Here is a 144,179-nt window from a genome sequence, read left to right as displayed (position 1 = left end):
TTATTGGTTAGGTGGTTATGGAGGCGGCGCTTAATTACAAATCAGATATTAATAACGGACATTTTAGATTAGGGGCCATTTTAATCAGCCATACTTGTTGTTGTCCCACCTTCCCCCACCAATGTTGTTGTCCCACCTTCCCACCCTTGGTTATTGGGGTATGGTATTTTCTTCTTTAATCCCATTTGATCATGGTATGTGGCGGGGGCTGGATAAGAAATTGGGGGGTAGGTATGATTGGTAGCTGGGATTTTTTGAAGTTTGGTAGCAATATTCACATGGTTGAATTTAATTGGTAGATTGGAGCCCGTGGCTTTCATCCTGGATGTGTAGGGCTATCTCGGTGGTGTATGTATCTGTGGGTGTGTAGGGGTATCTCGGTGGTGTGTGTATCTAGAACATAGAAACATAGAATGTGACGACAGAAAAGAACCATTCGGCCCATCTAGTCTGCCCAATTTTCTAAATATTTGCATTAGTCCCTGGCCTTATCTTATAGTTAGGATAGCCTTATGCCTATCTCACACATGCTTAAACTCCTTTAACCTCTACCACTTCAGCTGGAAGCCTATTCCATGCATCCACTACCCTCTCGGTAAAGTAATACTTCCGGATATTATTTTTAAACCTTTGTCCCTCTAATTCAAGACTATGTCCTCTTGTTGTGGTAGGTTTTCTTCTTTTAAATATAGTCTCCTCCTTTACTGTGTTGATTCCCTTTATGTATTTAATTGTTTCTATCATATCCCCCCTGTCTCGTCTTTCCTCCAAGCTATACATGTTAAGATCCTTTAACCTTTCCTGGGAGGTTTTATCCTGCAATCCATAAACCAGTTTAGTAGCCCTTCTCTGAACTCTCTCTAAGGTATCAATATCCTTCTGAAGATACGGTCTCCAGTACTGCGTACAATACTCCAAGTGAGGTCTCACCAGTGTTCTGTACAATGGCATGAGCACTTCCCTCTTTCTACTGCTAATACCTCTCCCTATACAACCAAGCATTCTGCTAGCATTTCCTGCTGCTCTATTACATTGTCTGCTTACCTTTAAGTCATCAGAAATAATCACCCCTAAATCCCTTTCCTCAGATGTTGAGGTTAGGACTCTATCAAATATTCTGTACTCTGCCCTAGGGTTTTTACGTCCAAGATGCATTATCTTGCACTTATCCACATTAAATGTCAGTTGCCACAACTCTGCCCATTTTTCTAGTTTACCTAAATCATTAGCCATTTGGCTCATCCCTCCTGGAACATCAACCCTGTTACATATCTTAGTATCATCAGCAAAAATACATACCTTACCATCAAGACCTTCTGCAATATCACTAATAAAAATATTAAAGAGAATGGGTCCAAGTACAGATCCCTAAGGTACCCCACTGGTGACAAGCCCACCCTTCGAATATACTCCATTGACTACAACCCTCTGTTGCCTGTCACTCAGCCACTGCCTTACCCATTCAACATTATTGGAATCCAAACTTAAAGATTGCAGTTTATTGATAAGCATTATATGTGCAACAGTATCAAAAGCCTTACTGAAATCTAGGTAAGCAATGTCTACTGCACCACCCTGATCTATAATTTTAGTTACCCAATCAAAAAATCAATAAGATTAGTTTGGCATGATCTCCCTGAAGTAAACCCATGTTGTCTCTGATCTTGAAATCCATGTGTTTTTAGATGTTCAACAATCCTATCCTTTAACATGGTTTCCATCACTTTCCCCACTACTGAAGTAAGGCTTACTGGCCTATAGTTGCCCGACTCCTCCCTATTACCTTTCTTGTGAATGGGCACAACATTCGCTAACTTCCAATCTTCTGGGACTACTCCTGTTATCAATGATTGGTTAAATAAATCTGTTAATGGTTTTGCTAGTACACCACTAAGCTCTTTTAATAGCTTTGGGTGTATTCCATCAGGTCCCATTGACTTATTTGTCTTTACTTTTGACAGTTGAAATAGAACCTCTTCCTCTGTAAACTCACGTGTAATAAATGACTAATTTATCCCTTTTCTTAACTGACCTTTATCCTCTTCTACATCTGTGGGTGTGTAGGGGTATCTCGGTGGTGTATGTATCTGTGGGTGTGTAGGGGTATCTCGGTGGTGTGTGTATCTGTAGGTGTGTAGGGGTATCTAGGTGGTGTGTGTATCTCTGGGTGTGTAGGGGTATCTCGGTGGTGTATGTATCTCTGGGTGTGTAGGGGTATCTCGGTGGTGTGTGTATCTGTAGGTGTGTAGGGGTATCTAGGGGGTGTGTGTATCTCTGGGTGTGTAGGGGTATCTCGGTGCTGTGTGTATCTGTGGGTGTGTAGGGGTATCTCGGTGCTGTGTGTATCTGTGGGTGTGTAGGGCTATCTCGGTGCTGTGTGTATCTGTGGGTGTGTAGGGCTATCTCGGTGCTGTGTGTATCTGTGGGTGTGTAGGGCTATCTCGGTGCTGTGTGTATCTGTGGGTGTGTAGGGCTATCTCGGTGCTGTGTGTATCTGTGGGTGTGTAGGGCTATCTCGGTGCTGTGTGTATCTGTGGGTGTGTAGGGCTATCTCGGTGCTGTGTGTATCTGTGGGTGTGTAGGGCTATCTCGGTGCTGTGTGTATCTGTGGGTGTGTAGGGCTATCTCGGTGCTGTGTGTATCTGTGGGGGTGTAGGGCTATCTCGGTGCTGTGTGTATCTGTGGGTGTGTAGGGCTATCTCGGTGCTGTGTGTATCTGTGGGTGTGTAGGGGTATCTCGGTGCTGTGTGTATCTGTGGGCGTGTAGGGCTATCTCGGTGCTGTGTGTATCTGTGGGGGTGTAGGCGTATCTCGGTGGTGTGTGTATCTGTGAGTGTGTAGGGGTATCTCGGTGGTGTGTGTATCTATGGGCATGTAGGGGTATCTCGGTGGTCTATGTATCTGTGGGTGTGTAGTGGTGTATTGGTGGTGTGCGTATCTGTGGGTGTGTAGGGATAACTCGGTGGTGTGTGTATCTGTGGGTGTGTAGGGGTATCTCGGTATACCCCTACAATGTAAAATCACTTGGAGTATGATGCCTGTTGTGTCTTGTGTTATTCATATTTTGTCATATGGATTATTGTTAGATATGTTATGGGTCATTGTCAGTGGGTATAGTACTGTTAAACATTGGGGTGAATTATGTTACTATGTTAAAATTGGGTATGTTTGGCAATGACCCATTTTGTTATTTATATATTTAATTATATATATTTTATTGAAGCCGTGATATGTTATCCACTTTAAATCTGTTGTCCGTTTTTTTTGGGGGGTGGGGTTAAAGGTTATTGTTTTATGACGTATGCAAAAAGGACGACTATGCGCATGTCATTCCTTATATAAATATGGCCGATGTGTATTTAATTATCTTTTATACATTCTTATATTATTTTTTTTCAGACCTGTAAAAGTATTCATTTTGAACTTTTTTTGGTTCTTTCATACAAACTGTTCTAGATTTTAAATATCTGTTGTGGTCCCAGGATTGTTATCTGATGTTTCACTTCTGGGGGGGAAAATGTCCCTATAAGCAAAGAGTGAACACATTTTTAGACGCACAAAATAAACTCAGCATTTAAGAAATAAACAAGATTTGAGTATGGCCTACTCTGAAGGGTCCTGGACAGCTTCTAGTCAGCCTGGTGTGTATGCAACCTAGGCTGACAATCTCGTTTTTGGCGTTCCGCCTACTGACCTGCACCCTTCCTGTCCCAGTAACATACTTCCCAATGGCGAGATGTATGCTTTGTTCCTGGTTTTTGAAGCATCGACTCTTCTTGATTTGTACAATCACTCAAACACACAGCCGTAGTTTATTCTTGCATTCGGAATCTTCATTTGAAAGCACATGTATATGGCTATGCTTCAAAAAGCCCAAAGATAACAAGAAAACGTTTAATTTTCTCTCTGTAAGAATGACTGGTGGAATTAGCACAAATGGATATGTATTTATTATAAACTCAATAAATTCCCTAGAGAAACAGAGCCGTGTGCCGTTAAAGTATGGCAAATAATTCTGCTGCTTATCTGGGTGCTACATGCAGTGAACAGTGGTTCTGCGGAGTGTGAAAATTATTCAGACAAATTACTAAATCCCCCACGATGCTCGAAATCCACAATGAATGTAGGTGTGGAATGAGTCGTATTTGGCAAAGCTTTATACACTAAGCAGGGATATTAACCATGAACTTATAAACAGTTAACATTCTATCTATCATGTGACTTTAAGATCCCACCTCTTCTAATTTTGCATAAATAAAAATCCTAATTTTCCTTTTTTTATTATATAAACTCCTTTTATTCTTCTTAGAGAATGCTCTCCCTTCTATCTTTTCTTTCACTCTCACCTCTCTAATTAGCAAAATCTCTTTATCCCTCTGCGCACCTGTCCCTGTGACACAATTTTCATTGCTCCCACTTTACTTCCCTCCCCTCTCTATTCCTTCCATGCACTCTACTTATACCTTTCCAGCCTATTTCCACCAACCCTTTCTAAAACCTCTACATACAAACTCTCTCACAAAACTTTTAAATCCTACTCCCACCATCTCCTACTCTTTATCCTTCTGCTCCTAGCAGTTGATGATGTCTCTCCAAATCCTGGTCCTACCTCTCCAAACCGACCATGTGCTAAGACCTGGAACCACACCAATCTCGTACCCATCTCATGTCACTCTTCCTTTAAATCCTCCTTCCATACTGCCCTCTGAAATGCATGCTCTGTTTTCAATATTACAAAATCCACTGCTGTCCACGATCTCTTCATCTCTCGTTCCCTAGACTTACTAGCCTTAACCAAAACACAGATCTCTCCCTCTGACACCGCTACCCCTGCCTCTCTATCCTTTGGTGGTCTTCAATTTTCCCACGACCCAAGACACTCTAAAAGCCAAAGGTGGTGGTGTAGGGTTTCTGCTCTTGCCTCACTGCTCCTTCAAACCTCTACCCACTCCCTTTCCTTTCTTTCTCTTCATTTGAATTTCATTCAATTTGCCTTTTCCAACCCATCTCCGCTAACACTGCCGTTAGCTATGGTCCCCCTGGTTCCCCTCTCCTCTTCCTTGACCACTTTGCAGCTTGGCTTCCCTACTTCCTCTACTCTAATATTCTCTCCCTAATTGTTGGGGACTTCAACAATCCCATTAACCTACCCTTGTCCCCAGTAGCCTCAGAACTGCTGCTCCTCCCTTGGGCTATCACAGTGGGCTAAGTCCCCCACCCATGTAGCAGGCAATACCCTTGATCTTATTTTCTCTCAAGAATGTACAATCTCTAATCTCTGCAACACTCCATTTCCTCTCTCAGATCACCAATTCCTATAATTTGCTCTCAATAGCCCCCTACCCCATCATCTACAACCTTACCCCCTTCAACTAAGAAGAAATCTGAATTATATTGACCTCCAGCAGCTATCAGCTAATATTGATTCCCAACTACTATCCATCCCTACTTTCTCCTGTCCCTCACTTGCTATCTCCTCATATAACTACCTTCACCTCTGCCATGGACGCTGCAGCCCCACTCCAAACATATCCCTTGAGGAAAACGCCCCCAACCGTGGCACATTAAATCAACATGCTACCTGCAGAGATGCTCCCGTTCTGCTGAACGCTGCTGGAGGAAGTCATGAGCAAACTTATTACCTCATTTGGATTCCAATACCACCCGTACACTGATGACACTCAGATATACCTATCTTTACCGGACCTCTCCCCTGCCGTCCTGCAATGTGTCACTGCTTGCCTTTCTTCCATCTCTTATTGGAAATCCTCCCGCTTTTTGAAACGCAATCTCTCTAAAACTGAACTGCTTGTCTTTCCTCCTCCTAATCCTGATTTTGCTCTCCCTTCAAGTGAGTAGTGCCCACATCAGTCCATCTTTGCAAGCCGCTGTCTTGGCGTTATACTTGATTCTGGCCTCACATTTGAGCCTCACATCCAGTCTGTTACCAAATCCTGTAGATTCCACCTTGAAAACATAGCACGCATCCACCCCTTTCTTACACAAGATGGTACTAAGGAGCTTGTCCATGCTTTAGCAATCGATCGCATGGATTATTGTAACTCTCTCCTAATAAGTCTTCCCACAAGTCGTATTGCCCCACTACAGTCTGTAATGAATGCTGCATCTAGACTTATTTTCCTATTCTGTTGCTCCTTTGACACCTCTCCCCCCTGTCAGTCCTTACATTGGCTTCCTTTATCATATAAGAGTCCATTTAAGGTACTAATCCACACCTATAAAGCGCTGATCAATTCTAGCTCCTCCTATATTTCTTCACTGATCCGCAGGTATGCCCCTTCTCGGTCTCTCCGCTCTGTCCATGACCTTGATCTGTTGCTTGCACCTGTACAGCCATCAGAAAAACGCAGCACCTGACCGTTCACCACAAAACAGCGCCCGCAAATCAAGCTGGGGAATCCAGACTGAGAACCAGCCGGAGGGCAGGTGGAGACAACAGGTCGAGCTATGCAACAGATTACTTATTAAAGTACATCAAGGGCATCGGATGAAGGTTTGCAGCTGCCCTCATTCCGGCTAACAGTCTGTTCACAGTGCGGGACTCAATTAGCTGAACACTTAAAGTAACAATCGAACCTTTTCATTTCATTTTCCCTGTCTACTTAAATTGTTTTTTTTTTTGTTTTTTTTGTTTTTTTTTTATTTTTAATTTTTGCAGTGCATATTAAGATAACATACAGGCATGTGGTGCCCCAAAGGCAGTCCACTTGCACAAATCGAAGCATAGGTTACAATGGGGTATATAGGAACAATGCACAATTTTATATGTATATTTAGATGCTAGAGGATAGGTCACGAGTTTATATATAGGAAACATGCTATGCAGGTTAAGAAATCACGAGGTTATATATAGTAAACATGCTGTTCAAATTAAGAGGTCACGAGATTATACATAGACATGCTATTCAAATTAAGACTAAGTAGTTATTATATAATAATTCAGCACGTAACGTTCAACATATATCTTAATAAACTGGCTGTGAGGCTTTAAAACACAGCTATGAATCAGTCCCATAGGCTAGGGCTAGATATCATTATGCGAGGTTCACGTGGGAGACCTGTACTTGTTGGGGAGTCCCCGGGGTATTGCAGTCCTGCAGTGCCGTCTGCGTTTGTGCCGGGAGACTGTCCAGGATCTTTGCTCAAATCAGCTGATGCCCCATCTGTCATGTGGACGATGGTCACTCTGTGCTAGGCTTGTGTCCCGCCGGTGAGCACCTTCAGCTCGGATGTAAGGCAGTATTGTGCCTGGGCACCTCGTGGCGCCTCTAAGCGCAGCTCCGCCATCTTGTGGGTTTGCTTGTGTCTGTGACCCAGTGGTTTCGCTCTTGCCTCTGCTTGTGTAGGTGTGAGTGCCTGTTTCTGCGTGGTCTGTTTCCCCCCTTCTCTTGTGCCTAGTCAGAGGTGATTGGGCAGCTGCTCTGAGGGCCACCAGCGGAGCTCCATAGTGGCGACGGCGGGTCACTGGGCGGATCCACGTGGCCACCATCCGCGCCGCCTGAGGGTAGGGTAGTCCCTTATCGTGTAGTATCTCACAGAAGGCCGAGTAGAGCCAGTCCAGGGCAACCAAGGGGTGGGGGTGTCCTAGCTGCCCCTCATACCCTCTGCGCGGTAGTCGTTGAGCGGCCATCTTAGGTAAGATTGTCTCGTTAGCTGGCCGTTAGACAGTCTTTGTAGTTACTTTCTGCCTCAGCTTGCTTGTCTAGTAGGGACCAGGATGTCCCCCCCGGTCCAGAGGGGGGGGGGGTGGGTAGGAAGCCTGCAGCGCTATTCAGGGGCTCGGGTGTCGAGGAGAGCGGCCGCCTCTCCCCGGCTCCAACTCCCATAGGCCTCAGATTGTGTTGCGGTCTATTTTCCCCGATGTGCACATAAAGGGTATTCACCGGTTCTCCGTCGCACACCCGACGTGGGTGTTGCACCCTGGATGGGTTCTGGGTAGTATAGCCGCTCGTTTTCGTCGTGCTTAAAGCTCGCCCGGCGGGAGCTCTGTCCCCGTGCGTCCAGTCGGCTTGGCGGTCAGGCTCCGCCCCCTACCTAAATTGTTTTTAAACATGCACAAACATTTATTTTCTTGCTGGAGCCCTGACACTAGCCGATCGACTAATATGCCCCGGCACATTATACTGCTAGAGTGAGGGATGAGGGGGGACCCAGGTTTAAATGCATGAGTTTTAACTACCCGAACCAGATTGCTAAGACATGCAGCATACCACAGCAACGCGTAACGAGAGGAGCATGATTAGCATGCATGCTACTGTTTACATACGTTGTTATTTTGCTATAGCTTCAACCTGATGCACAATTTACCCACTTAATGCATGTCTAAAACCCTGCATAGTTTAGCGTTAATCTTTTAAAAGTCCATCTACACATTAACTATAAAAAAGGTGCATGTTCATCATAAGTCACTTCAAACTTAAAACATGTTGTATTGATGCTTGTTCATGATGCTATGACTTATAGAAAGCTTATCTGTAATTTTTCATAAACGCACAACCAAAATAAAAAATAATTAAAAAAAAAAAAGTTACAAAAAAAAAATAGCCCCCTTTGATAATATTGTAAAGCGCTACAGAATATGCTGGCGCTATATAAATAACAGTAATAATAATAATAATATCTATCTCTGTATCTATCTTTCTGTCTGTCTATCTATCATTTCAGAATAGTGCAGCTACATATATTTTCAAAATGTTGCATAATGCATTTAAAAGTACACCAAAGGCACCCACACCACGCTATCTCAATGAAGTGGTCTGGGTGCAGTGCCTCTGTCATTTTAGCCCTGCAATATAAAAAGATGGCCACGTGAGCCACAGAGTAAACTAATAATTAGAGGACAAAGAAGAGCAAGGGTGGAACAGCGCTACAATAACTGGTCACACGGGGACTGCACACCTGGTCACAAGGGGGCTGCACACCTGAAAAAAGGGTAGCCCTCAAACCCTTCAGGAAAAGACTGAACAAAGGATACAGGTAGCGCCAAAAAAAACCAATAAATAACTAAAATAGCAATACAAATAGATGAAATATACAATAAAAAATCTTTGGGTCATAAAAGTCTTCAAGTGTTCAAAAGACGTCTATGTCTAGGTATGACTTCAAACATCAGCAGCATATGCAAAAGTAAGCATAGGAAACCAATAGTGCAATATTGTAAGTCTATGGACTGTAGACAACACTGAGATAAAAATTGCCAACTCACGTCTTATAGAGCTATAACCAGCTCTCGGTAAAACAGCATACAGTGGTATTTAAACTCCCCACTTGTAGGATATCCCTCTGACGGTAGTTGCAGTGTAGGTCATATGCAATAAAAGAGAAGAAGGCCCATAGTGCTATCCATATATGTAAGTATGAATAATAGAAGGAAATGTACTTACAATTTAAAGAGCAGACGGATCGCTCTATGTTTTATGCATGGGTTGAAAAATCCCCACCAAGGATTCTTTGGATGATGAACCTGATGTGTCAGGTGATGAGATGTGCCAGGTATGAATAAAATGATATAATAAAAGTAGAAAAGACTGACCCAAGCACAGCGACAAACACCTCGCCTACCTACTCCGAGACCCCGGGGCAACACTAACACACTAATAGCTTATTTAAAAAAGAGGAAGGGAAGGGAAGAAACAGGTGAACACGTTAGACACCATTGTATGCAAATCGTGAATTCATGTACCAAACGGGATACAATGAAATAACAAAGCTTGCTTAAGTTATAGTTACCCTTTTTCTTTCTTTTTCTCTTCTTCAATTTAAAAAATGTATGCATGGGGGCGGGGCCTGACAAGCATGGCGACTGGTTGTGTTTCTTGTGAGCTCCCAGGAACACACTAAGCAAAACGGCTATTTTGCCTGAAATAGCCAAAACCGGGCATCAAGCGACTTACCCCTAACTGTACACAGAGAAGACCCGACTTGCGAATGCTTCCATCAGCCTTTTCAAGCACTCCAGACGCCGAGCTTCACTGAGGCCTAGTGAGCGCTGAGGAGGGGAGAGGCGGACGCTCTCCCAGACTGGCGCGACCGAAGTGCTGAACATGTACCTGGGGCCCTGCTACCCCCCCCTTTGGACCGGCGGGGGTTATCCCGGTCCCTACCCTGATGGCTCCCAAACCCTACCGAAGAGCCGCAGCAGAGCCACAAACACCCGCAAGCAAGGTGGAGCATCAGCTAAGATGGCGGACGACACGCGTCCCTATACTCCTGGAGGGGAGATTCCTGATACACACCGGCGCCTAGAGGCAATCTTCAACGCCTTTTGGAAAAAGCTGGAAAGCAGGCTGACACCCACTGAGACCACCGAGGCACCTCCACAACCATTCCGCTACTCACCGAAGCAACCTACTGCACACACCACGAACCCGACATACCGTAGACAGCGACGACGGCCTAAGCAGCGTAAGGCGGTAAAATTAGCCGGCTGGCAAACCGCAAAGCTTCTTAACCCCAGCTACATGCAGAAGGAAACGCACAGGGTCCGGGAGAGGAGTAGAATGCAAGTGCAGCACAAAAAAATGCAGGAGTCTCCCCTGGCGGACAGCCTGAGAAGCCAAGCACCCTGGGACACTAAATTCCCTATAAGGGGGATAGGCTGACCACCAAGATGGGCCTCTGAACCCAGCGCCTACCCAGTATGGGGTACCTGGGCCGTACTGGACCTCTTAATTGCCATACACGTGTAACTTACTAGTGATGCACCTCACACTTCTTTTACTTTGCCAGGTCCAGAGGGTAATGCAACCTATTCTGCTGCTATTCCTATAATCTATTCTGCTGGGGGGCTGGGGCTATCTGGGGTGGTAAACTCTACTGTATCCCTTACCTTACCATTACTATCTACACATAGTACCTATCTCTTATCAGTAAGGGGATATGTCATGCCATGCTTGTTAATTACCTTTAATACTCTTATGTTTCACCAACGTTACTGCTACCATATAATATAAAATTGTGCATTGTCTAACGATTACCCTACTTGTTACTTATGCTAAGCAGCTAGAGGATTGCCTTTGGGGTACCTCAAGCCAGTTTGTATCCATAATATGCACTGCAAAAATTAAAAATTAAAAAAAATTAAAAATGTATGCATACCTAACATGCCACATTATTGTACTAATATAAATATGCGAAACGAGCCAGCTAACGCTCTTGTGGCGACACAGGCACTGTTGTACCTACCTGCATACCTAAAAATAAAGAATAAAAAAAAAAAAAAAAAAGACTGACCCAAGCAAATAGGTAGTCTAAAACTATTACTTTTATTAAACAAAATTTCAAATCACAACGCGTTTCTCCCTAGGGCAAAACACATTGTGATTTTTAAATAGTCAAGTGCAATACCAGAAATAAAAGATAGGAATAAGGAACGCAAAAAACGGGTACTGGAAACATAAACCCCGATAGGGCATGGTAAATGGGGCCACAAACCTAAGTGTTAAAAGTGATTTGATTTGTCCTAGTCCCACCTGCGACACTAAAACGTGCATAATTGGGGACTCTGGAGCGTCATGAATCACGTCATCCCAGAAGTGGTGCAGCACACCCTCTGTGCTTTTATACACAAGCTACTTACGCAAGCAGCCTTCTCTTTACTGGATGTGGGACTGCAAGCAGGGCTTACCAAATTGCTTGGCACACGCGGCCCACACAGGAATATCGTGAACCAGGTAAGTAGCGCAGCATATCCATGCTGAAAGTCTTCACATTTTTAACATGTAACTAATTGCTCATGGCCTGTCAGAACAAAGATCTTCTTGCTTCTCCACTTGGCTCAGATCTTCTTCTAATAGTCCAGCGTAGCCCGATCATGCCAAGATGCAGTGCAGGTAACCTCAGTCAATTAGTAACTGTGTCCAAACTTAATATGATAATATTGGTATTTTAATTGCTTTTGCCGATTTCAATTTTGTAAGAAATTAATTTGTCAGGTAATGAGCAATTTGTGTACGGTGAAAAAATTGCTTTGAAATTCATATCTAAATCAGTCCCATCTATTACACTAGTAAACACCTTGATGACTAATTCAGTTCTCCAACTCCAAATTTAATAAACACTTTTTTTTATCAAATGTAATAAAATGCTTTCATTAGCTGTGTTTTGAGAATTAATAATCACACCTAGCTGTTAATATTGGCGTCTACAGATGTTTCAGAAATGGATTCAGCCTCTGGTGAAATTTAATGTAATATTCTGAAATGGTAACACCCATTGTATCTCAGTGCTCCCAAATAAGTAAAATATAGCTAGTCATTTCAAACTCTTACTCCTTATAGATTGTAGTACAGTAGCTTGATCTTCATACATTATGTTTACAAGTGTAACTATTCCTTTTGTTTTAGCCCCCTCTCCCTCCCTCCTTAGACGTCATTGTCCTGACCCTTCACTTCCTTTAGTAACTTTCAAATAACCATGTAATAGTTTAGAGGGCAGAGCCAGTGCGCTATCGAAACATCAGTCGTTATAAATTCCCTTTACTTCCATGATACAATATTGTGTGCAACTTGTAATTGTTACCAAATGTATCAAAATGAGAAGAATGCTCCACACATAATTTTAGACCACGCCAACGGGACTCACACAACGCTCTTTAAAAAGTACCTGTTAAATTTATTTACTAGTTCTCAAGCCGAACGTTCATCAAAGGACCTTTTTTGGGGAACTGAGCTGAAATGTACAGGAATTCTGGCTTATTGTGCTTTCGTAAGTAAATACATCCCAAAATAGTTTTTATCACTGGTATAATATTGTACCGATTTTATTAAAGACACGGAGGCTCATATTATGCATAACTCTTTCTTTATTTCCTCAGCAGCAAAGATAGAGGAATATAAATATTATCAAAATGAAAGAAAAAACTTCATAGGCACATAGGCAACCAATCACACAGTAGAGGAAGTGGCTATATAAGGCCTGTGTCTCCCACAATCCCCCTCTTTCTTTGCTGCTTCCTCAGACAGCTAAGTACGTTGCTCATGTGCTCTTGTTCATGGTTCTTTGATTTATGTTTGTATTTTATGATTGTGTATTATTTGATTTATAGTTGTCTTATTTTGTGATTACTGCTGCTGCCTATTTGTCTGCGCAGCAGTCTTTATGTTTGTTCTTCTGTTTTCCCCTGGCGCTGGTGTCTAATCCCTGTTTTTTTTCCGTTTCTGTTCTCGCCCGCCCTGCTTGCCTGCGGGTGCCGCGCGGGACCCGGTACCGGCTTTCAGCCGCGGCTTTTTCATCTGCCGTTGCTGTTAGTGTCTCTGCCTGCTCGCTCGCGGGCTGCCTGCGCGGGTAGGGTGAACGCGCCCCTTCCCCCGCCGGGTTCCAGTCCGCGAGCGTTCTCTGCACATGCAGCAGCCATTTTAGGGGCGTCCTTCCTCGTGTCGGTCGCTCCCTCTGCTGCCGTGCGGTCTGCTCTCTCTGGGTCCCTTGGGTGCACCAGCGTTAAGGTTTCTTCTCTGTGCAATTGTTCTGTGGGTTAATCAACCCTTTTTCCACCTTACTATTTTGGTCTATCTCTGAGTTTTATTCTGACTATTGTGCCACTATGCAGGATAGGGAGGAAGGGCCTGAGGGCCTCACTGCTGATTTTAACATGGACAATCCTGAGGGTACTAATGCATCCCAGGAATGTCAAGCCCTGTTAGATGCCACTATGGCTTCTTCCTTACAAAAAGCTTTTGCTTCAGCTATGGGTGCTGTATCTTCTTCCTTTTCTCAGTCCCTGCATACCATGCTATTATCTTCCCTAGCGGCCCCCGCCCTCCTGGGTGTGGGGACCCCCTCACTTACCCCGACTGTGCCTGGGGCTCATAAGGCTAAGACGAAGTCAAAACACTCCTCGATGCAGGTTCTACCTGCCATGACTGACGCGCTAGAGGTGGCCTCCCACGCACAAAAGAGCCCCTGGCCGGGCTAAAAAGGCTAGATTGTTTCGAACGGGCTAGGGCCCTGGATAATGGGTCGGATACCGACCGGAGTGTGGAGAATGAGTCTGACGCTATGGAGTATGACTCCTATGATGAGGGCGAGTCAGATGAGGATCTACCCCTTACGGGTGTAACCCCTTCTGGGACCTCTGCCGCTGCCCGTAGTCACGTGCAAGGCCCCACTGGGGATGATAAGGCTCTGTTTGACCCTCAGGGCAACCCTCTATTTGACCCCGATGGCCTCCGTCATCCCAGCCAGAGGGAGATCTTGGGACTCCAGATACCCCCGTGGTGCCACTTCGGGCAGACGTCCTTAGGGTGAGTACCCTTTCTTCCCATCTCGCTCATGTTCGGGTGGCAGGAAGGCTGGCATTGTTTTACCGGGGGTGGGCAGATATAACTTCAGATGCTTGGGTACTGCAATGCGTGCGGGGTTATCACCTAGAGTTTGTTTCTCCGCCTGTCCAAATTTCTGTCCCCAGGGAACTGTCCCTCCCTCAGGATCAAGACAGAATGATTTTGACAGAAGTCGAGGAGATGTTGTCCAAAGGTGCCATAGAGGAATTGCCGTTTGTCGCTCCGGGCTTTACGAGCAATCTCTTCCTGGTGCCAAAGAAGGGAGGCGGAGTCCGCCCGGTGATAAATTTTCGTCCTCTCAACGCGTTCCTCCGCTACCAACACTTTCAGATGGAAGAGACCTCCTTCGACAATCGGATTGGTTAGCCAAGTTGGATCTGAAGGACGCGTATTTTACGGTTCCCATCGCGGAGGACCACAGGGATTACCTCCACTTCACCTGGCACGGGAGGCGTTGGCGTTTTACCTGCCTGCCTTTCGGTCTATCCTCGGCTCCTTGGTGCTTCACCAAGGTCATGAAACCAGTGGTAGCGTTCCTTCGTACCCGTGAAGTACGCCTCATTATTTACCTGGACGACATTTTAATCATGTCACAGTCCAGAGACCAGCTACTGTTACATTTGGACTGGACGATCAACCTACTGCAAAACTTAGGTTTCCTGATCAACTGGGACAAGTCGGCCCTGATTCCTACCCAATCCATGAAATTCTTGGGTTTCCGAGTGGATTCCATCCAGCAATTCCTATACCTACCGGAATCCAAGATGAAGACCATCCAGAAGGAGCTTCGACGAGCGCTTCGGGTGTCGGATTTGTCCATCAGACAGCTGGCAAGGCTTATCGGCCTGCTTGCAGCTTCCATCCAGGTGATATTCCTGGGCCCGCTACATTACCAAGCCCTCCGCTCGTTGTGGCAACGTTTCCACAGGAGGCAGATGGTCCGAAATAGAGAAATCCTTACACATCAACTGTCTGGAACTCTTGGCAGGGGCCTTTGCGATTCGCAGCCTTACCCCGGGTCGGGTAAACTGCTGCGTTCTCCTCAAGATGGACAACGTGTCAGCAGTCCACTATATAAATCACCTGGGTGGAACCAGGTCAAGGATGTTGGCTCTATTGGCAAAGGATTTTTGGCAATTTTGCCTTTACAACAACGTCTCTGTGATGGCGGAACACATTCCAGGTCTGGACAATTTGGGAGCGGATTGGAATTCCAGACATTTAAGAGACTCGGGAGATTGGCACTTGCACGTTTCGATTTTCCAAAGCTTAGACAGACTGTGGGGATGGTTCACGATGGATCTGTTCGCTTCACGTCTGAACACACAACTACCGAAGTTTTACAGTTGGAGACCGGACCCGGCAGCGGTGGCGGCGGACGCTTTTCTCCAAGAGTGGCCATCGGGCCGTCTGTACGCCTTTCCTCCATTCAACATGATTGCTCGCATGATCTTGAAGTTGGTCCGTCACGACTGTTGCCTGGCGCTGATCACCCCCCTTTGGAGATCCCGACCGTGGTTTCCACGCCTGATGGAGTTGTCGATAGATTACCCCCGACTGATCCCGAGCTTCCAGGACCTACTTCTGGATCCGGACGGGAACTCGCGCGGGCTGGTGTTGCACCACCAATTGCCTCTGGTAGCGTGGCTCCTTTCCGGGGATCTTGGGTTGTCCCAAACGTTCCGCGATCAACTCTCCTGCTCCTCGATAACGCCTGGGCTCCGGGCACAAGATTGGCTTACTGTGCTTCATGGAACTCATGGTCTAATTGGTGCATGGAACGAGCAATGGATCCCGTATCTGCCCCTCTCCATCTGATCTTGGAGTTCCTCACATTCCTGTTTGACTCAGGCAAGGCGTACCGCACTATCAACCTTTTCCGCTCCGCTATTTCAGCTGGACATAGCGGTTTGGATGGTTCACCCGTCGGCAGACATCCTTTTGTATGTCGCCTCCTCAAGGGTATCCGCCTCGCCCGTCCTCCTAAGTCTCGTTTCTCTGCCTTCTGGGACGCCAATGTGATGCTGCAATTTCTGTCCTCATGGTACCCTAACCAGGAATTGACCCTCAAGCAATTGTCATCCAAGCTGGTTATGTTACTCTGCTTGATCTCGTGTAGGAGGGTCTCCGACGTCAGGGCCCTTGATTGGGACGCCATTGTTTTCACTCCCGAAGGTGTTGATTTCAACATATCCAGGAGGACAAAATCAGCTTATAAGTCGTTTGTGTACCCTAGATTCTCGGGGTGTCCTGCACTCTGTCCGGTGGATTGTCTAAAGGCCTATCTGGAAGCTACACAGTCTCTGCGTTCGTCAGATTTACATCCCTTGTTCATTTCTTTTCGAGCACCTCACCGACCTGTTTCAACGCCGACTCTGGCACGTTGGGTGCGCTGGCTCTTATCTTTGGCGGGTATAGACACCTCTGTCTTCACGCCTCATTCTGTTCGGGGCGCTATGGCTTCAAAAGCGTCTGCAGTTGGCTGTCGTTTGGAAGACATTATGCGAGCAGCGGATTGGTCTCGAGAATCGACCTTCCACAACTTCTATTGCAGACCAATTGAACACATCGCCTCTCGGGTGATAGCACAGCTTTGAACTTGCATAATATGAGCCTCTGTGTCTTTAATAAAATTCCCAGATTTTACTAGTAACATGACGTAAAGTCATGATTTTATTAAAAACACGGAGGCGAGTATTATTCCCTCCCACCCCCCCCCCCACCCCCCCGGTGTGGGGTCTAGGGATGAGATGCTGTTGGACTCTTCAGGTATGTCGCAATTTGGTCTGTTATTTATGGATTGCATATAATATTTGTACAATTTTATATTTATACTTTATATTTTCCAGATATCAATTTTTCCCTATGATCTACCGACAGTTTTGATTGGTAAGTTTACAGTTTGGAGTTTGGTTATTACCATATTTCTCTCTCTTTTTTAGCTTTATCGACTCGTTCATGTTTCCTGTTCTGGCTAAGTGGGATATCGTTCTTCTTACCTGGTCTTCGGTTTTCGCAAGAAAGAGGGGGATTGTGGGAGACACGGGCCTTATATAGCCACTTCCTCTACTGTGTGATTGGTTGCCTATGTGCCTATACAGTTTTTTCTTTCATTTTGATAATATTTATATTCCTCTATCTTTGCTGCTGAGGAAATAAAGAAAGAGTTATGCATAATACTCGCTTCCGTGTCTTTAATAAAATCATGACTTTACATCATGTTACTAGTAAAATCTGGGAATTGTCTCCTACTCTCTCACAGGCACTACACTGACCACAGTAATAATCATAAATTAGTACTACTCTGGGAAGGGAAATAACCAAGATTTCAATATGGCTGCCGAGAAGGACTTAAAAGCTATGAACGGAATATCAAAGTTGCTCAATATTGCTTAACCTACATAGAACCTATACGTGTGTGAGAATGGCTTCAGACTGGCTAAGGTAATTCATTTCAGCATCCAAATACTTATATTTGTGATAATTGTAACCAGCAGGACAGGAAGCAGGACTTGTATGTACTGTTATATGGTCTAAAAACATTTACTTTCATTATCTTTGAAGGATATTGCCAAAGTTAAGACACTATACCATCAAACTGCTGATTCCAGCATACCTTGCACTATTTAAACACTGTACTCAGTATAACGACTTCATCTAATTGAAGTTCTCATAGTGCCTACAGTAGTCACCCCCTTGAATATGCCCTCAAAATTTTGTATTTTAATAATTAGAAGGTGTCAATCCACACTTTCAAACCCTCTGGATCGGAGAGGACTGTATACAGTGGCTTTTCTTGCTCATGCCCAGTACCATCAAATCTTGTTGAGAATCATTGAATTTAATGTTTCTCTATGACGAGCTTCACGCATGAGCCTACAGTCCCCAATGCTCGCTTTCAGTATGGCATCACACAAGAAGGAGCCAGTGAGCAAATTTAAGGACCACTATAGTGCCAGGAAAACAAACTAATTTTCCTGGCACTAGAGGGTCTTTGGGTCTTTGGGTCTTTGGGTCCCCCCCCCCATCCCCTGAATGCGCATAGAGAATGCACAAGAGCTGCGCGCGCATTAAGTAAGTCCATAGGTAAGCATTCCCAATGCTTTCCTATGGACACTGGCGTCTTCTCACTGTGAAAATCACAGTGAGAAGCGCGGAAGCGCCTCTAGCGGCTGTCAATGAGACAGCCTATAGAGGCTGGATTAACCCATATGTAAACATAGCAGTTTCTCTGAAACTGCAATGCTTACAGCTGCAGGGTTAACCCTAGATGGACCTCCTGCCCAGACCACTTAATTAAGCTGAAGTGGTCTGGGTGCCTGTAGTGGTCCTTTAACATCTTTTTCTATTTGAGTGCACATTGGAGGGAGGGCCTGCAATTAGCCAGGGACAGGGAGACTATAGCATTATGAATACACAGTCCTGGAAATGTTCTGAAAGGGAAGGTCTCCCTTTTTTTCTAATTAAATAATTAAGAAGCATGTTCTTTCTGTATGAGCAAACTTGATCATATATAGTAAGACAGTATTTCCCATATGCATATAATTTGCACATCCCATTGTACAGCGCTATGGAATTTGCTGGCGCTATAAAAACTAAAAAAATAATAATAATTTTACATTCATTATTCCCCTCCACCTATGACATCATCCGATATGACATTTCTAAACAAATTACTGTTGTTATGAAATAAACGGTATGTTTTAACCCCTTAAGGACCAAACTTCTGGAATAAAAGGGAATCATGACATGTTACACGTCATGTGTCCTTAAGGGGTTAAAGGGACATAACTTTTATTTCAGTTTATTACAATTCATTCTAAGGACACAATGTTGTGGAAAAAAAAGGGCAATGTTAAAAGCAAGCAAAAAAGAATAAAGATTTGCGTGAAAATAAAGCCCATGGCATAATCTCATTTCAAATTTTACTAATATTTTCAAATAAAATAAAATTTGTAAGTTTATTAAATATTCCATTTTACCTTACTGTGATGATACTTTGACTTCACTATAGTTTTCTAGATGAAAAAAAAAAAAAAAAGAATATAAAAAAAATGACAGCAGTGCAAAACAATGCACTTACTAGCAAGAATTACACCCTGTATTACCCACAGGGTAAAACTGAACCCACATCCACAAATTCAGGGACTCTGTCGGATTTAATCATAAAGGTTTGTCAAGTACTAATTCCAATTCTATAGTTACCACAAATGTGATGTTTTAGCAGGGAGTAATGCGGATTTAGTTAAAAAATAACATTTAATGCAAAGTATAGACGTTTATTTAATAGTTGCTAAAAAACGAATTGGCCCTAAGTGTTTCAATGTAAACACTGCCTTTAAAGAGATATGGTAGGGTTTACATTGGTGCCTAGTAACACCTCTAGTGGCAGTCACTCAGACGGCAACTAAAGTGCTTCCTATCTCAGGGATACATTCAGTGCCTCTGTGCTCTGCATGGAGGTACTGAATTTTCCCGATAGAGAGATGCATCGATTTAATGCATCTCTTTGAGGGAAGATGTTGAAGGGCGCAGTGTTTTGCTAAACATGTGCAGTAGCCTCCCAATGCTTTCCTATGGCCATGGAGGTGTCCTGGCATGAAAATTGGTGAGTAAAAACACCACTCCCGTTGGAAAGGGTAGTCACCTAAACATACACACTCACTGACAGACACACATACACACTCACTGACAGACACACATGCACACTCACTGACAGACACACATGCACACTCACTGACAGACAGACACAAAGTATTTATTTTAATGAAATTTAAATCCACCCTACAGCTGGAGAGCAGGAGTGGATCGGCTTTTCCTGGGGCCCAGTGTGGCTGCTGTCATCTGCAAACTCTTCTTGCTCTGCTCCCTGACACGCCGTTTAGTGATCCCAGGGCCAGAGTGACGTCATATTACGGCTACCATTGACCCCTCATTTACGGTATCTCAGGTTATCCTTCCTGCTAACATCATACCTCCCAAGTGGCCCTATTCTGCAGTAGAGTCCCTATTTTGGGCCCAAATCACTCTTTTTCTCTATATTGGTAGTGTGTCTGAGTGTATAACAGAGCTCCACAGTAATAATGCTCCATGTAATGTGTCTGAGTGTATAATAGAGCTCCACAGCAATAATACTCCCAGTAATGTGTCTCAGTGTATAACAGAGCTCCACAGCAATAATACTCCCAGTAATGTGTCTGAGTGTATAACAGAACTCCACAGCAATAATACTCCCAGTAATGTGTCTGAGTGTATAACAGAGCTCCAGAGCAATAATACTCCCAGTAATGTGTCTGAGTGTATAACAGAGCTCCACAGCAATAATACTCCCAGTAATGTGTCTCAGTGTATAACAGAACTCCACAGCAATAATACTCCCAGCAATGTGTCTGAGTGTATAACAGAGCTCCACAGCAATAATACTCCCAGTAATGTGTCTGAGTGTATAACAGAGCTCCACAGCAATAATACTCCCAGTAATGTGTCTGAGTGTATAACAGAGCTCCACAGCAATAATACTCCCAGTAATGTGTCTGAGTGTATAACAGAGCTCCACAGCAATAATACTCCCAGTAATGTGTCTCAGTGTATAACAGAGCTCCACAGCAATAATACTCCCAGTAATGTGTCTCAGTGTATAACAGAACTCCACAGCAATAATACTCCCAGTAATGCGTCTGAGTGTATAACAGAGCTCCACAGCAATAATACTCCCAGTAATGCGTCTGAGTGTATAACAGAGCTCCACAGCAATAATACTCCCAGTAATGTGTGTGAGTGTATAACAGAGCTCCACAGCAATAATACTCCCAGTAATGTGTCTGAGTGTATAACAGAGCTCCACAGCAATAATACTCCCAGTAATGTGTCTGAGTGTATAACAGAGCTCCACAGCAATAATACTCCCAGTAATGTGGCTGAGTGTATAACAGAGCTCAACAGCAATAATACTCCCAGTAATGTGTCTTTAAACTCCAATAAATGTGTTTAGAAATCAGTCTGTGAAAGTAAGATACATTGTTGTTCTAATTCACATTTATACATAGTTGCATAAAATGTAAATTAGAACGTCACCTGAAATATCTCAGAACAGCCCCGCCCCTGGCCATAAACCTCTCACCCCCCCTAACATTAGTGTCCATCTTGGACCATTTTAAATGTTTGCAGGTATGTAACATACATTGTTATTATTCATATAAAAACATCAAATAGCCAGGCCTCAAAACTATCATCGCCCAGTAATTATTCAGCTCTTGCAAGTAGAAATTGTTTCGTAAAGAGTGTGCCCTTGACCACCCCAGGCTTGCAATGACAGGTAAGTTACGACCTTACCAGTAACGTAGAAGTTTGGCTTATTAAGTGTCGGGTATGCCAGTATTATCCCTAATCATGTAATGCAGACAAACAGCAGAAATAATGTTCATGCTCAATGATTTGCGTCTGTAGTCTCACAAGGCTTATAGAACATCTGTCACGATGCTTTATTACATTATATTTTAAAACATTTAAAATGACAATTATTCAGATTATAAACATTGTCTAGTAAACAAACATTGATGTATATTTAATATAATGACAGCAATTTATACTTTATAAGTCAATCTGCCAGCGCATTAATGCAATTTCACTGCTATTTTTAGAGACGGTCTCACATTGACTCAATGTTACTTACTTGTTATTTTCTAATTAGAGCTTTGAAGTTGGATGATATGGTTAGCAGAGCAGAGTCTCTTGATGTACAAGTCTCTGCATAAATATCTAATAAGCATTTAAAGGGACCTTTCATTCAATCTACTTTGTTGTACGTCAATATGTGCTAGTGATTCTAGGGTAGAGTTACAATTACCATACAAACCAATCACAGGAGGAGTGGCAGGGGTGGAGGGGGGGGGCATTTGCAGTTCTAGCCACTGGCATGGAGTCCTGGCAAGAAGTTTGTGCTGGGGGTCAGTGGTCTAAATTATATCCAGCCCTGGCCTGGCCCACTGGAATATCCCCCACTGGACTGCAGTATCTGAGGACTGAGGCTGACTTCACTATCACACTACAGTGAACATGTATTACCGTATATTCTCGTGTATAAAAGTAGAGAAATGTTAGTCCTAAACTTCATTTTAAAACGCAGAGTTTACTTATCCATGGGTCAGTGCTAGTTTCGATAGAATTTTGTACATTGAATATGGGGCAATGTCAACTCCCGAACGCCGTTCGACTCCCAAATGCTGTTCTCCTAGCTGGTCAGGAAGTCAAACGGGCAGGGGTACAAGTTTCAGCGGGGTTTGCGGGCTTGTGTAGCCAACTCAGAGATCCATACTGTTGATGACCATGTACCGCTGCCTGCGTTCGGGAGACTAACACGTGCATTCGTATATATGCAAATGGCGTTCACCCAGGGAATGCTTGTTTGCGGTTAACAGCCAGGGGTGGTCGGTGATTACGAGGTGTTAACAAGGGAGACCACACAGAGTCTGCTCGGTAACCGAATAGAAGGGGAACAATTCCATTTGAAAGTCGTACCCTCGACTTATCCACGCGTCATAACATATTTCACAATTGTTGGTCAAAAAACTGCACTCGACTTATACATGAGATCGACTATTGGACAAGTATATACGGTATGTCCTTAAGGTGTCTACCAGTGACTGCAAGGTGAGACTAGACAGTGATCATGACAGTCACATTCTGGTTGGCATTGGTGGCAACGGAGTTAATGGCAAACAGACTCTGCTTTTCTTAGTTATACACAGATCTGTGTGGGTGGCCCTTTACAATGGCCGGGCCAAACTGATGGAGGTTACAGGGATAACCGATGGCACACCTCCACCCTAGCAGTCTCTATCTGTTAAATATATATATTGCATGTCCCGTGTGGTAGGACCATCAACGGTGATATTTGTGTGTAAAAAAAGGACCATTTGTTTGTACTTGCACCTTGGTCAATAGTTGTCAGTTCTCTCTTCTGAAACTAATGGAATGTTCCTACAGATTGCTTTCTAACTAGGGACACTTTGGTGGTATGCTTACAGATTTGGTCCAAATTACATGGAGCATGCGATATACGATTATGACTGGAAGCTGCTAGAGCTGTAAGGATAAGTGAATGCATGCATACAGCACTGTATTAGATAAGCTGAATAATATATGCACTGGTACAGCAATGCTTAGCATGTGCCTGACCGTGCATAAACATACCTAAAGAATCATGGGACAATGATTTTGCCTCGGACACATAAGTGCTCTGAAAGCAAGTGCCTTTTATACTAACTCTGTGGCACTTATTACTCCAGTAAGCATTGCAATAGCATTTACTGGGGTGAGAGCTTGAGGAACTGCTACGTTCAGAAAAGTGGCAGTTCAAATTTAAATGAAACACCATAACCACTATTTCTGCGTCAGGACAGCTCTGGGGCCCCCTCAATGTAAGTGGTCAAAACTTTTTCAAAGAGTTTGATCATAACTCCCCCCAAAAATCGGAACAGCGTGAATAGGCCGACTACGGACAGGATGCCTGACCGGCGTAAAGCTTTAAGGACCTTGCAGGGAGCCCAGCTGATGCCCTGCATGGTCTTAGCGCCCGCTGTAGATGATTCTAGTGATACGCTTGTGCTGTGCTGCCCAGGGACAGGTCCCTGATATCCCAGATGTGAGACACCAGGGAACTAAAACAAGACGACGGGAAAGGACCATAAAATTGGGACTTTCCCGACAAAACTGGACTGTTAGGAGGCCTGGTTTGACAGTTTATCTAGAATGCTGAGTGTTAGTCATGTTCTCCTCTAAGCTTTCCTTGCTGTGCAGGGCTTATGGTGCTTGGAATGTTATGTAACCTACTGTTATGTCATACCTCAAAATAGGGATAATGGGGGAGGGTGGGTGGAGCTAGCTGCAGACCAGCATAGATGCATTACCGGCGGAAATTGGACACCTACCTCTCCCATACCTTGTCTACCGGTTGGGGAGGTGATGATGGGTAAGAAAAAAACTAAACCGGACAAACTGCCTCACAGCCATGACATCGGCGAACTCCTGCGGAACTCACAGAAGGCCACATGGGAGAAAATGGTGCTGGGGGAAGACGGATTTTCCAATTCCTCAGGGGAAGCCTACCCGGACCCGGGAGAAGGCGCCTCGATGAATATACCCACAGGGCACAAGACCAAGACACCTCCAGCAGGAGACCCGGTCATTGCAGCCTTGTTGACAAAAATGTTCACAGAACTCAGGCAAGACTTAGCTGCCGACCGAGCAAGTTTCAAGGAGGCCATAGAGGGAGCCACCACGAGGCTTACCCTCCTAGAGGCCTCTGCATGCTCCCAAGACACACGCATATCTACTCTGGAGCAGAGAATCTCAGATCTCCACAATCAACAATTTGGCACAGCCGAGAAAGTGGAGGCCCTGGAGGACCACAGAAGAAAAAATTACTTAAAGATCAGAGAGGTACCTGATGACATAGGACTTGCCGACCTCCCACACTACGTGAGGCGCCTATTGGCAACATTACTACAACCTAAACAGGCAAAACTCGTGAAGATAGACGGATTGTTCTGCCTGCCCAAATCAGCAAAAGTGCTACAGCGGACCTTATTGTGAGGTTTCAATTCCTTCAAGACAAGACCGCATTATTAGCAGCGGCCCGAGGGAAAACCCCTCTGTCATTCGAGGACTCCCATATATTGCTGTTCCCTGACCTGACGAGGAGAACACTCAGCTGGCGAAAATCACTTCAACCGAGCCTACAACACCTGAGATCCAAAAGTATCCCCTACCGCTGGGGAGTGCCGTGTCTCATCACCTTCACCTTCCAAGGAACTACCTACCGGGCAAAGAGCCCACAGGAACTAGACGCACAACTGGGCCAGTTGGGCCTGATGGCTCAACAAACGGAATCCACGACCACTCTGACCCAGCTAGACCCCTTTACAGCAGTGGCGTACATACCAGGGTCGCAGGGGTCGCGGCTGCGACCGGGCCCGGCCCACCAGGTGGCCGGCCGCCCTGTGACCCGGTATGTTCCCACTGTGGCCAGCCTCTTCCCCTGTGGGGCCCAGAAGCTGGCCACCTCAGGGCCCCCCGAGGCTGACCCTGGTATCGCTGGCGGGCGTGCGAGGGAGTACTCTCCCCTGAGTGCTCACTCTTCAGCTCCCTCGCGCGCCGCACTGATACCGGAGCCGGAATATGATGTCATCGTCCGGCTCCGGTATCAGTGCGGTGCGCGAGGGAGCTGAAGACGAAGCACTCAGCCAGGGAGAGTGCTCCCTCGCATGCCCGCCAGACAGACAGCCCACAGGACCAGCCGCCCAGGAGCCCAGCAGCACCACTGGACCCCAGGGAATGCCCTCAGCACTCCAAAAGGTAAGGAGGCTGGGGGGATTACATTTAAAAAAAAAAGTGTGTGTGTTAGTGTGTGTGTTAGTGTGCGTGTTAGTGTGTGTGTGAGAGTGTTAGTGTGTGTGTGAGTGTCTGCTAGTGAGTGTCAGTGAGTGTGTTACTGTGTGTGTCTGTTAGTGAGTCTGTTTGATGTCTGTTAGTGAGCGTGTGTTTGTCACTGAGAGTGTATGTTTTGTAAGTGAGTGTGTATGTATGTCTGTCGCTGAGTGTGTCTCTGTCAGTAAATGTGTGTGTCTGTTAGCTAGTGTGTATGCGTCTGTTCGTGAGAGTGTGTGTGTGTCTTCAGCACTTACCTTTCTCCAGCGCCGGATTCCCTTGGCGCTGAGGATCCCTCCGCCTCTCAGCTCCGAATGCGCATGCGCGGCAAGAGCCGCGCGCACATTCAAACCGCCTATAGGAAAGACATTACTCAATGCTTTCCTATGGACGTTCAGCGTCTTAGAATCATGGAAGCTTCTCTAGCAGCTGCAGGGTTAACACTAGAGGGACCTGGCACCCAGACCACTTCATTGAGCTGATGTGATCTGGGTGTCTGTAGTGGTCCTTTAAGTGTGTGTGCATCTGCATGCACTGGCGTACATACTGCGGTCGCAGGGGTCGCAGCCCTGCAACCCCTGCGACCAGGTGCCCGCCGCCATGTGTTGCGGCCCCTACCGCGCAGAGTAAGCGCTGAGGGGGAGGGGGGGCCCCATGGGTCATGTGTACACCACTGCTCTACAGTAAGGGAATTTATACCCAGATCGTCTCGACACACTGTGCGCGGGCGATACAGTCCAAGAGAACTATACTGAACAGACGGTTTTACATCCTTCAGGATGCCACAATCTCCGCCACCACAACCCGTGAATATACTCACTAAGTTATAAATGTTATTTTGTTTATCAGAGTCCATACAGATGTTCAAACAGCTACTAGATGCATACTTGCAAAAACAGAATATTCAAGGATATAATCTTTCAATGTAGGGTAATAACTGCTTGATCCAAGGATAAATCTGACTGCCATTCTGGGGTCAAGAAGGGATTTTTTTCCTAGCTTGTTGCAAAATTGGAAGTGCTTCAAACTGGGTTTTTTTTTGCCTTCTTTTGGATCAACAGCAAAAAACATATGTGAGGAAGGCTGAACTTGATGGACGCAAGTCTCTTTTCAGCTATGTAACTATGAAGGTTATTACTTTGCTTTTGATCTCATAATCTTGAATACCTTACATATCTAGAAATGTCAGAGTGAGCCGATATATCTCCCCATTTATAGTTTAATGTCATACAAATACAGCCTTATGCAAATGGGCCCGCACATCGTACGGTCATATGTTAGAGATGTTCATTCTAGCGCTAGCTTCGACTTCTCCCCTCCCCCCCTGCTATCCACAATAGAGCTAAGATAACCTACTGACATAAATCCCTGGAGAGGGCTACCACCCTGGAGCACTTAAGCCTATGCGAGAGACACTGTTACTGAATATACCTTATAAATGTGCCCAGTGGGGCTTATCTTATGGTATTATACCTGTTGACTAACTTGTTATAAAAAACAAAAAAAAATCACTCTGCATGTTGCAGTGCACAAGCCGAGAACTATGCCTTTGCTTCTGTATGTGAACTCTAAGGGCAACAGCCCACATAATGTATTTCTTTTTAACATGCTGAGTGACCAAAATAAAGAAAAATAATTTTTTTTAAAAAAATAGGGATAATGGAATGTCCAGCAACAGACATATTGGTAAACGACTGGAAAAAGCAACTGCAGATTTTTTTTTTTTTGTACATCATTTTTGTTTTATCATCTCTTTTTTCTAAAACAAAACTTCTCTATTATCGCTAGATAGTCTTACCACGCTTAAAAATGCTTAAAAATATGTTTAAAAATGTGCTTTCACCTCATTGCCGCATATGTATGAATCTGTGATATTAACTGGATTATGTTTGCTATTGTGGCAACGTATATCATTTTGTCAAACCATGCACCATAAAAAAACAAAACAAAAAAAACTTCTCTAATATTTGTGTTTTTTGGTGATAAACTATTCAGAATATACTTTCAGCAGCATAATGTAATAACGTGATCCAAGTGATTCAAAGTAATAAAAAGGCCAATCCACAGAAAGGCATCTCAATTATCAACACACCATTAAAATTAACACACTGATATCTGACAAGCTTATTTGCTCTTAATTAAGGCCTGTCTTGTTATATTAGAGCATCACATCCAACGTTAATTAGACTCGGTCCTAATAGTCGTTAACTGTACTTGTCACCCAGCTGAGTACATTAAAATATTAACTTTTCAGGTGCCATTACTCAGTGCTCTGCATTTGATTACAACAGGATGACACAAAGACAATGTATTTGTATCGGTTTAAAATATATATATATATTACAGATGCTTATTACAAATTCCTTTGTGTGTTGTATTTACCTGCATGAAATCCCAACCCAAAATTTACAATGGTTAAAAAAAAAAAAAAAAAAAAAAAAAAAAAGGGGCAACATGTTATGTTTAATATAGTTACATAGCTGAAAAGAGACTTGCGTCCATCAAGTTCAGCCTTCCTCCCATTTGTTTTTTGCTGTTGATCCAAAAGAAGGTAAAAAAAAAAAAACAGTTTGAAGCACTTCCAATTTTGCAACAAGCTAGGAAAAAAATTCCTTCTTGACCCCAGAATGGCAGTCAGATTTATCCTTGGATCAAGCAGATATTACCCTACATTGAAAGATTATATCCTTGAATATTCTGTGTGGCAAACCTAGCCACTTCAGACTATAAAACTGTGACTTTAAAGGTTGTCCAGAACACTGCTGCACTATTATGTTTAAACGCATTTGGTTACTGTCTGGAAAATGTCTGTTTGCCTGTATACCTAGAGCATTCGTATGCTAGCAGCCGAAAGCCGCTAGCATTTACATGGTTGTTTCACGAACAGCAACTTTACCGGCTGTTCGTGAAACGAACCAAGTACCGAACCCAAGCCCACACACTGAGGGTCGTGTGGCATCAATTACCAGATAGCAACATTGTTGCAATCGGTAGTTAAGTGCTTTTTCCTGGGTGGCCGTCGTTCGACTACCGACCACGCGGCGGTCGGCCATCTTGGATCCTTTGTCTCCCCAGCGGTGTTTGGTCATCGAGTGCGTGGAACTGAAAACGGCTACTCGACGACACGAACACCGCTGGACTTCCAGGCCGTTCGGGAGCTCCGGTCTTCCCCTATTGTGGTTCCCCATCGGTGTTCGGTACTTTTAGACGAACTTAATAAGAAAGTGTATTTCGTGCGGTGTTCGGTTGTTTTAGCTGGGATCTGAGCGGTATTCCCACGAAATGTGCACTCAGACCCCAGCTATCTACCGAACGTCCGTTCATCTGAATAACATGAATGTTGTGAATTTAGATGTAAAATGCCGGTTCTGCTGCACGGAGGGATAATCCACTTAACGGTATATTCCAGTGGGAGTATCCCTCTCGCCCAGCAGTGCCTGATGGGAGAAATGCCCAGAATGTTAAGTCCCCCATGTAGTCCCTTACTGTATTACCCCTGCTATGTCAGTAAGGAAACCCCTTGCATAAATACTGGAAGCTGTGAATAAAGACCTCAGTTGACTCCCAGAACTGTGTTTCGACCGGTTACTGGGGGATTTGGGACATTGCCTTACTTTTCAGCGCTTGACTGCGGATTACCTTCTGTACCAGCGGAGATCGTGGATTTTAATATTGCAGCTCCGCTACATTCTGTTTTTGCAAGTATGCATCTAGTAGCTGTTTGGACATCTGTATGGACTCTGATAAAACCACTTCTTCAGGCAGATAATTCCACATCCCTATTGTTCTTACAGTAAAAAAACCTTTCCTTTGCCTTAGCCGAAATATTCTTTCTTCCAGTCTAAACGCATGACCTCGTGTCCAATATAAAGTCCGATTTGTAAATAGATTTGCACACATTGGTTTGTATTGGCCCCGAATATATTTGTATAATGTTATCATTATCCCCTCTCAGGCAACGGTTTTCTAAACTAAATAGGTTTAAATTTGTTAACCTTTCTTCATAGCTGATATGTTCCATTCCTTTTATTAATTTTGTAGCCCGCCTCTGCACTTTTTCTAGTGCCATAATATCCTTCTTTAGAACAGGTTCCCAAAATTGCACAGCATATTCAATATGTGGTCTTACCAGTGATTTATAAAGAGGCAAAATGATATTCTCGTCCCGAGAATGAATGCCCTTTTTCATGCATGACAATACCTTACTGGCCTTGGCCACTGCGGATTGACATTGCACATTGTTGTATAGTTTGTTGTCTATAACAATTCCCAAGTCCTTTTCGTGTGTGGTTATCCCTAATTCGCTTCCATTAAGGGTATACGTTGCTTGTGTATTCTTTACGCTGAAGTGCATAACTTTGCATTTTTCAACATTAAATTTCATCTGCCATTTGAGTGCCCAGTAATATCTTGCTCACATTGTATTATTTTACAAAGTTTTGTGTCATCTGCAAACACTGAAACATGACTTTCAGTGCTGTCTTCAAGATCATTTATAAACATGTTAAATAGAAGGGGTCCCAGAACAGACCCCTAAGGGACACCACTTGCCACCTCTGACAAGCTTGAAAATTTACCATTTACCATTCTTCTACCCAAGAACAAGCATTTTCATCTAGACCGATTTCCTTGAGTTTGAACACTAATCTATTGTGTGGAACTGTATCAAATGCCTTGGCAAAATCCAAATAGATCACATCCACTGCAACACCCTGATCTATACTTCTACTTACTTCTTCGTAGAACGCAATCAAGTTAGTTTGACACGACCTGTGCTTCATAAAACCGTGCTGATTTTTGCTGATAACCATGTTCTTATCAAGGAATTCTTGAATATTATCCCTTAATAACCTTTCAAATATTTTCCCAGCCACAGAAGTTAAGCTCACAGGTCTATAATTTCCAGGCAAGGATTTTGAACCCTTTTTGAATATAGGAACCAATATCATGCAGCGGCTGTGATAGAGACAGACTGACAGCGATCTGGGGCTTAAAGATTACTAAGCAAGTATTAAAGCTGTGCTCCAGGCTGGAAATAGACAAAAATTATAACACATAGCACACTGTACAGAGATCAAACAAAAACACCTACAGAAACCAAAACTCAGCAATTCAGCAGTTAAAAGGGTTATTTAAAGGAGAAATGCCATATCCCAGGATTTTTATACGTATTCCCATATTTAAAGGAACACTATAGCGTTAGGAATACAACATATATACCTAACCTTATAGTGCTCTCCTTCCTATCTAGTTGTCCACTCTCCTTGCAGGGGTTTAAAAAATAAATTTTATTTACCTCTCCTCGCTAACTGATATCAATGTTAGTGATCTCAGCCAATCCTATGCTTCCGCATAGGGAAGCATTGGGAGGCTAGTGCGCATGCGCAGCAAGACACCACATTGTGCCAAGTTTAACTCTGTTACAGCTGCGGAAGTACCTCTAGTGCCTGTGTTCCTGACTGCCATTTGCGGCATGTTAACACTGAAATGTAAACATTGCTGTTCTTGCAAAACGGCAATCTTTTCAGTTGCACGGTTAAAATGACAGGAGCATGACATCCACACCACTTCATTAAGTGGAAATGATCTGGGTAGCTACAGAGTCCATATAACAAACATCATGCCTCCATCTTTGCTTCCTGACAAGCGTTATAGCTCTGTCCTTTGCACCAGGCAGCCAGCTTAGACAAACATACAGAGAAGAGGAGAAATGTCCTATACGGTTTCTGATCTGTCATGTTTCCCCTGACTGTGCCTCAACAAAACTGGAATGTAATGTCATTTTGTTAAATCTTTAAAGGGACACTTGAGTCACCAAAACAACTATCTTGTGTATAGATCATTAACACCATAAAGATTAAGACAAGTTACCGCTGATTTTAAATATTTTGTTGAAATTTTGACTTTGACTTTTGACTCTTACTATTTGTGACACTGTACATTAAGAGGTCAGTAACAAAAAGAACATGCCTGAAGCAAAAACATTAAAAAAAAAAAGAAAAACCACTGAACACGACCTGACCGATAAAATCTGAAGGCTGCCACGAGAAAGAGATCCTTACATCCCATAATACCTTTGCAGCTGGATTCACTATTCAGGGCTCTTATATTCCTGAAAAAGGCAGAATTTTTTCTTTTTTCTTCCATTTCCAGAGCGAGGTGAGATGTGGATTAAAAAAAGTTATATTAATTAAAGGGAAACTCCAGTGCCAGGAAAACAATCTGCTTTCCTGGCACTGCAGGTCCCCTCTCCCTCCCGCCCCCCAATCCCCGGTTGCTGAAGGGGTGAAAACCCCTTCAGTTACTTACCAGAGGCAGCGACGATGTCCCACGTCGCTGCTTCTTCCTCCGCCGCCGCTCCTCCTCTGCATTGCGTCGGCCGGTGGGCGAGACTGATCCCGCCCACAGGCCGGGGAGACCTACCTAATGCGCATGCGCATTAGCGTTCCTCATAGGAAAGCATTGAAAATGCTTTTCAATGCTTTCCTATGGGGAAATGAGCGACGCTGGAGGTCCTCACACAGCGTGAGGACGTCCAGCGACGCTCTAGCACAGGTTTTCTGTGCTAGGGACACGGAAATGCCCTCTAGTGGCTGTCTAGTAGACAGCCACTAGATGTGGAGTTAACCCTGCAAGGTAATTATTGCATTTGCATTTTTTTTGCATTTTTTTGCATTTTTGGCTATTTTGGCCTAAAATTAACTACTCGTTTGTCAATTCTCTAAAAATTTAGGATTTATAGTTGAATATATTTGCTACCATATTGGAGACATCAATAGGAGAATTTCTTAAAGTAGTATTGTTTACATGACCATATTTTACTGTCAAACCTTTCTTACCATTGTAACCAATTAGCCTCTCCCCAGATTTTAATTCACTATAACTATTATCCATAGCCAACATATGGCTGGCTGAGAGTGATGAGCACTATAGGAGAGCACGCATTGAACTTGTTCTACCTTGCTTCAACAACAAAAAAAACACAAATGATCTTTTGGCTTGCGTTTTCTATATATTTATTCTAATTATTACAAAATACACAGTATACTTTTTTTTTTTTTTTTTTTAAATAAAATATAGAACAAAGAGCAATTGCAGCGGAGTTCAGTTTTCTTTTCCCTTTATATTCGAGATAATTTCATTTACTCTTCCCAGATCAGCAAATGACGCTGATGCAGATCCTCTCTTTGCTGGCTTGGCCTGAAAACAGAAAATGAGAAAAATGCGTATTCCAAACCTGTTTACAAATTCCGGTATGGCTCTAAAACTAAATTAAATCATTCAGTATCTCATGCTTTGCATTATAAGTAATGGAGGTTGATGCTGTTTTATGGCCTGAAAAAGATTTGATTCATTTAACATAAAGGGCGATGAATGTTTGACTTGTTTAATGGCAGTGAGTAGAGAGGTATACCTAAACTGCAAATGCACTCATTTACAGCTGAAAAGGTGCTTCCTGCAAAGTGGAATATATTAGTGTTATATCTGTTGGGTCTCTCCTGTAACAAATAAAGAGCGTCCTTATCTAGAGGTAACATCACATTGTGATGGAGCCTGCTCTGGTCACACTCCCCCCTAAAAGAGCATAATCAGTCTCCCCGACTCTCTTCCCTGATCCATCCATCCCCATGCAGTGAAGTGGTCAATTTCCATCCCTGGGACTACTCTGGGGACCAGGGCAGCCATGTCTTCACCTGGAATTCAAGATCGGAAAAGTATGAGGTGGCTGCTTAGTGCAACTTACACTTATTGCCGCTCAGCTCCCCAGTCCCCCAGGAGAGCGCTAATTGGAGGGGAGACGGGGAAGATGAAGGACAATCAAAGTGCACAGAGTCAGGGGGAGCCCTCTTCTCTGGAGTCAGCAGGACTCCTTTCCACCAAGTGTCGCCTGGTGTTTGGGGAAAGGGATATAATGACTTTAGAGCTTTCTTTTCCAGTGAGAGAGAATGTTGACGGAGATACTCAGATGGAGTACTGGAGCTCCGGCACACACACACGTTTTACAATAATTCCCTTTTAAAAAGGGACAGCATAAAAAGGGGAGGAGGACAATAAAATAAATACATTTATTTTAACAGATGATGCAAATGCCATAACACCTGCAGTTTATTGTAGTTGTTATGGTGCGATCTATGGGCACATGGGAAAAAATCATGAAGATTCCCCGAAATTGTAAGCCTACTCCCCCTTCATTCTGGGGAATTCATAAAGTAGACAGTGCTTCTGCATCAGTATTGAACATTTCTCACACCGTCTGGAACTGCCAGAGCTGGAGCATCATTGTTCAGTATTCACAAGGTGATTCTCTGAATCTAAAAAGCCAATTGTCATGAGTTTAAAATTTACTGAACCACGCAAAAGAGGATGGCTGAGATACGGACAAGGGTTGTCACTCATCAACAATACGAATGTAGGAACAAACCTACTTAATTACTGATGGTACTGTACCCTGTGTTTATATCCCCCTAAACTATGTTAAGGTATCTGTTAATACTGTTCTATCGATGCAAATGTTACGCAAACATACTCAATGCTTTTGTCAAATACGGTTACCTTCAAGCTAAAGTTTAGCAAACATATTCAATGTTTTTGAAAATGTCGACCAAAATAAAGAATTTCAAAAACAATTAAAACTTACTGAAAATTTATTTAAAATTTTAGTCAACAATAACCTGATTGGAAAAAAATCTGTTTTGTTTTCAATTTGTTATTTTGCCCTAAAACCTGAAATTCACTTTGAATCCCGACAAATCCCCCTTTAGTGAATATTGCTCTACGAGTTAAAATGTTGCTGATCTCGCCTGTGGTGAGCAGCTAGTTGGAAGCCACCAACATTTTGTTTATCCAATGATTCTTTGCAATAAGTTCTTCAATGTTGTAGCATATGATTTATATAATAGGGGATGCAAGAGACTTGTTAAATTAAAATATTTTTTAATATGGACAAAATCTTATTAATATGTTTTGTTTTATCTTCACGTCTTTAAATCAAAAAACATTTAATTTCTAGAGGAATTTATGTCTCATAGTGTAACTGCACATCTGTTTTTTATTCCCATATTTAAATACTGATTTCTTCCATTCGGCAAAGAAAAACTCATTTAAATCTCATCTTACTGCTTTTATAAACTAAAGTGCTACCGTTGCTTCCCTTTAACTTTTGATTTGTTTTGCATATATAAAAAATTCTATGGGGAGTATTCTAATGAATATATTCCTTCTCTGCATACATTAATATTTGCTATTATGCAGTATTTCAATGGCTCTAGTCCTTTGATTTAAAAGTTTTTAGGGTTTTTGATGAATTGCCCTACAGAACGAAGGCTGGGGGGTGGCGGTCTAGTAACATTTATATATACCGGTATATATTTAGTGATGAGACCAACAAAGATTAGAGGGAATAAGAATGTCGACATGTTTTAAACTAACATCCATTAACATAAACCACAACATCTTAAAATATAATTATGTAATGTTACATGACCTTCTCCTTTAAGAAAAAGATCTTAAAATACACCGCTCCACACCAGAATTTAAAAATCACAAATGTGGCATATTTTTTATAGTGTTCATTTAAAATTACTTCACTGACACTCTGGTAAGCATACACGAACGTAACAGATTTTCTGATGTTTCAACTGAACTATGATTTATGGTTGAAGCTGTTAAAAAGCCAGCAATCAAATGTGTCTTCTGAGAAGTGACGGTATCTCCAGTAATTACCTGTGATTCATGTGGTTTCCATCCAATCATATAAAAGATCTCAAATGTTGCTGGGACAGTCCCATCCTTCTCGCCATACATTTCTACAAAATGGGAAAACAGTTGAGAACTTTTGAGACAAGACTGAAATGGTACACTAGGCAAATATCTGCTGGGTGAATATGACCATCGTTTTCTAGAATTCAGTTTGAAATTAGAATTCTGAAAGAAAAGCTATGGCTCATCTTGCAGATTGTAGCTTACTAGAAACAAGAGAGGGGGCATATTTGGAATAAAATGGTGCTAACAGTACAATCCAATGCTTTCCTATAGGAATGTGTGCATGCATGAAAAAATACCACTTTGCACCAATCAGATGGTCTCATTGTACAACGCTACGGAATTTGCTGGTGCTATATAAATAATAATAATAATGTCCCATGTTTTGCGGAAGCGCCTCATGTGGCTGTCTGAGTGTCAACCACTAGAGGTGGAGGTATTTAAACACTGCAATGTAAATATTGCCTTTCTTGCAGGACAGTAATGTTTTCATTTGCAGAGTTAGAAACTGGAGGGATATTGCACCCATACAACTTCATTAAGAAAAAGTGATCTAGGTGCCTTCAAAGAACAACTGTTTTCACATCTCACATTTTATTTTTAAATTACATTTAATGGAACTTTGCAACTCAATGATTTTCTTTTCTTCTGTGATCACTTCCCTCCCTCAGCAAATGAAGGTCATCAATTTCCAGAAGTTACAGGAGGGATAATAGTATGGCATAGACACAGAAAGTACTCTCACACACTGAGGGCATGCACACACAGATTGTACCCAGGCTGACCAAACTAGAAGGGAATAGACTGGGAACAAACAGCAATATTAAATAAATGTGGTTTTTAAATGCTGTGGAAGAGCTGCAGGGGCGAGAGCAGGCAGGCACACAGTGACAGCGATGCCTACTGCTGGAATGAAACGCACATAGAGTAATGCTGTGATTGCTCTGTGTGAAACTGTTGCAGCAGGAAAGTTAGGCTGAACAGCAGATGGGCAGACAATAGCAAAGTCTGACCCAACATGGCTGCTCAGCCAGATAAAGTAAAATGTTCGAAAATAATAAATCAATATGCATCATTAAAAAATCATTAAATGTAATAAACCCATAAAGAAAGTGAAATGTGATGACAAGTCAATACAAGGCAGACTTACTGAACATAGTAATTAAAGGGACAGTCCTGGTACAGTCTGCTGTAGGAGTCTCCAGGCGCCATCCCACAGTAAGTACTCAAACAGTTTTCTGACACTTACCTGAGACCCCAAGCACCTGCAGCCTTCTCTTCAGATTAGTGACTGTAATTCCACCAACTGAGAACATAAGCCCACACTCTCAGACTATTTTATTTCCCAAATAGGGACAAAACAGATATACTTCAAATGGAAAGTGAACTTTCTCTTCAGATATATTAGAAAGGGAGGCCCATACCACAGGCAAGTGACAAACTGCAAAAAAATGACTTGACCTGTGACTGTAAGCCAATCCCAGGGTATTTGGCATTATAACTACTAAAGTGTGCTGCAGTGGTTGTGGAGCCTGGACTGCCCCTTTAAAAGAGCACCCAACCCTTAAAATACTGCTTGCACAGGAAATAAAAAAAAAATAAAAAACATGTTATTTATCACAGCATTTTTTTCGTTTTTTTTTTTTTTTTTTTTTTTCAATGTTTCATTTTTATTGAGTTATGTCACAAAAAACGAAAATGATAACAGGGGGTACAGAAAAGAGAGAAGGGAAGGGTTAGGTTAATGAATATGCTTATACATATCAAAATAGCGTGTACATTCTTCATTGGTCGTTCTGTACATATATATATGGGTAATATACAACACATTATGCGATATCAGACTAGCATTGTGTCAATGTTGTTCTTTCGGCAATTGATCAAAGCATTATTGCTCGGGAGGCTCAGTGAGAATGTGGTTAGGCGCATTTGACCAATGTCCAGTGTGCGGACTTACTGTGAACATCTAGCTACAGTGCATATTCATAGGTCAAGAGGTAGGAGTATGGGATGTGGGGAAGCGTAGGGTGAGTTAACATTAACTAAGCAATTCAATAACACGTGTTACCTTCTATAACAGTGGAGAAACATGAGAGAACCAGATGTGTGCGAGCTGTATGCGTGTTCAAGTGCGGTTGTAGGGTTGCTTTTTCCCTGACTGAGGTGCCTATTGAAGGGATTAACTCGCCCGGTTTAGTGGCTGCTATTTGATTGTGCTATGGATGCGTATGATCTCTGTGCGGGCCATATGCCAACTAGCCCAGTGTATGGAGTAGGATTCCAGTTGGCCTTGCATTTTGTATGCCATACGTTCATACATTGCTACACTGTCGATCCTGTCCTAGACCTCTAGTGGTGTCGGAGCATATTTCTTCTTCCAGTGACTGGCTATACTGGTTTTAGCAGCCGTTAAGACTTGTAGGAGGACGTGTTTAGATTTATCTGACAGCAATTCCGGGGACAAATGCAGCAGAAAGCATTCTGGCTTATGTGGGATGTTGTGGTTCGCTAGCAGTTTAATGGCTTTCCCTATTGTTATCCAGAACCCTTTCAACATGGGGCAGTCCCAGAATATGTGTTTCATGTCGCCCTTGGAGATGTCACACCTCCAGCAGATCTGTGATGTTGACCTGTACATGGTAGCCAGTCTGGACGGCACCAGATACCACCGCATAACCATTTTACAATATGCTTCCCAATGTGACATGCTGTGGAATACTTTTTTGGTTGTTTGCATAGCTTGTAACCATAATGGGAGTGGGATGTTTATGTTAAGTTCCGATTCCCATATTAGCATATATTTGTGTTTAAGGAGTGGGTCTTTGTCGTTGAGAGCCGAATAGCACAAGAATAAGGATTTCGCTTTTGGGTGTTTACCTATACAGTGTTGGCCAAAGTTTGTTAGCCGTGCTTCGTCACAGTGTTGTACATGTAGGGTGTGTAAGATGTTCTTGACTCTAAGGTAAGTGAACACGTCTCTGGAAGGGAGTGTAAACTCCTGCTGAAGCAACGTGAATGGTTTTAAACCTTCCTCCGTATACAGTTGAGCTATTGTTAGTATGCCTTTCTGTTTCCAGGGTGTCATATGTATATTGTCGGAAAGCTCTGATATTGTTTGTATAGGGGAAAAATATAAAATGTTGTCTGTAGCCATGAGTGGGCCGGCCCATTTCTTCCAACTCTTGAGTAGGAATCTTGTGTTTTGTAGTGGACAAGTTGTGGTTGCGTCCCATAGCGTGAGTGCTTGCAGGGTAGATTGTATCGTAAGTGGGTGAATGCAAGCATTTTCTAGGGAAGCCCATATGGGTTGGTTGGTACGGGATAGTATCTCTAACCCCTGAGCCAGGATTGCCGCCCTATAGTATGCTCTTATGTTTGGGATACCTAGACCGCCTTTGTGTGGGGTTAGCCATGTTAAGTGTCTTGCTATTCTCGGTGGTTTCCTTTTCCAAATGTAGGCGTTGAAAATACTTTGGAATTTATGTAGTAGTTTATCGTTTAATGCTATGGGTATGGTGCAGAATAAGTATAAGACGTGGGGTAAAGCCATCATTTTAATAGTGTTCACCCTTCCCAGCCATGAGATTTCCAGATCTTGCCATTTGTCTAATTGTGCTTGTAGTTTGTGGGCCACCTGGGTGTGATTTTCTTTGGGTAGATGTTGGATCGATTTGGTCAAATTGATACCTAAGTACTTTATGGAGACTTTCCTCCAATCGAAGGGGTGTGAGTTTTTGAGTGTCTGCGCTACGTGCTGAGGAATGTTTATAGGCAGTGCTTGTGTCTTTTTGAGGTTATTCTTATAGTATGAAACCTGTCCATACCGGAGAAGTAGGTCCATCAGTTTTGGGATGGATTGTAATGGGTTTGAGACATACACGAGTACATCATCCGCAAAGAGGGCTAGTTTTTGGGTCCCAACTGGGGTGTTTAGCCCCGTTATCTCTGGGTCGTGTTTGATGTGCTGTATGAGTGGTTCAAGGCAGAGGATGAACAACAGTGGAGACAGTGGACAGCCCTGGCGTGTGCCATTGCTTATGTGAAATGGGTCCGACAGGAAGCCAGAGTTGAAGACTTTGGCTGAGGGAGCTTGGTATAGCGCCTTAATTCCGCTCAGGGATAGGTGAGTGAACCCCATTTTGAGCAGTGTGGCTTCCATATACGGCCAGTTCAGGCGATCAAACGCCTTTTCGGCGTCTAGCGCAAGAACTACGCCTGATTGTTTACTCGTGTTGGCCCAGTTGATTAGATTGATGAAGTGCCTAGTATTGTCTCCTGCCTGTCTACCGGGGACAAACCCCGCCTGTTCACCAGACACCAAGTTGGGGAGGTGGTGCTTCAGCCGTGATGCCCCCAATTTTGCATATCATTTTATGTCCGCATTTAATAAAGATATTGTTAGGTTTTCGCAATGAGTGGGTGGTTTGCCTGGTTTAGGTAGGGTGACTACGTGTGCTTCTAGCATCTCCTTTGGACGTGTTCCTGTTTGTTTTATGTCATTGAATAAATTAGTGAGGTGTGGCGTCAGGATTGCCGCTAGTTTGTGGTAATAATAGTTGGAGAGCCCGTCTGGGCCAGGCGCCTTATGTTTGGGTAGGGACATAATGGTTTTACGGATTTCTTCTTCCGTGAACGGGTTGTCTAATTGTTTACAGGCTTGTGGTGAAAGCTGTGGTAGGGAAATGTCAGTTAAAAAGGCCTCTATGCAAGCATTAGTAGGTGGGGTCTCGGTTTAGGTTATATAGTTTATCATAGTATTGTGCTAATTCATTAACAATGTCTAGGGGGTTATACAATCTGCCTTTCGTGGAGGATTCGATATAGGGAAGTTTGGTCTGTAATTGTTTGGCTTACAATTTGTTGGCTAATGTTTTGCCTGCTTTGTTTCCCTGCGTGTAAAATTTGAGCTTGAGGGATCTCATCCACCTTTTGGTGGTCAGGAGTTGTAGACCATGCAATTCCCTTTGTATTTCGGCGATTTGTGATGTCAAAGATTTTGATGGCTTAGACTTGTTGCGTGTTTCGAGGGGTGCCAGTTTTTGCTGTAAGAGTGTGCATCTCTCGTTAGTATTTTTTTTAAGTTTTGACCCTTCTCTTATGACTATGCCACGTAGAACCGCCTTGTGTGCGACCCATACGGTTGAAGTCGGGGTGGAGTCTAAGGTGTTTAGGGTGAAGTATTCGGTCGCTTCTTTGACTATGTTGTCTAATATGTGTGTATCATCTAATAGGCTCTCATTAAGTCTCCATTTCCCCCTGCCCCTTGCTAAATAAAGGGACCACGTCCGCTGCCCTATTTGTATCTCTTCTATGTTATTTAGGGTCATCTAATCGGCCAGACATAAATCAATCCTTGAGTATGTTTTATGTACCTGTAAGAAGTAGGTGTAATCCCTCTCCCTCGGGTACATAGACCTCCAGGTATCATAGAGATTGTTGTGAAACATCAATTTGCGTAGGTTGGCGCTCATTGCAGTCGCTTGTGTAGTAGGGGGTCTGTGGTGTTCCCGTTGTATGTCGAGATCAGGGTTCAGTGAGCAATTTAAGTCACCGCATACTATCGTGTGGCCCTGTTTAATTCTATTGATTTGATTCATGGACTTGCGAATGACGCAATTTGGGCTTCATTTGGGGCGTATAGCGAAGCTATTGTAATCAGCATTCTGTTTAAGTTCCCTACTAGAATTAGCAGTCTCCCTTCTTTGTCTGTATATCTACTAGTCTCTTGAAAGACCCAATCTTTGTGGAAAAGGATGGCAACCCCTCTCGATTTGTGGGGTGAATAAGCATGGTATGCCTGGTGATAGAGGTTGGAGTGTATATGAGGAGGTTTGCGGACACATAGGTGCGTCTCCTGGAGGCAGATAACTGCCGCTTTTGATTTCTGCATCTCGTGAGCGAGAAGGCGCCTTTTGTGTGGGCTGTTTAGCTTTTACGTTTAGGGAGTAGATTTTAAGCGTTGCTAGGGACATTTTGGTGTCGAAATGTGTAGCCGTTTATCACCTCGTACCTGTAGGTCGTGTTGTGCTGACCAGGGGGGCCGTGTGTGAAGCCAATTTTGCGATTGTGCTTGAGTGGGTGTGAAAAGAGGGGGAAGTGGTCTTTAACCCATGGGGCGTGTGTGGCATATCTGGGGAATCTCACATATCGCATAACATCAAGAAACATTACTAAGCATGGTAACACAAATTTCACAAACAAATTCAAACTCGGAATTAACTTAAAAGGGGATAAACCTAGGGGATCCCGTGTTGTACACAGGGATAAAGTTTGCCACAGGTGAGAGATCGGCATCCCTCAAAAATGGGCAACAGGGGGTGGGTCAGAGTCTCCACCGAAGTCTAGCCTGTGTAAGACTGTTGAATCGATGAGCCATTCCAGACTAAAAGGGGTTGAGCATCTTGTTAAGCGTGCGGTGCTAACCGCGTCATTATAGCCTTAATCTGTTATCTAGTATAGGGTACATAACTCGTGGGTTAACAGTTAAGCTGTTGTAGAATAAAATTGGTAACGACATTAATTGCAGGATACCATAGTGAAGCTATACATTAGTCTAAGTCGTTCTTTAGTATAGGGTACTTAACCTGTGGCCCAGCAAGTAAGCCGTTATTGAGTGAAGTTTGTAATGACATTATGTGTACCCATAAGATAACATAGCGTAATTATACATTAGCCTGAGTAATTTCTAGTATAGGGTACATAGCCTGTGGGCTAACATTTAAGCCGTTAATGGGTGAGGTTTGTACCGACAGTAGTTGTGCATTTAAGATAACACAGTTAAATTATACAGTTAGATTAGCATGTGATACTCAAGTGAATAGAGCGGCCCTTGGATGGGCATTTGGGGTCGTAGATTCACTGCTCCTTTCGCGCTGGGGATTTCGATGCTGCTCCCGCCATCATCCACTCAGCTCTCAACTTTTTCGGCTGTATGCGCGTGGGAGAGTTCTGGCCCATGTTGTGGTGTAGGCCCCATTCTTTCAGCTTCGCCATGCCAACCTCCGGTTCCAGTATGGCTTCCGTCTTGACTTTGTACCATATTAATAGTTTAGTCGGATATCCCCATCTACCGTATATACTCGAGTATAAGCCGAGTTTTTCAGCACATTTTTTGTGCTGAAAAACCCCAACTCGGCTTATACTCGAGTCAATTGTCTGTATTATGGCAATTTGCATTGCCATAATACAGACTGGGGCTGTGGGGGCTGCAGAGAGATGTTACTTACCTTTCCTGCAGCTCCTGTCAGCTCTCTCCTCCTCCGCCGGTCCGTTCAGCTCTTCTGTCAGCTCACAGTGTAAATCTCGCGAGAGCCGCGGCTCTCGCGAGATTTACACTGGGAGCTGACCGAGGTGCTGAACGGACCGGCGGAGGAGGAGAGAGCTGACAGGAGCTGCAGGAAAGGTAAGTAACATCTCTCTGCAGCCCCCACAGCCCCCTCCTACACAGTGCCCATCCACTGGACCACCAGGGAAGGAGAGCCCCCCTCCCTGGCCAGCTAGCAAGCAGGGAGGGGGGACGAAAAAAATTATATATAGCAATAATAATAAAAAAAATAAAAATATTAAAATAAAAATAATAATTAAATAAAAAATTATAATAAAATAAAAAAATAATAATAATAAAAAAATGTAATGAAACAAAAAAAATATTAAAATAATAATTAAAAAATAAAAATGCCCACCCCCACCAAGGCTCTGCATCACACTCTGCATTGCACACACACACATACACACATACACACTGCACTCATACACACACACTGCATTCATACACACACACACTGCATTCATACACACACACACACTGCATTCATACACACACACACACTGCACTCATACACACACACTGCACTCATACACACAGCATTCTCATACACAAACACTGCACTCATACACACTGCATTCATACACACACACTGCATTCATGCACACACACTGCATTCATACACACACACACTGCATTCATGCACACACACTGCACTCATACACACACACTGCACTCATACACACAGCATTCTCATACACACACTGCACTCATACACACACTGCACTCATACACACACTGCACTCATACACACACACAGCATTCATACACACACACTACACTCATACACACACTGCACTCATACACTGCACTCATACACACAGCATTCTCATACACACACACTGCATTCATATACACACTGCACTCATACACAGCATTCTCATACACACACACTGCACTCATACACACACACTGCATTCATATACACACTGCATTCATATACACACTGCACTCATACACACACTGCATTCTCATACACACACACTGCATTCTCATACACACACACTGCATTCTCATACACACACTGCATTCATTATATACACACACTGCAAATAAATATTCAATTAATATAATTTTTTTAAGGATCTAATTTTATTTAGAAATTTACCAGCAGCTGCTGCATTTCCCACCCTAGTCTTATACTCGAGTCAATAAGTTTTCCCAGTTTTTTGGGGTAAAATAAGGGGCCTCGGCTTATATTCGGGTCGGCTTATACTCGAGTATATACGGTATATGGGATTTGTCGGTTTCGGAGAGTTTTAGTGACGTTGATAAATTCGCGTCTCCTCGCCGTAGTGGCCGCTGATAAGTCGGCATAGATACTGATTCCTTGATATGGCTCTGGGAGCTGCTCCAATTTTCTTGTCACGGTCAGGATAGCTTCCTTCGATTTGTAGTAATGGAAGCGTGCAATGACATATTTCGGCGTGTCTGCCGCAAGTTTGGCTGGTCGTGGCAATCTGTGTGCTCTGTCTAATGTCCAGGCCGCATCCCCAAGCTGTGGTGCCAGAGCTGAGCAAAGGGATTTAAGATAGTGTGGGAGGGCCTCTGCAGGAATGGTGTCAGCTATGCCCCTGAAGCGCAGGTTGTTTCTTCTGGATCTGTCCTCCATATCTGCCACTTTAAGCTTTAGGGCTGAATGTTCCTCTTCCAAGCGCTGCAACTGGTCCACTACCTCATTGTGAACTGCGCACATGTCTTCTGTCCTGGTTTCCAGGCAGTCTGTGCGTTCCCCCAGGTCTTGGATATCCCTGCTGAGGTCTTTAGTAATTTGTTTGAAATCTGACCTGAGAGACTCTTTCAGGTCCTGCAGCATTAGGTGGAGGCTGTGATTGGTGACCGGAGAGTCTCCGTGGGGGATTACTTATGTTTCCTCAGTGAGGTGTGTGTCTGCGTCTGTGGCCTCAGGATTGCTGCCGTCGCCATCTTGTTTTTGCCGCGGGCGGTCTTTTTTGGCGGTCCGGACCGGGTCCGTCAGTTTTAGCTGCCGAGAAGGTGCCATGGATTGGAGGGGTAAGGGGGCTCCCAGGGAGGTAATTTTTTGCGCGTATATGGCTCGATAATTGTAGCTTTAGGCTCGGTGGTTGCGGAGCTCTCTGCCTGTGCGACTACTCCATGCGGTCGCAGGCCACGCCCCCCCCTTTTCATTTTTTTTTCACACAGCTTCTTATGTTTTCACTAAATGACGTACAGAAGATGTACATAAAGGGTTGGTGTACGGCAGGGGTTCCCAATTAATTTTTCCCATGGAACCCTTTGACATAGTGTATCAACATGGTGCATGTATCTGTGTGTCAAAGTGTGTGTGTATCTGTGTTTGTATGTGCCAGTGTGTGTATCTGTGTGTGAGTGTGTATGAATCACACTGGCACATAGTGGCACACAAATACACATACTTTGACACACAGGTACACACACCTTTACACATTGTATATCTGTGTGTGTATCTGGGTGTCAGTTTGTATGAATCTGACACATTGGCACATGGTGGCACACAGATACACACTGACATACGCACATCAACACACATACACACTGAAAGATACACACACTGACACAGGTAAACAGTGACACATACACACAGATACACAATGGCACATACACACACTCAGATACACACAGTGACACATTAATACACACACTCAGATGCACACAGTGATACAAAGATTTCACACAGATACATATATACACACGCACACACACACAGTCACATTGTTTACCCGATGGGCAAATTACCGCGGAACCCCAGGGTTCTGCGGAGCACCAATTGGGAAACGCTGGTGTATGGGGACTTTATATAAAACAGCATACTGATACAGCTTAACACTTACATGTAAAAATAATGCTTTATACCTTTATGGACTACAATTTGCTGCCAACTCACTCAGACCCCTAAATCCCTTAATGAGCTATTTATTTAGCAGAGACAGCTTCCTGAGAAGAGAAAAGGGGGTGGGTGGGTGAGGTGATAAAACTAAAAACTAGACCATCAGGATTGACTGGGATGTTTAAGCCCCTTCCTGGTCTTGGGAGATGTTACTGCAAACTCACCAGGGGTCTGAAGCAAGCCATGTAAATTCAAAGAAAAATATATATTTTTTTGTATGTTTATAATTTTTCACATGTTTTATGCATAATCTCCTTTTACATAAAAATGTTCATCTCTTGGAATGTCCCCTTCAGGCATATTGACAAAAATTGTCTTTTAGCCGCACAGCAGATATTTCCTTTGTTCTGTTATATACTATCTAGTGAGTCTCCTGCGTACAGATTCATCTCTCTGTGTTCTGATGCTATAAAACCTGCCAATACACTGAGCACAGTCAGACGGCTTGTGACTGCAAATCCAGGTTCTGTTCTATGGAAGCTTTTCCATATCAGAGCTTGCAAACAGACGCCAAGTAGAAAATCCTTACCTTGATAAATAGCTGCAGCAGCTATCATTGAATCTCGGTGAAGCAAAGATCTTCTGTTCCACGAGCAGCTGCTCTCCCCCATACCTAGAAATATTCAAAAACAAATTCCAATGTAACTAATTTTCCAACTTAGTATTTGAAAACTGTCTTTTAATGAACCACAATTCACAGTTTAGTGAAATGACCCAACAAAAATAATGAACTATAAATTATGATGTATAAAGTGCCAACATAATCCACGGCGCTGTTTAATAGGTGCACCGACAAACAGGTAGTTGTAACAGTTGTTACACTGTGTATGAAGACGCAGGACACTCTCCATAGAGATGCCCCGGGAAGAGGAGATGCTGATTGGCACAGTGCAGCCACTGCCATAGATGCACTGTAGGCTCCACAATGCTTCCCTATGGAATCATCAGTAATGATGATCTCAGCTTGGGGAGAGCAGCGTCCACGGAGGGACCAGCAAGGCAAGAGAAAGAAGGTAAGTTGAAATAATTCAATAACAATAATCAGACAGACAGCCATACCCCTGTAGATCATACCCCTGTAGTCTCACTGCTCAATTCTCTGCCATTTAGGAGTTAAATCACTTTTGTTTCTATCCATGCAGCCCTAGCCACACCTCCCCTGGCTGTGACTGACACAGTCTGCATAAAAAAAATGCTTTCATTTTCAATCAGATGTTAACTTCCTATAGAAATTGTTATCTCATGCTCTGCAAATTGAACTTTATTCACAAACAGGAGGTTCCTGCAAGGTATAGGTATAGTAAGGTATTTACATTGCAGGAGATAAGAAGTTCTAAATTTAACAGACTCAGACTGTGCAATAAAGGAAGTGCAAACATTAGCTCTATCTTTACAGGAAGTGTTTAGGAAGGCTGTGTAATGGGGTTAGGTGTGACTAAGGCTGCATAAACAAATTGATTTAACTCCTAACGGCCTACAGGAGCATGATCTGTACGCCATAACTGCTTCAAAAAGCTAAAGTTGTTTTGGTGACTATAGGGTCGCTTTAACACTATCAATTTTCAAAGGTCTTCACATTCATCACACACAGCTGAACACAGAAACATTGGACTGGCAGAGCTGCAAAGCAGAGGCTGTTCCCATACTGAAATCTCATCTAGATTAATCAAAACCAACGTAATTGCTGGGCAATGTGTGTTCCAACATCAGCTGTTTAATAAAAGCTCCCATTACCCCTATTTAGACCAGCATTGCTAAAATGCCGTAGAACTAATCTTCCAAAAGCTATATGGTCACAGGTTAACCAGCAATGACTTGATGTTTAAGGTCCCGCCTTGGCTCAGGATGATGGGAGTTATTTCACCTCTGCTTTAGTAACCCATAGAGCTGGTCTCTGCTTATTCATGCCAAAAAAGCCTAGCAATACATTTCTTTAAAGTCTTCATTATAAATCATTTTTAAATTATGGCTGTCCTTGCTGACTAATTATTATGACACTAATTTTTATTACGCGACCTGCTAGGCAGACAAATTGATATATTTGTTCAAGTAAAAAAAAAATTAAAATATAGAAGCTGATGATTTGTCTTAACTGCTAATGACTAATAATTACTTCTTTTTTTTAGAATCTTTTTTTTATTTGAGTTTTTAGGTAGTACAAGGGAAAGATATGATATACATGAAAATCACTGTTTAGAAACGCGCAGGTTTCAGGCAAATGGTAGAGTTTTATAACAGCAGGACAATTGAGATGCGTAGATCTCTCTGGTATTCTTAGCAAATGGAGACACGCAGGTCTCTTAAGGGCAATTCAGTATACAGTATATTCCCTGTGTTTCTGATGCCAGTTGGTATGTCAGAGATCAGAGGATGCAGTCGAGACATGACAGAAGTATACATAATTACAGGCGGGCAAGCCCGCTTCAGTAGTAGGGCAGGAGGACCTGTCGTGGATGTACTGGGAGTGTAGAGCTGTAATGCAGGTGATTGCCAATCAAGTATATGTACAATGATCATTCAAAGGTCATGACATTGCTCTCACTGTCTGAGCGCTTACCCTTGATTCTCCCACCTTCCCCACTAGGACATTGGACATGTCCCACGATCCATAAGGATCCGCAGTGTGGTATTTCTCATGGTGTCTAGGCGTGTCCAATGGGCTATGGGCGAGCATATGGCTTTCAAGAGTAGGGAGGTGTTGGGATAAGTTACCCATGGGCATCCGACTCGGTTCCTTGCCGGTCACGTATAACATTATCTGTCGTGGTGTTTCGTAAAGTGCGGGGTAGGATGAAAAGGTAGTGGGTCTAGTAGGAGTAGGGAAGAGAAGGGGCAAGAAAGGGTAAAGGAAAGTAGTGTCGCCAGGGCTCCGGTACCCCTCGAGCGGCATCAAAGTCCAGCGTTCCGCAGGTCCCCCCTGTGGGTACCCCGGTTGGTATGGGTGAGTAGAACGGCCATGCCCCCTCGTGAGTCCCTCCTCCGACTACTTACACTATCTAATGGTCTATCGGTTTTGAGACCTATAGACAACCCATGGTTGCCACCTCTCAGCATGTTTGTCCCCCCTCCCCAGCAGGGATGCTTGTAAGGCCTCTGCCCCCCGAATGTCCTCCACTCTGCAAATCCAGTCCTCAAGTCGAGGAGTCTCTTTCTTTTTCCAATAGGTCGGGATCAGGGCCTTCGCCGCGTTGAGTAGGTGGCGCAAGATCGATTTCTTGTATCTCGCTATTGACATCTCCGAAATGTGTAGCAGCGATAAGGCTGCTGACCATCCCGGTGTCTCCCCCAGGACTTCATCGCATTCTTGCCGAATCATGTTCCAGAATGGCACAATCAGGTCACACTCCCACCAGATATGCACCGTCGTGCCCCTCTCTACTTCACATCTCCAACACGTCGGTGGGATCGATGGGAAGATCCTATGCAGTAGCGGTGGCGTCCTGTACCACAGTGTGAGCAGCTTATAATTAGTTTCTTGGTATCGCGAGCTGGTAGTGCTCTTGTGTTGCCACAACAATGCACGTTCCCACTCTTGGGGCGTGAAGGAGGTGTCCAACATCGTTTCCCATTGCCGTCGGAAGATGTTATTTTCCGCCAGATGTCCTACCAGAATATGCTGGTAGAGCGTGGAGATCGCTTTCCCAAGGGGTAGGCCTTTTTGGCAAGTGGCTTCGAACCAGGTGAGTTCTCTATGTAGGCGTTGGTTGTTGCGTAGCGAGTTATAGTAATGTCTAATCTGCATGTATCGCAGAACCAGTAAAGGCGAGCGAGGTGAATCTCCCAGGAGGGATTCCAGGGTCCGCAGGGTACCGCCTCTCAGGATCGTGGAGATGGGGACATGTTCTCTTCCTTCTGCGAAAGGCCACGTCGTCGATGGGATACCTCCTCCGATTGTCTCGTTATCTGTGATAGAGATCAAAGGGCTGGGTATGGGTGAGATGTGTGGTTGGTCTCTCAGGTATCTCCAGCTAGTGAGCGTTTGCGCAATCAGGTTCGTGCCTTCTTTAGCGTATTCATTTCTCGCCCCTCCCGTCCATACCGTGGCTTGCAGGTGGGCCCCACGTCTGTCCCTGGTCAGGGATACCCACGGCTTGGGAGATGTGTGTATGTTCCATTCCAGAATGCGCTGTAAAATCGTGGCTTGGTGATATCGTTTAAAGTCGGGTAATGCTAGTCCACCTCGATGACGTGCCAGGCAGAGAATGTCGTATCGGAGTCTGGACCTCTCCCCCTTCCAGACGTAGTGAATGACCGCTGTCTTTAATGTGGAGAAGAATAGTGCTGGTACGGCGAGTGGTAGTGTCTGAAAAGGGTAAAGAAGTCTGGGTAGGATATTCATTTTAAGGACCACGATCCGACCATGCCAGGAAATATGCGGATAAGCCCATTTATTCAAGTCTGCCAAGATCTTTTTCAGTAGTGGGGTGAAGTTGTGCGAGTAGAGAGTCTCCGGGTTGGTCGTTACCCAAATTCCCAAGTATTTCATTTTCTGGGAACACCATCTGAAGGGAAAAAGGTCTTCCAGGGCTGTGAATTCCCCTTGTGGGACGGTGATGTTGAGCACTTCACATTTGGATAAGTTAAGTTTAAGCCCTGAGATCTTACCAAACTCGTCAAAGGCTAGCAATAGGCAGGGCAATGTGATGCGGGGTGAAGAGACATAGAATAGGAGGTCGTCCGCGTATGCGGCGACCTTGTGTTCCACCTCGCCCCAAGGGAACCCCCGGATGTCTGGATGTTGTCTGATGGTGCAGAGCAGAGGTTCCAGGTACATGGCGAAGAGCAGCGGAGACAGAGGGCAGCCTTGCCTCGTGCCATTTGTGATCGCAAAAGTTGTGGTGAGGGCTCCGTTAATCCGTACTGTCGCTCGTGGGTTGTTGTAGAGCGCTCCGATCCAGGTGAGCAGCCTGTGTCCTAGTCCCATTTTGGTCAGGGTCGCGATCATGTAGGGCCACTTCACCCGGTCGAATGCCTTTTCGGCATCCGTGGAGAGAAGCAGGAGGGGGTGTTGTGATGCTTTCGCCCTATGTTGTATTGCGAACGTCCGTAAGGTGCTGTCCCTCGCCTCCCGTCCGGGTACGAATCCGGTTTGGTCTATGTGCGTCAATGCGGGCAGGACCGTCTGAAGTCTCGTGGCTAAGACCCTCGTGAACAACTTGGTGTCCACATTTAGTAATGAAATAGGTCTATAGTTACCACAGTCCATCGGATCTTTTCCTGGTTTCGGCAGGACGGTTATTATGGCCGCCAAGGAGTCTGGTCCCAGAGTCCCTCCGTCCGTTATGTTATTAACAGCTTTTGTGAACCATGGTAGCAAGATCGAGGAAAATGTTTTGTAGTACCCCGCGGAGAATCCATCCGGTCCTGGTGCTTTGCCTGTTTTAGTTGATTTCAGGGCTGCTGCTATATCTTCTGTCGTGATCGGGGCCTCCAGCCTCTCCGCCTCGTCCGGGCCTATTGTGGCCAGGTCAGCCTTGTCCAGGTAGTCCTGGATGTGTGTGTTATCCATGTCCACTGCGTCCTGCTGATCCCTGGCGTGGATGTTGTAGAGAGTTTGGTAGTAGACCTTGAATTCCTCCGCTATTTTGCTCGGGGAGTTCGATACTATCCCTGACGAGAGGCGCAGGCTACGCACCTGTGTACGGGGGACATTCCCCCTCAGGAGGTGTGCCAAATATTTACCCCCCTTGTTGGCATGGGTATAAAAGAAGCCTTTAGATCGTTGTAAGGACCTGAGGTAGCGTTTTGTGAGGATGTCCCGCAGGTCCCGTCTGGCTTGCATCAGTTCCCCGTATGTTTCCATCAGCTGGGATCGCTTGTGTTGTTGTTCCAATACCGCAATCTTCTTATACAGGTCCGTCATTTCTTGTAGCGCTCTCTTTTTTTTTTGTGATGCGATTCGTATAAGAGTGCCACGGATTACACACTTATGTGCCTCCCAAATTGAGATCGGGGAAGTTCCCTGTCCGTCGTTGTCCTGAAAATAGTTGTTCAGTGCCTGGGAGACTTGCTCGCGAGTATCCAGATCGAGAAGGAGAGCCTCATTGAGCCGCCACGTCCAAGTAGAGGGTCGAAAAAGGGGTGAGTCCAGTTCCACCCTGACCGGACCATGGTCCGACCATGTGGCTGGAGCTATCTTAGCCGAGATCAGACGCTGAAGACCCACTTGTCGGATGAAGATGTAATCAATACGGGAGTATCGATCATGCAATGCAGAGTAGTGCGTGTAGTCTTTGGTGGTTGGGTGGAGAGTCCTCCAGCAGTCCACCATTTCCAGGTCGCCGAGAGCTCTCTTCATGGAGCGTAAGTGGAGTTGCGAGATACTGCTGTGGCCCGTTGAGGAATCCAAAATGGGGTCCAGAGTGACGTTGAAATCCCCTCACAGGATGAGGGCTCCTTCAGCGAAGGTGCGCAATTTATTCAGTGCACACCTGAGGAATTGCGCCTGTCGTCTATTCGGCAAATAGAGATTGGCGAAGGTGTACATCGTGCCAGCGATGAGCCCTTTCACATATATGGAGCGACCCTGGGTGTCCGTAAGGCAGTCCAGGACCTGGAACCCCAGGTCCGCCGCCAACAGGATAGCAACACCCGCCTTCCGTGCCGTTGGGTGGTCACTAAAGTAGTTCGTCGGGTAAAATTTGTTTTGTAGCTTAGGAGCCATGTCCTTTCGGAAGTGTGTCTCCTGTAACAGTGCGACCGATATGTGTTGTTTCCTCAGGTCTCGGAGCAAGTGCGTCCGTCGCTCCGGTATGTTCAACCCTCTGCAATTGAGAGTGAGGACATTCAGGGGAGCAGGGCGATACGTAGCAGCGTCACCTAGCCCGCTATTATTATCACCCATATCTACAACTATAGCCTTTGTCTCCCCCTCCCCCCGAAAGGCCCCCGCCAGGCACCTAAAACTCAGCTGCAGAGGAGAAACCCGACCAGGGAAGCAAGACCGGACCGGCCCCGCGATAGAGGAGAGGATGCCGCCCACGGATGCCGGAGCCGAGAGTGGGAGAGAGAGAGAGTAGATAAGGAGAAAGAGTTAAGAAGGATAGGGTTAGGAAGGTGAGGGTGAGGCCTGCGGTGCCTGGTACAGCCGGCACTGAGGTCGAGGACAAGGATGTCTCAGTTGTATCACCTCCTCGATGGAGATGCCTCGTGCTACGACAGATAGCGCTGAGGGTCCGTCCCGGTAACCAGACCAGGAAACGGGGATCCTCAGGGCTCTGCCGTGCAAAGCGATGCACGAGTGTGGGTTGAGTTACGTGGCCTGAAACCGGTCACAAGGTAAGGAAATGAGAGTCAACGGTCAGAGTTTGCCCTCCGCCCCCCCCATCAAAACAATCATTGATTAGTGCGTAAGGTGATCCATAGCAGTTATGAGCTTGAACGTATAACAGTGTAACAGAAATAACATATGAACCATCTAACATTGCAAACATTTGTAGGTCTTTCTTTCCCCCCGCCCTCCAATGACAACGTACCTACCATCCCACCTCCCCCGACCCATATTGCCATACTCTTCCCTTTGTTGGCTCGGTGTCCGGACTATCTGACTAAGTCTAGCAACCTGAGAGTTCTAGCAGTCACATGTCCTAACGTCTTTCCCCCCTGCAGTGTCTCTCGTCACTTTCCCTATTGCGCAACACGCGTTCCGGGTGGGTGATGCGGGGTAGCGTCCGTATGGGCAACGTGTAGGCAGTCCGGTGGTGGCAGCAATGATATCAGTCAGCTCGGGGGGTGGTTTGTCAGGGAACTATCCCAGATAGTATGCGAGCGTGTGTATGGAATGACAGTGCGGGTAGCAAGGGTATGGGGTTCCCCCTGGGGAGCACGGTCTCCCGTAAGTGTATGTCATGGGTGGGTAACCTGATGTGTCGCCCCCCCAGTCAGCTATAGGCCAGAATTGGGTCCGCCAAGTCCCTGAAGACCTATCCAGTCTGCTGTGCTAGTGCCGGCCCCCGTCACGTCATCCCTAGTATTCATACATAATCACATTGGGGGACTGCAGGTTTCAAAAGACATTTCCATACGCATTTATTTCCCCACCAATCCCTATAGTTTTAGCAGGCAGTGAAACAATACATGCACGTCAAATGCGAGTTATTATATATAGAGACTATATTAATGACTATGAGAGGCGGTTGACAGTGCCAATAGCGGTAGAAGTACTAGATTGTCGTGCCTTGAAGCTGGGGTGGGGTGTGCCGGCTCAACTGTGCCGTGTTTCGCTCACAGACAGTGGGCTAGTAGACGCCGTCCCCAAGTCCCCCATTAGGATACCCAGGGCGTCAGGAACTTGGCACCACGTGTTGGCTGTCTCTAGTCTCCTGGTCAGTCTGCCATTGCCTTCGTTATGAGCATGTGAAGAGGCGGGCAGTGTGTCCCCCAGATCCCCCCACCCAAAACGTTGGTTACTGAGCGTCTAGGCAGTCGATAGAGGGGCCTCCCAAACACGTGTAGCCCTAGGCAGGCATGGGGAGCGTTCACCACACCCAAGGGGAACGTTCGGGTGTCATCCATTTAGACTGACAATATGATGCTCTTTAGTCAAAGATTGGAGCGTGTCAATACCCCGTATAGTGCCCATGCCCAGCCCTCCCAAAGGAGTCTCGTCAGGAGCCCCCCCCCAAACGTTGTTGTATCAGCTAGGCAGGGTGAGTCATTTGTACCATCCGTCAGGGGCCCAAATGGTGCTGTAGGGAAGGATGGTCGGGTTCTGGTGGGCTAGTGAGGTACTTACTCCGCAGGGTTGTCAGGACCCTGTCTGCGTCTCGGGGGCGGCCGCCCTAGTGGGGATCTGCCTCCGCGTCTGCGGGCTCCCCGTTGTAGCCTTGGCGGCGGTCCCAGCTGGCCTAGGACCCAGTTAGCGACTGGGGTAGGTGGCAAATTAAGTTCCTCAAGAAAACGTGGTACGTCCTCAGGCCATCTAGCTGCCAGCCACGTGTCATTATGGCGTGCCATTAGTGCGAACGGGAACCCCCACTTATACGGTATATTATGATCTCGGAGCGCTGCCGTCACCGGTCTAAGCGCCCGTCTGGCTTCCAGCGTATATGGGGATAAGTCATTAAATAGTGACACCTGGGCCCCTTGAAATAGCCAAGTGGGTTGCTCTCTGGCCTTCCTCATGATGGCATCTTTCATGGGGAAGGAGCGGAGACAGCAGATCAAGTCTCTGGGGCCTTCTTCAATAGAGCGTGGTCTCAGGGCCCTATGTGCTCTTTCAAATTCAAAGTTTATGGGGGCGTCTGCTTGTAAGATATGCTGGAATAATTCTGTGAGGAGTTCCATTGCATTTTCACCCCTGTCCGATTCAGGGACCCCCCTAATCCTAATATTGCACCTCCGACCCCTGTTCAAGGTGTCTGCGCATCTGGAGAAGTAGATCTCCCTGTTTAGCTATGGCAGAGTCAGAGGCCACCTGTCTAGCAGCTTGGGCGTCTGTGGAGGCTTCTAGGGCCTCTATGCGGCCTGTGTGTGCACTAACCTCCGTTCTGATTCCTGCTATCTCCGCCCTCAGAGCGTCTTGTATGGTAGTCGTGAGAGTCAGCAGGTCTGCCTTGGTGGCCATGGCTGCTGCAATGGTCCTCAGTTCAGCTCCAATTCGCTCCAGGGTCGCGGGGTCGCCGCCCGCCGTGGAGGTAGGAGATCTGGGCGCCATGCCAGGGCTGTCCGGGCCGCCATCGTTCCCGCGTGGCGGGTGTAAGAATCCGTCCATGGTGCCTTGTTGGGGGTCTGGTTGCGGCTCCCTGGGGTTTTGGGAGTGTTCCGTGCGGCGATTGCGACCCATCTGTGCACTGCAGCTTGTTGTGGATCGCTTGTTGGGGTATAGCGGTGCGGAGCTCCGGAGTTAAGCTGCCATCTTGGTCGGTGATCAGGCCACGCCCCCCCCTAATAATTACTTCTGGGGTTGTTTAAAGTAGATAAAATACTTTTGGAAGTGATTTATTAACACATCAGTATGGTAATTAGCCAGCAGACTGTACAGTGTAATAAAATGGTGAATTTCAGCAAAATAACAAGTCTTGGAACGTGAGCGTATCTTCATATTACTATTGTCAACTAAATGCAACACAACTATATTTAAAAGACAAGTGAATTCAAATCCAGTTTGTTTATCCATATTTCAAAAAATAAATAATTTTCAAAATATTGGATTCTAAAAATTAAATGTAATATTATTGGACACCCTGCCTTGCAAAATAACATGAGCAACAATGAATAAATGTGCTTTAAGCAGTCACCCTCCAATATGGCACAAAGAAGCCAACCAAAAAACAAGGATGAATTGGTTGTGCAATAAACACAGTATTTTAGTTATCACTTCCTTCGTTACTTATATTTCAATTAATGATCTGAGACAGAACACATTGCTTGAACTCAGCACAGTCCAACACACCCTATCCCTTGAACTAAGCACAGTCCAACACACCCTATCCCTTGAACTAAGCACAGTCCAACACACCCTATCCCTTGAACTAAGCACAGTCCAACACACCCTATGCCTTGAACCCAGCACAGTCCAACACACCCTATCCCTTGATCCAGGCACAGTCCAACACATGGTTTCCCTTGAACTCAGCACAGTCCAACGCATGCTATCCCTTGAACTAAGCACAGTCCAACACACCCTATCCCTTGAACTAAGCACAGTCCAACACACCCTATCCCTTGAACTCAGCACAGTGCAACACACCCTATCCCTTGAACAGAGCACAATCCAAATACACCATATCCCTTGATTCAGCACAGTCCATCACACCCTATCCCTTGAACCCAGCACAGTTCAATAATTGGTTTCCCTTGAACTCAGCACAGTCCAACCCACGGTTTACATTGAACGCACCACAGTACAACGCACAATTTTCCTTGAACACAGATACGTTGCAGACACCCTTTTCCTTGAACTCAACACAATCCAATGCGCTCTCATCCTTGAACTCAGCACAGCCCAAGGTACTCTTTTCCTTGAGCTCAAATCAGTCCCAGATATGCTTTCTATTGAACAGCACATCCCCAGTCAGTCTTTTCAGAGAATTTATCAGTTACTCTTTCCTTTAAACTTACCCCAGTCCCAAAACATTTTTCCTTTAAATTCAGCAAAGTTCCAGACACTCTTACCTATACACTCAGTACTGTTTTAAGTGAAAGGAAAGTAATCACCCAAAGCAAAAGGATATTTAGTTTGCATTCCAAATCTGTTAAAACTCTTAAAATCTATGGCACATTTATTTTAATGTAAATGTGACCCTGCTACCATGGTAGCTAATTATACAAGCTGCTGTGACTGCTGTGGGCAAGACCATCAAACAATCTCAACATTCACTGTGACCCAACAAGATCAGGAAGGATAATAGTGACCTCAGAATAAGAGGATTTGTTCATTTCTGAAAGAAGTCTAAAAAAAGCCATTTAACTTGCCCTGAAATACAAGCTCAGCTGAATATAATAGAAAATGTATGCATTTAACTGTCATTATTATACACATTATGCAGATGTATTTCACTGTCATTATCACGTACATTAAATACTGAACTATATTTAGGGTGGGGGGGGGGGGAATCTAATATTATTTAGTTATATATTCAGGTGCCATCTGGTGGTTGAACTAAAAACTGCAATCTGGAATTGTCAATATTAAAGAGACACTATAGTCCCTGGGGTTCTGGTATAATCATTCCCTTCAGGTTTTTTGTAGTAAACACTGTCTTTTCAGAGAAAATCTAGTGTCTACATTACAGCCTAGTGATACCTCCACTGGCCACTCCTCAGATGGATACTAGAGGTGCTTCCTGGGGCAGTGCTGCACAGTGTGACTAAAATTCTGTGTCTCCACCCTCTGCATGGAGACACTGAACTTTCCTTATAGATCTCCTCTATGAGGAGATGCTGATTGGCCAGGTCTGTGTTTGACTTCTGCTGGCTCTGCCCCTGAACTGCCTCCTTGACGGTCTCAGCCAATCCAATGCTTTCCTATGTAAATAATTGTGATTAACTCAGAAAAACAATTCTGATGATGTCAGCCAAGCAGGCAGATCAGGGGCAGAGCCTGCAGCAGCAGCCTGGAATAAAAGTAAGATTATACTATATTTAGGGAGGGTAATTGAGGAGCCAGGGGGGCGAGGTGGTATTTTTAATATTATAGGGTCAGGAATACATGTTTGTGTTCATGAACCTATAGTGTTCCTTTGAAGGAATTACTTAAAGCATCATAAACACTACAGATCACTGAAGTGGTTATGATCTTAGGAGTGCCCCCGGCGCTACTCCCTGGTGATGGGGTTTTGCAATATTCTGTCTGCTTAGCCTGGCCGGGCACCAAGCCTCCAGTAATGGCGGCTAAACCACATCTGGGAGAAGCTGAGTGATGACCCTGCCACTCATTAATTGGATTTGAGCGGCACCGGAGCGTTCTCAGCCAATGAATTCCCCTCTAAATACAAGTTCTTGTCAAAACTTCAATACAGTATATAGAACAAAAGTACCATGGGGTTAATTCATTAATGGGACACCCCAGATACCATAACAACTGCATGACTAGGGAGCTAGTGATTGGCTAACAGCATCAAACGTTCCTCTCAGTATATCAGCGGTACTTGGTCTGAGGCTTCCTCTCTGAGAGACAGCCGCCAGAAGGGTTAAACACTGCCTATTCACAGAAAACACAGTGTTTCTAAAATAGGGACAGCCTCTTTCTATTCCCTTTAACCCCTTAAGGACCAAACTTCTGGAATAAAAGGGAATCATGACGTGTCACACACGTCATGTGTCCTTAAGGGGTTAAGTGTTACATATTACAGACTGTCATTCTGTGTTGGAACATGGACGGTTATAATTCAGGATTAAACCTATATCTGTCCTGTACTCACACACATGCACATCAGCCAGCTACTATATTCCCCGCAGTACTAACATGAATGAGTAATTCTTTTGTGTGAGCTACAAAGTTTCCATGGTAACCCAGAAAGGCAAGTGCTAATCATACAAACAATGTGTCAGTAATGTACTTACCTTGCAAATCTTGCATGACTTCAAACATTCCAGGATAGTGAACTTGGATTTCATCAGTGTCCTAAAAAAATAAAAAAATAAAAAATTATCATCCAAATATCAGCATCACACAATTTGTCAAGTAGAGAATATGATGATTTTTTTCTTTTGCATTTAGAATGATGATCTCTTTGGAACCATAAATGCTCAACGGCAGTACTAATATTAGCGCTATCAAAAAAACAAACAAAAACAAACAAACAAGGGTAGTTACCACGGTCAGCATGTTAAAGCCAGATGCTCTTAAAAGATTTCCCAAGTCGGTGACGGCTGTGAATGGAGAGACATGAGGTGAAAATCCTCCCTCTCTCTCGATTTCTGCCAGTTGCAACGAGCAGCGGAGCTCATACAGTGTCTCGCCCCCAAACATGGCACCAATAAATACGCCATCTTCCTTTAGGACACGATGTATCTGGAAAGACAAGAGCACCGTGGTGAAGACAGGACGATGGCGCACAGGTTTCTTCACAAAAGTGAGAACTTGCTGGAGTTGAAAGAAAATTCTAAATTAATTTCAAATTCAAGATCTTAACAAATCGAACTGGAAAAATTCTCCAAGTAAGCTAGACTCCCAGTTTGGCTATTTTGATTTTAGATTTGAAATTCTGTTTGAATTCACTTCAAATTCCTGACAATTCTCACTTTGGTGAATAACCCTCTAAGAGTTAACTAAAACAACCTTTTTTATTGTTTTAAAGCACATTCTTACAGCTGATAACGCTACACATAAACTGCAATGCATGTACAGTGCCGTTCATAAGTATTAGGACAGGGACAAGTTTTGTGGTTTCTCCTCTTTGCTCTGGCAAAAAGTGCAATCTGTCAGCTTCAAACCACACATCCACAGACTGCAAGCATATTAGAAAAGTTATTTTTATATATACAGTCCTTTGTCCCCAGAGGACCAAACATAATCGCACAAATGGCTGCCCAATCATTTTTGGACGTTCGTGCACATGAAATCCAGATAAAGCTCTAGAGAACAGGCGTCCCAGGCGGTACAGTCCAAGAATGGCAAAACATCATGGGATTTGTAGTTCTAGCTGGGGGACCTGCTATTTAGCTATCCGTGGTCTACAGGACGACCAGGAATATAAAACATAACTGAGTTTTTTTGAAAGCTTGCTGCATTTTGATATTATGGTTCTGTACCACCACCTGTTGGCCGCATTGGAAATGCACACTCTATACTCCGATTTAAAGGTTTGTTTGCATGGTTTTGTCTAATGGAGTTTGTAGTCTAGTACAAAAATAATAATGAGCTTTACCCATCCATTTCAAGTTATAGGAGAGTTGTGATTTTTATTTTCTTATATTTGTGTCTATCTGGCAAACGAGGGACAAAAAGATAAATTGGAAAAAAAATATTGAGCGTGATGGAAAGGAACACTAAAAGATGCACAAATAGTAAGAATGAAGTTGCTAGAATGATGAGGGAAGATGAAGGGGAGAAGGTGTCAGGGCTCCGCCCGCGGTCCCCTCTTCCCCTACCTGTCGGCGAGCGGCGTCCTCTCTGCTTGACGCACCGCTCGCGTCCTCCTCCTCTCTCTCCTCCCAGCGGCAGCATGTATAACGCTGCACGCTGGGAGCCAGCACATTTATCCAAACGCCGCGTTAAAGCAACAGCACAATAATCACAGTGGGAGGTGTAAATACCTCCCACGTGTGATTGTTAATTCTGATTGGAAATTATCCAATCAGAATTAAGCACAGGAGTTGTATACTCACCTTTCCTGTCTCTCAGCGCCCTGTTGTGGTCTTGTGTTACCTGTATTGCAGTTTGCTCGTGTGTCTCTCTCTGGTTACCGATTATTTGGCTTGTTATTCCGACTTTCCCGTATTCTTCATTCCTTTGACCTCGGCTTGTTTCTCGTTCTTCTGTTTTCTGGTTCCCTTTTCTTGGCTTGTCTCCTGACTATTCTTAGTGTGCTTAACCCGGCCACTCTAAGGACCGGTATTGCACCCTTTCCTTCTGTGACCTGTTAGCGTGTTTGGTTCCCGAATCGTGACATTACAAAAGGGCCATAATGGAACCTGCTGACATTCCACAGCTATTAGTTAATCAGGAGGCTAGAATGGATGGTTTAGACTACCGTATGGACCAGTTTGCTCAAGCTTTACAAACCATACTGGCTCGTACTGCACACTTGCAACCTGCCGTTCAGGAGGCTGCTGCTGCTGTGCCCGAACCCATTCCCGATCCAGTACCCGTTCCTGCTCACGTAGTTCATATGACGCCACCACAGCGCTATAGCGGTGATCCAGCATTGTGTCGTGGTTTCCTCAACCAAATTGATATCCACTTGGTGATGAATCCACGTTCCTACCCCACTGACAGAACCAAAATTGCTTTTTTAATAAGCCGCTTGTCCGGGAAAGCTTTAGCATGGGCCAACCCTATGTGGGAGAATACGTCTCCTATGTCCTTTGCAGATTTTTCTACAGCTTTCAAACGCACGTTTGATCAACCCGGTAGGGTTGCCTCTGCTGGCAAAGCTCTGCTTAGGGTCCGACAGGGCAACAGATCTGTAGTGGATTATACTATAGAATTCCGCACTCTAGCAGCTGAAGTGGTTTCGTAACAGCCTTTCAGGAGGGTTTGGCCGCTTACATACTGGATGAACTAGCATCCAGGGAATTGCCTGTTCTTCTGGATGATGTTATAGACTATATAATTCTTATTGACAACCGTATCAAAGACGGATGAATACTCAGGTGTTACCTGCTCTACCCAGTACTGCATTACTAGCTTTACCCCCTCCTAGTCAACCATCTCCCGAACCCATGCAATTGGGTGCTACGGGGTTAACTGAGGCTGAAAGAGCGTATCGTAGAAGGGAGGGGTTATGCCTTTATTGTGGAAAGAGGGGGCACCTCTGTAGGACCTGCCCTAAATTGCAGGAAAACTTCAGCACCTAAGGCCTAGAGAGGGGTCGGCCTCGGGTGTTATGACTTTGTCCCCTCATGTGTCCATCTCTAGACCGTTTATTACGGTTTCTCTTTTGGTCAATAAAACCACTATAACTACCAAAGCCTTGATCGATTCCGGTGCGGCAGACAACCTTATGGATGAGAACTTTGCTAAAACCGCAGCCTTGACTTTGATCCAAAAAGCCACACCCTTGGCTGTTGAGGCCATAGATGGTAGACCACTTGAGAAACCTCCGGTGACCCATGAAACCCAAGAAATGGTTATGTCTGTGGGTGCTTTGCACAAGGAAAGGGTAACCTTCCAAATAATTGACTCCCCTACTGCTTCCATCGTTCTGGGTTTTCCCTGGTTAGTTAAACACAACCCAGTACTTGATTGGGGTTGTTTAGATATACTCTCCTGGGGGGAATCTTGTCAACGAGACTGTATGGCCCATGTACGTCCTGTTTGTTTACTCAATGTGCCCACGGCTACACCACTTTCTGTTTCTGTCCCTTCTGTGTATGCAGACCTTGCATTGGTTTTTGAAAAAAGGGAGGCAGATAAGCTACCTCCACACCGTGACTATGACTGTGCCATAAACCTGTATCTGTAATCGGTTCTCTGGGTCTCTCAGGCGTTCCAATGCCCTCCGCGCGGTCTCTGGTAACGTGTACGAGGTGGCTGCTCTCCTTGATTCTCGTTTCTCTCGAGGTCGGTTGCAGTATCTGGTTGATTGGAAGGGTTACGGCCCTGAGGAGCGGTCTTGGGTTTCTGTCTATGATTTGGACGCGCCCTCTTTGATCCGCTCCTTTCATGCACGGTTTCCTTTGAAGCCTTTGGCTTCCCGCCCTCTGGGCGGTCTTCGAGGGGGGGTTATGTCAGGGCTCCGCGGGCGGCTGTGAAGGGAGGCTGCAATCCTCTTCCCCTACCTGTCGGCGAGCGGCGTCCTCTCTGCTTGACTCGCCGCTCGTGTCCTCCTCCTCTCACCTCCCAGCGGCAGCATGTATAACGCTGCACGCTGGGAGCCGGCACATTTATCCGAACGCCGGGGTCACTCACGTGGCCCGGCGTTAAAGCAACAGCACAATAATCACAGTGGGAGGTGTAAATACCTCCCACGTGTGATTGTTAATTCTGATTGGAAATTATCCAATCAGAATTAAGCACAGGAGTTGTATACTCACCTTTCCTGTCTCTCAGCGCCCTGTTGTGGTCTTGTGTTACCTGTATTGCAGTTTGCTCGTGCGTCTCTCTCTGGTTACCGATTATTTGGCTTGTTATTCCGACTTTCCCGTATTCTCCATTTCTTTGACCTCGGCTTGTTTCTCATTCTACTGTTTTCTGGTTCCCTTTACTTGGCTTGTCTCCTGACTATTCTTAGTGTGCTTAACCCGGCCACTCTAAGGACCGGTATTGCACCCTTTCCTTCTGTGACCTGTTAGCGTGTTTGGTTCCCGAATCGTGACAGAAGGAAGGATAAGGAGAGGGTGGAAGATGACAGAATGAGAGTAAAGGCAGATGAAGAGCTAGGTACAGGGGTGGAATGGAGGAGAGATCAGGTGAGACAAGTACAGGGGAGAATAGAGGAGGTAAGTACAGGAGAAAAAGCAGGAGGTAAGTACAGGGGAAAACACAGGAGGTAAGCACAGGAGGTAAGTACAGGGGAGGAACAGAGGAGACATTACTAGATGAGTACAGGTGTAAGCAAATAAATATTAGAAACAGAAGTCCAGGAGCATGATGCAGAGGACATGAAGAGGTAAGTGAATGGGCAAGACCGAAGATACATGAATAGATGACGAACAAAGTGATAAGAAAAGGGATAGAATGAAGGCGCAATGAAATGACAGATATAGGAGCAGAGTCGATGAAAGTGGAAGATCCAATCACAGGGGTAGGGCAGAGGTAAGTCCAGGCACAGCATGCCAGAGATATGAAGAGGTAAGTAGAGGGTAAAATGGGGGAAAGATAACAAGACACGCAAAGTGTGATGCAGTACTGGGAATAGCCTATAATCCCTATTACCCAGTCACAGCACAGATTATGCAGTTTGAAGGTTTATCCATGTTACCTTGCAGTCTCCAGTTGTATTCTTACCTCGTGAAATGTCCGTGGTAGATCATTCACCCAGTGCAAACTGCAAGTAAATAAAAAATATTTACGTCACAAAATCCCATCTAGAAATTATCATTCTTGTATTTGCAAATATTACGGTCAAGTAATTCCTGGATCTCTCGATACTTTGCAGATAGCAGAAACATTATCCACACAATCCTCCAGAAATGACGGTTAGGTGAAGATACCAGACACCACACTTTCAAACATACAATTGTTTCCTAAAGGGACTCTCCAAGTACCACAACCAGAAAATCGTAATGGATTGATTATGGTGCTTAAAGACATATGTGCAGTTTTTTTCCACAAATTGTTTTCAATAAGTATTACAAAAAGGTAATGCATATAATTTGCTCAAAAGCCCACCTTTTATTTGAGATATCAGAATGATGAATTTTCACTTTGTTGTTCCCCAAGTACAGGCGCTCAGGGGGTGAGTAAAGGAAAATGTACTTACTCCACACCAAACTCTCAACATTTTGGCTTACCGCCTGTCCGGCTTTGCTGAGCCTAAACATTGCTATATTTTGGTGTGGAATAAACATACCTTAAAGGGACACTGTAAGCAGTATAACCATTTCATCTCATTGAATTGGTTATAGTGCCTGGAGTCCCCTGGCGCTGCCCATTCGGTGTTAAACCATCTTTGAGCAGTTTAACACTAAATGAGGGTCTCCTACTTGAAGTGCTGCTAATGCAGAGATTACACACTTCATTGTAACCATAACAATTCATACCTGCAATGGGCACTGTGATAGGCTGAATGAGGTTAGCAGAAACTCACAGCCCACCACAACTGCCAACCACAGTTTCTTCAATGGCCCAAGCAGCACCAAGGGGTTGGGCTGCCAGGGACTGTTGTTTAGCATTAAAATATTAAAACCTGCTCAATACTGAATGGAAGGACAGCACCAGGGGACTTCAGACACTATAACCACTTCAATTAAATTAATAAGTTGCAGTGCCTACTAGTCTTCTCTTCAGTGCCTGGTATTTCCATGGACTGTTGGTTTCAGAATGTATGGTAGGCATTGTGGGAGCATTACTGGCTGACATAAGCATCTAATGTAATATATTTAAAGCCCACTCAGCATACCTTAAGCTGCTTACAACAATATCAAACGTTCCATCCTTAAATGGAATAAATTCTTCATCCACAATTACATTATTGGTTGGAATTTCGGTTGATACAGAGTTTTTCTAAGGAAACAAAACATGATTTATAAAAAAAAAAAAAAAAAAAAAAGTATAAAAAGAATACATCACATATATTGTTCTTTGTATTGAATTTAGCAAGTTATAAAAACACTAGGAGAGAGAAAAAAAAAATAACTCCTCTTACCAAAGCCTTTTCAGACATGTCTGCTTGAACTAATTTTTCTACGGTTTCCTACAGAAGCAAAAACAAAAAACAACGCAATGAATTTGTACAAGTTTATTATCCTGCAAATAAACACCTCACTATTAATGCACAAGAACTATAGAAGCAGCAGCATCCTCGGTGAGATAAATACCATCTTATGTGCATGAATTATGTTCTAAGCTACAAAAAGCAGCATTCGTTTTCACTTCCCAGACTGTCAATGGCAATCTTCCAAGCCTCTCCTGGCATTAATGTACAGATATATCAATGAGCGAGTCAGCCTCAGTCATTTTTACTACTGGCATTCCTGTACACACATCCTTTACTGGGATAATAATGCCCAGAATGTAGCCATTAAACACAGAAAACAGAATAAAAGTCTAATCTCCGAAGCAGACGTGGCTACCATAACATTGTTATATCGAGATACAGTTCAAAATTACAATTGTCATGAATTGGATGCTTTTATTGACAAATGTAAAATAAAATTGCTTTTAGTGCAGCAGACTGAAAAAGCAAGCATCCTTTTTGGAGCCCTCGCATGAAGCATGGCGGTAAATATTTTCTGGAGAAGAACTGTAATAAAACATAGTCACTCTTTATGGTTGGGGGCACTGCTGTGATAATGTAGCCGTTTGTACAGCGTTCTAGCAGAATAATGGCTTCTTCCTAATCTATAGACAGGGCTTTCTTACAAATAGATGTTTCGTTTGAGCAAAAATACATCCAAGAAAACACACAGATCACTTGCTTTTATTGCAGGATTATTCCATTGAATTGGAATTATTTGGGCAACAAAAAAAAAGAGCTATCAATAGTCAACTAGACGCAGACCGAGATGGCTCCGGTGTTGGTTTCTAGGGCATGCCAAACATGATCATTTAAAAGCCCTGTTCCAGTGAAGCAATGGGTGTCTCAATGCCATACTTAGCATGAATCTAAATTAGTTCAGGATATATATTAACGGCTAATCTATGGTTTTTTCATGTCCACAGACGTTTACATTCATATAGAGTGGGTCCACTAAATGTGCCCTTTTGACTTAACTGTTCTGGATTACTGGTCGAGCCGTGGGTAGGGATTGGAGTATACTTAACATAAACCACATTTAACCTATTTCACATTATTCTGGACCTTTTAATTAGCAGTATGTTTTATTAGTAAGTTATGACTTCATAATTCTGTCCACGTTGTTATCCACTTGTGAACTGCGCTTCAGCCTTTTATCTTTATTACAAGATAAGTGATTAACAAAAAAAAAATTAAAAAAATGTGATAACAAAAGGAATGCTGTGTATTTCTTTTTCTCAAAACATGCAATGGTTTTAAATAAAGCAGGTAGCAGATAACACCTTGGCTTTATTAACTCTTTATTGTATAAGTGCTGCACTATGCAGCCATCACCATGTTTATATTGTATCTATACCCTATGCCAAAATGGAATGTTACACTTATTTTGCTTTAACACCTCTATCCACCCCTACATTATTGAGTGGGTCTTAAAGAACAGCATTTTGCACTTAATGTACTATATTACATGTTTTATTGGGTTAATGTAGAGTGCATGTGTACAGGCACGTCCCTGCCCCATGTATATGTAAAAGAATGATGTACACACGCACTCACCCAAGAGTCACTTGGCAAAAGGCTAACACCTGAGGGTGGAAGTTCTGCAAGGATATTCTCTCTACATTGCCGTATGCCCTACCATTACGTAGTGCGGAGTTTGCCAACTGGATCTGAACTTAAGGAGGTCCACCTGAGCAGGTGCTGTCCCTTCTCCTTCCAAGAGTAAGACTGACACTAAAGTGGCAGACGTATTTGGAAAACATGATTATTGATTATCTGTAGCACAGCCTACTACACTGTATTGATTTAACTAAATATCTGTAAATGTCACTAGTAATCCGCAGTAAAAGAAAAAGGAGTCTCCTGAGTTGAATATGAATGGATTGGCTAGTTGTTTTATAATAAAAAGCTAGAAAAACGAGCTGACTTAGAAATTTATCCAAATTTCATTGGGCCTTTGCTTGGTAGCAGTATAGTAGTGTGTTTCCTTATCTTTCCACCCATTTGATCACATGCCTCTATAAAACATGTGCATATCTTTAAACGGAGCTATACAGTCCATAATACTGCTAGTACCAGTTAATAAGTAGGGTTATCTGTGGACATATGCAGTGATCTACATTTAAATCAATACACAATGGCCATCTGGCTCTTCAAGATTACATAAACATTGCAGCATCATTTGGTTTTATTACACCAAAATTAAATAAACACCGTTGTATAATATTTTCACATCAGATGTCTTTGAACCATATAGTCTCAATCAGCAGTTTGACTGAATAGGACTTCTGGGAGATGTAGTCCACAGTAGGTTAATGTTGACAACTCTGGACTGAATAGGTTTTTCTAATGCAAGGGCAGATAAAAAATAAATAAAATAAAAAAATAAAAATAAAAACTTTTTTTTTTTTAAATATGGTGGAAAGCTGTATATTGTAAGCGTCTCGCTGCCGCGCAGTGACTATTTATTCACTGGTTTAATGCAACGTCAATTAGATGTGCGAAAACGAGTTCAACAGATGGCAAATGATATGCAACAAGGCATTAATGCAAAACTATGCCTATACACATTGCAAGGGATCTACACAGCTATGAGAAACAGGATAAAATACTTCCAAAAATAAATCATCCAAAATAGTTAAGGTGCCATAAAATGTAAATACAAAACCAAAGGTGGCATGTTCATAAATAACAAAAACAAGACCAAAAACTGTTTCCGCTACAGAGTACGGCAGTCATTAAATTACAAATAAGCAGAGATTTTTCCTTTATTTTAACCGACATGTCAACAAACAGAGAATGAACGAGAAGCGTGGAATATTTGTACCATTCATAATGGGGCCTGATGCTAAATCTGTGCTGACAAATATTTATCAGTGAACGACTCCAGCAAAATGCGATCTCTAGTGGGAGTAGACAGTGAGTGTAAAATATGAGACAAAAAAAAGTGACTGTATAATGTGGCATAGGCACATAAATACAAAATAATGTTTATTTATGCTGTTAATTTAGCTTGAAGCACAGATGTCTAATAGAAAACTGACATATAGTTACCGGAAACAACTCGATATGCACCATAAAAACACAACAGTTAAGGCATCGAATTGCCCTAATGTATTATTGCTATATATTGTTAATATAACTTTTATTACAGTAGTGCCCCGTTCAATGTATGCTTTCTGGGGGTAAGCCTGGTTTATCCTGTATGTAACGTTTAGCATCCATTCTCACCAACCAATGTGAATTCTATCCAAATGGTTCCAAAGCAGAAAGCACATGAACGGCAAGTAATGATTTTGACAGCACTAAAACCAGGTTAGGACTCACCAAAAATGGGAATATTGTGCCTCCACGTCCTCATTTGTACCCCGAATAAAAGGTGGTTTTAATATAGCATTTAATATTGGTAATATTATCATTTATATGACACACATACATTCTGCCGGTTTATTTGTGTTATATAAATGATTGATTTAGCCATTGATTAAAAGGGTGTAATAACAGATTAAACATTAGTATGTGAGCTGAGTCTGTAAGTGGGTTGTAAATAGTGAAAGAGTGTATAAAAGCCTCATTAAAAGAAAATGGTTACACTCTGTATTAGTTTTAAAAATAAAAGGTTACATATATTATAGACAAAAGTTGGAAATAGGTCGCGCCACAGTAACAGTAAAATAATATAAGTAGTAGTAATGTACTCACATATAATAAATAAGGCAAAAATATTTTTCAATAGTCCTAATACTTAGTAGGCTGCTATAGGGTCAAGTTGACCTGTAGAGACTTGAATATGATGTAAGTCCAATACGGTGCTGGGTCTTCAGATGATGGAGTTGTCTTGACTCAGGTTTGGATATATGGACATAAAAAGAAAAGTACTCCAATAGTGCAGACTGCAACTGACAGGTAAATTGAAGAAAAGAAAAATACACAACAGGGAGGTAATCCACTCACTATTGAAAAGCCTAGACTAGCTCAGGTATAGTTGGCATTCAGTGGCGTCGATCCCCCACTGGTAGGATATAGGTGTGGATAATCGGAAGAGCTCCTCGGTATGTAGAGAGATAAAAACCAAATATAGTGCTCACTGTATATATTGTAAAACAGGTCAATATAGAGGAATGAAATACTCACATTCGCAGGATATACTGCTTAGTATGATAGCGTAGGTGGTACTATCCCCACCTAGGATTCTTGGGCAGGTGCACGCTGCAATGTTGTAGATGACCTTTTGGAGCCAAATCAGGAATTCATCTTTGATTTTGTGTTTTAGACCATGATATGCATCCTTGCATATCTGTACAGGGTGTGGAACTCACTATGTACCTTGGTCAGAGGGAATGCTTCTAAAGGTGGGAACTTTGGAACATCTATTTACAGTAATGTTTTGTTATCAGGCAGACTGCAGACCACTGATGACAGGGCTGTTGATGCTCAGATGTGGTGGGCGAGGCCTGTCTGAGCCTGAAAAGATGTTTTGGTTTCCAGCTGCAGCTATATTTACATTCCACGAGGCACTGTATCCAGTGGTCTGCAGTCTGCCTGATAATAAAACATTACTGTAAATAGATGTTCCTAAGATCCCACCTTTAGAAGCATTCCCTCTGACCAAGGTACATAGTGAGTTCCACAAAACTCCAAACAAAGGGATAAGGGGACATCTCCCTCCCTTTTAGAAAGAAAAAAGTAGTATTTCATAATGTGCAGAGCTGCAGTAGGAATACTAAGATATCAGAAAATGCTGGTAATACAGGCAAAATGGTCTCGCTAGAGATAGTGCAGCTAAAAAAGTGCAGCAATGTAGTGGGAACAAAAAAGCAACATTGTATTCGCTAATAGCCGCTGCCAAACAATGTAGCCAATACATGTCTGTATCAATAGGGGGTGATAGCAGGGAGAGGTAAAGTAAATACTAATTCTGTGCCTTTGAGGGCACCCCTTAACCCAAAATGCCCATTACTCCTAAATGGATGAATAAGGAATGCCTCCCGCCCCTAGAATCATTATAATGAAAGAAAGCTGGAGATTGTAATGATAGACTTTTTTTTCCCACCAATATATGGGGACAGGTATTAGTGAATTTCTGTAAACGTCAGTGAAAGACTGCATTTTCCATCCTGCAGTGAAACACCTACCACTCTCAGGCCTCACTCAACTCAGTGAAAGACTGCATTTTCCATCCTGCAGTGAAACACCTACCACTCTCAGGTACTGACTGAAGCTGGAAGATACTCCACCTCCAGTATTCCTGGATTGCTAACATTCTCATGTATTACTATAGATTTGTAACCATTTTACCTGTAGTTTGTAATATTCTGTGCATGCAGTATGTACTACAGTCATTTAATGTCTCTGACCAATATTTCATGTAGAAAGTTACCGTATATACTCGAGTATAAGCCGAGTTTTTCAGCACATTTTTTGTGCTGAAAAACCCCAACTCGGTTTATACTCGAGTCAGTGTCTGTATTATGGCAATTTACATTGCCATAATACAGACTGGGGGCTGGCAGCGAGCGCTTACCTCTCCTGCAGCTCCTGTGCTCCCTTCTCCTCCGCGCCGGTCCGTTCAGCACCTCTGTCAGCTCCCAGTGTAAATCTCGCGAGAGCCGCAGGGTCATAGTGCGGCTCTCGCGAGACTTACAGTGTGAGCTGACAGAGGAGCTGCACGGACCGGCACGGAGGAGAAGGGAGCTGACAGGAGCTGCAGGAGAGGTAAGTAACAGCTTCCTGCCAGCCCACCTCCCCCCACTGAACTGCCAATGCCACTGGACCACCAGGGAGTGAGAGCCCCCCTCCCTGCCATGTATCAAGCAGGGAGGGGGGACGAAAAAAAAAAAATAATAAAAAAAAATATTAAAAATAATAATATTAAAAAATAAATAAAAAATATTAATAATAAAAAAAATTAATATAACAAAAAAAAATTACAATTATTATAATTAAAAAATAATAATAAAAATGCCCACCCCCCACCAAGGCTCTGCATCACACACACACTGCACTCATACACACACACACTGCACTCATATAAACACTGCACTCATATACACACACACACACACACTGCACTCATATACACACTGCACTCACACATACAGCACTCATACACACACACTGCACTCATACACACACACTGCATTCATATACACACACTGTAAATAAAAATTCAATAAAATTTTTTAGGATCTAATTTTATTTAGAAATTTACTTAGTAGCTGCTGCATTACCCACCGTAGTCTTATACTCGAGTCAATACGTTTTCCCATTTTTTGGGGGTAAAATTAGGGGCCTCGGCTTATATTTGGGTCGGCTTATACTAGAGTATATACGGTATTAATATTTTGGGTGATAGAATTTGGTTGCTAAACTTTTCAATAGTATATAACACATGGATACTCTACCCCCTTGCCCCCCTCTCTCACTCTCCTTTTCTCCTCCCCAGTTGTAAATACCTCCATATAACTTTTTAATCCCATTCTCTGTTCTTCAGGCCTCACTCAACTCAGTGAAAGACTGCATTTTTTCTCCCCACTTCCCACCCACCCAGGCTCCCCCTAAATATATAGCATGCTCCTCCAGCTGTTTGAGATTCTCACCCAATTACCTCTTCATTCCCCTAACATCTTACCAATAGCTGCTTCTCTGTTAACTCTTTCAGCCATCACCTCCAAACTTCCCTGCTACCTCTTGTCTCAAATCCCCATGGTATCCTTTAGATTGTAAGCTCACGGGCCATCTAGCCAAGCACTTTGTATAAAAGAGCTCCAATGGCTAGATATCAGCTTACGGGCAGGGCTCTCTCTACCTCTTGTATTTGTCTGTGTATATTGTACGTTTCTCCACTAATTGTACAGCGCTGCGGAATCGGTTGACGCTTTATAAATAGCAATAATAAATAAATAAAATAAAATAAGCCGAACGTAAGCTCACTCGTGATACAGTGGCTATGAAGTATGCTTGTCAGAACCCCTGAAGCACGTTTTGCCAATCTGGCTCATCAGAGGAGAACCAAGCAATCATGTAATGTTTAAAAGGTTATCAACAGTCATTTAGCAGAACATTTTGACATCACAAACCAACTACTTTTCCAGACAGTGCTCAATTCTCAATTTACTATTATTATAATATTTATATAGCGTCAACAAATACATTTTTACTTAAGTAAAATATTTTGTCAGAAGCAGCCAGTGAGAGCTGATTGCCCCTAGAAAGGAGGTGCATAGTACTAAACAGGATAGCGGAATATGACATGGTATCTCGGCGCCCCCTGGGTAACACAGTGTATACAACTCTTATGGTGCCCACAAGAACACTTTAGGGATTATGGACTGCAGTGTATACCGAGCTCCATGTACACACAAAGATATGTTCTGTATGCAATAGATAACGTCTATCTAAATCAGCATAAATAACATTGCGCTATAGCAATGGTGTGAATGCCCAGCGCGCTACCGTAATACAGTAAATAAATTCTAAGATCTGCAAAAGAGCTACAGTATTCAATGACATGACATACCTTTATTAAATGTTTAGAAATATAGCCTTTTCCACAGCCAAGATCTAAAGCAAAAGGAAATACCCTGCCAAATAAAAAAATATATTATACTGTGTGTAAATACAACAAAAACTATGATCTCTAATGTGCAGATCAACACTGGCGGAACGTCCGGTGATCCTGCTATCTGCTGCTATACTTTTTACAATACTGAATTAATAAAAACTGTCTTTATAGTTTATAAACATGTGGGCCTTGATTTAATATTGTTGGGTAAGATTTTCAAATTAATTAATATTTTTGGATAAACTTTTAAAGTGATTTTTTTTTTCATAACATTAAAATAAATGTAACATATATATATATATATATATATATATATATATATATATACACACACACACAGAAATATTTTAAAATTATACAATTGTTTAAAAAACAAAAAACAAAAAAAAGAAAAGATTCTAGTATTAAATCATTTTAAGAGACTATCAAAAAGATGTAACCATTTCTAAAGCTTATAGCATTTACTGGTGTGAGGGAACAAGAAACTGTTACTGTCCAGAGAAATGACAGATCCTCTTTAGGGATAGATATTTTGCAGTTTTACTTACTTTGCATGCAAACTCCTAAGAGACCCAACAGAGTTCCCACTGTTAGCATGGCATAAAAACCCTGTGGCTACTCACCGGGCGATATCAAATACACGGTCTGCAATTCGAGCGCCCACCTAAAAAAATAGAAATGAATACATAATGTTTGTTTACGTTATAAAACATGTAAAAAGTACAAATAAAATAAAATAAAAATTGTTTCACCCGTCATTGCGACTCAAAAATTAGCTAAACATAACTTCACTAAAGCTCAGTAGTTATTACTACTAATAGGAGACTGTAAGCTTGTTTGAGCAGGGTCCTCTTCAACCTATTGTTCCTGTAAGTTTTCTTGTAATTGTCCTATTAAATCTCCCCTCTCATAATATTGCAAAGTGCTGCGGAATCTGTTAGCGCTATATAAATGGCAATAATAATAATAATGCACATTGCCCAAAATGTGCTACCCTGCAGTACATACCGTAATTAAAAGAAAGCCCATGATGTTTTCATTGATTTACATCTGCAGTAAACAGATTATTTCCGTTTTCACTGTCCTGCTGAGCACTCTGAAGACGGGAAATGTGTCCGATTATATAAGGGACTATGAGGCAGTAGCCAAATACCCCCCCCTCCCCCCACCCCCTCCACTGCTCCAAATTTCCCCACAACCAATACTGAAAATATTGTGTTTATATGCGTATTAAATTCATTTTTATAGATCATTTTAATGTATCTTAAAATTATAGGAAAATATTTACAGGGACACTAAACACCTATACTAGTAAAAGGCTGACTGCAATAGGGAGAATTAGCTCAGCACTCTCAGACAGCCATCGACTCCCACGTTGGACAGAGTTGACAATGATAAAGCAAAGCTGTAATTTCTAAATTATAAGGTAGTTACACAGGGGCTTTTTCTAGGTTCCATGTAGAGCCCCAGGGGTTGGCATACAGAGAATATATGCACAGCTTTAGTAGTTATGGTCCTTTGAGTGACCCTATAAGAGCAATATAGTTTTTAAAAGGGGACAGTTAAAAAAAAAAAAATATATATATATATAGGATTATTCACTAATGTGGCAATTGTTACAAAAAAAATGTTTTTGTTTGCACTGCTGATAATTTCCACAGAAGTGAGTTAGACACTAAACTCCGAATTATGAGAATAAAGATACAAATGAAAAATTGAGCCTGAAAAGCAAAGGCATTGGCTATAAACGAGATGGAGAATTTTATCTTTTTCAGCCCAAATTTTCCCATTCCTTAACTTGCAATCATTCAGAGTTCATTGAATTACAACATTAAAGTTGTATTCAACAGCCACCAAATGATAGTGAATAATAGAAATGCTCAATAATTTAAATTTCAATGCTTTAAAAAATTCTCCAACTCAGCTACAGTCATATACCTCCCAACAAAGGAGGGATGCAAAAGAGGGCAAAGAGGGACACTTTAACCCCTTAAGGACCAAACTTCTGGAATAAAAGGGAATCATGACATATCACACATGTCATGTGTCCTTAAGGGGTTAAAGGGTTTTCCAACCCTTTTTCGATTGTATTAGAATAATGCCCTGTTGGTATTAATCTGTAGATGCAACCCAACGAAACGCTCGAAGAATAATTTAATATATGTTTTTACTCCCCTTAATCTACTGCCAGGCGAGCTCCCAGTGCTGCTCGGCCCGCCCCCATCTGACATCACAGGAACTGCACTGAGGACCAATCAAAGGCTTCTCATAGAGAAATGTGCAGCAGGCGCTGACAACTGATGTAAAATATGTACTGAATTGACATTAGACAGCCGAAATAGAGATCTAGGCTGCCCAAGTCACATGTGCTGGGGGTGCGACTTGAACCCGTAACTCAACTAACAAAATCACTGAATGTGCAGGGTTTTAAGCTGAAATACCGCTACTGCAGATTCCTTCCACCATGACCTTTTTAAAAACCAGGATTGGTCATGGTGGTTGGAGTAACCCAGTAATTGTAGGAGTCTGCGTGGGAAGGGGCGGGTTGTTCTTACTTATAATTTATACAACTAAAATGTAATTTAAAAAACAAGAGAAATTTATCTTAATTACACAGACTGAATTCTAAACACATTTATTGTAGTTTACAGAGACATTACTGGCAGTATTATTGCTGTGGAGTTCTGTTATACACTTAGACACACCAGCAATATGGAGCTCATATAACAGAGGGACATTAGGATAGAAAAGAGGGACATAGAGATTTGTGCCCAGTATGGGGCATGTCCCTCCTAAATCGGGACAATTGGGAGTTTTCAATCCCAGTTAAATGTTTACGAAATCTGGGAGCTAGGTGAAGTATGTATCTATCACTTACTTCTTCCTTAAGGTAGTCATACTGCTGGGCATTGGGCTGGCATGCTGCCCAGTTCCTCTGCTTCCTTTTCATCTTCCTGTCAAACACATTGAAGGCACTCTCAGTACTGGAGCTGTATGCCATTCTCTGGGGCAGGGAGCTGTATGCCATTCTCTGGGGCAGGGAGCTGTGTGCCCCTCTCTGGGGCAGGGAGCTGTGTGCCCCTCTCTGGGGCAGGGAGCAGTGTGCCCCTCTCTGGGGCATGGAGCAGTGTGCCCCTCTCTGGGGCATGGAGCAGTTTGCCCCTCTCTGGGGCAGGGAGCAGTGTGCCCCTCTCTGGGGCAAGGAGCAGTTTGCCCCTCTCTGGGGCAAGGAGCAGTTTGCCCCTCTCTGGGGCAGGGAGCAGTGTGCCCCTCTCTGGGGCAGGAGGCTGTGTGCCCCTCTCTGGGGCAGGGAGCAGTTTGCCCCTCTCTGGGGTAGGGAGCAGTTTGCCCCCAGATGGTTTTTACCCAGGCTGTGCCACCCCCTGCTGCCAAGCACCATGTGCCCATCAGAGCAGGGGTGGAGGGATCTCCTGCACACAGTCAGTGCCAGTCCTACAGCCCAGGGGGGCACCATGCTGGCAGGCACTGCCCTCCCCCAGCTGCCCTTTAACGGACTCGCTCAGTATACACCCAGCATCCCCAGCCAGGTCTCTGGAGGTCCCTCTGGGTGGTCTGCAGAGTGCTGTCCCTGGGGGAAGCCGGTCCCAGCAGCACAATCCCCTTCACACTCCACCAAGGACGTGAACGCGCTGCCAGCTAGCTTGGACTCCCCCGGCCTCCGTACACGGGGTGAAAGGACACGGCCCTGCAAAGCATTGTGGGAAGGTAACACATGGTCTGCTGCTGCTGGAAGTCACCCGGAGACCGAACTGCAACCCTGAGCTGTGTGTGAGTACACTGGGAACAAGGGGTTACTGAGCTCTGTGTGAGTACACGGGGGGTGGAGAGGGGGGATCTTCATTGACCCCCCAAACAGCAAAAAGCTGTTACCCCAGGTATTATAAGGGCAGTTTATGCACCATAAACACTGCAGTGTGCTGTATTGGTTATGGAGCCAGGAGCCCCCAGGCCAAATCCCACTGACTGTAATGGAAATGACTGCAGACAGAATACAGCTGCAGCCATAACTAATACTGTTCACTGCAGTGGTCATTGTACTTATAGTGCTACTTTAATCATTATGTAAACAATCCAATGAAAGACATAATAAAACGTATATGCGCAAAAATTTGAAATAATTTTTTAAAAGTTGCATTGGAGCTGCTGCATGCGATACAAATCCATACTGAGCATGTTATGCAGTGAGCTCGCCCCCACACCAGGAAATAGCTCTGCTCATCGAGATATTCCCAACGGTAACAGAGTATACCCCTGCATGGCAATTGACATAACGTAACCGGCTGGGGATGCACATATTGTTAAAATCTATAGGTCAACAAACTGTTACCGCAAAGAAGTGGTGTAAGCACCATAACTACCACAGCAGACTGTTTAGGTCATGGTGCAAGTAATCACCTGGCGCCACCCCTCAGTAGTAGTCAAACCATTTTCAAACATTTTGACACTTACCTGTGTCCCTCAGGTGCCCACAGTGTGGCCCCTCTTCAGATATAACTAAACAGAACTTCCCAAATATGCGCTAGATACAGTATATCAACGTCATACCTATTTGCATGTGGTTCATTGGCTGAAGGAGTCAGCTGACACTAATATGGAAGTAGGAACTAACACCTTACTGACATATGTGGGGCTCAGCCACAGACACCTGGGGAATTGAGGTAAGGGTAGTTTGTTTTTCCCTAGGGATGGCATCAGGGGACTCCTGACACCATAATCACTACAGTGCAAATAATCAATGTCCCTTTAACTATTATATCCTTGAATATTCTAGTTTTCAAAAAAGCATTCAGACATTGTTCCACACTTTTGGTAAAGTTTAGGATTGACATTACTGTTAGATAGACAATCACAATTTTATAATTTACATTACACTACATAGCTCCACTTATGATTCATCTGAGCTTTTTAAATTTGAAAATGCGTTACTTTTTCGTTAGACTAATCTTATAAATGTGTTTATTCTTATTTTATTTCAGGTTATTTTCTTGATTGGTGTGTAACTAAAATCCTTAAGGATGGCATCGAAAAAAGGATTGGATAATGACTCACGATTTAGCCGTGTTACAAAAGATCCTCGGTTTTGGGAAATGCCAGAAAACGAAAGGAAGATTAAAATTGATAAGCGTTTTAAATCTATGTTTCACGACAAAAAATTCAACCTTAAATACACCATGGACAAGAGAGGCAGGCCAATGAATCACAACACTAGAGAGGATCTTAAAAGATTTTATGATTTGTCAGATTCTGATGAGTTGTCAGATGAAGAGATATCTGAAAAGGCCCCGAAGGAAAAAGAAACCCGTAAAACTAAATTAAAGGCACAGTTAAAATCTGATCCTCCTAAAACATGTGACAAGTTACAGAAAGTGGAGAACAAGCTTAAAGCAGCCGATAAGGGCAAGAAAAATGAAGCCAATAAAAAAGTAAAGGATGAAGTTGGATCACTCCCAAAAGAAAATGTGAAAGGAAAAGATGGACTTCTCAAGGCCAAACAAAAATCAGAGACCATTCTTTCTTCCCCAGCAAGTACGAAATCTGTCCATCAAGTCACTAAAAGTAGTGCTCAGAAAGAATCGGAGGAAGACGAATTAGGTTGGTTCAATAAATCCTTTAACATATATATTGTAGCTTTCTTTCCCTATTACTAACATTTTAGGAGCCTGTAGGAATCATTGACTGCTGGATGTTTTAAATGATATAGCAACTTATATGAGTGCAATAATTTTACATCATTTTACTTGTATATTCGCTGTTTGTTCTTTCTTGACTCTAACTTCTAATAAGAAATGTTGATTTAAACCTGCTCGCTACATATCAAGGATAGGGCTCAAAATATCCACTCACACACTAGCCATTGGCACGTAGAAATGTATCTTTTGAGAGTGTACCATGGACTCCCAAGGTTTGCAGTGGCTTGCAAGTTTTAGGCCTGGCTAGCAGCAAAGGACTTTAAGTCCCGCTATGGCTATCTATAACATATAGGACAGAACCACTCTTGTTGACAACACAAATGATTGGTCAACACTAGAATGTTGATGACAATATTCAGGTCTCTACCATGGGATTCCATTGTCACATTTTCTGTTTGGGCGCTGCTAAGGCCTTGAAGGGGTCCTTGTAGGGAAGCTTTGTTGGACAGCTGTCTCTCCTGCACAGCTTGCATGCGTGCATCTTCTCTCAAGGGCTTAACACCACTAGAGTGGCAGCTCTTTCAGATGATCTCGACCTGCTGGAGGCAGGCAGCTTTGGCATAACCTGTGTTAAAAGTCCTGGTCAAGTGAACACACTACCATTTTTGTTGGAGACACGTTTATACTGCTGGTGTGGCAGCCCTACACATACCTAGCCTGCTGGTGCCCTGTGGGAAAATAGGACAGATATCCCAAATTATCTGACTGAGGGAAGCAGGGCCATCGCACAAAAGTGAAATGGTTCTCAAATCTGTCATGTTTTTAGAGTGATGGCCAATCAGTCCCTTATCTAGTTTACTTTTAAGATTTTATTTATAAAATAAACAGTGTCTGAGAGACATATCTAATGACTACTGTGGCACGCGCTTTTAAAAAAATGTCTTTAATTTTTAAGCATAAATATTCTATTACATCATAATTTTATTTCTATAAACTTTTTTTTTTTTATAAATAAGCATGTGTGTTTGTGTTTTATTTTTCCTGTGTGTGATATAAACTATATTTTTTTACTTTTTTTTTATTGTAGGATTTGATACTGATGAGGATGACAGGAAAGTTTCCTCTGAAGCTGGTGATTCAGAATTTGATGAGGATTCGGATAGTGAAGAGGAAAGTGAGGAAGGAGTAACTGAAGATGAAGAAGGAGAGGACTCGGAGGAAGATGAAGCAAGTTCTGCAGAAGTGGAAGAGGAAGACAGTGACAGTGGTCCTGATCTGGCTAGAGGCAAAGGGAATATTGAAACAAGCTCTGAAGATGAAGACGAGGATGATGATGATGAGGACATTGAGGATCTGACAAATAAAGACTCTGAGATTGAACATGCCTGGAGAGAATTGGACAAGGACGCGCCTCGCGGTGACCAGGTAGAGTGGAGAAACAAACTGCTTCCATGAACCATAAATCCAAATTTTTACTAAATAAATAGCATCCAAATAATAAAGGGTTAATCCAAGCATCATAACCAAGCAACATAGTGTAAGGCAAAGGAAAGGAATTCTTACTGTGAGAACAGTAAGGAAGTGGAATTCTGCCTGAAGAAGTGGTTTTATCAAAGTCTGTACAGATGTTTAAACAGCTACTAGATACAAACTTGCAAAAACAAAATATTCAATTATATAATTTTTCAATGTAGGGTAATAGCTTCTGGATCCAAGGATAAATGTGACTGCCATTCTGGGGTTACAAAGGATTTTTTTTCCTAGTTTGTTGCAAAATTGGAAGTGCTCCAAACTTTTTTTTTTTTTTTTTTTGCCTTCTTTTGGATCAACAGCAAAAAACAGATGTGAGGCTGAACTTGATGGACGCAAGTCTCTTTTCAGCCTATGTAATCACTACATACTGTTGTAGCAGTTACAGTGGCTGGAATGGGCTAAGTTGCCTTTTACCTAGGTTCCACCGGGCATCGAGCCTCCAAGAATGGCAGCTGAGCTGCATTAGGGTTCTGCAGAGCTAGAGGGGCCAGGTGTACTGGCTGAGTGCCTGCACATGGAACTTTTACAGAATTAACATTCAGCCTTAAAATCTTGTACTGAGCTGGGTAATGGAAGCTCCTGGAGGTGGAATTACACCGCAGGCAGCAACTTTCAGTATCTGTTTGTCTGCAGTGTTTAATACTGTAACACTGCACCTACAGGATGCTTGAGCCATAACCATGTCAAAACACTGAAGTGATCATGGTGGTTGGAGTAACCTTTTAAGTACCAATTGGTTAACAAAACTTGTGACTGAAATCAGTATTTCAATAAATGCGGTTTTCTTCGAATTCCTGTCTGAAAAGTGAATTCTTCAGTATTATGAGATTGTCTATGCTCAATACTTTCAGAGGTAATGTATTGTCAACAATTCAAACACAAAAATAAAAAAAACATGATTGTCCATAAATCTGCACCGAATGACGTAGGGACAGGACGTGTTTCTGTTTGTATGGTTAAATGAGGAATGGTTTATTCCTCCATTGATTTCAAGTTGGGCTCAGTGAGTAGAAGATCTGTGAATTCTGTCTGATGGGATACATGTTATTCCATTGAGGGTTTGGAATGCATAACATGAAACCTGTTTATTGGAATGGGGTGGTACTGGGGCACTCACCAAGAAAGTTGCAAAATTGAACTCTACCTGTTGACACGATTACAGGTCGATTTCTCTCTGTTTAGCTAAATATACAATTCAATACATGTTTAAGGACCACTATAGGCACCCAGACCACTTCAGCTTTATGAAGTGGTCTGGGTGCCAGGTCCCTCTAGTTTTAACCCTGCCGCTGAAAACATAGGAGTTTCATAGAAACTGCTATGTTTACACTGCAGGGTTAATCCACCAGAGGCCGCTTCCGCGATTCTCACTGTGAAAATTACAGTAAGAAGAAGCTGACGTCCAAAGGAAAACATTGAGTAATGCTTTCCTATGCGCGTTTTTAATGTGCGTGCAGCTCTGGCTGCGCATGCGCATTCGACTCCACTCAGGACTGGATAAAGGTAAGTGGCTGAAGGGTTTTTAACCCCTTCAGCCCAGCGGGAGGGGGGCCATGAGGGTGGGGGGAACCTAAGGACTACATAGTGCCAGGAAAACGAGTTTGTTTTCCTGGCACTATAGTGGTCCTTTAATGCAATCCCCATGCATCACTTGGAAGGGAGGGAGTGCATGCAGCTGTGCTAGACATTACATTTTCTTTTCTTTACTGCTGTGCCAATAATTGTGTGTTACTTGAATACAATGATTTCTTTCCTGCATTTCATTTATTTGGTTATAAATGTAACACTTCTTCCTCCTTTTATGCTAATCTTTTAAAGATCACCAGGCGTTTAGCGGTTTGCAATATGGACTGGGACAGATTGAAGGCCAAGGATCTCCTTGCTTTGTTTAATTCATTTAAACCCAAGGGCGGAATCGTTCTCTCTGTCAAGGTAAGTCTGTCAGGTTTGCCTCTAGTATAGTGTACCTTGAAGGTTTTAAAAATAAACCGAATCTTAATAAAAAAAAAATAATAGGAAAAGTGCAGAAATCCTATTCCGAACGGAAAATAACCTACAGGACCAGTGAGTCTGGATTGAGTTCACATAGGAAAAGGTTACATTTTGCTGCACATACCCATTTTTTAACAGTCAACTGTTTACCATTTTGATACTGTGATGATTTTGGATAATTTTATTGCTTTTTAATCTCTCAGGTGTATCCTTCAGAGTTTGGTAAAGAAAGATTGAAAGAAGAAGAGCTCCATGGGCCCACAGAGCTGAAGAACATCTCAGAAGACGATGTAGATGAACACGGGTGCGTTACATGTATATTTGTCACACTTCCTGGTCTAGTGGGTAATGCCAAGATTCTGTTATATCCTAGTGTGTCTTCAACACAGCCCACTTTCAGCACATATAACTCAGTGGATATCTGTTCTGTCTAATGCAATCACATGTGTTTTGTTCTTTGCTCTTCACAGCATGCATGGTTTGTTATATATATATATATATATATATATTAGAAAATATACTTCCCTTCTAACTCATTTGCTGGAAATGTCTTCTACAATAAGCTGTATTCTTTACATATAACTGTTAAATGGTTCGAATAGATGTTTTAACCCCTTAAGGACCAAACTTATGGAAAAAAAGGAAATCATGACATGTCACACACGTCATGTGTCCTTAAGGGGTTATTAAAGGGACACTAAACTCATCAAGACCATTACATATCAATGAAGTGGCCTAGGTGCAGCGGTCCAGTGCTTCTAATCTTGCTAAGTATATAAATGCTGTTTTTGGTGGAGTTGTTTTGCTGGGGGCACTTCTGCGGCACAACGCTATAATGTTCCTTTAAAGGGCTACATTAGGGGTGTTTTGGGAACTGAACTCTGCAATTACTACTTATAAAATAGCAATGTTCTTCTGTAATTGTCAGGCACCGGACATTATATCTGCTAGATTTTGATTTTTTTCTGTACATTTATGTATGGCATACAGAAACTGGGATGCTGTAGCCAATGTGAATGTAGATGGTGTTGAATATATATTTTTGCACCCCATTATTGAGCCATTCTACGTTTGTGATATGTTGTTTTTTTGGGGGTGTTTTTTTATTTTTGTTAAAGACTGAGAATGTATTGCGTGTAAAGTGTTTTTTATAGTGGTTGTAGAACTAGACGGCATTTCTTTACACAATCATATTGGGGTGCCACGGAATATAAATATAAGCCTGTAAAACCTTTGTGATTGTCTCTCTATAGGATGTTCAAAGAGAAAATGAGAGATTACCAGTTTAAAAGATTAAAGTACTTCTACGCGGTTGTGGAATGCGACTCTCCAGAGACCGCCAATAAAATCTATGAAGACTGTGACGGGCTTGAGTTTGAAAGTAGCTGCTCTTTTGTAGATCTGAGGTAAAGGAAACCTGTTTCTGAAAAACTCTACTTAGGTTTTATGTAAATTCATTATTTTGCACTGGGTAGTTAAAGGGACACTCAAGACAAAATAAACCTATAACATTAAAAATAAATATGCTGTTGAATAAATAAAATATAGTATATTACTTGCACATTGCATCCCAAGCCCACAACATTCACTGTCATATTCGTCATATATAATTGGAGAAAATAATTATCACGTATGACCTTTGTCAGCTATCATTCACTTCCTACCCTATATTGTCATGGGTGCTAAACAGTGGTTGAGAGTAAGTGTGCTTTTTGCTGGGGGGGTCAGTTTGGCAATATCACAGTTGATCAATTGACCCCATAAACAAAAATATATCTAAATTGTAGTAAGATGACACAGGCGAGATAATAAAGCCTTTCCTCTAAATCCCTCGTTACAAGTAGGAAAGCTCACAGGCAGCCTCCACATTAATGTGCATTTAGATACATGTGTCTCGTATCTGCAGGTTTGTTCCTGATGATGTGCAGTTTAATGATGAACCAAAGGACTCATCGGTAGATGTTGATCTTACTGCTTACAAACCAAAATTGTTTACATCGACAGCACTGTCTACATCGAAAAAGGTAACTTGGGAAGGTACCAGGGCAATTCTGGAACTATAACCACTTTAAGTTTTCTTATGCTGGTAATGAGGATCTAGTGCATGTTCACTAATGCTAACATCATACGCAAACACTTGGTTTCTAAAAACTCAGTTTAAACCATTTATGATGCACATCATCTCACAAGTTATTTTCCCAACCAAATTGTGCTTCTAGGTGGCATCCTGAACGTAATGATTGCTTTAACAGTTACTGTTGCTCTTTGTATTAAAGGTAGAACTCACCTGGGATGAGACTGATCACGATAGAGTCACAGCTCTGAACAAACCTTTTAAAAAGCAAGAAATTCTGGACATGGATTTTCAGGCATACCTGGCTTCCTCCAGCGAAGAGGAAGAAATAGAAGAGGAGGAATGTCTTTCAGGTAAGTGTTCAATTCACAGTAACCAGATTTTAAAAGCGAGTGAAAATGTCTTCAGAAAAAGTAATATTTTTTTATTTCACTTTAAGGTGCAAAACAAAATTTGCATTGTAATGTGTGCCTGCTGTGGTACAGATATCTGCTCCACTACAAGTCGGCACATGGAACATTTTTGTACACATTTATGACTTTGTGTGCTTTGAAATAAACATAGTGAAAGTGGCACACAGTCTTCTACCCTATCTGCAGACATCCAGGTACAAGAGAGCAGGTTTTCTATTTCCACTGAGCTATTGTTCATAAGTACGCACATACAGATCCTTAAAGGAACATTGTAAGACCATCACAACTACAGCTTAAAGTAGTGGTTAGAGTGCAAGAAGTATTTAGCTGAAGACTTTGCAGTTTGTGCCAAACTACTTTTGAATAATTTTGATAGAACCCAGGTCTCTCAAGCCTAGCCTTTCACCTCTCAGTCAAGACATGTACACAACTGTCTGACCTCACTTGTACCATAATTACTTAAATAATCTGTAGTGGCATTGCTTAGTGTCCATCTTTTTAAATTACAGTTCAGATACTTGGCAACCAATGTTTAAAACTGCAGACAGAGGTTTGACTAAAATTCTATACTTTGACCCATGTTCATTGAATATATTTGATAATATTGTTTTATGCATTAGCATAATTTTTTTTTGTCAGTGTTTTGCTCAGCGTTATTTGCTTTCACTGTCCTGTTGTAATGGATTTAACTAGTAATTTTTCATTTTCTCTCGCAGAGCCTGCAGTCAATGAGGAGAAAAAGGGCAAAAAAGGTCCTAAAGAAGATGACGATCAAATCGCTCGTTACAGAGAGCTCCTGAAAGGCATCCAGGAGAAAGACAAGAAACAGGAGAATGAGATGGAAATGGAAGTAAAATGGGTTCCAGGTACTGTTTATGCTCTTCAATTTAAAACCATAGAACACAGCGCACATGTGGCAAAGTTTAATTTGAAAGAATTCCCATAGGTTTCCATACATGTTGGATATTCATTCCGTGTTGAAACTTTGATACAGAGGACTGATCTCTTCTTTGAGTGCCAGAATTGATTTGTTTGTCTACTGGCTTTTAGTCCGCACCCAGTATACATTAACCGCAAGAATATTTTGTAAATTTAAAGAGGAATTGTCAATTCCTTGGATTTTTTCCCATTATATATACTTATTAACTATAGTTATCAAGTTTGTGTTTGTGAAGTCGGAGAAATAAGCTTAACCCCTTAAGGACACATGACATGTCTGACATGTCATGATTCCCTTTTATTCCAGAAGTTTGGTCCTTAAGGGGTTAAACGTAGATATCCTCACAGCTGTATTTCCTTCTGTCCTGTAACTGAGGGACTCTCTATAAGCTCTTTATTGCGATTAGGGCACTCAACTCTCGTTCTCTCATTACTACTTCCCTAGTTACCTGGGTTATTCCCAGAAAGAGTGTATTCCCTGTTCTTAGGATTCCATATTCTCCCTTTATTGCGATTTATAAACTCTGCCCTTCGCGTCTGTCATTCAGTATATAGAGAGAAGGAGAACCTGGCTGTGCTGGGATTGACGCCATATCTAAAATATTTAATATACTATTAAAAGGAAATGGTGCATAACACAAAATAAATTCTATTCATTTAAAAAAATTAATTTAAAAATAAAAAGTCTTGCCAGCATGCACGGCTGAAAATCAGCCATTGTGTCAGTGCTTGCTTTAGTTTTGGTGGAGGGTGTGTATGCATATACGTGTATGTAGTGAAATATATATCCTCCGGAGGTCTTTTTATTTTAATTCAGTTCTATCACCTTTGGGGGTCTTTAAAGATTTTGCAAAGATACTCAATGGAGAAATCTTTGCTTAGTGTTCAGTGGCTGCCGGTTTCAGTGAAAGGTAGGTGTACTTACCTGAAGCTGTCCCTCGCAGCCGCCAACATATTTTTCCTTATGGCTGACATAAACACCTGGTGTTTCATCTGCCAGGAGTTACACTGGTGCAATGCAGGATGCCGCAAGACCACAGGAGCCTCTTGCGATCCCACAGCTGTCACTTGTGGACAAAAGTTAAAAGTGTAGTGCCTTTTTTTTTTTTTAAAACCTCAGGCTTTACCATAAGACAGAGTAGCCCCTACTTGGTCTTATGGTATCTTTTGTATTGCTCTGGATTTCAATGCAATTCCTAGACAGTCAGCATGAGCATTTAATAAAGATAATATCTTTATGAAATACTAAGAAGTGATTGCTGCACGAAGGTTAAAATAATTTTTTTAATGCATTAAATATAACTTTTTTTTGTGTTTGTTTTAAATAAAAGGGGTGAGTATTCCCCTGTTATAGAGTTAGAGATTTTTTTTTTTTTAATTCTTTATTTTTGTTAGTGCATGAAAGGACAATTTAGCTCTCTGAACCACAACAGTTGCAGAAAACCATTGAGTAACAGTGTATGACATGGTATCGAGATAGCTGTGCACATTTTTTAAATAAAAAAGGTGAACTATAAAGGAATATAAACGAATATAAACGGAGTCGTCAGACATTTTAAATGACGAGTAGTGACAGAGCTTAGAGTAAGAGGAGTGTTGGCTAGATATATATATCTTATGAAGTATTAACATCATTGGAAATCAGAATCTTACTAAACTTTATACACATTGAAGAACATTTCCAGCTAGTATTTCTGATTATCCGTCTAATTATGTCGTCACAAGTTAAGTTATATAATATATACTCTTATTAACATCAAGTATGCAGAAAACAATAGTATTGAGGACGGTCGTGATAGCCTAAATCATGGCTTGTAGGTGGGCACAGTAGGATGCCTGTGGCTGTCTAGTAAGGGCTTTAAGCCTGCTTCCACCTGGGGGACACATACATCTCTTGTGGCCTTTGGTACGTTGTCTACTTGAATTGTATACTATAATATTGCAAATTAAGCCTATGTACAGCAAAGCAAACCTAGTGTGATGTCTAGGAGGACCTGTCTCGGGTGGTGGTTCCTGTAGTTAGTAAACTGGCTGCAGTGAGATTTTAAAGACTGCTCTGCGTGCCTGTAATTACGGGTACAAAGAGAGAAAATGTAATCTAATGAGCGTTCCCCTGTAATGCGAGTGATCTATGCGGGGCCTAGTCTGGTGACCTGTCTCGGTTGGGAGCACTCGTTAGGCTGAGCTGCGGATCTAATAAATGATAAGCTATTGCAAAGGTTAAAGGACTATGCTGCAAGTCATTGGGAATCAGGTGTTAATTGTCCCTTGCGATTGCAGCAATCGTTCAGCGTTAACTTGATACCGCCTGATGAATAGCCGGGTAGGCCACCGCAGTCTGCTGGCCTGTTAAGGAGGGTTCTGGTCCCTGCCTTGGGCTGGTCCGTTCTGGCTGGGTGTCGGAATGGTTGTTCCCGCCGTTGTTCCTCTCGCCTGCAGTGTTGTAACGGGCAGCCCCAGCGTGTTGAGAAGCTTGGTTGGGTCTTCCCCTGCCGAGAGGGCCAGGACAGAGTCGCCGTGGGGCACCACCAGCGTTCCGGATGCTCCCCATCTGTACCGGATTCCGTGGTCTCTGAGGGCCCTAGTGATTGGCTGGAATCTGCGCCGCTCTGCTAGTACCGAGAAAGGTAAGTCATCAAAGAGCCTTATATGGCTGTTTTCCACCGCCACTGTGTCCTGGTTTCTGGAGCGGGTCAGTATGGCTGTCTTGACCGAGATATCTCGTGTAATCACGATGGTGTCTCTGGGGGCGTCTGCAGGGGCAGTGGGGGCCTTCCGGACTCGGAACGCCGACGTCAAGGGCTGTACTCCGTTCATCACCTGCACCCCCAATGCTCCGGCTACCTTAGTAGCAAAGTCCATCAGGGCCTTCTGGTTCACGGATTCCGGTATGCCTCGGAGCCTGATATTTCTTCTGCGGTGTCTGGCCTCCAGAGATGTGACCGAGTTGGTAAGTCTCTGGATCTGCAGGGACATGGCTTGTATCTGAGTTTGAGAGTCTGCTATTAAGCCGTCTCTTTCTCCCTCTCTGGATTCCACCTCATCTACGCGGTGGGTCAGGGTGGTTATTTCAGACTGAACCCCCGCGAGGTCCGCTTTCCATACTGCCCGAAGGTCCAGTAGGAGTTGTTTAATGTCCCCTTTAGTGGACAGGGATGTGTCTGTGTCTGATTCCGCCCTTTGGTGTATTCCACTCACTGTCTGTGGGGCCTCGATATCGTCCTCCCCCATGGAGTCTTCAGAGTTACTGGAGCCTCGTGCTGTGTCAGGGGCCATCTTGGTCCGGGCCGCGGGCCGCGGGCCATCGAAGCATCTTCGAATATCGGTCTGGCAGTAGCCCTCCGTGTGGATTAACTTGCGGTGTTTGTGCCCCATCGTTATGGCGGAGGTATAGGCGGCAATTTATTTCCAATTATGCCCGATTTCGTAGCTTTTTTGTCGCTTTTGCGGTCTGATTAGCAGGAGCTCTGTACAGGCATGTCTAGTCGGCTGCTCAGCTGGTCACGCCCCGAGTTAGAGATTTTTTTTAACGATCTGTTTTACTCTGGGGCCTGTACACTTGCTGTAGTGCCAGAGTTGAGTGAGAAGGTATGTAGGACATTTCCCATGGTAAATGTAAGTCAAATTTCCAGGCAACAGACCATGTTCGGTGACTTACAGATGGACTTCCAATGGCTTTTAAGGTTCCTATTCCTGGTGGTGGTTATACTGCAAATCGCCACCAAGAGTCAGTGTCTGCTAATACACAGTGTCTCTAGCTGGACACAACATAAATCTTTACACATGCATAACATAACCTAATAATGCTGTCTCTATGTTGGGATATAAGGGAGGTTATTCCTTTATGTGGGATGCAGCACATTCCATATTTGCAGAATAGATAGCCGTATATATATGTTAACGGAGAAATACATGAAACCTCTGACAGTATTAATTTCTTATATCGTGACGATCAATAACAAAGTGTACACATAGATCTATTCTAGCAGTAACTTAATATTCATCTTTCCTAAATGTTTACAATTTGAGCTCCACATACATCTTAAGATGATCTTCGTCGTTAAACAAAATCTGAGATCACTCTCTGTGACCACAGTCCATTCACTATCTCAGAGTTGCCAGTTTAGTTCCTGGTTTGGTTGTGTCAGCTCTGCAGGTTTGCCAAATAAGTACCAATAATTTGGTAATAACAACATAAGACCCACCCAGGTTTACGTGAAAACTGATGAATGTTAATGATCCTGGTTTTCTCTAATTTTGGTTCTCAAAATGTTGCATAATAATCCCCAAGTTTAAGCCGAGCGGTAAGATCACAATTTAAGAACAGCAAATCCTGTTCTTTTTCCCCAGTTTTCTTTTAATGTAGAAAATGTTGATATCGATAATATCCATAATGTATCACCCTTTTGATAGGAGCATATTAAACTGTTACCTGTAGTTTTATTTTGAATAACCTAGAAAGTGGATTGCGTGTTGCATTATATACGTGGCCTGGGAGGCAATACACATTTATAATTTCTTATACCACCTCTATGTTGAGGAGGGAAATTGCCCAGTAATCTATTAAATGTGAATCCCTTTGTGCGTGGCTGCATTGTATTTTGCTACATAATAATTCTCAGGAATTCTTCCATTTACGTGTTGTTTTTTTAATTGCTTCATAACCTTTATTTGAAAATAATAATTGTAAGGCCAAACTATCTAAGTAAAATAATTAAATGGTCTGGAGTTTCCCAGTATAGGCATCTTGAAATTGGTACTCAACGTCTTTGTTCTGAATTTTAAAGGGACACTCCATAAACTCCCGGTGTTTATGCACTGTGCACTTCTGCCCATTGGAGTGGTCTGGGTCCCAACTCCCATCACCCTTAACCTTTTATAAACTGCAATAATTACCTTGCAGGGTTAAGTCCTCCTCTAGTGGCTGTCTATCAGACAGCCACTAGAGGGACTTCTGGCTTCTTAGACGCTGGACGTCCTCACGCTAAGCATGAGGACCTCCAGCGTCACTGGAATCCCCAGAGGAAAGCACTGAATAATGCTTTCCTATGGGGAGGTCTAATGCGCGTGCAGCCATTGCCGCGCATGCGCATTATGTCTCCAGCGTGGGCGGAGCCTGACCTAGCGCCGAGGTGCATGGATTCAGGTAAATCACTGAAGGGGTTTTAACCCCTTCAGCAACATGCGATGGGGGCACTGCATGATTCTCCAGTGCCAGGAAAACTGATTAATTTTCCTGGCACTGGAGAGTCCCTTTAAGTTACTGAGTAAGAGGGTAAAATGCAGATATTACTCAAATGTCTTTACATTGTGTCATGTCATTAGTCCTTAAAGGTTTACTCCAACCACCATGACCACTTCAGTAATTTGAAGTGGTCATGGTTGTAGGAGTCTGCATGTACACACGCAGACTTATTTTTAATTGTGTTACAATGGCTAGTTGTACCCCCAGCACATGTGATGTAGACAACTCAGAACCCTGTGTATATTTGACATCTGCACTGTGCGCTGGCGATAGGCATAAAAATCTTCACTTTTGCAGGCAGAGCACCCATTAGACACCTGTTGACATCCGATGCCAAGTTTGCACAGAATTCACATTAGCCAGACTAAAATTCGTATTCTGGGCTGCAAACGGCACCCCAATGACCCTGCCAAAGGTGGAGTTACAGCTCTGGCAGCAGAGGGGTTAAACTCTGTACGTGCAGGATTTTAAATCAAAATGCTGCACACAGATTCCAGGCACCATGACCACTTCAAACCAATAAAGAGGTAATGTTTTTTGGCGTAACCCTTTAAGGAGTTAATGGTTACATGCGTTACTTGTAATTTGAAAAAGAAAATCCATAGATGTTATTTTTGATTATTGATTACTCATTTAATTGCTTCTTTTGATGTGCAAATGTGAACCAGTTTGTGGGTCTGAGTCTTTACTGTAAAACACCAATAGATGGCATTATCTGGCACTAGCAAAGCCCAATGAAAAATATTGTGGCTTTTTACATTTATAAGAAACTTATGCCATAGTGCATGTGTGATTAATATTCTCCACGTTTCGTGATACTTAGATTTAAACAATTATGACTTGCTATTTATTTATAAGAATACTTGAAAGCAGTGTATCTAATTCAAAGGAGACGACGTGCATGCATGTTTCAAAGGTGCAATCCTTTTAAAATCTCGGTCTATTTAAATATTCTTCTTACATTGATATTTCTTAAAACAAACTACTTGTAAACTCGTTTAAGCCCGACTCTATTTTTATCCCATTCCCATAATTGTAGAGCACGATGGAATATATAAATGCTAATAATATTAATATAATCTATTCAGATGAAAATAGACATTATTCTACTTTTCTTTACTGGGAGTTTAGTAATGGTATTACAGCTTTTGTCAAAGCATCGTTAAAAACATATATTTGTAGTAGATTCTCACATGGACAAGACACAAACACTTGACTTTCCCTCAGAATACTAAACCTATTACATATTTACTGTGCCTACATTTCGCATGGCTTGAGACATTACAAGTGGTTGATTTAAAAAAAATGGGACAAACTCAAAATTCCCTTTATTGTAGCTCTGGTATGTATTGCTGATTTTCTCTGTCTGCACGGTTTCTGGTTACAAGTCTTTTCACTAATAAGACTTATTTTGGGAAGATGCAAGCGGTCACCATGAACTCTAGTACAGCTTTCCCCGCACATTGCACGGCCTGCGATCAAACCTCCCCCACCCCTGTTGACAGTGCAGGAAATGCTAATTTAATCACTTTTTTTTTTTCTGGAGGACATAGCTGATAAAAGGACACCACTGAGACTGGGATTGAAGTCATGGTCTGCTAATTATACCTCCTAGTGGGGATGAAAGTCCTTCCGAAACACTTTGATCTGTCATTCTGCATCACTGCTAAATGTAAAATGAAAATTTGAAGTAATTTGATAAGACTGAACAAATAAGTCCTAAATTGTTTCATTTAAGGATTTTAAGTTTCTCTTTTCTGTGAAACGGGTGGGGAGTGTTCTTTGTAAATGAAATTCCACTGGGGAGGTATTTAATAATCGACAGAATGATGGAATAATGCCATATGTTCCTTTTTACAGCTTTTACTTTCTATAATAGCTGCATTACCTCAACTTAATGATGGAAATTGATTATTCTTCTACAACCTTTTATACTGTTTTTCTTTTTTTTCTTTTTCTTTTTTTAATTCTACCCAGTGAGAGAAATCAGTTGGTAAATGTGCCAATTTTTGATCCTGTTCAAACCAGTTGACTATGGATTATTTTGTTAGCACTGATAATCCAAGCATTCATCCTTCCTATGTCAATATAATATCGCCGTATTTCACCCATACAGGTGCATTTAGCTTGTATCTAGTATCCGAGTACACACTGGGGTCCAACTGTTATTACCCAACTTAATTGTACAAATTTTATTGACCTCTCAAGTATGAACGGTTGGACTACGCTGACTTTGCCTGGATTTAAACCTGCGACTAGTGTCTGCTGCTAATATTGGGACGGAAGGTTTCGATTGGTGAAAGTCTACTTGTAAGATACTTTAGCTGATGATTTGCCCATTATGTCATGTCATAGTCTTACTTTAGGTTAAACAATTTGTATTATATTGTAACTGGCAAACCTAAGGCAGCATTTAACTTATACTTGATAAATATGTAGTACAGGGGATTTTTTTTGTGTGTGTATTAAAAACACCAACAACGTTACGATACGATTTGAAAATGTCTCAACCGTTTGAGATGATTTTACGGACAGCTCGGATCTTATGTCACATACAACCTGTCCACTTTGATCCCGTAAATTTGAAGTGTGGAATGATAAACCTCTCAGCAGCAGTGATTTGTTGTACTGTAAAACATCAGCCTGTAATATATAGTGGTATCTGTTATTCAGTGTTGTGTTTCTTGAGAGGCTCCACAGTTTTATAGCTGTGCTTTGCTGTTCTTTTATTTTTAGAATCTTACACAAAAATCATTAGGCTGATTTGTTGTTGTGGCCCTCATCATCTAAAATGATTCATTTGTTTGGTTTCTTGGTAACTGCGATTTTACTTTCCACGTTATTGGTGTATCAATGCCCATGCCAAGATCTATTTTAGAATGTTCTTCTCATAATTTCAATGCATTTATTCTGTCATATCAGGCGCTGTAATGTTTTCAAGACCAGACTACATCTGTCTTATTTTCTTTTGCCCAGGACTTAAAGAAAACGCAGAGAGGATGGTAAAAAATAAGATGGAGGGTAAAGACAAGCTGACACCGTGGGAAAAATACCTCCAAAAACAAAAAGACAAAAGAAAATTAAAGAAGAAGAAAAAGGTAATGTTGATTTTAAGCATTGCTACAGAGCAAAACAAAATCTGTAATCCACATTCAATGCATGCAGTTACACTATTAACCTAAATCTGCCACATTACGCAAAGAAATATAATAATACTGATAATTTACCCTGTTAACACTTTGTTTACCCAAGGCTTGAGCCAAGCCTTTCTGAACAAATAAAGTTGGCTCCAAAATATAATCGTAAATAAGCTTTGAGCAAATAAATGCTTGTCCACAAACTCAGGACATCTCCCCATCTTATTATTAAACTAAAAGCAGAAACCACACTTGCGCAGCTTGGCTTGCGCTTCAAAAGTGCCACGTATATATGGCGTTATTTATTTTTTTAAACAAACAGATGTACAAATAAAACAGCCGTAGCTATGGAATTGCGTCTGTTATTTTATTATATATATATATATATATATTAATTTTAGCTATTTTACTTTGTGCGTTGGTGCCTGGATGGACTTGCGTTACTGACGTTTAGAGGCTCAATATTTCTCTGTTGCCCCTTAAGGGTTAAATTGAGCTGCCAAGTTCAAACAATTCCCGGCAGTAGACATAACCCACACTGCTGGGACTGTGTATGTGTTTGAAGCCTGCCACGTGTTTTCATGCCGTCCTGGCGGTGGAGTCGAACATCAATCACAAACATATGTGACAGGGTGAAAAATAAGCTTGTTACTGCTGTTGCTGTGCGCATGCTTTGATCCTTGTTTTTGTTATGTTTTGGAATGTTGGAGAGGCCTCAGAAAGCTTGTTTGTGTCTCTGAACATATCGTGAGATCTCGAAGCAGTGCTGTACAACGGGCCTTGCCCTGTGCATGTCACACAATCCTCTGTGCACTTATTCTTATCTTTCAATTGTATTACATTCCTCATTTTATGGACTGTGCTGATAATCACATCTTTAAGAGGTTTCATCAAAACACTCTTTTCTTAAGACTTACACCTATATTTCTAAGCTCGTGCCCAACCAGATCATTTTACAGCAGTACACCTTCTGAAGTGTCCTTGTTTGAAGGCCTTTCCATAAACCTTTTTGGTTAATTTACTAGATAATTGCTTCTTCTTTTTTTATCCAGGGTAATAAAGATGAAGTAGAGGAAGAGGAAGAGGACGATGTTCCGTCTGATGTGGACTTTAATGATCCATTCTTCTCAGAAGAGCTAAAGAAAGCAGGTATTGGGTTGCTTCAGTTTGTATAATGTGTATGTTTAGTGTTTTGCAAGTTTGTTTTTCTGTTCATTAAAAATAACGCACATACTTATGTCAAACGAATCATTATTACCAAGTAATGTTGTTTGTTTTATTTTCTACATTTCAAATTGAGTTGGACTGTATTCACATATCTATATGCACACGCTGAAAATGTCACAATAAGTCTATTCCGGTATCTTTCAATGTTGGAATTAATTTGCAGTTGAAAGAGGAATGTTTCATCCTTTTGTTTTGTATGTGACCTTTCTCGTGACATTATTTTTTAAAAATAATTTCCCTATTGATGAAAGTTTAAACGCTGGTGTCTTGTTGTTGTTTGTGTTTTTTGTTGTGTTTGTATTTTTTATCGGCTGAAGGTGCACATTGTTTGGCCTCCAGTTCTCTCAGCCAATCACATCTCCCTCGGTTGGATGAAATTGACAACCATTAGCCCCATATTTAGTCAAGGTGCTCCAAAAAGTGTTGACAAAGAACTGTGGTGAACTGTAATGGTTAAAGGGAAACTCCAGTGCCAGGAAAACAATCCATTTTCCTGGCACTGCAGGTCCCCTCTCCCTCCCACCTCCCAATTCCCGGTTGCTGAAGGGCTGAAAACCCCTTCAGTCACTTACCAGAGGCAGCGACATGTCCCACGTCTCTGCTTCTTCCGCCGCCACCGCTCCTCCTCTGTATTACGTTGGCCGGTGGGCGAGACTGATACCGCCGTCCGGCCAGGGAGACCTAATGCGCACGCGGGGCAATGCCACGCATGCGCATTAGAGCACCCCATAGGAAAGCATTAAAGCGTGAGGATGTCCAGCGACGCTCTAGCAAAGAAAATCTGTGCTAGAGACACGGAAGTGCCCTCTAGTGTCTGTCTAGACAGCCACTAGAGGTGGAGTTAACCCTTCAAGGTAATTATTACAGTTTATAAAAAACTGCAATAATTACGCTTGCAGGGTTAAGGGTAGTGGGAGTTAGCACCCAGACCACTCCAATGGGCAGAAGTGGTCTGGGTGCCTGGAGTGTCCCTTTAAGTTAACATACAAAATTAAGCCCTGTGCTCAAACTCCCCCGAATGCTGGTCGGCAGCAATGACTATAGTACACATCAGTCTCAAAACATAAAATAAAAAAACAAAGAAAAAAGTTACTTGCGCACTGTCTCAAATGAATGTTTAAATAATTGGAGGCTTAACACAGCTTTAGATAAGCTTTATAGGGTTTTATAGTATATGCCTGGTGTTCCTGTTAGAATGGATACCCAGGATTAGCTGAGATGTCACAGCCACTTGGAGCCTGCAGATGCTTATTATAATAATAAAGCTAATTAATAACCTTATAATGTTTGTTTTTCCATGCAATATTTCTAAAGTAGGTTTCAGACTTTATTCTCCCTAAATGATCCATAATCTGGCTTCCTTTCCCTAATTGGCTATTCATTTCAAATCTTTCTCATTTTCTCTATAAATGATGCAGGGATCATTATACTTACGGGGCTGCAAATTATAACCACCATTAGCGCTGCATGCTTGGAAGGAACATTAAAATCTTTTCATTGTAAAAAGGTTTTTTTTTTTGTTTTGTTTTTTTTAAAGTAATTTTAGAAATCTTTAATCTGCTGATTAAAATGTTTTATGGTGACAGACTGGCTGAAAATGCTCTGATTTTGCATAATTTTATGATTATTATTGTTTTAAGTTTTGTTTTGTTTTTGGGGGGTATTGGAGGTTTTCGCACATGTTTTTCGCAAATTGCCTTTTATTTTTTTTTAAAAATTGTGTTTTGGAATTTCAGCAGATGTATCAAAAGTGTACACATTTATACAATAATTCATTTTAATCAATTTAAAAACCTAACTACAGTTGAGTTTTGTGCAAAGTATATTTTTGCATCTGCTGCTCTGTTGGCATTTAGATTTTGTTCTGTATTAAAGGGACACTCTTAATCAATGTGGAGCTGCTTCTTTTTTAATTCAGTTTTCTTCCTAAGTGTGTTGATATTTGTCTGGAAGTCTGGTTTGTACAAGAAGTTTAGGCATCTGAAGTGGGACATGTATTGGAGACATTCTATACTAGCAGCACGTTCCGCGACAAAGCTTGATCAGTCATGTCTACACGTAACTGGTTAACAAGAGGCAGCATTTCTTTCTGCTGCATTTGCAGTTGTATATTTACACAGAGTATGGGCCATGTATACCTCAATAATGTATCCGCTTTCTTCACAGGTCTAAAGAATAAGCCTGCTACTGGCACAAACGAGGGCGAACATTCCTCTTCGGAAGACGAGGCTGAGAAAGAAAAACAGCGGGTGGGTGAGAGGAAGCTGTGCTTCTCACTTATCATATACTCTCCAAACAAATAGCTGACCAGTAACATTGCAGCCATCCAACCTTAAAAAACCTCCCACGTACAGGGAGTCTCAACATTCACTGCTTTTTAAACATATTTAAAGAAAGCCATATCCCATTTGGGACCCACCTTAATTCACTTTTTATATAATAATAATAATAATTATTTTTTTGTAACTTATATAGCGCCAGCAAATTCCGTAGCGCTGTACAATGGGTGGACTAACAGACACGTTTTTGTAACCAGACAAGTTTGAACACACAGGAACAGAGGGGTTGAGGGCCCTGCTCAATGAGCTTACATGCTAGAGGGAGTGGGGTATAGTGACACAAAAGGTATAATATAGGATCCCATTCCCATATTATGAGACTTCCCATCAATTACAATGATTGGGACTGTAGGGTTTCATTACTTTCCCACCTCACCTGATCCAACATTTGAATTGGATCACCAACAATGTAGAAGACAATTATTTTAACCACAAAATTACAGTTTTCATTCAATTAATTGAAAAGGCTCTAAAACACTTAAAGGGACACTATATATCATAACCAGTGGAGTTTACCTGCCCATCAGTATGTACAAATTACAGCCTGTCGTCCCGATTGAAGAGTTGATATTGATTCTGTAGAAGTGTAGATTCTGTTATCAATGCTCCCAAGTAGAGATTCTCAGGTGAAGCCCAGGTTTTCGTCAAGCCTGCTACCAAATGACAGCCACAGACTACTTAGCAACATAACTAGTGCACTTAGTTGTAGTGGTTATCGTGCACAGAGTGCCCCTATAAGGATCCGATGTGTTGTCTTATGTCTTATAAATTTAAGAAAACCATCCCGATTTTCTCTGGAAAACCCAAACACTGCACAAGAATTGTTCTTTATTCATGTAGAACGTTTACCTATTCATACTTAGTTAATTCTAACTTGTACACACTTGTATGACACAAATAGAGAGGTAAGTGACTGAGAGAGGTAAGTGACTGAATGGAGAAAGTTTGTGTTGAAAGTTGTCCCTGCATGACAGCTAACATGCCAGAACCAGAGTCATTAGAATTGCTGTGTCCAGTAACTAATGAAAAAAGGGCATTAATATTCAATACTATGTGATTGACCGCATCTTCCAGGATAAAATATGTTTCAAAACCTGAGAGGGAAAAAAAAAAATGTACGGAAATACTGAAATCCACTTTGCTTCATGGCAAGTTCAGGAAAAATAAGGTTGCTGTATAATGCTGGAACGAGAAATTCAAATATTTTCCTTGAATTGAATTGCTGCGGACTGGCATAAGTAGCAAAAAACCACAGCCGTGTGTAATGATATATTACATGGTTTGTTTCAAACAGCTAAACACATGACACAAGCTTTAAATATTCACTTGGTTTATAAAGGCAGACACCTTTTGTCTGTTCCGACTTTTTTTTTTTTTTTCCTTCTAATTTGTTTGAAACTGTTTCCGCTAAAAGTTTATTAAATTACGGTTTTAAAGAAACCAGCACTGTACTAAATCCAGCATAGTTTGAAAATATTCACTCGAATAACAAGACCGAAGTAAAAATGGTATTGCAACTAACCGCACAGAGTTATTCCCTAAAGTATAAATTGTTGGAAATTTAAAGTGAATCTCAAATTTTAGGGCAATGTAGCCTAATTCAAAACATAGCTGACTTGTAGAATTCTTCAGGTGTGGCTGTTTAGAACTGAAATGAGAAATTCACTTTGCATTTTTTTCAGGCAGTTCGCATTTTACGTTATAAGTGAAAACAATCTCAAATATTTCAACAGAAGACAAATGATTTTATAAACTTTCGAAGCTTTATGGTTAGTTTAGAATAAAATGCACTGCACATTAAATCAACTGCTCCCAGCAGCAGCAGCCATATAATCAATACATATCTAGGAGATTGCTACCGTTCTGTCATATTTATCCATTATGGAAAATGGCAAAATGTGTTTTACTCGTAAGTTTACAACTAGTTTTACAATTCACTGCAGTTCATGTTTAATAAACCACACAATGCGTGTAAAGGGAACGCCGTCATACGGTTAGCGTTCTTTTTCCACGTTGTTGTTTGTTTTTTTTTATTTTCAAATGGGGGAAAAATGTGGTGGTGGTGTTTTTGTTTGTTTGTTTGGTTTTTCCCTACTTCCTGTCTTGAAAGGAAAATTACATTTTGTTTTACTTATGTGACTGTTTCTTCATAATTTTTACACAAATATCAGAGTGGAGACCTGTGTGTGACATTTAGCTCTACAAAGTAGACTTACTTAAAGGTAAATAGAATAATTAAAATAAAAAAAAAGATAAAAATAGTTTCCTTTTAAAATTTGAGCTTTTCATTGGTTCCAAAGAAATATCATTCGTTCCATACTGATATGAACTGCTTTGTTGTGTATAGTAGGTTTGATGTTCCTGTCTCTCGTGTCTGATCTGTTATAGGCTGCAATGGCTCTGCTCATGATGGATGACGTCGAAGAAGATAAGAAACATTTTAACTACGATAAGATTGTCGAGCAGCAAAACCTGAGCAAAAAGAAGAGGAAACAGCTGCAGAGGAAGGAAGGGATATTGGAAGATGATTTCCAGGTAAATAAAGTGTTTATGTACATGATGCTAATGGATAAAAGGAGCTGACACGGCATTTGAATGTTACAAGCCGAAAGGCAAGTGGTTCTCTTTCCATTACCCAAGGGTTCTGAAGTCCTATATAGTGTGCACAGAGCGCTACTCTTACAGTTGTGCAAGCAAGGCCAGTTACACACTTTCATATCCAAGCAATTTTAAGAAACTTTTTTCGTTTCTTAAAAGTTTCTTTTAAAGTTAAAAGGGACTCAAATCAATGAGGTTCCAACAAATTCTTGTTAATTTTGGCGTCAAATTTCAATTTTAGTTTTAGTCTAGTTTTAGTCATCTGAATTGTTTTAATCAACCAAATCTCCAGGAGATTTTAGTCGACACCACTAAAATCTAATGGGTTTAGTTAAAGCCTCTGTGTCTTTTGCCCCTTAAACAGCCCCTCTGTGTTAATTTTGGCAGCAAATTTCAATTTAGTTTAAGTCATAGTCTTTTGACTAAATTGCCATTTTAGTTTTAGTCATATTTTAGTCGTCTGAATTGTTTTAGTTTTAGTCGACTAGATCTCAAAAATTTTAGTCAACTAAAATTTGTCTGAAATTGTTAGTCGGCAAAATGAACACTGCAACGGATGTAGTAAAGATGGATGTATTTCCATGTCGGCTTGTTTCAGTTCAGGACTGTGGCATGGAAGCCATCTTTGAAATATACGTATGTATCTACAGCACAACGTTCTTTGTAGACTGCGGCCATGAATTTAACTATTTCAAAGATGTGAGAACCACCGCTAATTAAACTTTTTTTCTATTTAAAATAACAAACGCGAATGTGCAGGCATAAATTGCAAAATAAAGCTAAAAATTTGTATTGGGTGCTGCATAGTCTAACTTTATTTGGGGGGGGTAACCAGGAGACACAAGGGTACAGTGCAGGTATGTTGCAACATCTACTACGTTTACAGGTGGTAGTCCCCAGCACATTCCGATAAAGCGCAAACTTTTCTAAGAGCGTTTCTGTATGCAACTCTCGGCACACGGAAGGGTTACACACTGATTACTTGTCTCGGTGGATATGGATGTTGTCTGTGTAGAATTTGAACAGACTTAACTTAAATAAAACCCTTATGCATTCACACGGCAATCTAGTTAGTGTTTGGGGTGGGTCCATTAGACCAGAATTTATTGTAGCAATTCTTCCAGGAAAGAAAACTGCTATTATTGTCTAGGTTTTGTTCCTCTCTTTTATTTTCCCACAAAATCCTACGTTCTTCCTTTGTAGTCGGTGGTGGATATTATTTTACTGTAATGCGAATGTCATGAAAAAATCCTCGAATTTAAACAAATCTCATTTTTCCATCCATCTGTTTCTCTATATTGATTATATCTTCGCCTGCAAAAATGTTGTATGGTTTTGTAACTACCACATGTTTGTGGTTATTTTTTTTTTGTTTGTTTTGGAACCAGAAGTGATTATAGTTTGTGAAGTAGATTTGCAAAGAATACGCTCTGAAGCCGTAGCTATTCTGCAAATAATAGGAAAAAAATATATTAAAAACAAATTCCTAAATAATTTTGAGACTAATAGTTCTTTACTAAATTGAGAGATCGTTCCATGTCGAACAGCTTCCTTCTAGTAGAGTGGCCCGAAAACCTGTAGGAAGAAACATACTTACACATTCATTGTTTGCGAATAGCTTCTCCGCATTTTCCGGCACTAGGCCGCTGCTCTCTGCAAAAATATGTTGGGGCGCTGCCCGCTCCAAGGGCGCGTCCTTAAATAGGTTTGAAAATCATGACATCACGTCTGCCCTTAAAGGGACCGCGTCAATCTAGGCGACCCTATGCTGTTTGGAGTCGCAGAGATGATGTGGACCAATCAGAACTCATGTGAACCTATTTAAAACATGTTTAGGCCCTTACTCATTGCCCTATCATGGTTTCTGTTTAGTTACACATAAAGTGCTTCCTGCTTCCTGTTATTGACCTTGGCTTCCTTTTGACATTGAGAACTTTTGGCATCCTGACCTGGCTTGTATATTGACTTGTCTATTTCTGTTATTTTGACCCAGCTTGTTTCCCGTGTATCCGTATTTCTGTATTCCTGACTTTGAACTATCTTTTAATACTTTAAATCCAGCCACTCTAAGGCCTGGTAATATGTCTTTTTGGACTCCCATTTTGTGAGTATCATCTTTCCTTTGTGTTAGGGTAACGACATCCATGACAACGAGGTAATCCATGACACTCCCACTCAAGTGTGGGGTTATCCAGACAGGATCCTGGGGTTATCCAGACAGTAAGTGCTCTTACTGCTGGGTACCCTCTGTGGAAGCAGAGTATTTTCCTTAAAGGTACATTTCAAGCGCCATAACCACAACAGCCCATTGTAGTGGTTATAGTGCTAGTAAAGCCCATTTTAGTATAAACCATTTTAAAACGGTTTGACAGTTAACTGGGTCCCTCCAGTCGCTCAGTGTCGTAGTTCGGAATTTTTTTAAAGTCAATCCATGTAGCTCTGTTGAGCTAAGCAGCACTGTGCATGCATACGCTGCGAACATCAGCAGAGTGCTTTCAGCCAATGAGTGTGGCCATGGACAGCTGTCCCTCTCTTTATATCTGTATATCTTCGTTAGAAACTTAGAATGTGACTGCAGATAAGAACCATTCGGCCCATCTAGTCTGCCCAATTTTCTAAATACTTTCATTAGTCCCTGGCCTTATCTTATAGTTAGGATAGCCTTATGCCTATCCCACGCATGCTTAAACTCCTTTACTGTGTTAACCTCTGCCACTTCAGCTGGAAGGCTATTCCATGCATCCACTACCCTCTCAGTAAAGTAATACTTCTTGATATTATTTTTAAACCTTTACCCCTCTAATTTAAGACTGTCCTCTTGTTGTGGTAGTTTTTATTATTTTAAATATAGTCTCCTCCTTTACTGTGTTGATTCCCTTTATGTATTTAAATGTTTCTATCATATCCCCCCTGTCTCGTCTTTCCTCCAAGCTATACATGTTAAGATCCTTTAGCCTTTCCTGGTAAGTTTTATCCTGCAATCCATGAACCAGTTTAGTAGCCCTTCTCTGAACTCTCTCTAAGGTATCAATATCCTTCTGAAGATACGGTCTCCAGTACTGCGTACAATACTCCAAGTGAGGTCTCACCAGTGTTCTGTACAATGGCATGAGCACTTCCCTCTTTCTACTGCTAATACCTCCCCCTATACAACCAAGCATTCTGCTGGCATTTCCTGCTGCTCTATTACATTGTCTGCCTACCTTTAAGTCATCAGAAATAATCACCCCTAAATCCCTTTCCTCAGATGTTGAGGTTAGGACTCTATCAAATATTCTGTACTCTGCCCTTTTTACGGTTTTTAGCAGGAAAGAATTGAGATACTCTTAACTTCAGATGGTTTATGATATGCAGGTTCCAAGTTTCATAGCAACTCATCTAGACAAACCGCATCAAAATGAGAATGGCAGCACTGCGCCCTTGTATATCCACATGTGCTGGGTAAATGAGAAACCACAGCTTCTCGTTCTTTCCTCACTCGATTTGCCATCACCAGCCTGGTCTGCAATCTGTTTATTAGTGTTCCCTCTAAAAGATTCCTGACTTTATAACATGACCTTCAGGTCTGATACTCGTCTTTCCATGGGCGATTTCCACAACCACATAACCATGGAATTCAGAAAGTCTTGTGGCATTCCTTAAATATATACATTCATGTGAAGCCACCACTTTGTTTATTTTGTTAAATTGGATTTTTCTTGTTCGGTAGATAAAACTACCGAACACCGACCACCCCCCTGGCCACGGAATTAAGTGTTCTCCTTGTGTGGACGCCGTTCGTATAGTGGAACGCCACGTGCAGGAGAAAACGGCGGCCATCTTGTTCACACGAAAGGTGGCAACGGGACTTAGTTGTCGAGTGTCTGGAACTAAAATCGTACATCCAACTTCCTGAACGCCGGTCAAACTTTGCGAACGCCTGCTTCTTTTCACCGACCAGCTTTAAGAGCGCTATTCGGTAGTTTTGTTCCCACGAACTAGGGAAACAAACTCTACCAATGAGCTAGGGGGTACTGTTTGTGGATTTGTTCGGTTTACAGACTTTCTGAAATAGACCGACCGCACAACCTAAACTCAAGGAACTATTTCTGAGCAGGAGCCTTGTGTGCGATGGGTCAAACTAAGACCTCCATGAAACTCTTGAACCCCTGACCCGATCTGGGTAATTTTTGAATATGTTGGTCACCCAGAACAGGTCTATCAGGGGACATAACTGTGTAGTTCCTAAGAATTTTAAGGTACTTTCCAAGCTTTGAGAAAATGCGTGCTTTTTAGGTTTGGAGATTATTGAGTTTAGCTTAGTGCTTGACTCAATTATCTCCCAAGTACATGGGAAGAATTGTATTACTGTTGTAGGAGTGTCCTGGACCTGAGAGCCAAAGGAACTGTAAAATGTAACTTGTCACTGCCCCCTCTCAGGTCCAGTGGGGAATGCCCCTGGAATACGTCAATAGAAACCCTGTATGTTTGTAACCACATAAAAGCCAGGTGGTTAGCCTGAATAAAATCAGTCCTGTTGAACCCTTAATCTAGTCTAGCCTGATGTTTGGGTAACGATCTACTTGCTGTGGAGAAGCTGCTTGGATGCTGTATTTCGTCTGAAACGTTCGAATCAACACCCGAACTGCGAGCTATAATCAGTCAGATTCCAGCAGTTCGGGAGGAAATAGACGAACGGGTGTCTGCAATACCAGCGTTCGTAACAATTCATATTTCTGTGATGTACACGAAGGGTATATAGCCAGATGTTCACTGTGACCCCATCAAATAATACAGAACACATAGATATAGTAAGTATTTGGTAGAAGTAAGCTGATGGGGTTCAAATGTTGTAATGTAGACCAATGATGTTAACACATGTGGTTAATATTACAAATGAGAACGTTTTGCTTCCCAGATATTTTATGCTTATCACAATACTCTTTTTAAATTTCTCCTATTAAGGCTTTAAACTACGCTGTTTTTCACGAGGTCGTAGCGTCCTTTCTGTGTTGGGATGGGGAATTGGTCCGTTTCGATTACATTTGTTTGCTGCATTCCAGATGAATAGTCTGGTAGCTCGCAGACATTGGTGGAAATATCCAAGACTTTGCCAAGCATTTTAACTGGTTTTGCCAACCTTTGTGTGGTTATGCGAATGTAACAGAACATTTGTCCATTGCTCCGTATGTAGTTTCCGTATATTGTAAGAGACGGCAGACATTTCCGTCTTTACCATGGCACCCCCACAACAACCATTTGATAGTATCTCAAGAGCTTGTCCTTAACCCCTTAAGGACACATGACATGTGTGACATGTCACGATTCCTTTTTATTCCAGAAGATTGGTCCTTAAGGGGTTAAAGGTTTATTGTAAAAAAAAACAAAAAAAAACTGTTCTTTAATAATAAGAAAAACAAATACTTTTTAATGTAGTTTTGTGTGTCAGATTCTGGCATTTAGATGTTAATTATTTGCTTGCCACAGGCTGAAAGGCTGCCGGTCCAATCCCTGTACACTTACATTAAAGAGGAACTGCCACGTCCTCAATTTTTGCACAGCCTAGTAGCACACAGAAAACTACCTATTGGCTGTGCTAATTTCATCCTTAAATTCTTTGTCATTTCTTTTATTTCAACTTACACTCTTTGCCTGACAAAGTCTGTAAATTCGTTATTGCTGCTGTGCCGCACACACAGCACATGCACGTGTACGGACCTGCTGGAGAATATGCAGACCACACTTACAGAAATGTGTATGGCATATCTTGCTTAGATGGCTATACAGATTTGAGGGATCCTGAGACAGTGGAATCCCTGTAAAACAGAAGCACAAAGGAGGCAAAGTCAATGTTATTTTATTTATTATTATTTTTTTATTCTTTCCTCCACTGCTCTGGTCACCTCAATAAACATAGAAATAGCGTTTACCGAGATGATTGAACTTCTCTGGAAGAACATAATGAAATATATATACATATTTTATTATTTTCATTATTGTTTTACTTTTTTAATCTAGTAGATGTTATATTTGTTTGTTTAGTAATATATTTCTGTGCATGTTTAATATAGGAGCCATCTTACTTTTCAAGCAGACATTGAGAGGCTGTTATTTTATATCCTTGATTTAATCTGTGTTTCCTGTAGTTCAGTTTTTTTTAAGGTGCCAAAAAAAGGCAAAATCATGTTTGTTTAAAGGTTTAGTTCTGTATTATGTCTGCTAAAAAAAGGAAGTGATAGCCTACATAAAAATGTAATGGTTATTCTTGGAGAGAGAATGGTTTATGTATTATTGTCTTTACATATGTTGCCCGGCTTAACTATGATAAATATGTCTTCATTACAAATATTAAGTAAAATGTTTTGTTTCTTCAGATAAATGTTGAAGATACAAGGTTTCAAGCGCTGTATACATCCCATTTATACAACGTAGACCCTTCCGATCCTAGTTTTAAGAAAACCAAAGCCATGGAAAGAGTCTTGGAAGAAAAAGCCAAAAGACGGGAACAAAAACAAATAAGGCAAGCAGAGGCAGTTAAGGGACCGGAAACAAAACCAGAGGACATTCAGAAAAAAGGGACATCTGATGCAAAAACCACAGACCCGGCTCTGTCCATGCTACTGAAGTCTGTCAAGAACAAAACTCAGCAATTTCAAGCTTCAAAAAGACAGAAAACCAAATAGCAGCTTTAACTCTTTTTTAGTAAAGACCCTGTCTGGGCGGTTCGCACCCCTCTTGACGCCCTGAGGCTAAAGCCCGACCATATGTTTGGTGCAGCGACTGCTCGTGTTGAAATTAGTGCTGGTAATTGGATCATAGTGAGGATGTTTCAAGTTTAATGAGCGGAAGAGACAACTGTGTTGTATGGAGCTACACAAAAATAAAACACTTGGAGGTCTGTATCGGAATTAGGGCTAAGCATTCGGAAAAATGTCATCACAATAAACTTCTGTAGCGCATTCTTTCCTGCTAACATTAGAAATGTTGTCAATGTAAATAGCAAAACATATATGTAAAAATTATACTTGCATTTACCAGCTAAAGATATGTGTACTAGAAATCTTGAATACTTTTTTTTTATGTTCAATTCCTGAAATTACGTCAACTTGTCACGATAGAGGCTATATGAACGCATTTAGCTGGGACCACTGGTCCCCTGATACGAGTCCATAATCATTTTACTGCCTTAGGGACCTACAAGCGCCATGCTCTCCTTTGCCCCAGCTGAATGATGCCAGAACTCACATCAAAAGTCTATTGAAGGAGTTTAGCTCTGACAAAATATGAATCATGTAAGTGTAAATTGATTAACATTAAAGGCCACCTTTCAAGAGGTAGTTGTGATGCTTGTGTTAAATTATTAGAATTTAAAAAATATATAAAAACAATGTTCTAGAAATCCCCTCCCTCCCAACAAGATGTTTCTTCTTTGACTTGAAAATACAAGATGCTTTCGGTAGTAAGAGTGATATTAAGCATGTAATACACTATATTCCATGTTTGGGACTTAAATGATTGGTTATATAAATCTGTTGCTTATCACTTAAAACCTGACAATTATCTCTTATGTGTTCAGCTGATGCAAAACTCCAGCAGATCAATAAAACAATCTCTTATCATGTTTTTCGGAACCTCTATAAAGCAATATTCTAAACCATAAAAAAAAACGTATTAATGCAAATATAAATAATAGTTTTTAGCAGCTAAGATGTCATAACTCCGTAACAGAGATCTGTGTCTTTGTACTCTCATATTGTCCAGTTTACCTCCCAAGGATATTGTTTATCTGTGATCCTTGTTACATTAGGGATTAATAACAAAATGCATCCTTCCTTACAACATGTCTTAAACCACATTCCTATTATGGAACTAATACAAATAAAAAAAACAATGATAATATGTATTCATCTCTACGGAGTCACTGAGCCTGCAATGTTACCAAACAACATGTTTGTTGTCTCTAAATATTTTTAAATGAGAATTTGTTTTAATAACCAGTAACTCCACATATAACGGCATAGCTAAGTACATGTTAGAAATCAACGCCTGGTCTAAAAGTTAATTCTTTGTTGAATAGGTGCTAAAGATAATGGCAAACAAGCTGGGGCCTCATTGGACATCTGTAGGGATTATATTTGTTCTGTTTGCTTTAATATGTACGCTTAAACTCTATCTTATATTTTTAATATCTTATTCCTGGTTTCCTGATGTTCTTATAAATAGAAAAATGGATGAAAATATATATATTTATTTTTTTTACGTAAGAATATCAAATTCCGGCTAATAAACATGCTGAATTAAGCCAGGTTTTTATTATTTTGCAGCCGAAAGATGGCACCATTATTTTATAAACATTCCAGAATAAGATTCATGGAATTATTAGCACCTGTGTTCTGCCGTTCATGTGTAAGCTTGAATTATATACATATTGAAGTGATACAGAGATGAGATCAGACAAACTATTTCTTAGATGTGTATGATTCTTTGCAGTCCAAGCACAGGAAATAACAAAGTATGTGATTCAGAGAGAAAGACTAAAGAGAACAATTGCAAAAGATTAGCATTCCTTCTACACGAGAATCTCATGAATCATCATTTTAGGGCAAATAATATTCATGTGGCTTCTAATATGAATATTAATGCAATATACGTTAACCTCTCTCTGTTTTTGGTACATAACTATTGTAAGAATTTAAATTTGGGGATTGAACAAACCATTGCGTTATCGTCCCTGCACAATATGTCAAACGTCTGCAAAGACTTTATTAGTAATTCCTAAATGCTTGCAGATGTCAGAATGAAGCCATCTGCTTGAGATACACAGGTTGGACAGTTAATAGAACTTAAAATTCTGAGTCTCGATCTGTTTTTCTGTAGACTAAGGTCCTCTAAGATAGCATGCGATATGGGCAATATTGAACATTCCACATTTAGAGTTACAAGTCACGTATCAGCAGAATATCATTTGTAACTTTTTTTTTAAATATTGGTTGCTTCTGGTTACGTTTGAATTGGTCATTAGGCTACATTGGATTCTTGATTTTTGGTCAAATGTCTCTGCACAAGAATATTTTATAATATCTTTGACATCTCAATTCTGAGCTGGAGGCTCATGATTACGTTGATAATCTTATATAATTAGGACAGATCGTATTTGGGGAAATTCGATGTTTCTTCACTTTGGAGAAACTTTCAGGCAACTATGTTACTGAAATACAAAAATAAGGGGTGCAATAACCACACCAGCACGCAGTGAATGTGACAGATCATACTTAATCACTTATTAGCAGTAAACCACCTGACGAATCATTAAAAAAAAACAAAAAACACAAAAGGACTTCCATAGCGCCAGTTAAAATAAAAACACAAAAGGACTTCCATAGCGCCAGTTAAAATAAAAACACAAAAGGACTTCCATAGCGCCAGTTAAAATAAAAACACAAAAGGACTTCCATAGCGCCAGTTAAAATAAGGTTAATTAATGAGAAATACAATGGGTAACTCACAATGTAAAGAACCACACATAGTAGGCTTTGGCTATACTGGAATGTAGATAGTATAAATGATCTATTGGTGCCTCCCCGACTCCCAGTCCACTTCTCCACAGTTAGAAATATAAGAGGGACTCAAAATTGGAGATGAGATGAAGCAGATTTAATTATATTGCACAACGCATTTTGAACTATAGGGTCATCTTCCACCTGGGAGAAGTCCCTCTAGGTCTAAACTCGTTGTGCAATAGTCTGGTTTGCACATTTTTATTATTGGTATATGTGTTTTAATTTTATTTTATTTGCTGCATTGTTTATACTGATTTGATTGGAATCAAATCTGCTTCATCTCATCTATTTTTGCATTTTGGTATATATTTTAATGTATGGTGTCTTGGGAGTGCTTTTTAAACAGCAGGGGAGCGTCATTTGCACTTTAACTAGCACCAATCGACCCTTATTCCACTGTTTTTGTGGTTGTTGTGTGAACTGTTTGACTGAACAGAGTGTCATATGGGAAGACAGTATGGTGTTGGTTCTTCATTTTATTTTCCAGTGAGGGCACAATTTGTCGACACCTACTTTAATTGTTATTTTAGCTCAATGATCCATTCTTCTCATGCAACTTAAATCTATAAATTGTGTGCATTATTGTTTTTACAGGGTCAATGTACTCCCTCTTGCAAACAGGAAAGCTTGCCGAGACAGTAAACCATTTATACACCAGATTCAAATATAAGGCAGTTTTATTGGACCATCACTTAAATAGCAATGTTTTGACCTTAACAAAGATCTTTATCAAGCTAACACCACATAGAATATTACACCTATATATACAGTATCTCACAAAAGTGAGTACACCCCTCACATTTTTGTAAATATTTTATTATATCTTTTCATGTGACAACACTGAAGAAATGACACTCTTTACAATATAAAGTAGCAAGTGTACAGCCTGTATAACCGTGTGAATTTGCTGACCCCTCAAAATAACTCAACACGCAGCCATTAATGTCTAAGCCGTTGGCAACAAAAGTGAGTACACCCCTAAGTGGAAATGTCCAAATTGGGCCCAAAGTGTCAATATTTTGTGTGGCCACCATTATTTTCCAGCACTGCCTTAACCCTCATGGGCATGGAGTTCAACAGAGCTTCACATGTTGTCACTGGAGTCGTCTTCCACTCCTCCATGATGACATAACGGATCTGGTGGATGTTAGAGACCTTGCACAGTGATACATTTTTCCCTGCAAAGTGATACATTTTCCCTCCCCGGTGTCATGTGACTCGTTAGTGTTACAAGGTCTCAGGTGTTAAATTTGGTGTTATCGCTCGCACACTCTCTCATACTGGTCACTGGAAGTTCAACATGGCACTTCATGACAAAGAACTCTCTGAGGATCTGAAAAAAATAATTGTTGCTCTACATAAAGATGGCCTAGGCTATAAGAAGATTGCCAATTGAAACTGAGCTCCAGCACGGTGGGCAAGGCCATACAGCGGTTTAACAGGACAGGTTCCACTCAGAACAGGCCTCGCCATGGTCGACCAAAGAAGTTGAGTGCACGTGCTCAGCGTCATATCCAGAGGCTGTCTTTGGGAAATAGATGTATGAGTGCTGCCAGCATTGCTGCAGAGCTTCACATGTTGTCTCTGGAGTCCTCTTCCACTCCTCCATGATGACATCACGGATCTGGTGGATGTTAGAGACCTTGCACTCCCCCACCTTTCTTTTGAGGATGCCCCACATATGCTCAATAGGGTTTAGGTCTGGAGACATGCTTGGCCAGTCCATCACCTTTACCGTCAGCTTCTTTAGCAAGGCAGTGGTCATCGTGGACACTCACAGCAATGCTTGACTGTAGGCAAGACACACTCTTTGTACTCCTCACCTGGTTGCCACCACACGCCTGACACGGCAGTCATCAAAGAAGGAAGCCTCTTCTAAAGATGATGCACAAGAAAGACCGCAAACAGTTTGCTGAAGACAAGCAGACTAAGGACATGGATTACTGGAACCATGTCCAGTGATCTGATGAGACCAAGAGAAACTTATTTGGTTCAGGTGGTGTCAGGCGTGTGGCAGCAACCGGGTGAGGAGTACAAAGAGTGTGTCTTGCCTACAGTCAAGCATTGCGGTGAGTGTCATGGTCTGGGCCTGCATGAGTGCTGCTGGCACTGGGAAGCTACAGTTCATTGAGGGAACCATGAATGCCAACATCTACCGTGACATACTGAAACAGAGCATGATCCCCTCCCTTCGGAGACTGTGCCGCAGGACAGTATTCCAACATAACGACCCCAAACACCTCCACGATGACCACTGCCTTGTTAAAGAAGCTGAAGGTAAAGGTGATGTTTCCAGACCTAAACCCTATTGAGCATATGTGGGGCATCCTCAAAAGAAAGGTGGGGGAGTGTAAGGTCTCTAACATCCACCAGATCCGTTATGTCATCATGGAGGAGTGGAAGAGGACTCCAGTGACAACATGTGAAGCTCTGTTGAACTCCATGCCCATGAGGGTTAAGGCAGTGCTGGAAAATAATGGTGGCCACACAAAATATTGGCACTTTGGGCCTAATTTGGACATTTCCACTTAGGGGTGTACTCACTTTTGTTGCCAACGGTTTAGACATTAATGGCTGTGTGTTGAGTTATTTTGAGGGGACAGCAAATTTACCCTGTTATACAGGCTGTGCACTTACTACTTTGTATTGTAGCAGAGTGTCATTTCTTCAGTGTTGTCACATGAAAAGATACAATAAAATATTTACAAAACTGTATTCACATTTGTGGGCTACTGTACATTATACAATAAAACAATTGGTATCAATAATGACTTACCCTATCTTTCCAATTGTGGCAGAAAATAGGAGTAGGGCTACGTGCAAGGCCACATTTCAACCCAGAAAGGTCACAGAAGTGCACAAATCTGGCGGATGTGAAATAAATCACTTAAAGAATGACAAAAGAGTGCATGCACTCACAACAAATATTAAATAACCTAAAATTGAATATGCAAAGCTAAATTAAAAGTGCATCAGAGTATCCGTAATCATAATGCCTCATCTAATAAAGTGCCACACTTACTATAAAGTGTCTATTGTAATTTAGACATAAGTTTACATATAAAGGGGCATAGAGTGCATAAAAATGCTATTCACATTAACAGCCATAAAAAAAAATAAAGTGCATACATATGTTAACATACTCTATACTTTATAATCCATGAACTAAGTATTGTAGATTTTATTTTATTTATTGCTACGGTAGTTTTTCCTCTGATTTGAGAAAGAGTGCCTGAAACTCATAATTAAATGTATTACATGTAAGGGTTTTGGTTGGCCCTGGTTCAATTAAGCACCCTGCGGCTCCCTGGATGAATGTGGTCCTTTTCTTTCTTGTGGAAATAAATACTTTATTGTGGAATTTATGATATGACTTTTTTTAACCAATGAGGACTGAATCTTAAATAGTGCACCAGTGGTTAAAGAGTCATAATAAGACCACAATCACTACCGCTCATTGTAGTGGCTATAGTGCTATAAGTCTTTAGATGTCGTACCCTTTTCCTGAGAAGTTTGACAAAGAAATCTAGACTTCTTAATCAATCCTCTGCTGTTACCCCCGCTCTGCTCCAATAATCCATTATCCTCATCCTCCTTTTCATCTCCGTTTTAACCCACCATCTCTTGTTTCTATCAACTTTGTTAATGCCATACAAATTCTGCTTTTACAAGAATCATGTTTAGACTTTGAGCCATAACAGAATGGATGAAACCAGTACAACCCCGTATCCAAATAATCCTGCAAATCAAAGACTAACCATGGTGGAGGTACATTTGTGGTTCTGACATTAAGACTACAAATGTTCAAAGGGCTGGCAAAACACACTATAACAATCATCATAAAAATTAGCAATAGACAAGCCATACTGGATTTCTTATGATTGTGTACTTTAAGGCTGATGAATATATCATGAGTTGCAATGTCTCTGCAGAATCAGATAATCGTTAAGGGACCAAGTGCAACATGAAACGCGTCGACCACAAAAACTGGCAGAATCTTAATGCTCTTTAGAAACATGTGTTTCTTCGTCAAAGGTCTTATAATCTCCTCTTTAGTTATTCCAGGAAATAAGTGGAAATATAGTAAAATATGCTTTACATGAAGAAAAAAAAAAGTGTATTAAGAGTATTTGATGAATCGTCTTTTAAAGATTTTTGGGGCTGCGAAGTGGCATATAACAGTTTTCATCCAGATTTGGCTGTTATTTGTGATACATTATTATGAATGATTACTGAGAGTGGAGTTCAGACATTTTGGAGATCTTAGATTACAGGTCAAAACCACTAGAGGTTTCTGATTTATTTAACAACTGGAAGAAAAAAAACAAAGATCAGAAAAACCACGATGAACAACCATGTATGTTTTTTATTATTTCTGCCTTCCGAAATTAAATTTATTGTTTCCAATCAGAAATGACAGTTGGCTTTTGTTTCCCCCATCATATGTTTGCGTAATCCAAAAATAACATTTTGAAACCATACTGACACATATTTGAAACAACCGGCGGTTGCTATAGAACAAAACAATGAAACAAAATGTTTTAGAACATTGACTATAAAGTTCTGGCACTTACTCCAAAGGGTATCGTGAATTGTGCAGTTGACATTTTTTACCTTTTGTTCTAAACGAGATATGAAACATGTTAAGCTTAACACGGAAAGAAAATTGTAAGAAATTTGTTTATTGTTCGAAAAAAAATAGAAACCCCAATTCTAATTACCTCTTGATGCCAGATCTTTTTTATAAGAAATTACGTTGATCATATTTTGAATTTGAGATCACATCCTACATTGTTCTATTGTAGCAAAGATTGTAAACATTTAACTAATAAAATGTCTTAAAATTATATATGTATATGAATACTTTAAAGTTTGCTTTCAAAAATAGAAGTTTTAATACTCTATTTTTATTCATTAACAAAATGCAAAGTGATTGAACAGAAGATAAACCCAATCAATATTTAGTGTGATCACTTTGATGCCTTCAGAATAGGATCAACTCTTCTAGGTACGCGGTCTTGCACACAGTTTTGTAAGAAACTCTGCAGGTACGCTGGAAGAAATATTTTGGTGTTCTGAGGATTTAGGTAGCTTTAGTTGGTTCTGTCTCTTCATGTAGTCCCAGACAGACTTGATGATGTTGAGATTTTTTTATGCTTAAGATCAGTGGTGTATCCTGGTTTTGTGCTGCCCTAGGCATGACAAAACTCAAGCACCCCCCCCCCCCCTTCCCCTCTACCCTGCCTTCTATATACACACACACATTCACTGACAGACACGCATACACTAGCTAACAGACATACACACTCACTAACAGACACGCATACACTTTCACTAACAGACACACACATAGTAACACACTCCCTAACAGACACACTCCCTGACATACACACACTCACTCACTAAGACACACACACTCACTCACTAACTGAAATAAACACACACTCACTAACAGACACACACACTCACATTAACAGACTCACTTTTTTTTTTTTAAATTCAATCCCCCCAGCCTCCTTACCTTTGGGAATGCTGGCGGGTGGTTCTCCCTTTCCCTGGGGTCCAGTGGGGCGGGCGGCGCTGGCGTCATATTCTGGCTCCTGGCATCACTCTGTGGCGCACGAGGGAGCTGAGCACAGAGCTCAGGGGAAAGTGCTCCCTTGCCAACACTGCCCGCCCGACCGTACTTTTAGTTAGCCGCCAGGCTAACAAGACATTTGCCCTGGGCATTTTTGGGCGGCTTTTTTTGCCACACTACCTTAGACATCTCATGGCAGGGCTCCTGAATCACAGTCAAGCCAGAAAAATAGCAATAGATGGCTGCTTCAGGATCAGTACGTCGCAACAAGCTCCGTCTACAACAACTAGGGATGTTATTGTCAGGTGCCAATCGCTCGCATATAATATATGTTATATATAAGCCATATCCTTGCTGCTATACGGGTCCAGACTCCCTATGCTTTAGAATCTGCTCACCTTACCTTCTTCCAAGACCTGACTAGGAACACCCTACAATGGCGAAGGCCCTATCACTAGCCAACTGCGGGAAACTGGAATAGCCTATAGGTGGTCGACACCGAGATCCCTAACTGCACTCAAGAATGGCACTACATTGCAGCTGACATCCATGACAGAAGTTACCACTTTCCTACAGGCCCTGGGACTTACACAAAACCCTACAGCCTCATCACCATGGCCCACACAACATGCCTGGGATCCCGAGCACACGGCACCATTCATTCCCCAGAGCACAAGAGGACTGGATGTGGTGACCTGAACATCGGCACAACACCAACACTCTGTCTATTACCTCCATATTATTATTATTCTGGTTATATGTTTTGTTTGCATTTTTCTTCTAGTTTAATGTTGATGTACCTGCAAATGCAGGTTTACTTGAGTGGGCTGTAGGTCCACATAGGTTCCTTCCTTCCAGAATATGACATCACTCCGGCTCCTGGCATCACTAAAAGGTGCGTGAGGGAGATGAGCAGGAAGAGCTCAGAGGACAGTGCTCCCTTGCCGCCTACATTGGTAGACCGCCCACCTGTGCCAGCATTCCCGCCCGCCTGCCCGCTCAGCAGCAGAAGCCAGCCCCACAGCCAGCCCCACTGGACCACAGAAAAGAATCCATTCCAGCTCTCCCAGAGCTAGGGAGGCTGGGTGGATAATTAAAATTAAATTGCGTATAATTAGTTTTTTGGGCAATGTGTGTGAGTGTGTCAGTATCGTCAGTATCAGGGTGTCTGTGCGTGTGTCTGTCAGTGAATGTGTGTGTGAAACTCCTACTTAGCAGTTTATCCCTGGTCAACCCTCCTTCGCCCCACACACCCCCTATCCACCAACACCCCAGTATTTTAAACCATGTGAATGAGTCATCTTATGTCCCGAATCCTGTTAACTATCTGCAGTGCCATGGTAAAGTAGAATAAGTTCTTTCTGCCTTCAATTTTTTACTTCATTTTTTTTTTGCACATCCTGACATGTTTTGGCTACATTCACATCAGACTTAAGAGCAGATTTTTTAGAATTGTTTTCCTACTGTAGGACCCAAAATGTATTGCCAGGATTTAACACCAGGGTCATAAATGTCTTCCTGAACTTGTGGGGTGTAAAGTGTAAGAGAGGTAAAAATTTACAGCATAATAGTTAAAACGAGAGATGCCTTAGATACAGCCAATTGCAAGTTAACACTTAGAAATCACTTGGCTAAAATAAAAAAAAAGCCTTTTTGAAAAAATGTTTTATATTTGTATATTAATTTTATTTCATGACGCATAAGACCACCGTGTTCCTCTTCTCTGAAGACTGATCTATTTAGCTGCCATCTAAATAATTTATATAACTTCCAGGGCCGCCACCAGAAATTTTGGGGCCCCTAACTGAGCTCAGGGTCGGGGCCCCCAGGGGCCCGCCTCCAAATACCGCCCACTGGGTCCGCCTCCAAATACCGCCCACAGGAATACACACACAGACCCAAACACACACACTGATACAAAGGTCACAGATACATACTAACAGGCACACATACTGAAACAGACATACACGCATACAGGCATACATACTGACACACACATACTGAGACATACACACAGGCATACATAGTAAAAGACAGACACATACTAACATACATACAGACACACATGCATGAGGACATAAAGACACATACATACATACAGACACCGACATACATACATACACACACACATTCATACATACAGACATACAGACACTGACATCCATACACACATACATTCATAATGGCATACAGACATACATTCATACATACAGACTGACATACATGCATATATAGAGACCTACTGACAGACATACATGCATACAGACATCCATACACACATACACACAGACATACGTTCATAATGATATGCAGACATACATTCATACTGACATACAGACATACATATATAATGACATACAGACATACATATATACATCCATAGACATACATGCATGCATACAGACATGCAGGCATACATACATACATACATACACACAGACATTCATACAGACATACATACATACATAGACATATATGCATGCAGTCAGACAGACATACATACATGCATCCAGACAGACATACATAGACACACATACATACATACAGGCATACAGACATACACATACATACATACACAGACATACACAGACAGACATACATACATAGACATACATACATACACAGACAGACATACATACATATAGACAAACACAGACAGACATACATACACAGACAGACATGCATATATACAGACCTACTGACAGACATACATGCATACAGACATCCATACACACATACACACAGACATACGTTCATAATGATATGCAGACATACATTCATAATGATATGCAGACATACATTCATACTGACATACAGACATACATATATACATCCATAGACATACATGCATGCATACAGACATACATACATACATACAGACATACATAAATACACAGACATACATACAGACAGACATACATACATACATACATAGACATACATGCATGCAGTCAGACAGACAGACATACATAGACATACATCCATGCATGCATGCATCCAGACAGACATACATAGACATACATACATACATACAGACAGGCATACAGACATACACAGACATACATACACAGACATACATACATACTTAGACATACACAGACAGACATACACAGACATACATGCATACAGACACACACACACACAGCTCAATTTCCAGCCACCCTCCTGTCTCTTACCTTTTCTTTGCAGGAGGGTGGCTGGGGATGATGGGAGTCGGCGAGGCTCCCTCTTAACTTGCGCGCGCGCGGAGTGAGCTGGGAGGAAGTAACCACTTCCTCCCAGCAGCACTTGTGGCTGCTTTTTTTTTTTTTTTTTTAAAGGGGCCCGGTCGCGATATACCGGCCACAGCGCTGACCGGGCCCATCGGGTGGCCCTAAGTGTGTAGCTTGTCACCCCCTGATGGCGGCCCTGCTAACTTCAGCCACAGTGAAATATATAAGTCCACCCAAATAGCTGTGGGCCTTTAATTAGCGCTTCACCTCTATTCCCTTGTCCCCCCTCCCACCACAAACCATCGAGGAAGACCTGTCCAGGTATTTGTAGATACAGGATACTATATGTTATTAAATCCACGTCTCAGTATGCAATACATCTATAGGTTAATGCATATATTTATAGCTCTGTATGTCTAGGGGAATATTCACTAAGCATTGCATAGGTAAAACAAACAAGTCATTTAACATCACAAGGGTAACACATGTACAAACAGGACAATAAGTCAAGCTGGAATGGCGCATGGCATAAATGAATATTATTATTATTTATATAGCGCCAACAAATTCCGTAGTGCTTTACAATATTATGAGAGGGGGGATTTAACTATAAATAGGACAATTACAAGAAAACTTACGATAGGTTGAAGAGGACCCTGCTCAAACGAGCTTACAGTCTATAGGAGGTGAGGTATAAAACATAATAGGACAGGAAATAGCAATCACATAAGGTGGGAGTGAAGCAGAGCTGGAGGAGAGAGTAGAGTGCTGCCCTTTAGGAGAGAGCAAAGGACAGGTATGTGAGGGAGAGGTTACTCTGGAAGGCCATAAGCTTTCCTAAAGTGAGTCTTTTTTATTTTTTTAATTCTTTATTTTTGTTAAAGGACCACTATAGTGACTTTAGGTCCCCCCCACCCTCAGGGTCCCACTCCCGCTAGGCTGAAGGGGTTAAAACCCCTTCAGCCACTTACCTTTCTTCAGCGCCGGGCAAATCTCTTCCTCCTGCCGACGTCAGCGCCGAATGCGTATAAAGAGCTGGGCGCGCATTCAAACCGCCCATAGAAAAGCATTACTCAATGCTTTCCTATGGACGTCCAGCATCTTCTCACTGATTTTCACAGTGAGAAGCGCGGAAGCGCCTCTAGCGGCTGTCAGAGAGACTGCCAGGGGCAGACTGAGAGCCTTTGGGGCCCCCGGGCAAAATTAGATCCCAGGCCCTTTGGGCATTAAATAAATGTTAAAGGATCACTATAGTGTCAGGAAATCAAAGCGGTTTTCCTGACACTGTAGTGCCCTAAGGGTGCCCTCACCCTCAGGGTCCCCCTCCCGTGGCGCTGAAGGGGTTAAAACCCATTCAGCAGCTTACCTTAATCCAGCGCCGGGCTCCCTTGGCGCTGGTGACCTCTCCTCCCCCGCCGACGTCGGCTCCCGAGTGGAGCGGAATACGCATGCGCAGCAAGCGCGCATTTAAACAGTCCATAGGAAAGCATTTCTCAATGCTTTCCTATAGACGTTCTGCACGTCAGGATGACACCCACTAGAGGTTTGATTAACCCTGCTAAGTAAACATAGCAGTTTCTCTGAAACTGCTATGTTTACATCTGAAGGGTTAAAACCTGAGGGACCTGGCACCCAGACCACTTCATTGAGCTGAAGTGGTCTGAGTGACTATAGTGTCCCTATAAATACAACTCTCATATAATACAGCATTCCTTTGGATGTGTATATTGTGAAGACCTGTGTATCAATGCATGTTTGTATTTGAGTCCGTGTGAATGCACATGTGCATGTCTGGATGACTACATGAGTTTTTTTGTATATAGTGTCAGTGTGAATGCATATGTGACAGGTGACAGAGTGTGTGAGGGAGAGGGTGACAGGTGGAAGAGTGTGGGAGGTGGTGACAGGTGGCAAAGTGAGGGGGTACCTGGAGGCAGAGGGAGGGAGGGGGTGACAAGTGACAGAGGGGGTGACTGTCACTAGTCACCCCCTCCCTCCCTCTGTCCCTAGTCACCCCCTCCCTCCCTTACTCTGTCACTAGACACCCCCTCCCTTCCTCACTCTGTCACCAGTCATCCCCTCACTCACTCTGTCACTAGAGTGAGGGGGTGATTAGTGACAGAGTGAGAGAGGAGATGACTAGTGACAGAGTAAGGGAGGGAAGGGGTGACTAGTGACAGTGATTGAGGGGGTGACTAGTGACAGAGTAAGGGAGGGAAGGGGTGACTAGTGACAGAGTGAGGGAGGGAGTGACACAGTGACAGAGGGAGGCATGGGATGACCAGTGACAGAGGGAGGGATGAGGTGACTAGTGACAGAGTGACAGAGGGGGTGACTAGTGACAGAGGGAGGGAGGGGGTGACTAGAGTGAGGGGGTGACTAGTGACAGAAAAAGTGTAAAAAGTGTATTAATTTTTTCGCTTGGAGATAATTGAGTTGATACAGTAATTAACTCAATTATCTCCCAAGCAGAGGGGAGGAATTTACAGTAATGAATGGGAGTGTTTAACTTTGTGACTGAATATTATTGTCTGTTAAATGTACATTTCGGTGCCCAACAAGGTCCACATGGGTGGTAACCTTGTGGGAAAACTTGTATAAAAGAGACAATAAATCCTCATTTACGGGGCGTGTGGCTACCAAGCCAACTAGACAGACTTGCTTTTGAGGAGCACCGCAAAAAGAAACTGAGAAACAACAGACAACTGAAATTAAAAAGCTTCCACAAGCCTCAAACCTCAACACCCCCACACAGCCGAAATTATGGGGCAGAAAAATTTAAAATTCCACATCCCAGAGGTACCAAAACTGCCTGATATCAGGCTGTCATTCGACAGGCCTACCCCACGAGTTGTACCTAAAATGGCGCCAGCGGAGCCGAGTGAGGAGCAGGCCTCCGAAGCACCCCGAGACGAGGAAGAGGCTCCCGCCTCTCCTCTGAAACCCAGTCCCGACAATGAGTCAGAATCGGATGAAGACTCGTCGCCAGCAACAAAACGGATATTAAAGATCTCCTGCTGGAAATGAGACAGGTGTGGAAAGCAGACCTGCGCACAACTCAAGCAGATCTGGGGTCCCTGTGTCAGAGGCTTACCTGAGTGCAAGGACAAGCCAGGTTAGGAGCACAGAGAGAAAATGACACTATAGGCAACCAGATCACATCATCTATTTTAAGTGTCTCTAGATTGTAAGCTTGTCTGAGCAGGATCCTCATCAACCTATGGTTCATGTAAGACTTTATAATTGTCTCATTTATTTAAATTCCCTTCTTTTCTAATATTGTAAAGCGCTGTGGAATAAGGTGGAGCTATATAAATACCAATAATAATAAGTGGTTTGGTTACATTGCTGTTTAGCTATGCGAGCTATGTTTTGCTTCCATTAATTAATCCAGTGGTTTCCAAACATTTTAGGTTCAAGGTGCCCTTAATATTTCAGTATTTTCCCAAGACACCCCCAAGTCAAAATTTCTAGGTTGTATACAGGGCCGCCATCAGAAATTTCGGGGCCCCTAACTCAGCTCCGGGTCTGGGCCCCCTGGAGCCCACCACCAAGCTGTCCACAGGAATACACCCACAGGAATACACACACACACACACACACAGACACAAACACACGCACTGATACAAAAGGACACATATACACACACACAAAGATACATACTAACAGACACACCTACTGAAACAGACATACATGCATATAGGCATACATACTGACACACACATACTGAGACATACACACATATACAATTAAGCAGAGTAGATAGATAGTGGGAACCGCACTCATTCCCAGCGGCCACGGGTGCTCTGGATCAGGACCAGCAATCCCAGAATAATATGCAAAGAAGAAAGAATCACAGGCACTCCGAATTCAAGCCGCAGGCAGTTTTATTGCAACAAAATGCAACGCAACGTTTCGACCGTAAAGGTCTTTTTCAAGCTTAAAAAAGACCTTTACGGTCGAAACGTTGCGTTGCATTTTGTTGCAATAAAACTGCCTGCGGCTTGAATTCGGAGTGCCTGTGATTCTTTCTTCTTTGCATACATACATATACAGACACACAGGCATACATATTGACAGACAGACACATACTAACATACATACAGACACACACACACACACGCATAAGGACATACAGACACTGACATACATACACACAGACATACATTCATACTGGCATACATACATATATACATTAATACAGACATGCATTGATACTGGCATACATACATCCATACTGACAGACATACATGCATACAGACAGACATGCATACTGACATACATGCATACAGACACTGACATCCATACATACACACAGACATACATTCATACAGACATACACTGATACTGGCATACACTGATACTGGCATACATACATATACACATACTGACAGACATACATACATACTGACAGACATACACACTGACACACACAGCTCATTTTTCATGGGGCTGATGGGAGTCAGCGTGGCTCTCCCTCTTCAAGGCCTCCATGCTGGCTCTCCTCCTGCGCAGAGTGAGCTGGGAGGAAGTGACCAGCCGTCACTTCCTCCCAGCAGCACTTGCGTTGCGGCTGCATTTTTTTTTAAAGTAGCCCTGTCGCGCTATTACACAGTCAAAGCGCTGACTGTGCCCATGAAGATATAGGGGCCATCGGGTTGCCCTAAGTGCGTGGGCCAATGGGCCCCATCAGCGTGCGGGCCCCGGTGCAACTGCACCGGCGGCAGTTCCGTAGCTACACGTGGGGCTTGAGCAATTTAAAAACTTTACACTGAACCTGGAGAGTAGAGTTGAGCGAACCCGAACTGTAAAGTTCGGGTTCGTACCGAACATTACGGTTTTTGGACCCCGGACCTGAACACGGACATTTCACTGGGTTCGGGTTGGAGTTCGGTGTTCGGCGATTTAATGGCGCATTTTGAAAGGCAGCAGGGCAACCAATCAACAAGCGTTTGACTTGTGTGCCCTTAGAAGCCATCACAGCCATTCCTACTAATGGCATGGCTGTGATTGGCCAGTGCAGCATGTGAGCTATCTACCAAAAGGCTGAAAGACCTAAATTGGTCTTTCAGACACATTTAATAATACTAAGTAAAGATTACTTAGTATTAGTAAATTCAGCCCCTACTCGCTATACCGTGAGTAGGGGCATGTCTAGTAAACAATGAGCAGCCAGTGGCTGCTCACTGTAAAAATAAAAACCTATTGGTCCCCTAAAGTAAAATAAGGGGGGGGACCTATTGTCCTCCCCCCTGGCCCCCACCCCTGAGCAGTGGGTGGGGGCCCTAAAGTAAAATAAGGGGGGAGACCTATTGTCCTCACCCCTGGCTCCCACCCCTGCGTGGTGTGCGGGGCCCCTAAATAAGATTGAGGGGGGGACCTACTGTCCTCCCCCCCGGCCCCCACCTCTGAGCGGTGGGTGGGGGCCCTAAATAAGAATGAGGGGGGGGACCTACTGTCCTCCCCCCGGCCCCCACCCCTGCATGGCGGGTGGGGCCCTAAATAAGAAAGGGGGGTCCTACTGTCCTCCCCCCCCCCCCGGCGGGTGGGTGCCCTAAATTTAATTTTGGCCTAAATAAAGAGATAAACCCCTCCGTCACTCCCCTCCCCCCAAAAAATAACCCCTACCTACCCCCCTCATCCTAAAAATAATGAGGGGGGACCCTAAGCTAGATAACTGTAAAAAAAAAAAAAAACTTACCCATTGATGTCTTCTTTCTTCTAAAATCTTCTTTTTTCAGCCCCAAAAAAGGCCAAATAAAAATCCATAATAACCGATGCACTTTAAAAAAAATAAAATAATAAACCGAGCGCAAAAAAAAAAATCCATCTTCACCTGGAGGGCTCCGCGCAGACTGAGCTCTGCAGGGCGGGGCAAGGTTTATAAAGCCTTGCCCCACCCTGCAATTAGGCTCAGAGCACTCTGATTGGTGGGTTTAAGCCATCCAATCAGAGTGCTCTGACAGGTAAAGGAAGAGACTGACAGGTAAGTCTCTACATTTACCTGTCACAGCACTCTGATTGGTTAGCTTGAAATCCACCAATCAGAGTGCTCTGTGTCATTTTACACAGCGTGGGAAAATTCTTTGGAAAGTGCGTCGGTTATTATGGATTTTTATTTGGCCTTTTTTGGGGCTGAAAAAAAGAAGATTTTAGAAGAAAGAAGACATCAAATGGTAATTTTTTAATTTTTTTTTTACAGGTTTCAAGCTTATGGCCCCCCCTCATTATTTTTAGGATGAGGGGGGTAGGTAGGGGTTATTTTTGGGGGGGAGAGGGGTGACGGGGGGGGGTAAACATTTTATTTAGGGACCCCACCCGCCGCTCAGGGGTGGGGGCCGGGGGGGAGGACAGTAGGTCCCCCCCATATTATTTATTTAGGGCCCCCACCCACCGCTCAGGGGTGGGGGCTGGAGGACAGTAGGTCCCCCCCTCAATCTTATTTAGAGCCCTTATTTAGAGCGTACTGATTTAAATATGAGGCTTAAACTTCGCCAATGAGACCGTTCATTTGCTAAATCAGGAGTTGGTCAGAGAGGGCAATTATCGAGCTGTTAGTGGTTTTAAATTACATTTGGCTAAGATACTTAAATGTACCGCTGGGTTCAGAGGCTGGGAGGTGGAAACAGGCAGAATTAAGCCTGACTTAAGTGGCCACAGGCCGTTTTACGTATATCAAACCCTCACAGGGGCTGGTAAATCAAGTGGTATAAGTGGTAACATGCTAGACTTCTTATGGAGCCTGTCAAATGCTATGTATCAATGGAATTGTACATACCAAACATATCTAGGCTTTACTGTGTTAAGTAATACATACATATCTAGCTTAAGAGTCTGAGGTCCTTAGATTGAGAGGTTCATTAATAACTGGTTTCACGGTTTAACTAACTGACCACTTAGCTACAGCACCTCCCTGTCAGTCTGTATGTTACATCGATCAGCCGATGCCCACGACTGGTAGGCCGCCGCTCCAGGGTGCCGAGGGTGCTCCTTTAAGAATGCACTTGTGTTGCCAGACCCGGAGTTCTCTGCAGCGCTGCATCGCCGTCAGGTCGTTTAGTCTCCAGCTCGGGTCAGATCCCTGTCCCTGTGATGTGTGTTTCTTCCGCCATGGTGAGTTGATAGCAGGGGGTCTGGGCTTGGTTTCTCTTTGGCATTTGTGAGGGTGGATGTCGGAGTCTGGTAGACTTGTTGCCGTTTCCCGCCGTCTTAAGCTCCGAGGATGATAATCGGCTTGTGAAGATATTAATGGGTCAACTGCCTCAGAACCGGACATTACCTCCTTTGCTTCCCAAGGCCATTGGTCTCCCATGTTAGTACCTCCACACACATAGCAGTTGGCAACATTAAGACTACCGGCAATACTTTCGGCTAAATCAATAAACAGGTTTTTAGCATTATGGGGGATCTTATTATCTATGCTCATCTCTTCATAAAAGGAATGGTATACTTGATGAGTTTGGGAGGATACCGTATCAGTCTCTATCCCTATAAACAATACTGTCCCAGGATCTAAACCCGTCCCATATATTTGAAACCCAAATAAATTACCATATTTATCTAAGAACTTGTCGGGGTTATTTATAAGTATATGGACTGGATTGCATTCCATAGACTTACAATATGGACTGGTAGGCAACTTAGTCACAATCATGTCCTTGTCTACTGTCTGTCCCCAAGTTGCCCACCCCACACAAGACCAATATGGGCAAAAGTTATAATCTCTATTTGGGCATCTAGGGCTCACATACTTATTTTTACTACTGGGACAAATATATTTATCGTTAGACCCATACGTTCTCTCCCATCTAAGATCCCCACATACATTCCACGGCTTTCTACCACTTGATAGCGCTTTACACGCATCAAATAGCAGAACACCAGAAGAAAATACGGATTCTAATACTGTTTTGTTAATTAGGGTCCCCTGAGGATCTCCATTCCTGAGAGTCAACCAAATTGTACGGGGTTGATACTCTGGACTGAAGCACTCAGGTTCTCCTACTCCTAAATGGCACACACTATATTCTATATTTAAGTATCTACATCTTGATACATCTCCTTTACACTCGTATTGCGAATGCCAAATTAGGGTCTGGGAAATATGGTTACCTGTTCTTGTAGTCTTAATGCATACCTCACAGCTAGGAGTGTCGGTACCTCTACCTTCCTGAATATAAAAATACACATATAAAAACATTATCAGAAACACATCTTTCGTCGTCATCCTCAGTCTTCGTCCGTGCGAAGGCACCTCAGCTTCCAGGATGTAAGGGCTGCAGGGAATGGAGTTCTGCTCGTCTTCACAGGGGTCCCTTCGAGACTTTTCCTGACTTATACACTCGTTGGTGAGCGGACAGGCTTTATTATGGCCTTCTCACTCACTTACCAAATCTCTGAAACAATAAAATTTGTAATCCACAAGGTTCCTCGTCACTCCGACTGAGTCGTGCGCTTTAACCGGATCTTGCAGGGATTCTCTGGATCTGCTGTAGCTTGCCAAGAATCGACTGCTGCTGGTTTAACCCTGGAGTGATGTATCCACGGAGTCACTTCGGCTACTTTTATCGCTGTAGGGGTAGACAAAAGAACAACATAAGGACCTCTCAACTTGGGCCCTAACGGTACATTATTCCACTCTTTAATCCACACTTGGTCTCCTGGGTGGTAACTATGAACTGGGGGATAAATATTCACAGGTAATCTATCTTGTACCCATTTCTGTACCTCCTCCATAGTCTTACCCAACTCTACAACCTGCTGCCGGGTAATTCCTTCTCCCAACTGACTCAAATCCCCCCTTAAGTTACCAAGTACGGGAGGTGGTCGCCCATACATGATCTCAAAAGGAGAGAGGCCCATCCTTCTGGTAGGTGTATTGCGGATTCGCAATAGAGCTATGGGCAAGAGAACGTTCCACTTAAGTTGGGTTTCCTGACACATTTTAGCCAACTGATTCTTAATAGTTCTATTCATTCTCTCTACCTTACCAGAACTCTGGGGTCTATATGCCGTATGAAGCCTCCACTTTATACCAAGCATATGAGTCAGTTGTTGTAGGCACTGATGAACAAAAGCTGGACCATTGTCTGATCCTATAGAGCAGGGGAGTCCATATCGGGGTATTATTTCTCGTAGCAGGAATCTCACAACTTCTCCTGCTTTCTCCGTACGAGTAGGACATGCTTCTACCCAGCCTGAATAGGTGCACACAACTACCAGTAGGTAGCGATGTCCACCAGATTTAGGCATTACTGTATAGTCAATTTGTAAATCGGACATGGGGAGTCCCCCCATAAACTGGACTCCTGGTGGCTTTACTGGTCCTTGCCTTGCATTATTTTTAGCACACGTTACACATCTTCGTACAATGGCCTGAGTCAAGTTGGACAATCTTGGTATGTAGAAATGTTTTCTGAGAGATTCTTCTGTACTATCTCTCCCAGAATGTGTCCCGTTGTGATAGTTTTGGACAATTTCTACCGCTAGTGATGCTGGAATGACTATTCTTCCATCTTCTAACTGATACCATTTGTTCTCCAAATACTTTCCAGGTTCAGTCTTTAACCACTCTTCTTCTTGAGCTGTATAAACTGGAGTCCATTGAGACAGTGGAGTTGGTATAACAGCAGCTATATGCTCCACGTATTCCTGTCTTCCCGATTCAGCGGCACGCTTAGCTGCACTATCTGCCATCCGATTTCCTTTGGTTACATCACCATCTCCTCTCAGATGCGCTCGACAATGTATAATACCGACTTCTTTCGGCTCCCACACTGCTTCCAATAGTTGTAGGATTTCAGCTGCGTACTTGATTTCTTTGCCTTCTGAATTCAATAGTCCTCTTTCTTTATACAAAGCTCCGTGGGCATGAGTGGTTAAAAACGCATACTTGGAGTCCGTGTAGATGTTCACTCTTAAACCTTCAGCCAATTGTAATGCTCGTGTCAGTGCTATCAATTCTGCCTTTTGTGCTGATGTTCCTTTTGCCAGTGGCCGAGCTTCTATCACCTTGTCTATCGTTGTTACTGCGTATCCTGCATAGCGGATCCCTTCTTTCACATAACTACTGCCGTCGGTGTAATATTGAACATCGGGGTTCTGGATGGGAAAATCACGAAGATCTGGTCTACTTGAAAATACTTCATCCATCACTTCCAAACAATCATGTTGACTTTCAGTAGGTTGTGGCAAAAGGGTAGCTGGATTTAAGGTATTTACAGTCTCTAAATGCACTCTTGGGTTTTTACACAACATTGCTTGATACTTGGTCATACGGCTGTTACTAAACCAATGATTTCCTTTGTAATCCAACAACGTCTGTACTGCATGTGGAACTCGTACATAAAGTTCTTGACCCAGAGTGAGTTTATCGGCTTCAGCTACTAGCAGGGCGGCTGCAGCTACAGCTCTTAGACAAGGTGGAAGTCCGCTGGCCACTGCATCCAGTTGCTTTGACATGTAGGCAACAGGTCTTTGCCATGATCCCAAGTACTGTGTCAATACTCCCACAGCCATTCTTCTTTGCTCATGTACATACAGGTAGAATGGTCGTGTGTGATCAGGTAGACCTAATGCTGGGGCACTCATCAAAGCCTTCTTCACATCTTCAAATGCCGTTTGCTGTTCTTGAGTCCATAAGAAGGGGTCGTGCTCTGTACCCTTGATAGCTGCATACAGAGGTTTTGCCAGTATCGCGTAGCTGGGAATCCATATCCTACAGAAGCCTGCTGCCCCCAAGAATTCTCGGGTATCGGTATTTGGCACACAGCTTCTTTTCTCTCTGGCCCCATAATTCTTTGACCTTCACAGATATGGAATCCCAGATATTTGACAGTTGGCAAACACAACTGAGCCTTCTTTCTAGACACCTTGTATCCTGCCTTCCAGAGAATGTGTAGTAGATCGTGCGTTGCTTGCTGACATATTTCCTTTGTAACTGCTGCTATCAACAAGTCATCTACATATTGTAACAATACACACTCTCCTGGGATGGACTCGAAATCCAGTAGATCTTGACTTAGAGCTGAACCAAATAGGGTAGGTTATTTTTAAACCCTTGGGGCAGTCTTGTCCAGGTCATTTGGCGTTTTGAGCCCGTCACAGCGTTTTCCCATTGGAAAGCGAAGATACATTGGCTTTCTGCGGCAATTCGGAGGCAAAAGAAGGCATCTTTGAGGTCTAAGACTGTAAAGTAAGTAGCCCCACCCGGAATTAAAGCAAGCAGGTTATATGGATTGGGTACAACTGGATGTATGCTAACAACCGCATCATTGACTGCTCTCAAGTCCTGCACAGGTCCATACTCATCTGTACCGGGCTTTTGAACAGGCAGCAATGGGGTGTTCCAGGGGGAAGTACAGAATTTTAGGATACCATACCGTATGAACTTATCCAGATAAGATTGGATGTTCTTCTTAGCCTTCTGCGGGATGTGATATTGTCTTAGGCTCACTGGATAAACCCCAAGTTTTAGTTCAATTTTAATAGGTGGAATATTGCGGGCCAGTCCTGGTGGGTTGTTCTCTGCCCAAACTCCTGGTATGTTGAATAAGGATTCATCACTCCTAGGGTTTTGGATAGTCAACGCTGTATAAAGTCGCCACTCTTCTTCCTTTGGTACGGATAATGTCATAATACCTGAAGGTCCATTAAACTTTAAGGATGTTGTTCCATTTGGTAGGAACGTAATCTGCGCTTGTAATTTGGATAGCATATCACGTCCCAGCAATTGGACTGGACATTCAGGCATGTAAAGGAATTGATGTTTTACTACGTGGCCTCCCAATGTACAGAGTCGACTTTTAAAAACCGGTTTTGCAGCACTTCTTCCAGTTGCTCCTATTACAGTAATAGTTCTTCCAGATGGAGGAGCAACTAGACTAGTCACCACCGAATGTTCAGCACCAGTGTCGATCATGAACGCACTGCTTTTTCCCCCTATTGATACATCGACCATAGGCTCCGCTCGACCAAGGGGGATGGAGCCCGGTCGGTATCAATAGTCCTCCATGACCGTGTCAGCCAATCCTACAAAGTCCCTACCTTCTCTATCGCGGGACCTTTGCGCTGCTGGATAGTACCTATCTTCCCTTACACTTCCTCTGTTCCCATTACTTCCTCTATTACCATTACTTCCTCCGGGGCCTCCTCTACCTCTCGCTCTGCCTCTAAAGTTTCCGTAACTTGCCCTATGTCTGTCTCTCTCATACTGTTCCCTTCGCGGACACTCACTTCTCCAATGCCCTTCTTCCCTACAGTATGCGCACTGATTTCTACTCAGGGGTTCCTCATTCCACTTACTATCGCCTCTATCTATTCCCCGTCTATCTACGCCTGCGATTGCTACCGCTAGCATATCTGCCTTTCTACGCATCTTGCGCTCTTCCTCTTTCTTTGTCTCTGTTTCCCTGTTCATGTACACTTTATTCGCTACCTCCATTAATTGAGTGATAGACATACCTGCAAACCCTTCTAACTTCTGTAGCTTGCGCTTAATATCTCCGTAAGCTTGGCTGACAAAGGCGGAGTTTACCATTCGGGAATTATCAGCGTCTTCCGGATTAAAGGGGGTATACAAGCGGTATGCCTCCAATAATCGGTCATAAAAGACACTGGGCGCTTCATCACTTTTCTGAATCACCTCAACTGTCTTCAACATATTAATAGCTTTCTTCCCTCCGGCTTTCATGCCAGCAATTATAGCGTCTCTATAGGCTTTTAGTTGAACCATATCTGCGCCATTAACATTCCAGTCGGGATCGGTGTTAGGGTAATGTGTTGCGGCCCATGCTGCTGGATTGGCTTGGTTTAAAGCACGGGCTTCATCCTCTAGCGCTTTAATGGCCGCTTGGTTAATCCTAGTCCTTTCCTCATTATTGAACAATGTCATTAATAACTGCTGGCAATCAGCCCATGTCGGATTATGTGTCTGAACTATCGAGGTGAACAGATCGGTCATAGCTTGTGGTTTCTCAGTGTACGAGGAGTTGTGGGTCTTCCAATTCAAGAGATCGGTAGTCGTGAACGGGACATATACGAAGACTGGGTCAGCATATGCCATTTGACCTGCGGCATCGAGATAGGCTGACCCAGGATTCAGACGAAGGGGCATCTGGTAATGTTTGAGTTGTTGGGTACCGGTCAGTTGTCGGGTTAGTATAGGGCTACGTGGAGGGGCGTCAGTTATGGGTTCCAGTCGGGGGGTAATAAAGCATGAGGATGTGGGAGCTTGATTTTGGGAAAAGTCGGTGAATAGAACACTCCGAGCCGAGCTAGAAGAAGCTTGACCGGAAGTTTGAAGTGGCGCCAAATCAGGATATTCAGATCTAACGGGGGTTGGTTCTGGTTCCGGAAGGGGAGGTTTAATACGAGGGGGCGTGGATTGTGCACTGGAGGAGGAAGCGGAAGTGGATGAGGGCAATGGGGGAAGGGGTGTAGAACTTCCTGCACTCGTACCATTTCCTCCTAAAGGGAAGTAAGGGGGCGGCAAAGGGATCTCGGACTCAGGGGGCGTGTCCAAAATGGGCCTAACCATAGTCCTAGTGGACAAACAAGTCCTGGCCACCATGAGGCGACATTGCTCCTCATGGCATATCTGAATCCATCTTGGCGAGTCGTTTACGGCTGTAACGGAGCTCCGTGTACTCCGACCGAGTACCCTCCGTTGATGGATGCTCCTAGCGCTCTCAGAGGACTCCAAGCACTGCAGACGACACCACAACCACCGCAGGCTCCACAACCGCCGTAGCTTAACTGGAGCCGTGCCGTCTTCCTTCCACCCTGGATCGGCTTCTGTCCTCCAGGACCGTGTGGGGAAGACCTCTCCTCCAGGAGAGCGTAACAGGAACAAGCTCTTAAAAGAGCTAAGTGATTAAGAGCTCAGGGGAATATGCAGCGCATAGCAATCCCCAGTGTGATATAGCAGTTCCCTCCAATAACGAGACACGGCTACGTATTGAGGGTCAGAAGAGGTCTGAGGTCTGGAACACCCAGCCTGGCTTTTATTGAGGTTACATGCAAATAGGACACTCCCAGGGGGAGGCATAAAATCACCAATCACACATCTGGTGCAGCCCACACATTCCCTCCCCTCAGATAAACAGTTAAACCAATTATTACATACAATAAAAATACAGTTTTTACACACACACTGTAACTTTAAAACCATACATTCAATTTCAATAAAAGTTGCATATTCAGACTCAGCATACATCAAACATACACCCTTCCAAAAATCAGCCAAATCCCTCCAGTGGATCAAAAGTTAGCTGGAAGTCCTTTATGACCGACCGCAAGCACAATTTCCTGCCCAAAACAGTTCCATAGATTTGGGCTGTGCGGTCGGTCAATTTCATGCGAAAAAACGACTAAGTCCCATTTCGAACGGGACTTAGTCTCTGGAGCTGCAAGTTCCGTATGGGAGAAGGTAAGGGTCAGCGGTGTTCGGCAAAATGTGTAGCCGATTTCAGTTCCACAGAATCTTTAGCATACACCGCTGACCGCATTCGAGGAAACCAAGATGGCCGCCGCCACGTGCAATTGACCGGCAGTAACCTCACAGCCTGGGAGGTAAATTGCCTGCATACTTTAACTTCTGGGTGGTCTGCCTGTGTGGTACTTGGTTCAGTAAGCCCTATTTACTGAACCAAGTGGGGGAAAGCCAGGAACAAGTTATTTTACCGGTCTGGGGACATAGTCTTAAAGGGGCATTGTTCAGCAAAGTCACAATATGTCCCCAGACGGTTCTTAAAGGGCCATACACACCCAATAAATGTTAATAAGTTTTCAGGGGCACAATCTTCCAGGGGCCATAGTCATGAGGCAGGAGGCTGGCAAACATGCTTCTCCACAATCCAGGGAAGCAGGGCAATTTCTCATTTAAAGGGCCAGTTACAAATAGCGATTTGTAACAACGGCCTGTCTCCAACAATCAATATATGGAAACTGTCCGTAAAGTTCAGGCCTACCTGATACAGCCACGTGTACACGCTGTACCAGAGTTGGATCCAAACTGCCACGTGGCGGCCATGCCGCAACCAAAGTAGGCCACTCCCTAGTGCACAAAGTGACCAAACGTACAGGAGACATTTTACCCCCAAAATCACATGTTTTAAATCCCTTTTTAAAATGCTTTACCATACAACCTAAGGGATCCAAAATCGTTGACTCCGACGCGCCCATACTTATCAATGGAACGTCGTTGACAACGAATACTATGCACGCGTTCTATTCAACAGTCACACCCGTTTCCTTCGGCAACAGCACCACGTGGTACAGTTACCAAGTGAAACGTACACAATAACACAATAAACACTCAGGGAATTCCCGTACACACACAGCTGTTACACCAGTCACTAAATAATCAATATTATGCCCTTTGGCGAAACTATACAGTCACCCACGCTATAATTCTCTCTATATGAATTACCCGTCTATAACACACCCCAGTAACATCGTCTTTTACAAATAGCGGTTACAGTACGGTTAGCATAGGTCAAAGCACAATTTAAGGTCACAATACAATTATTAGTGGTTATGGTGTTAAACATGCAATAGACGACAATGATTAGTACTTATATACAGTGTCAGTAAATATACAGGGTTATGGTACCGTGCACTATGATACAGCAACACACTATTAGCACTCTCGCTAGACGGCTGAGCTCCTGCTATCTAACAAGATATACACTTTACTAACAATCTTTAACACATATACAATCCCAACTAAACTATTGGCCAGTACCTTGAATGGACTACCTAAAACTATCTACACCCGTTTTGGTTAGCCACACTGCCCAAGCACCACATATAGCGAACTAGAGGGCGGAATTTACAACAGAACCCTCTTAGTCTATTTACTCTATCAAAAATCTAGTGGGTTCCAAATTTACACGCCTTCCCACTTAGCCAAGATAGGTTGAGATCTAGCGAACCGAATTTACACAGACGCCGCTTAGTCTCCCGGTCCCTCCGACCTAGCGAACAAAATATACACCCTAGAACGCTAGTCTAGACAAGACACCGGTGTCCGGCTAGGGCTATTTACACAGAACCCCGCCTGACTCCAAACCAAATCAAACGGTCTTACTAAAGAGCGTTCGATTGAGCGGTGCGCCTTCGCTCCTTCCCTCCGACAGAGGGGGCAGATTCCATACACAGATTTAAACCCCTTTTGGGCCTACCGCACAATCGGTATACCCCTAGTGGGTCTGCCGTCTAAAACAGCAGTTGTCTTACCTCCTCGTTCCTGAACCTGAGTTCACACTCATCGACGGGGACACCCCAGCACTTCTTACATAGAGGCCGATGATCTCCTGGACAACAGACCAATGGCGCCGAGACGAAGGGAGGTCCACGCAGAAGTTCAGGGGTGCAGCCGTAGAGAACGTGGGCAAAGATAGACCGTCTCACGCCTCTGCCTCTCAGCTACCGTTGAACGATGAGCTTCCCGGCCAATGCACCAAATGATACCGGAGAAACTGACGGAAGCCAAGCACAGAGAGATGGACACAGGTTTCTTCAGGAAGGAAGAGATTCTTTATTGGATCACCGATCGGGACTCAGAGGGACTAATGTCACCAAAATACAGCAAGTTCTGAGCCCCGGACAATAGTGCAGGCTCCTCATATAGGCACATAACTCCTCCCATATTAAGCTCCACCCGCACATTCTCTTGACCAATCAATACAAATAAGAATTAACTTCCTGCTTGACCGCATGGCTTGTCCAGCACAATGGAGGAGGGGAATACTACATCCTGTATTCTTGCACATGCTCCGTACACTACTGATCGTATCTTGCCTTGTGCAACCAACTGATCGATACGTCAGCATATGCACATACACATGCCGTGGTAATCTCGGCCTACTAAATTTATTTTTACCGAGATTCCACCACACCAGCACTATATTTATTCATATATTGCAAGTAATCTGCACCATTTTAAATGCTTAGTTATTCATGGGTTAACTTTAAGGGAACCGTGACTATAAGAGACAAACCAGTGAGCCCAGGTTAAACCGACAGGTCTGTATACTATGCAGGTGATTCTGTATGTTGGTCACTCAGCATGTACAGGAGGCGATGTGATAAACAGAGTGGGTCATGCCCTTTTGGTATATGTACGGGAAGCATATTAGAGATCCAGGGCCTGGGGTCATGCCAGTGGGCTTTGATTATTTCCAGATGTTAGTCGCCCATGAAACATCCCAATATTATTAGAAATTCATGGCAGATGCAGGGTGTGGAGAGAGTTAGGGGGAAATAAATAAATTAATAAATACATTAAAAAATTACAGAAATGTCATTCAAGGGATGCCCAACAGCCCTAGAGAGAGGGGCTCCCGTGCGCATGCGCAATGCTACACCTCACCTTAGGGAACCCTGGCTTAAAGCTGCGCATGTGCAGAGGGTGGCGTGTAAAACGCGCACGCGCACTCGCCCGGACGCGGTCATGTGCGGTGAGGTTGCGCTCGCTCCGTGCCCTCTGCGCATGCGTCGCGGAGTGTCTGCCTGTACGCATGCGCAGCACTTTAAATCCCCCCTTACTCCCTCCTTCCCTGCAAATCGGGACAAGTATCGGCGATACGGAGAAGCCGGGTCGGCACTAGTAATATCGGGGCTAGACAGGTGGCAAGTATGTTCCCCGGCATGGCTAGTTTTTCCTCATGTGTCTGTCAGCGGCCGCAGGCTAGTGGTTAGGACAGTAAGTGTCTGTCAGCCAGGTAGGTAGGTAACCCGTGCTCACCCAGGCTGGGTCATGGGATACTCAGTGTGACCTGCCAGCACTCATACACACACTCACTAAAAGGGGGGGAGGTCACACTCAGGGGGAGTGCCACTCAGGGGAGGTCACACTCAGTGGGGAGTGCCACTCAGGGGGAGGTCACACTCGGGGGGAGTGCCACTCAGGGGGTGTGCCACTCAGGGGAGGTCACACTCAGGGGGAGTGCCACTCAGGGGAGGTCACACTCAGGGGGAGTGCCACTCAGGGGAGGTCACACTCAGGGGGAGTGCCATTTAGGGGAGGTCACACTCAGGGGGAGGTCACACTCAGGGGGAGTGACACTCAGGGGAGGTCACACATTTAGGGGGAGTGCCACTCAGGGGAGGTCACACTCAGGGGGAGTGCCACTCAGGGGAGGTCACACATTTAGGGGGAGTGCCACTCAGGGGAGGTCACACATTTAGGGGGAGGTCACACTCAGGGGAGGTCACACTCAGGGGGAGTGCCACTCAGGGGAGGTCACACTCAGGGGGAGTGCCACTCAGGGGGAGTGCCACTCAGGGGGACCACTCAGGGGAGGTCCCACTCAGGGGAGGTCCCACTCAGGGGAGGTCCCACTCAGGGGGAGGTCCCACTCAGGGGGAGGTCCCACTCAGGGGGAGGTCCCACTCAGGGGGAGGTCCCACTCAGGGGGAGGTCCCACTCAGGGGGAGGTCCCACTCAGGGGGAGGTCCCACTCAGGGGGAGTCCCAGTCAGGGGGAGTCCCAGTCAGGGGGAGTCCCAGTCAGGGGGAGTGCCACTCAGGTGAGGTCACACTCAGGGCTTCCTTTTAAATAGTTTAATACACCATTGGACTCTGTGCATCAGAGCCATGCTGGCCAAAAGTGCTGCTAGTGATAGAACATTCCACTGGTTTCCATGGTAATTGCTCCACTTTTAGAACTTTGATGCAGAGGTGTCATTTATGCGCAGAATTTACAATTACATCTAAAACGTAACTGTAGTTCATAACAGCACAAACTCTCACAGTGACATCCTAAACTAAACCAGGACTCACCAGGACACCTCAAACTCCACCGCAGTTCACAGTAACATCCCAAACTAAACCATTGATCACAAGGACACCTCAAACTCCACCACAGCTTACAGTGACACCCCAAATTAACCCCTTAAGGACCAAACCTCTGGAATAAAAGGGAATCATGACATGTCACACATGTCATGTGTCCTTAAGGGGTTAAACCATGGCTCACCAGGACACCTCAAACTCCACCGCAGCTTACAATGACACCCCAAATTAAACCATGGCAGCTCATTATTACTAAATGCATGTTTTCATTGGCCTTCTATCTACTAAACGGTATTTCAGGTCTGGTTTTTGTGTTTTAGTTTTGGATGGGAAGTGTAGGTTACAGGGTTCCATGTTTTTAGGTAAATAGATAATACACAATAAATATCAATCGGCTAAGATGTGCTCAGTATAAAATGTGTATGCAAAGTATAATCGCACATCTATTTGGTACCTATTGCCCTAGTCGTGAGAGGACTAAGCATCTGACTTATCTGACCTGCACCAGTGTAAATTACATTACTCTTACTTATTCTTAAGGAGGGGTGTATTTCACGGGTAAACTCTGGAAATAAGACTTAGGTCTTAACCATTGTGTTTGCAACTGTGCAGGCACCCAAGTGGCAAGGTATAAGCCTACAATGTTGTCTAAAATCAACATATAAAAAATAACCCAAGACAAACATTATCAGAGGAAATGTAACAACCGTACTGCCACACAGTTGAAATAAAATCTACATCACTGATGACATTGAGGAACTAATCTATTGTCTCCAGCAGGAGGGACAAAAGCAGAGGCAATAGGATCTGTGGCAGGTACAAATGGGGTGATATCCCAGCGATGATTTGGCTGCTTGTCTTGCTGTGAGGTCCCTTGTGGAGAGATGCCTATCTGGGCACGGACCATCTGCTCTAGTTAGCCGCTTGTGAACAGTCCCATCCTTTGTGACTTGTGGAGACCGTGCAATACCCCAGTGATGGGGTGTATTATTGTCTCGTAGAGCACTAGTAACAGGGCATAGCGACTGCCTCCATAGAATTGTAGACCTTGAGTGGGTAAAAGACCTAGGTATATTGTTCAAATTCTAAAAAGAGAGAGGTGTGCAACCAATTGCAATGATATCCCTAGAGGCCTGGTTAGGTGGTTATCTTTGTCCGCGGATCCTGGAGAAGCCGTTGATGAAAAGGCTGTTAGCCAGCTCAGTAGGTAAGAGAGGATTGAAAATGCATCTCAAGAAATGCGGTAGCTTCAGCAGTTCCAAAGTGATGGATTTGAATATTCTTGCAGCGGTTGTGATCTTTATGGGCCTCCAACTTCTGCGCCATATCAGCCTGAGTCTGCGATAAGCATTTCTGCTCAGCAATCACGGAGGCCAGTTCTGCCTTTAGGCAGTGAATCCTCCTCTATGGCTTTGATTCTCCTGGTGAGTGTATGTAATACCTCCCACAGTATTGCAATATTAGCTTTAAATAATACGCATATATTGCGCTGGAGCACTTTTATGTCGCTCTTAGTAGCTGGAGTATTCCCCAAGGTAGTGAGTTATAAATAAAATGCCATCCAAATGATAAAAATACAGGTTGGCTAGGTTTAAACAGCTTGTAAATACAGAGCTCCGACTGAACAGGGCTGTTCTGTTTGTTAGTCAGCTCTGTCCCTTAAATTAGCTTTCCTTTTTTTTTTTTTTTTTTTTGATAAAGGACGAAATAAAAAATAAATAAAACAAATCCTTCAAAATGCGAATGCTGTACATTTCTCTAGTAATAATTATTTGTCTCATTTTATGAATGTAAATAATAGTAAAAAGTGGCAGAAAGACACTTAAAGGAACACTAACCTGTATCCCTGACCCTGTAAAAACCACAATCTAGCCCCCCCTAGATATAGTAAAATCTTAACATTATTCCAGTCTGCTGGTGTTGGCTCTGCCCCTGATCTGCTTGATTGTCTGATATCACCAGAAGTGATGAACTCAGCCAATCACAATGCTTTTACATAGGAAAGCATTGGATTAGCTGTGATTGCCAAGGAGGCGGGCTGGGGCGGAGCCAAACGCCGACCTGGCCAGTCCATATTTCCTCATAGAGATGCATTGAATCAATGCATCTCAAGGAGGAAAGTTGTGTCTCCATGTAGGGGGCTGGGACACTGATTGTCAGTCACACTGTGCAGCACTGCCCCAGGAAGCACCTCTAGTAGCCACCTAAGGAGTGGCCAGTGGAGGTGTCCCTAGGCTGTAATGTAAACACTGCGTTTTATCTGAAAAAACAGTGTTTACTGCAAAATGCCTGAAGGCAATGATTCTACTCACCAGAGCATACAGAATAAGCTGTAGTTGTTCTGGTTAATATAGTGTCCCTTTTAATAGGTTATAGCAATAAGTTTTAAAAGAATAAACTACAATCTTGCCTTCTTGAGCAGTGATGTCAAAATTGGAAAAACTTTACATCCTCTCTTGCAGTCTTCAATCCATCCAATGTTTGTTTGCAGATATTGCATACACAGCTAGATTGGACTATTTTTTTCTCCCTTGGAAATGAATTGACTCTGGCCATATTGATGCACACTCAATGACAAAACTGTTAAGCAGGCTGTGTATAAAATGACAACATGTGTGCTCTGAGTGGAACTGCTCTAGCTGGGGATAAACGCTGTGTCTTACAAGCCTGTGCAAGGTTAGACCCCATATACTGGGATAAGAGACTTCTATTTTTGTTTTTCAATTGCACTTTTTAATTGATGGGACACTATATAGTCACCAGCAGGGGCGGACTGAGAACCCTCAGGGCCCCCGGGCAAAATAAATCAAGGGCCCCCTTACAGGCCCCACCTATACTCCGCAGCAAGCGCCACCCATGTCCCGCCTCCATGCACCGCCTCCAGCCACACCCTACACAATCTTTAGACACAAGGAACAAAAGTGCAATAATCCCTTCAAGGCCCCAGTAGAGACTACAATTGAGGGCTAATGGGCCATGGAGGGGGGTCTTTCTAGCAGAGGCTATCTCAGTGTCCTTTAGAGAGTGTGTTAGAAAGAATCCCCTCCAGGCCCTATTAGTGACTACAATGGAGTCTAATAGGCTTGGAAAGGGGGTCTTTCTAACAGAGGCCATCTCAGTGTCCCTGCTGGAATCAGTCGCCTCCAGGCCCCAGTAGAGACTACAATTGAGGGCTAATGGGCCATGGAGGGGGGGAGCATTCTAGCAGAGGCTATCTCAGTGTCCTTTAGAGAGTGTGTTAGAAAGAATTTCCTCCAGGTCCCATTAGAGACTACAATGGAGTCTAATGGGGCCTGGAGGGGGGTCTCCAACACTCTGGTTCCTATTCACAATATAGCAACACAACATAGCTCGCTGATACCTAGGCCAAGTTGGCTCCTCTTACCTTAATTACTGTTGCTGGCTGGCAGTCTGTGGGCTTGCTGGAAGGCTGTGGGCTTACTGGCTGCGGCTGGCAGGCTGTGGGCTTGCTGGCTACTGCCGGCAGGCTGTGGGCTTGCTGGCTGCGACTGGCAGGCTGTGGGCTTGCTGGCTGCGGCTGGCAGGCTGTGGCTTGCTGGCTGTGGCTTGCTGGCTGGCAGGCTGTGGCTTGCTGGCTGCGGTTGGCAGGCTGTGGGCTTGCTGGCTGTAAGCCTAACTGGTGGCCTGTGGGCTGGCTGGCTGGCTACTGGCCAGCCTGTGGGCTGGCTGGCTGGCTGGCCGGCCTGTGGGCTGGCTGGCTTGCTGGCTACTGGGACACTTGTAGATTATTTAAAGAAATAATCCATGCACAATAACCACTACTGCTCTGTGTAGTCGTTATGGTGCCAGGAGGGCCGGGCCCCCCTCCCAGAGTAAGTAGTCAAACCGTTTAAGAACAGTTTGACAACTTACCTGTGGTCTGCTGGGATATGAGGCTGTAGTAGGGTATAGGAGCAGTGGTGCAATGTGTAAGGGGGGCAGTGTGTGTGAAAGGTTCAGTGTGTGTGAGTGTGTGTAGTGTGTGAATGTGTAGGGTGTGTGGGGCAATGTGTGTATGAGGGGGCTGTGTATGTGTGTGGCAATGTTAGTATGGGGGGCTGTGTGTGTATGGGTGGGCAGTGTATGTGTGTGTGAGGCAATGTGTGTAAATGTGTATGGGGTGTGTGGGGGCAGTGTGTGTGTATGGGGGGGCAGTGTGTGAATGTGTATGGTGTGTGGGGGCAGTGTGTTTATGGGGCTAGAGTTCACTCTCACCACTGCGACCACCAGGAATCCCTGGTGGTCACAGTGTTGAGAGTGAACTCTAGCCCGTAGCTCCAGGGCTAGAGTTTACTCTCGCAAGAGCCGTAACGTTGCCGTGGTAACCGCGGCAACGATCTGTGCTCGCGCAAGAAGGACCCAGAGGAGCTGCAGGCTGAGCTCCCGGGTCCTCTCTTCCTCCCTCCCCTGCCGGCTGCCCGCACGGTGCCTGCGGACAGGGGAGGGGGCAATTGCCCTCCTCTTACTCCCCCCTCCCCCTCTTCTTACCCCCCTTCTTACTCCCACCCTCTCCTTACCCCCTTCTTACTCCCCCTCCCTTCTTACTCCCCCTCCCTCTCTTTTTACCCCCTCCCTCTCTCTTCTTACCCTCCCCCTCTCTTCTTACCCCCCTCCCTCTCTTCTTACCCCTCCCTCTCTCTTCTTACCCCCTCTCTCTCTTTTTACCCCCTCTCTCTTTTTACCCCCTCCCTCTCTCTTTTTACCCCCCTCCCTCTCTCTTTTTACCCCCCTCCCTCTCTTTTTACCCCCCCTCCCTCTCTTCCCCCCTTCCTCTCTCTTTTTACCCCCCTCCCTCTCTCTTTTTACCCCCCCTCCCTCTTTACCCCCTCCCCTCTCTCTTTTTACCCCCCTCCCTCTTTACCCCCCCTCCCTCTTTACCCCCTTCCCTCTTTACCCCCTTCCCTCTCTCTTTTTACCCCCTCCCACTCTCTTTTTACCCCCCTCTCTTTTTAACCCCCCCTCCCACTCTCTTTTTAACCCCCCCTCCCACTCTCTTTTTAACCCCCCCTCTCACTCTATTTTTAACCCCCCCACTCTCTTTTTAACCCCCCACCCCACTCTCTTTTTAACCCCCCACCCCACTCTCTTTTTAACCCCCCCACTCTTTTTAACCCCCCCATTCTCTTTTTAAACCCCCCCTCCCACTCTCTTTTTAAACTCCCCCCCTCCCACTCTCTTTTTAAACCCCCCCCTCCCACTCTCTTTTTAACACGCTCCCCCCCCTCCCACTCTCTTTTTACCCCCTCCCCTGTAGCGTGGCCGAGCTGCTGTGCGGTCTGCGGTGCCCGGCCGGAGTGATAGGAAGGTGCACACTGTGCACCTTCCTGTCAGTCCGGCCGGGTACAGGAAACAGAAACTCCTGTTCCGCGCGGAACAGAAGTTTCTGTTTCCTGTACCCGGCCGGACTGACAGGAAGGTGCACACTGAGCACCTTCCTATCACTCCGGCCGGGCACCGCGGACCGCACAGCTACAGGGGAGGGGAGGTGAGAAGCTGCAGCCGCCTGAGGCTCTTAAGAGAGCGCTCAGGCGGCTGCAGCATTTAAAGGGGCGGCCGGGCCCCCTGATGGCGGGCCCCCCTCCCGGCCGGGCCCTCGGACCATGTCCGAAGTGCCCGACCGGTCAGTCCGCCCCTGGTCACCAGAATAACTATATTCTTCTGGCGTCTACTGCCTGTCCCTGCAGGCTTTTTTAATGTAAACAGTCTTTTCAGAGAAAATGCAATGTTTTACATGACTGCCTAGCAACACCTCCAGTGGCAGTCACTCAGAGGGCCACTGGAGGTGCTGAACATTCCTTATAGAGATGCATTGATACAATGAGTGGAGATGCTGATTGGCGCAGCGTTTTTCCAGCATCACAATGCTTCCCTATGGGAATAGTTTGATGATCTCTCCAATGGGTCGAAGCCATCCGCATGGAGACCGTCACCTTGCCGCCTTACTAGCACTAGCAGAACTATAGTGCTAGGATACACGTTTGTATGCCTGATACTATATTGTTCCTTTAATAAAAAACAATGGTCAGGTGTAATAAAGAAATGCACACAGTTAATGTGCGTTAGAACATGGGCCTTAAATGGTTACCCCAAGCACCATGTCCACTGTAGTGATTTGAAGTAGCTATGGTGCCTGGAATTTGTACATGCAGTGTTTCACTATGACCAGAATGAGTTTAAACCCATTGTTGCTGGAGGTGTAACAGTTCCAGGCTGGCTAATGTAGATTCTGTGCATATTCCTATCTGAGTTGTCAGCTAATGCTGAAGTTTGTCAGTACTTTTTGCCTCTGATCTAGCACTGAGGCAGAAAGACACAGGGAGTTTACTGAACATTATGTTTATTTGTATTTATTCAAATCACGGTTTTATACTGTGATCAAGCAGCATCATCTTGTCTGTAAAATAACAATATGCAATCTAAACACCGGACCAGGAGGGTAGGAAAACGTTTAACATTCCATATTTTGTGGTGTCGGGCTGCATCCCCATTGATGCTTTGCCATCCGTATGGCTGTAAGAGCATTATGGGTGATGTAGTCCACAACATCTGGAGTGCAGAAGGTTGCATAACCCAGCACTAGACAAAGTTATTTTGTGGTTGGAAAAAAATACTTTGTAAAATTACATTTCATCATGCAAAATGTGTTGGTTAGCTTCTACATGGAATTTTCATTGTAGCAATAGATATCCAATTTTCTTTACCTAGATTAACTTGGTGTTTTTGTAATGGTATTATAATTTTTTTATTTTTTTTTTACCTAAAGATCAAACAATAAGTCTTTTTTTTTTTTGTCCTTTGTGTAGGCAGAAGAATGACGCAGGTAACGGTTTTCAAGGTGGAAGTTTGTTAGAGACCGGGAAAGCATGTGAGTATTATTTTGGAAAATATATCTTTATGTGTTGAATTCGCATCTAGTTGTCATGTAGCTGAAGTTGATATAAGGTGGCCAGAACGGGTGAAATTGCCTGCGAACATTCACATATTTGGAGTTTCCTCAGACACACCTAAAACTTATGTGTTTACCCTTATTGGAAACAAAAAAAAAAACTGCACTATAAACACTTCAGTGATTTTAAGTGGTCATGGTGCCTGGAGTTGTTTTTGCTTTGAAATGCTGCACATACTGTAATTAATG

General features: G+C 43.1%; 2 protein-coding genes across 2 annotated transcripts; one reads left to right on the top strand and one right to left on the bottom strand.

Annotated features, from left to right (window-relative positions):
* Window positions 1-32,719: 32,719 nt before the first annotated feature.
* NDUFAF5 (NADH:ubiquinone oxidoreductase complex assembly factor 5) lies at window positions 32,720-76,409 on the bottom strand. Its single transcript, XM_063441511.1, has 11 exons — window positions 75,648-76,409; window positions 73,393-73,433; window positions 72,725-72,788; window positions 65,116-65,163; window positions 64,870-64,973; window positions 63,756-63,795; window positions 58,959-59,156; window positions 58,706-58,766; window positions 46,230-46,313; window positions 35,451-35,533; window positions 32,720-32,927 (listed from the first exon to the last, which is right to left on the bottom strand). The coding sequence occupies exons 1-11, from the start codon at window positions 76,242-76,244 to the stop codon at window positions 32,832-32,834; spliced, it is 1,416 nt and encodes a 471-aa protein (XP_063297581.1). The 5' UTR covers window positions 76,245-76,409; the 3' UTR covers window positions 32,720-32,831.
* A 1,364-nt stretch (window positions 76,410-77,773) lies between these two features.
* ESF1 (ESF1 nucleolar pre-rRNA processing protein homolog) lies at window positions 77,774-107,517 on the top strand. The gene is made up of 13 exons (XM_063444034.1): window positions 77,774-78,382; window positions 79,508-79,845; window positions 81,772-81,885; window positions 82,149-82,249; window positions 83,199-83,351; window positions 83,852-83,969; window positions 84,222-84,372; window positions 85,149-85,298; window positions 93,593-93,714; window positions 94,806-94,902; window positions 97,147-97,229; window positions 99,708-99,854; window positions 106,271-107,517. Exons 1-13 carry the CDS (start codon window positions 77,806-77,808, stop codon window positions 106,577-106,579), a joined length of 2,460 nt encoding a protein of 819 aa, XP_063300104.1. The 5' UTR covers window positions 77,774-77,805; the 3' UTR covers window positions 106,580-107,517.
* The last annotated feature ends 36,662 nt before the right edge of the window (window positions 107,518-144,179 follow it).

This window comes from Pelobates fuscus, chromosome 2, assembly GCF_036172605.1.
Source record: "Pelobates fuscus isolate aPelFus1 chromosome 2, aPelFus1.pri, whole genome shotgun sequence".
NCBI lineage: Eukaryota > Metazoa > Chordata > Amphibia > Anura > Pelobatidae > Pelobates > Pelobates fuscus.
The sequence above is the reverse complement of the archived record's forward strand: the minus strand, read 5'-3'. Positions and strand labels throughout refer to the sequence as shown.

Coding starts and splice junctions, on each gene's coding strand:
- ESF1 (XM_063444034.1), top strand. CDS start 77,806: ATGGCATCGAAAAAAGGATTGGATAATGACTCACGATTTAGCCGTGTT. Junction 94,903..97,146: donor AGAAGAGCTAAAGAAAGCAG/GTATTGGGTTGC, acceptor CTTTCTTCACAG/GTCTAAAGAATAAGCCTGCT. Junction 99,855..106,270: donor TATTGGAAGATGATTTCCAG/GTAAATAAAGTG, acceptor TTGTTTCTTCAG/ATAAATGTTGAAGATACAAG.
- NDUFAF5 (XM_063441511.1), bottom strand. CDS start 76,244: ATGGTGCCCCCCTGGGCTGTAGGACTGGCACTGACTGTGTGCAGGAGA. Junction 72,789..73,392: donor CGTGTATTTGATATCGCCCG/GTGAGTAGCCAC, acceptor TTTATTTGGCAG/GGTATTTCCTTTTGCTTTAG. Junction 32,928..35,450: donor GGAAACCACATGAATCACAG/GTAATTACTGGA, acceptor TTCTGTTTTCAG/GCCAAGCCAGCAAAGAGAGG.